General features: G+C 31.9%; 13 protein-coding genes, 1 non-coding gene and 1 pseudogene across 25 annotated transcripts; 6 read left to right on the top strand and 9 right to left on the bottom strand.

Annotated features, from left to right (window-relative positions):
* Positions 1 to 4,035: 4,035 nt before the first annotated feature.
* On the bottom strand, positions 4,036 to 9,434 carry LOC105645987 (acid beta-fructofuranosidase). 2 transcript variants are annotated; one of them, XM_089720330.1, is made up of 8 exons: positions 8,921 to 9,434; positions 8,059 to 8,067; positions 6,971 to 7,827; positions 6,722 to 6,883; positions 6,403 to 6,638; positions 6,234 to 6,321; positions 5,952 to 6,145; positions 4,036 to 4,226 (listed from the first exon to the last, which is right to left on the bottom strand). In XM_089720330.1, the coding sequence occupies exons 1-8, from the start codon at positions 9,348 to 9,350 to the stop codon at positions 4,145 to 4,147; spliced, it is 2,058 nt and encodes a 685-aa protein (XP_089576456.1). In that variant the 5' UTR covers positions 9,351 to 9,434; the 3' UTR covers positions 4,036 to 4,144. The 2 variants fall into 2 exon arrangements, with proteins under 2 accessions (XP_089576456.1, XP_012087134.1); XM_012231744.4 differs by lacking the exon at positions 4,036 to 4,226 and having other exon boundaries at positions 5,715 to 6,145; positions 8,921 to 9,432.
* Positions 9,435 to 15,646: 6,212 nt separating this feature from the next.
* On the bottom strand, positions 15,647 to 21,363 carry LOC105645988 (Aldolase superfamily protein). Its single transcript, XM_020684029.3, has 13 exons — positions 21,198 to 21,363; positions 21,006 to 21,126; positions 20,804 to 20,882; positions 20,616 to 20,691; positions 20,387 to 20,470; positions 20,149 to 20,253; positions 18,771 to 18,851; positions 18,584 to 18,648; positions 18,019 to 18,088; positions 17,849 to 17,926; positions 16,424 to 16,521; positions 16,187 to 16,322; positions 15,647 to 15,857 (listed from the first exon to the last, which is right to left on the bottom strand). The coding sequence occupies exons 1-13, from the start codon at positions 21,255 to 21,257 to the stop codon at positions 15,711 to 15,713; spliced, it is 1,200 nt and encodes a 399-aa protein (XP_020539688.1). The 5' UTR covers positions 21,258 to 21,363; the 3' UTR covers positions 15,647 to 15,710.
* A 934-nt stretch (positions 21,364 to 22,297) lies between these two features.
* On the bottom strand, positions 22,298 to 25,162 carry LOC105645989 (putative trehalose-phosphate phosphatase F). Its single transcript, XM_012231747.4, has 12 exons — positions 25,067 to 25,162; positions 24,486 to 24,984; positions 24,258 to 24,398; positions 24,091 to 24,162; positions 23,843 to 23,968; positions 23,639 to 23,695; positions 23,438 to 23,539; positions 23,235 to 23,312; positions 23,060 to 23,129; positions 22,887 to 22,957; positions 22,709 to 22,801; positions 22,298 to 22,628 (listed from the first exon to the last, which is right to left on the bottom strand). Exons 2-12 carry the CDS (start codon positions 24,777 to 24,779, stop codon positions 22,545 to 22,547), a joined length of 1,188 nt encoding a protein of 395 aa, XP_012087137.1. The 5' UTR covers positions 24,780 to 24,984; positions 25,067 to 25,162; the 3' UTR covers positions 22,298 to 22,544.
* Positions 25,163 to 40,163: 15,001 nt separating this feature from the next.
* Positions 40,164 to 41,820, top strand: LOC105645990 (Exostosin family protein). Its single transcript, XM_012231750.4, has one exon. It carries the CDS (start codon positions 40,276 to 40,278, stop codon positions 41,620 to 41,622), a length of 1,347 nt encoding a protein of 448 aa, XP_012087140.1. The 5' UTR covers positions 40,164 to 40,275; the 3' UTR covers positions 41,623 to 41,820.
* Positions 41,821 to 41,930: 110 nt separating this feature from the next.
* On the bottom strand, positions 41,931 to 46,209 carry LOC105645991 (3-ketoacyl-acyl carrier protein synthase III). Its single transcript, NM_001306027.1, is given in 8 exon segments — positions 41,931 to 42,360; positions 42,460 to 42,682; positions 42,769 to 42,833; positions 43,580 to 43,698; positions 43,785 to 43,890; positions 44,703 to 44,839; positions 45,298 to 45,446; positions 46,008 to 46,209. Coding segments are annotated over 8 exon segments (1,203 nt in total). The 5' UTR covers positions 46,190 to 46,209; the 3' UTR covers positions 41,931 to 42,138.
* Positions 46,210 to 47,906: 1,697 nt separating this feature from the next.
* TRNAG-GCC (transfer RNA glycine (anticodon GCC)) lies at positions 47,907 to 47,977 on the top strand. The gene has a single exon. It is a non-coding gene; the product is annotated as a tRNA-Gly (tRNA).
* A 384-nt stretch (positions 47,978 to 48,361) lies between these two features.
* LOC105645992 (flavin-containing monooxygenase FMO GS-OX-like 4) lies at positions 48,362 to 51,322 on the bottom strand. The gene is made up of 7 exons (XM_012231752.4): positions 50,484 to 51,322; positions 50,186 to 50,256; positions 49,570 to 49,722; positions 49,366 to 49,448; positions 49,105 to 49,240; positions 48,843 to 49,016; positions 48,362 to 48,718 (listed from the first exon to the last, which is right to left on the bottom strand). Exons 1-7 carry the CDS (start codon positions 51,049 to 51,051, stop codon positions 48,530 to 48,532), a joined length of 1,374 nt encoding a protein of 457 aa, XP_012087142.1. The 5' UTR covers positions 51,052 to 51,322; the 3' UTR covers positions 48,362 to 48,529.
* Positions 51,323 to 51,575: 253 nt separating this feature from the next.
* On the bottom strand, positions 51,576 to 54,506 carry LOC105645993 (flavin-containing monooxygenase FMO GS-OX-like 4). The gene is made up of 7 exons (XM_012231753.4): positions 53,743 to 54,506; positions 53,414 to 53,484; positions 52,763 to 52,915; positions 52,569 to 52,651; positions 52,323 to 52,458; positions 52,060 to 52,233; positions 51,576 to 51,953 (listed from the first exon to the last, which is right to left on the bottom strand). Exons 1-7 carry the CDS (start codon positions 54,380 to 54,382, stop codon positions 51,750 to 51,752), a joined length of 1,461 nt encoding a protein of 486 aa, XP_012087143.1. The 5' UTR covers positions 54,383 to 54,506; the 3' UTR covers positions 51,576 to 51,749.
* Positions 54,507 to 54,947: 441 nt separating this feature from the next.
* Positions 54,948 to 58,050, bottom strand: LOC105645995 (flavin-containing monooxygenase FMO GS-OX-like 4; annotated as a pseudogene). Its single transcript, XR_016320525.1, has 7 exons — positions 57,223 to 58,050; positions 56,765 to 56,835; positions 56,161 to 56,313; positions 55,958 to 56,040; positions 55,712 to 55,848; positions 55,439 to 55,612; positions 54,948 to 55,243 (listed from the first exon to the last, which is right to left on the bottom strand). The product of XR_016320525.1 is annotated as a flavin-containing monooxygenase FMO GS-OX-like 4 (transcript).
* A 147-nt stretch (positions 58,051 to 58,197) lies between these two features.
* Positions 58,198 to 61,242, bottom strand: LOC105645996 (flavin-containing monooxygenase FMO GS-OX-like 4). Its single transcript, XM_012231754.4, has 7 exons — positions 60,612 to 61,242; positions 60,290 to 60,360; positions 59,553 to 59,705; positions 59,353 to 59,435; positions 59,107 to 59,242; positions 58,848 to 59,021; positions 58,198 to 58,513 (listed from the first exon to the last, which is right to left on the bottom strand). Exons 1-7 carry the CDS (start codon positions 61,174 to 61,176, stop codon positions 58,307 to 58,309), a joined length of 1,389 nt encoding a protein of 462 aa, XP_012087144.1. The 5' UTR covers positions 61,177 to 61,242; the 3' UTR covers positions 58,198 to 58,306.
* Positions 61,243 to 66,338: 5,096 nt separating this feature from the next.
* Positions 66,339 to 71,555, top strand: LOC105645997 (uncharacterized). Of its 7 annotated transcripts, none has more exons than XM_020683980.3 (6): positions 66,339 to 66,734; positions 67,474 to 67,812; positions 68,272 to 68,509; positions 68,870 to 69,046; positions 69,426 to 69,984; positions 70,120 to 71,555. In XM_020683980.3, the coding sequence occupies exons 3-6, from the start codon at positions 68,369 to 68,371 to the stop codon at positions 71,376 to 71,378; spliced, it is 2,136 nt and encodes a 711-aa protein (XP_020539639.1). In that variant the 5' UTR covers positions 66,339 to 66,734; positions 67,474 to 67,812; positions 68,272 to 68,368; the 3' UTR covers positions 71,379 to 71,555. The 7 variants fall into 7 exon arrangements, with proteins under 7 accessions (XP_020539639.1, XP_037492231.1, XP_020539638.1 ...); XM_037636303.2 differs by having other exon boundaries at positions 67,474 to 67,843; positions 68,389 to 68,509; XM_020683979.3 differs by having other exon boundaries at positions 67,474 to 67,843.
* Positions 71,556 to 72,704: 1,149 nt separating this feature from the next.
* On the top strand, positions 72,705 to 74,542 carry WRKY44 (putative WRKY transcription factor 21). Its single transcript, XM_012231855.4, has 3 exons — positions 72,705 to 73,736; positions 73,815 to 73,940; positions 74,055 to 74,542. Exons 1-3 carry the CDS (start codon positions 73,171 to 73,173, stop codon positions 74,209 to 74,211), a joined length of 849 nt encoding a protein of 282 aa, XP_012087245.1. The 5' UTR covers positions 72,705 to 73,170; the 3' UTR covers positions 74,212 to 74,542.
* Positions 74,543 to 82,889: 8,347 nt separating this feature from the next.
* On the top strand, positions 82,890 to 87,928 carry APT3 (adenine phosphoribosyl transferase 3). 3 transcript variants are annotated; one of them, XM_012231758.4, is made up of 6 exons: positions 82,890 to 83,306; positions 83,719 to 83,829; positions 86,435 to 86,527; positions 87,002 to 87,151; positions 87,405 to 87,463; positions 87,567 to 87,928. In XM_012231758.4, exons 1-6 carry the CDS (start codon positions 83,225 to 83,227, stop codon positions 87,618 to 87,620), a joined length of 549 nt encoding a protein of 182 aa, XP_012087148.1. In that variant the 5' UTR covers positions 82,890 to 83,224; the 3' UTR covers positions 87,621 to 87,928. The 3 variants fall into 3 exon arrangements, with proteins under 3 accessions (XP_012087148.1, XP_037492252.1, XP_020539594.1); XM_020683935.3 differs by lacking the exons at positions 82,890 to 83,306; positions 83,719 to 83,829 and adding exons at positions 85,309 to 86,108; positions 86,198 to 86,291; XM_037636324.2 differs by lacking the exons at positions 82,890 to 83,306; positions 83,719 to 83,829 and adding an exon at positions 84,049 to 84,847.
* Positions 87,929 to 90,874: 2,946 nt separating this feature from the next.
* LOC105645999 (sulfated surface-like glycoprotein) lies at positions 90,875 to 92,152 on the bottom strand. The gene has a single exon (XM_012231759.4). It carries the CDS (start codon positions 91,864 to 91,866, stop codon positions 90,982 to 90,984), a length of 885 nt encoding a protein of 294 aa, XP_012087149.1. The 5' UTR covers positions 91,867 to 92,152; the 3' UTR covers positions 90,875 to 90,981.
* Positions 92,153 to 97,754: 5,602 nt separating this feature from the next.
* Positions 97,755 to 99,846, top strand: LPPBETA (Phosphatidic acid phosphatase (PAP2) family protein). Of its 2 annotated transcripts, none has more exons than XM_037636371.2 (2): positions 97,755 to 98,619; positions 98,750 to 99,471. In XM_037636371.2, the coding sequence occupies exons 1-2, from the start codon at positions 97,904 to 97,906 to the stop codon at positions 98,754 to 98,756; spliced, it is 723 nt and encodes a 240-aa protein (XP_037492299.1). In that variant the 5' UTR covers positions 97,755 to 97,903; the 3' UTR covers positions 98,757 to 99,471. The 2 variants fall into 2 exon arrangements, with proteins under 2 accessions (XP_037492299.1, XP_012087150.1); XM_012231760.4 differs by lacking the exon at positions 98,750 to 99,471 and adding an exon at positions 99,499 to 99,846 and having other exon boundaries at positions 97,764 to 98,619.
* Positions 99,847 to 113,063: the final 13,217 nt, after the last annotated feature.

The following is a 113,063-nucleotide window of genomic DNA, read 5'->3' as shown; positions in this document are numbered from 1 at the left end:
TGTGAAGCTGAAGACCCCCAACGTCTAAATTTCCAGCTCTTTCGTGGACCCCACTTCATAAATTGGGCTTGTACCCTTTCTAAGGGAGCCCTGTGACCCTTACATCTCCAACACTGTAGGCTGTTCCTTTTTCCCAAAAAAAAAGAAAAAAAAAAAAGGGGAAAAAGGAATAGTTTTCCTACAAACAGCATTTTAAAGGACAAATTACAATTTTACATCTAAATTTTTGTCATAACATATAATATTGTACCGATATTTTTTAAAATATATTAATTTATCTTTTATATTATTGGATGGTATATTGTTATATCCTTTTATCAATTTTTTATACTCCTTTCATCATAAAAAAAGAGAGTTCACTTTTTATTTTTACACAAATTAAGAAAGTAGTAATTATTATGATTAAAGAATAATTTTATTTATATAATTTCTAATTATGTCAATCTTAAATAACACATAAGCAATTATTATATTGAAATAATAAATAAAAATTAATAAGAATTATTGAAAATAAGATAAAATTTAATAAGAGTATTATATACACTTTAAAGATCAATTATATATAAAAAATAAAAATAGACTATCTTTTTGTACGATAGAGTATTTTTTTTTATCAATAAATTACTTTTTTATCTTTTTTTTTACCAAATTCAACCAACTTATCTTTATATTTATTATTATATTTTATCAATATTTACTAATTTATCCCTTTATGCAGGGGCCGAGCTCCATTGCAGCTAAGGGGCCGTGGCCCCCTTCAAAATTTAAAAAAAGAAGTTTCCTTCTGAAAATTATAGTTTAAGCCTTCAAAATATAAAAAATTATATTTAACCTCCTAATAAAAACTTTCGTTTAATCTTTCTAAATGATTGTCTTATCTCCACCCGTCTTTATGCAACAGAAAAGTATAAAAATTGAAAGAAGAATGTAAAGTATAAAGAAGATAAAAAAAAAATTGGGACAATAATATATTTTCAAAAATAGAGATTTACGGAGTAAATTATTTAATTCGACAATCGAACTTTGTTTTAAGCAGCCTAATTAAATCAAATGAATTGGATCGGTTTGATTTTCGGTGTAGTTTGGTGGGCAATTTTGCATACTCCTATTGCTTATAGGTACCAATTGGTTCATTTTTTAATTATATACTAATTGCAACAATTTTCTAGCTTTATGTTTAAATTTAACATTGTCATAAAATACAATTAAATAAGAAAAAACATTCTCATTAAATAAAGATTTCTGCAATGATTATTGTTCCCATAATAAAAATTAGCCAACTGAAAAACAGTGGAAGTTAGTTGTCCAAAAGCCGAAGATATGTGGGCTCGAAAAATTTTACCTCGAGATTCCAACAGTAACAGTTGTGAGTGCCATTAGCTGTTTATCATCTCTAGATTCTCTACTTCCACTTCTAACGGAAAACTGCAACAAACCTACCAATAAAGGGGTGCATGATAGACTCATATGGGACCATTTATTTGTCATTTTAATATTAAATATTCATATTTTTCACTGCTTTTTTTTCCAAAAAGTTTACACTATTTTAAAGTTTAAATTTAAATAAGATTTAATTTAGAATAATGTTCAGAATACCTCCTTAGGCATTTTTGAGTAATCAACCTTACTACTTCATTTGGCAGGACACTATTAGAGTACTTGCCTTTTTTTATGTTTCTTTTTTGGAGAGCACCCATTTATTACATGTTCGAGAAAAAATTGTAACTATCCTTTAAGTCTGATCACTAAAATTATCTGTTTTAGCAACGTTAGCTATTTGAATAGCTTTTTATAAAATGTTATCTTTAATTTCTAAAATTGATTCAAACATTATATTACCGAACACTATAAAAAAATAACGTTTAGCATTTTAACTAGTCAAAAAAACTTAAAGTTACTTAAAAGGCTATTGTCGAAAATACTATTTATCAAATTTAAAATAAAAATTCGAGTCGCAATTGCATTTGTTGAAAATGTGGAAATTTAGATCCATGTGAGATAGGATCCTATGTTGCTTATAGGTAACTATTAGCGTTGATTGTTATCTATATGTATATGGTCATATAAATAACTTTTTGCATAGGTACTCTTTTTTTCTAAAGCAGCATAATTATATACACATAGTACGTGTATTAATAATTGAATTTTTGTACGTGTATACACAAAATATACTTATTTTTTATGTACTTATTTTCTTTTAATTTAAATACTACTTTTTTTTAATTTAAATATTAGTATATTAATTCATATATATATTATAGTTTAATAAATGAAGCAAAATACCCACGTAAAGTTGTTAGTTACACACGAGCAAGCCAACTAGCCAACACTATTTTATAGTACATCTATTAGATCTTTTAAGGCCCATGCACTTGAAATCTAATAATATTTAATGAGGATGGATTTGATTTTTTTTTTAATTATCCGATTTTTTAAGCTTACTGGCTCAACTAATCCGAATTCACACCGAGTAGATTCAAAGTTCGAAATCGAGATATCTGATTAAAGGAATAAAGATTAGTATGATTGATTGCGCTATTTTTTAAAAAATTAATCCAATGAAACAAAAACATCATTTTCACAATTTATATTAAAGTTAAAAATGGAATAGTTAATATTTCTCAAAAAATTTAAACAATTGATATTTTTATTTAAAAAAGAAACTTATATGAAATTTCAGTTGACTTAAAAATTACTTTCAACTAGAAAGTTACAAGTAAAACACTGTTTGATTTGTTCATAAATCAAAAAAATTAATTTAAAATAAATAAAGAATTATATTTTTATAAATTAGAATCTAATTATTTAAAACTATTTTTAACCAAGTTAAAAAAATTATATTATCTTAGTAATATTTTCTGCGAAATGCCAACATTACTATTGTTTTGACAAATCATTAGCCTTCATATTAGTTAATATTCCCTTTTTTTTTATCAAAGTAACAAATTAAATTACTTTTATGTATTTATCAACACTTAAACTATATAAAAATTACTTTTTTAAATTAATCTAGCTTGATATCATGAGGATTAAAAAATTAATAATCCGTCCCATTTTTAATTAGCTTATATTGGGACAATGATACATACTAATTAATTAATTAATCATCACAATCATATAGATTGGAGAAATCCAACCTTCCAATTTCTGAAGTTCACCTTAAGAAAAATACTTGCTCAAGGAATTGTTTATTAACCTTTATATATTACACGCCAAAAAAAAATTAAAAAAATATTTTAATGTACAACATATATATATATACATGGTGAGTGAATCATTTGGTCACATGGAGTGATAATGGTGGCTAAGGGATGGCATGTTTGTTAAGAAAAAGAACATGCCAACTTGCTATATACGATGTCATTCCTATAAGATATATTGTATTCTCAATAATGTGATTAAAAAATGTTGTAGAATACCTATAATTTCGTGGACCGCTGACTATTGTCGTTTATGTACTTTCTTTCTGAAGTCGTTTTGTGGATCCATTAGTATGAACATATCCATACCCACTACTAATTTATTAGTCATGATTAAGAAAAATCAATTATTCTAACCTTAATTAAAGCCCCACCGTTATATTAGTGCAACATCAACTTATGGTGTCACCAAATACGTGGCCCATATCCCATAAATCTAGCAGAGACTGCCTCCAACATTCTCAGGATTTAAAAAAAAAAAAAAAAAAAAAAAAGCAATGGATGTTTAATTAATAAAAATAGACTGTATTTTCAAGAAAGAAAAGAATATATAAAACTCGACATATTATTTACCTAAAAAAATGATAAATAATTAAATACACATGATGGTGTTCCTATATATATAGGGTATACTCAAAAATCCAGGATCAACTAGACTATCCGCCTATGCTATATTCCACTAGAGAAGCAATGGTGTCTCCCTCCCATCATCAGATTCAGCAGCATCAACAGACAACTTTTTTTTTTTTTTTTTTTTTTTTTGAAAAAAGGGATTTCTTTATTTTCAGCAAAATTTTGTTAGAAACTTTATTTACCATTTGAGAAATGAAAACTATTGTTGTAAAAATAATTTTATTAGTTTTTCTAGTTTCTATATAATTTGGAAAATTGAAAAACAATAGAATTTAAATGAAAAACTACAAAATTGCTTTACTTTGCATCGATCAGCCTAGCCATGCCAAGTACCAGAAGTCTGTTCTCATTAACATGAACATTGAGACTCCAAGGTGTATCAGCATACTCAACCTGAATTCACAATATAAAATATGAATATATGTTAGCATAAAAAAAATGCCACCTTACTATAATAAATAAAATAAAATAAAAAAGAAAGAAAGAAACTCTTATTTGATATTCACTATTAAGAGATAGAAATTAGAATTAAAGCTACCAAAAATATATTTATAAATAATGGCAACTTCTATCTATAAGCTACCTTGTAACTTTAATTTGGGTACTTTAACATACTGGGCTGGATCTTGTAAATCTGGGTTTGTACACTTCCAGGGCAATGCAAGTCTTTTGGTCTCACCAGCAAGGTTTGGAGAGAAAACACAAATTACTGTAAATGATAATTGAAACTTCAAATATCTTCTTTTCCTTTCTCATAATTTCACCACCTTCAAATCAGAAAGAAAATCCTTACTCAAATTCTATTTTTGTCATACAAGGTATCTTAAAGTTCCTGTATCCACCATTATTTGTTCGTATCAGGTGTGGAGCTCTTTAAAGGCTTAACCAGGCTAATGCTCTATCCTTTTTAAGAGTTTACTGACACAGTGGAAGTGGGATATCCAACCCGTAATCGCAACGACCCAATTGCAAGAATGAGCTCTACCAACTGAGCTATATCCCCCGGAGCCAAGTGGAGATGCACGTAAACGCAATAATCTATATTGATAGTTGAAGTGATGGGTCATTGGCCCTCCTGGGGGAGTTGACGTGAACCCTAATTATATAATCTCATATGAGAGATAGGTGTTCCTGATGCGATCGCATAGGATCCACCCTTATCTATAGTGTAAGTATTTCCCATCTCCAACCTCCTAGAGATTGCAGAGTGGCAGAAAGAAAAGTAGTAGTCATGGAATATCCTCCATTAGATGCTTGCAAGCACCTCCAACATAGTTAGTCTGATGTCTTATAAATGGATGCCTAAACCCACTTTGGTCGGATGCTGTCAGCAACACTTCGCAGTACAGTGACACTATTTTCCCCATCAAGGCCCACCAAATAATCCATGGCCAGAAAAACAATTGTCATGGTCAATCCCATTATCTCAAAGCATAAACAGCAGCCATTATTGAGGCCAATATGTGTCCATGGCTTATCCTTCCAATAACTCAAAGGGCAAGAACGAGTTAAGTTCTTTTCAGTAAATCAGAATCAGTCCAACAAATATTGTAACGTGGCTCAATTTCTCTTTGCAGATTCCAATTTTATGGATAATATTAACATGTCAATTTGAAATCCATGTGGAAGGAAGCCACTAATTCAACTCTTGTGGCCAACTGTATCATTCTAACAATTATAGAACTCAAATCAATGCAGGAAAAGTTAGAAGATTTGTTAAGAGTTAGGAACTCAAGTGAAGTTAGAGGAATTGTTAGAAACAGGGTAATAAAAGTTAAGAGTAAGCAAGTCAATAATGTTAGAGGTTAGAGTACATGGTTAGTAAGTTAAGTTAGATGGCTTGTTATGCAGTTAGTTCCCAAAAAAAATTGGAAATTAATATTCGGAACCAATCCCCAATGATCAATATATATATATGGCTTTGCATGGGCAAACATGTTTACACATTCTTCTACTAAGATCTATCTCTATTACCTCTAACAAAATGAATCAAAATTGAAAAATAAACCGAGCAAAATAAGAAGATATTATACAAGTTGCAGGAAATCAATGAGAAGAATTGTACAAATTGCAGCAAATCAATGAGGTAGACTTAGAAAGTTAAGTTTCATAGTCTACCGGATATTCGGATAAGGGCGAATGAACGCAGAATTCATTTGCCATATCTTGAGTGAAGCAGTAACATTTGTCTCAATAGCATTATTGAATAGGAACAGCTTTGCAGCTCCATAAATTGCCCTTGTTGGATAAACCCTGGAGGTGATGCATGTTCTGCCCCCTTGAGCAAAGCTTTCGATTATCGAATGATCCACCTGTTTTTTGTGCATGTATATTCTGTTAAAATCACTGGACATAACACAGGATATTGTTGCAAAATTAGTTACTCTCAACTGAACTTACCAATGTCCTTAGAGTGAATTTTTCTCCTTCTAGAACTGGAACAAAGTTCCCATAGATTTGTTTATTAACATCATTTGCAACAGAGGATCTGTAAAAGAGAATTAATTAATCAAATGCTCATTATACATTATATGTAATCAAGTGCACTAGTTAATTATTAATTAATTACCTTGTTTGGTCTGTGCAGAAGAATGTTTTGAGAGTGCCATTAAATCCTTTCGTAACATAAAAGTAAACAGGAGTTTGCTCTGCAAGACTCTCGTCTGCGAGAACCAGGAGACCAAAAGGTCCTAATGCACTGTGGTGAGCAGCTCCATTGCTAGTGCTGCAGCTAAATTCTTCATCGGTTTCTGCTATGTTCTCCAAAACATTCTTGTCTATCTCAAACTCAGCGAAGATATCAAGCTGCATTAATTAATTGACCTGTAAGTTAGATGTGTTCTTCTTCTTGTTGCCTAACTAAAATTCTACAAGTTGTAGAAACAAACCTGTGTAGCTGCTTCAAGATCTAGAGGCACAACTGACCCTGGCTTGACCTCTACGTTCTTGAATTCTTTGCTTCTTAATCTCAAATTCTCTACTTCTTCGACTGGCCACTGAAGCAAATTGCTGCCACTCTTTGTGTCAAAAGCAACTGTCCTCGGAATACCCTACATGATTAAAACAAATGAATTAACTTTCCCAATGTTTAAAAAACCATGGTTTTAAATAAGCGAAGTTAAGAAAAGAATGAATACCTGAAGAGAAGCCCATCCTTTCTTAACATCAGCAGCTTCACTATCAGACTCACCAATCCAACCCCACAACACTCTTCTCCCTCTGTGCTGATCATAAAATGTCTTGGAAGCATAGAATATACCATAATCATATCTAAGACCAATACCAACATCAATTTCTGGAATATCAGGATACCAAGTAGCATTCTTGTCATCATAAGTTCCAAGGGCATAATAATCATGTCTATCATCATCAAGACTTGCCTTGACAACATGTTTCACTTCAGGACCATTAGCTGAGGTTTCCAATCCATTTCGGTCATAAATCGACACAGGATAAAAGTCTACGCATTCCCACATACCAGTTCCAGGGACACCATGAAGAACCTGATTACGCAACTCATAATTTATAAAATCAACAGTATCATAAATTAAAGCTATTCCAGTTTTACCAACTTTAGACCCTATAGTAATCCTCCATTTCCCTTCAGAAGTATACCAAGCAGTTGTCGGATCCCGGAAATCCTTTATACCAATTCCTGGAGGAGGGACTAGAACAGGGTTGCTGGAGTATTTAACCCACTCAATGAGGAGAGGATCGTTATGGTCTGCTGGATATGCAAGATTCTGGACTTGAACAGATTCATTGGTGGACCCAGTGTATAGCATTACAATTTTACCATCTGGCAGAATTGTGGCAGAGCCAGTCCAAACACCATTGATGTCATACCATTGGTCTGCAACCATTGCTAATGGGAGGTGAAGCCAATGGATTAAATCTTTTGACACTGCATGACCCCAAACTATGTTACCCCAAACGGCTGCATCTGGATTGTACTGGTAGAAGAAATGGTACCAGCCCTTGTAAAATAATGGACCTGTATAAGTTTATTCAGGTTAATTGTCAAGCTTGAAACTTTGAAGCACGAGTTTTGCTTTTCAACGGATAAAGTTTGAATTAACCAAGCAAATCAATTTATACTAGTCAGATTCAGAGTTACAGAAAATTGTCAAATAAAAGAAAGTTCTGTTCTTCCCAAAAAAATGTTCCAGTTTGATGGCTAGTCTTAATTTTATAAATGTCCAAAAACAAGAAAATGAGATCTTACCATTAGGATCTGAAGCACAATGAACCAGATTCCAGCAGCAGAGCAATGATAGTCCACCGGCCAAACAATGGATAAAAGAAAATTAGAATTAAAAAAAAAAAAAAAAAAAAAAAAGGGAGACGTATGAGCATGTACAAATTTGGAGACAGACCAAAATTTGGTAACATCTGCTTATGAATTATTTTAATAAAAAAAGTCAACAAAGCGGAAAAGTAATAAAATATACTGTATAAGTTTAAAAAAAATTCCTCAGGCAAAACGTTAATAAGCGAAATTAGACTAATTAGCGTATGCAAGTCTTAATCCCTAAACATAACACAAGCTTTAATAAAAAAACAAAAAAGTATAGTCATTGCCACGTAAGGAATCCTATCTATCAAATCCACCGAAACTGAAAGGAAACAATTTTCGCTGGCCCACCTCAATTATGTGCCAAAAACAAAGAAATTAAACACATTAAATTAAATTATTAATTTTTTAATATGAAAAATGAAGAAAAAAGATTAAAAAAATTAACTAGTGAAATACCAAATTACCATATTAATTTATAACATCAACTCATCATATAAGGTTTATTTGAGTTTTAAATTAAGGAATAACTATTATAGAATTTTACAATTTAGAATATTATTTTCCTACCCAAAAGGTAAGCCACTTTTTTTGGGACAATTAAAATTTAAAACCATAGAAAAAAGAAAAATAAAAAAATAAAGATAATTAAAAAATATATAAATAAAAGGGAAAGTCCACGAAATCGAGGATTCCCGGCGGATCTAAAACCACAAGCAAAGAATCAATCAATCAATAAATAAATAAATAAATAAAAGTTGAAAAGAAACAAAATCAAGTTTGCAGAATCTACCATTCATCCAATTCTTCTCAGGTTGGAAATGGAAAGCAGTTCTTTGCCATGATAACATGCTATTGTTCCATGGATAGTCTGGCGATTCTGAGTGACTAGATATCAGGTTAGCCTTTTGAGAAACTCCGGCGGAGACGCCGCGAGAGACGGGCCTCAAAATCTCCGGTTTGGCTGTATCTTGCGACGTACCTAAAGAACCTACATTTTCGTTTTCTTGGGAAAGAATGTTTTTCTCGGATCGATTATTGTTATCAATTAAAGCCACAAACAATAAAACAAAAAACAACCCAGAAAGAACGACGGAGAGAAGTTTTTTGGAAATCCGACGATGGACTGCCGAAGATGTCTCGGCGTTAATGCCATCCGGGAGAGAAGTGTAGCCGGCATCTTGAGGTTGTGAAACGGGAAGGAGTGGATTTAGATCAGCCATGACAGGCCAATAGACAAAAAGAAAAAAAGAGATACGGAGAAGATTAATATGTGGTGGTGTGTAAGAGATTATACGTATACAATATATATATAGAGAGAATGGAGAATGGAGGGTCAAAGAGAGAGAAAGAAAGAGCGAGAGAGTTGCCAAAAGAAGAGAGAGTTCAGAGTTGAAAAGGACAACGGTAAATTCTTGATATGATTGGTTGGGTGGTGCAGTTTTTGAGGAGCAAGGAACCAACAATTTTCATGTGACTCCATTCCAGACTAGGATTAACTGGCTCCTGCCTATTATTTTTCCCTGCCAATTTTGGTTATTGAAATTATATTTTTTTTCCATGGAAAATTAATTTTATAAGAAAGTAAAACTCTACAAAATATTATATAAAAGCTAAATTATCATGTTTTGATGATAATAAATTTTTTTTTTACTAAAGTAACATAATTGTTATAATAAATATTTATTATATAATTTAAAGTATTTTATTTTTTATAGAAATCTTTTTTTTTCACCCTTTAAGAAATTTAACTTTTACAAAAAAAAAAAAAAAAAAAATCAACTTTTCCGTGAGATTTCAGTAATCAAACATCTTATATAAAACCAAATCAAATTAGTATTAGAAGTGGTAAGAAACTTAACCAACAAAGTTAGATGATTAGAAGTAGTCTAGCAGAGAAAAACTAGGGTTCAAAACCCACGGTATTATCCAATTTCGTATTATTATAGGAATAATAACAATTAACAACTAAGTCGGCTTTTTGGACAAGAAATTAATTAATTTGAAACATAATTGCCTATAGTGGCTTCCTAGTAATAATTTTGCCAGGTCAAGACAGGCATCCTATGGTGTTGCGCTTGGAATTATTTATTTATTTTATTTATATTTTGTTGAGTATAGGAGATAAATTCACCTGAGAGATACATTTTGAATACATACATGCTCAAGTTGAATCTAGACAACAAAAAGTTCTTTATGATGCTTTGGCTTTTAACAATAATAACTAAATGCTTTTTTCCATTCAAAAAAATAATTGAATCTAGACAGAAAAATTTTTCTTCTCGTTGCACTCATTGTTTTATGTTTATTACTATTGTTAGTCCCTCCATGTATTTTCATTGTAAAATTTTTTAAAGTTATTTCTTGTTTAAAAAAAAAAAATAGGTAGATTAATTATTTTTAAAAAAATTTTATCAACACAATAATGATTGTCTATAATAATTTAAAATCAATCTTGTCACTTCTTTTTCTCTTAATCTATAATTGTTTCTGACATTAAAACGTGTTAAGTGAGATAAATAATTATTTAATCAAATTAAGAATTATTTTATTGTAATTTGGGTAAATAATTGTTTTTTTAATTACTATAAAAAGCAACACATATATAGAAATGGTATGAAATTAAGTTTTATATTGCAGAACTTGCAAAACTCATTAGGGGAGAGGTCAATTGCCCCTTTCTCTTTTATATTTCCAAAGGTCAAATCTTGGTTTTCCAATTATTTTTAGCCCTCCCGTCACTTTACCTCTTAATTTATTTTTTATATATGATTTGTCCTTTTTTATTTTTAATCCTAGCTTCACTTCTTTTAGTAATTAAAAAAATATTAAAAATTGATAATTATTAACATCTTAAATTTAACAAGTCTTGCAGCTAGCTTAAACAATTTTTGTACTCAAACTTTATATTCATTAATTTAGTACAAGACGAGAAAGAAATTGCAAGGAAACTACAAAATATAAAATATAAATTAATATTTCTGGAAACTAATAATAGTCAAAACCTTAAAAGAAAAGAAAATATAATAATAATAATAATAATAACAATACTAATAAAACATGCATGATTGATTAGTGAAATGTAAGGACGTGGCAATTTAGGGGAGTTCTCAAGATGTTTGGAGATTGTAAGTTTCTAGACTAATCGAACTGCCACGCAAATAATAGAGGGCGATGACGAGGCAAGAAATATTCATCAAGGTTCCGTTAGGACCCAGTTTGGCAAGAAAGAGTGCGTTGGCCAGAGGGACCCAGAATACAAATTATTTGCCATAAACAAAGGATAACCATGAGTGCTGAGTCAGCTGAGGAAAATGACAGATTGCTAGCTATTGGCCACTAATTTTTTATTAAATGATCAAACACCAGAAATTGCAATGAGAGCTCTTGTTTCATATTTGTCCATCCAACATTATTTGTTAGAGGAAGGAATGTTTCTCACCACATGATTCATTAATGACTCAGCTTAATTCGCTAATTGTCTTCCTTTGATTGTGATTTGTCACCTTTTAGTATCCATTATTCATATGAAAACAAATCAATAAATGCAAAAAAAAAAAAAAACCAACAATTCGGATCTCCTATTTTTTCTTAATTTTTTCAAAAAACACTAAATAATTTGTGGTCGGAGCATCTCCAATGCTAATGTGCTAATGTGAACTGTAGCTGATGTATCATATGGAATATAATGTATATCTTCAATGCACTACTTTCATATTCTCTTACATTATCTTTCTTCTTTTCTTTTCTGAATCCACGGTTAAATATATAATTACATCGATAAGTGCTCGTATTGTCTAAAGATCCTTCAAAAGTGTGGTACACAATGTCTATTTTTTATTTTCGACACATCAGCTTGACATGTCACATAAACATTAGTATTAAAGTTTTTTTTTTTTAAATTCATATTTCTGATGTAACAATTAAATAAGAATAATCCATGTTAACATTGGACTTTCAGTTCTAACCATTTATTTGGATGGAAGTTTTTGTTTGGATGGGAGTGGGGGAGGGAGGGAAAGAAAATAGCTAAGAAAATAAGTTTTCCTCTTTAGGAAAGGAAAGGAAAATAATGAAGTAAAATTTAGTTTATTTTTCATGAGGCCCACATATTTGAAGGCTTTCCAATTTGAAGAGAAAATCAGTCAAAAAAAAAAGTGAAAATTTCATTATTTTACTAAATTATTTAAAAAATCTAAATTTTCCGATGATAATATAATTATCGATTTTCAATAATAACATTTTATTTTATTTAAAATTATCTTTTTCGATCAAAGAAAATAATAATTTATTTTCTTTCTTTAATTATATCTAAATACAATGATGGAAATAATTATGGAAAAAACATTGACAAAATTTCAATTACTTTCATTTTACAACTTTCCAAAATGGAATTCTAATTATTCATTTCATTGCTTATCAACATAAATTAGGAAAGAGAATAAATTCACCAATACAAGAAAGGAAATAAATTTTGTTTATAAATGTATACCACTTTATTGTTAAAAGGTAAATTTTCGAGACTTCTGAATCAATAAAATTGTAGTTATTTTCAAAAATAAAATTGGCAAGTTCGAAATCTAATCAAAACCTAAAGAAAAATAATTTAAAAAATTGGATTAATAATCAAACTAATAAAAGTAAAATTCTATAAATCTGTTGGTTAAAATCATCATATAAAATGAACACCTCATGTGCAAATCCGGATTGGGGTTAAACATATGATGGGTTTGGTTGTTCTTATTTGCAAAATAATCGCATGATTTCACAAACTTGCACATGCATTTGCCTACCAAAAAACGGATACCAGAGATCGGGGATTCGTCATTGTTGGTTATGTCTATTTTAATATTCGAAAATGATACTAATAATTATTTGGTGGATCCACCGATCTAGTTCCTCATCTTTGTGATTGGACCGTCCGAAATGCAATGTAATGAACCCTTTTCTTTCTCTTAAAAGATTCCATTAACTGAATAATACTAATAATAATAATAATATAATGTTCTCGTCATGCCTAGGTGGAAAGGGTTTCGCTGTTTTGACACGTAAGGATGGTCCTACTGTAGGCCGCCCTTAATTATATGCAAGGAGACAAACATGTCCCACCCCCAAATCAATATGGATTTACTGTGGGACTCACCACCGCATATAATTGTAACACCATCGTCCCAAGCCCCATTCTTTTATTAACACGTAGTAAATGATTACGTCCTCCCTCGCATGATGTATATACCGATTTGATTTAGCATAAATTAAGGAAATTCAGCTAATATAATTAAATTATAAATTTTAACTCAATTTTTCTTAATATATCCTTATACCGATACGTATAAAAATTAAATAATTCATATTAATTATTTTTGAAATTATTCAAACATTCGAGACGAATGACAAAAAAAATATTAAGATAGAAATTATGAAACGGAGAGTTTGACATAATTAATTTTTATCGATATAAATATTAATGATTTTTTTTATTTCTTCTGTTTATGTTTTGCATTTTCTTATTAAAAAATTTAGGAATTTTTATCTGTGTATTGTTCTAAAATTAACTTTATTTTTAAGGGTAAAATGGTTTACTTCTTGCAAAAAATGATTAAATAGTTTATTTCACCCTTTCTAAATATTTTCTAATATTTTCCTTGTATATTTCCTTTTTGAAAAAATTTCCTTTTTCCAAACAAAGCCTTAGACTTCAATGTATTAATAAGAACTACAAGATTATGGAAAATGGAGCATTAATATTCTAATTTTTTATACCTATTTTTTATTACTTTATTTATCTAACTTTATAATGAAAAAATTAAAGCTACTAAGATATAGCCTACTGGTAAGTGCATATACGATGTGACAATAATTCTAAATTCGAATCCCCTTTCTCCAATACTTAAAAAAAAATATTGAGAAAACTACAAAATTTATACATTTAAAATTTAATTTAAGATTATAATAAATTTTATATCATCTGAAATGATTATGATTTTATCCACATATTTGAATTTTATGAAATATTACACACATGTAATGTAATTTTTATGTTCAACAAATACGTTTTTCTTTTTTATTTTCATGAATTTAATTAAATTCAAATAAATAATTTACATGAATCCAGGGTAAGAATTGATTTGAATAATTTGTTATTTATTTAAATTTAGTAATATAATAAATTTAAGCAAACTTGAATTCCAAAACAAAATTATAGTTTATTATTTTTAATTAATTTCATGAGCTACTGCTCAAGGTCGTGTCAAACTGGTGAAATTGAAGTGAATTCTAGTATTTTAATGGCTGAATCGAAATAGTCTGCGTCATTTTAATTTTTTTTTTTTTTACATTAGATACTGTTTATAAGAAATATATTATAATATGCACTCAGGAAGTGCTGCAATTTGAACAACTGGTTATATTTTCAGATATCAATTACATAAAATTAAAGTTGATTAAGGGCAGTCAAACCAATAAGATTCTGCCAATTCAATTACTACTATTACAGAATCATAGTTAATTACTAATTTAGGAAGGTGGTTTATCAATCCAATCATTAGTTCTGTAGCTCATTAAATATGACTAACTTTTGTAACGTGTCTTGAGCTCATTAACAGTTGAAAAAACACCTGAATTATTGGTTGGAATTAAGTCATTTACAGTTGAAACAACACAATGATTGTAAAGTTTTAAAGTATTCAGAGTTCAGAGTTAATTCCACCGGTAAAGTGCTTGTTCTTATTTATTTATATTTTTTACATGGAAAAAATTATTTTTAATTTTCTTTATTGGAGATCAAATACTAATATGTCACGAATAAGCTTTTTTTTTTTTTTTTTTTCATTAAACTCTTGTTGACAATTTATTAGATATTCAACTCATTTAGTTAGACAACAATGAAATAACTTTTCAACTTATTTATTTATTTGATCAGAACCAATAAAACGCTTATTTAAATTCAGAAGCCAATTTTTGTTTTAAATGACAATTTCTTGTTATAAATATTTTAGTAAGCTATATAACTTATTAGATAAAAAAATAAAATTACCTCATACGATAATAAAATATATAATATACTATTGCTTAATCATTTACCAATTAACTCTTAATATAAATTTTAATTATTCAATTTAATCCCAAGAAAAAACATACCCTTAAGGAAAAATATTCCGCCAAAAATAATTGGACTTTTCGTCCCCACAAAATGTGTTTTAAGTGGTTTAGCAATTTTCTGTTTTTCCCATTTAAAAGGTGAGATAAGCTTTACGTAAAGAGACAAAGCACTTTCTTCTAGTGGGCTATTGGCCTTGAAAAAGACCACGAAGTTCAAAAAAGAAATGAGGTGAAGAGGGAAAAGAGATCCCACACGTCCTCTAATAGAACAACCCAATCCATGTGTTTCATGAAAACAAAAAGTTCGGCAAAAGTCAACTTTTGCTGCCAGTTTTGACTAAAGATAAAATTTTGATTATCATTTTAGTAAAATGAAGAGCAGAAGACTGGAAGAGGATATAGAATGAACAAGGGCTAATTGAAAAACTGTTCCATCTTTTATTTCATGAAGCCCATATCTCCAAGAAATGAACTAGAAAATTTTACACATTTGGTGGTGGCCAAATCTTTGCAAATAGTTCCTCAACTCGCCTTGCTTGATCAACATAACCATCCAGACCGGCAGCCAGAAGATCGACTGCTGCTGGTCCCATTGCTGATGCAACACTTAACTGGTCCCATTTTGCAACCTGAACATAAAGTTAAGATCAATTTGAAAGGGATAAAGCGGGTTTGCAGAAAGCTGCACATCCAAGAGTATGCACTAGAGAGAATGGACATGTTTTCATTGTAATGAATGCCAAAACTATGATATCAGGCCAGTAGTCATATAATTGTGATGGTTTCAATTTGGCACTCACTCTACTCATTCAGATTCCTATGGTTGAGGCAGATTTTCTTTTCCCATTTTAATTTTTTAATGGAGTAAATTTTCACAAAATTCCCCATGTTTTTGTTATTTTAACATGGAATTTCATGATGTTTAAGAGGAGATCAAGAGAATGGAAACAGAATAAACCTCTCCTTCACTGAAACTGTAGGCAGCAGCAGATTGTGGTGATAACCTCCGAACAAAAGAGTACTTTTCATCAGGAGTAGTGATAGACTCTTTGAGAGACTGCAATACCTTCAATGGTGCAATGATGTAGTCAACCCTGAAACAAAAATGCTGGTGTCAAATATTGATCTTCTGTTGAGGTGTTGAAAAGTCCTAGCTAAATATGATTAAAAATGTTCAAAGTTTGAGTCATATTACCCCAAAAGACTGAAGAGATCCTGTTTGTTACGAACTGCTGCTGCCATCAACTTTGATTTGTGTCCATATTTGTGGATGTAATTGTAAGCTTTTGTCACCTACAATGAGAACGAGTAGTTCATTAAAATAAGGACACCTTGGGATTTCAAATGTAGTGATCATAATGAAGTCGACAAGAGTAAAAAAAAAAAAGCGGTAGAAATCTAGGGTTATACTTTAACCATCATAATAACTGACATTGAGATACAAAGATTCAGACCCAATTCTTAAGGTGTAAACAGTTAAGGACAAGTGTCTCAGTTTGTAAGAGAACACTATAGAGTCTGAAACACATCCAGATCACTCCTCATGGGCCCTGCTTAAGCAAGATCAACATTGGGTAATAAAACAAATACAAAGGGTTGTGCAAACATAATTGAAAAGTCTAATACTTAGATACTTGAAATTTAGTCCGATGGTATGCTTACTCCTCCGACTACCAAATATTGCATCATCAAGAGATAATATGAGCTATTCGATCTCAAAATACTAGAATAACTAAACAAAAGGGAAAGGAAAAAAGTTCTCCTATGGATATTTGGCTTCAAATAACAACAAATCTAGTTTAGATTTAGCAAAAAAGAAAAATTGCAATCTACATAAAATATTTCAACAATGCACTTATAGAGTTATGGGTGTAGAATGTTCAATTAGGTTTTGATTGATCCATTAAATAGAAAATGAGTGCATTTAAAACCCACTAAATGGTCTGTAAATCTTCTAGTGACATTGAGGTAGAGATGATAAGCAATCCTATTAATTGACAAAGCCAGTTCGACTCCTACTTTATCTGGGATAGTAAGAAAGACAGAAAACAAGGTGAGAGAAAGGAGTTTCCCCTTGCCTCAAGTATGTCTTGTAGCTTTGTCTTATCTCTGTATTTCAGCAACATCATCCAGTGTATTTGGCAAGAGAACATGATAGTCACTGAACTCATAAATTCAAATTATTTTATGTTTCATACGCTGAAAACGAAATAATAAGAATCTCTTAATCTCAGCACATAATTCATTCAAAAGCTGCACAACAAAGATTATTGGCATGCAGCAATACGTAGAGGCAGAACAAACATAAACCCTGGAGAATGAGCCTAGGGATAAGGGTGGAAGAAGAAGAGAGCGGGGGGGGGGGGGGGGGGGGGGGGGGGGGGGAGGGGAGGGATGGGGATGTTGTTACTTTTGTGCCTAGCAACATGACTGTTTACAAATTATGATCCCCAAGCAAGGAAGGAATAAATATTAAAAAGTAAATATATCCTGAACTCAATGTCATAGGGTAGCCGCTTATAAAAGTAGCAACCAAACAAAGTAAGCACATAAAGCCAGTTGGCCAAAAACATCATATTGCAGCTCAAAGAATCACAAAGGAAAGTGTCATTCGACTAACCAAAGCCAAACCAGGGTCCTCTCCTCTTTTTAGAGCAGCTTCTATCTCAGGGTCACCAGAATGGTTGCGTGCCCAATCCTGAAGAATAATAGGAGCACCTTAACAACCATGGTACACTAAAGCTTTGCAAGAAGAGTATGCAATTACTTGGTAAAAGTTGGGATGATTACCCTGAGGCGTCCAACAAAAATCTGAATAACAGAAGCACCAGCTTGTGCTGCAGCTGCAGCTTGAGCAAAGCTGAGAGATGTGCCAAAAAATAAACAATTGAGATATAAACCTTAAAATGAATGCTAATGCTTCTTTATGTGGAGAGGATGAAAACATACACATAGGAAACAAGCTAGTAAAGTGCAAAAAGATCTATTAAACCAGAAGGATCAGCACATGTGAATGGTATCTTAAGTGGTTTTGTTGTCTGAAAATTGTACAAAAGAAACCAAAAAAGAGTTGGATTTTCAAGATAGTACAATAATATGTTTACATTTAAAATAGCCATTTCAGCAAATTATTAAGAATGTTAGCATATAAATCTTATATAACAAAGATTTCCCAAAAACGGCAAAAATAATCACAATTGTCCCAATCCTCATGAGTACCTTAAATACATAGACTAACCCAATAAAAAAAATAAATGTATACACCCATGCTAATTAAAATTGGCGACTTATAAACCTTCACTCATTCACCTTTCTTTTTGTTTCTGTTGGGTTTGATTGAGAACATAATAATTACCTGTAAACAAAAGTCAAATGTGTTTGAATACCCTCAGATTCCAGCAATCTCGAGGCCTCTATTCCCTGAATAAAAGATGAACTGAATAAGGTACGGAAAAGTAAAAGAAGTCATCAATTTTTCTGTTGGATTTGTGTAGGGAATTCCTAAGGTTACTAATGTAGATCTTTTCTTCACAGCGACTCACTTGCCAGGTTGAAGGAATTTTGAACAACAAACGCTCTGGGGGAACATTGATTTCATCATACAACTTCAGCAAGGCATGCACCTGCATGTTTAGATACACAACCAAACATCAAATAGCATTCCAAACCTCAATACTCATCAAATGTCATAATTGCACTAGGAGTCCAAAGTAACTAAGTTATACACACAGCACACATGCAAGATACAAAGTCCTTGAACAAAAATAAGTGCTGTCTCACTCTAACACTAATATATACAAACTTGCATTGGATGAATTTCATATGACGATAGATTTTATCATTGAAGTTCTAGGCAAGCATACACTACATAAGGTGTCAAGCATCGGATGCTCATAAATAGAGTGAAGCCATACTACTTAATTATTAAGTTAAACTAACTTTTGGAAATATTTCTGACATGAAAAACGCCAAATTCCTCTTCTTTAACACTGTTTTTCATCTCAAGTTTGACAAGAAAGTTATATGTCGCTTTTGTATTAGTTGTTGCATGAATCTCGAACTAACACATCATTTCATGTAAATATCTGCAGGAAACAAAGCGTATTGCATACTTTGTAATTATCGATACTATTGAAATTCCAGTACCACACATCTTAATGACCAAATGAATAACTCTCGGTTGACAGTGGATCCATAAAGTCAATTGAATGTGGAAGGTTAAGTTAGAAACTTGTAAGGGTGCTAGTACAAAAAGGGTGAAAGAGATCATAGATTTTTCTAAAATCATCCAAAAATGCAAGACAAATTAGAAAGTTTGCATATTGTCTATAAGAGAAAGGATCGAAGAGATTATAATATTATAATAACACAACATGCAAAATTATTTTTATGACCATGATTTGTCAAGAAATCACTCAACTTAAAAGCTCAAGCTTGTAGGTGATGGCCCACAAAATAATCTATATTTTTAACAAGCCTCCTCACGCAATGCCCATTGAGCATAGGGATGGGTAATAAAGTGTGGAATTCACTGGACCACTCAACCTAAAAGCTCAAGCTTGTAAATGAGGGTCCAAAAATAGTGTATACTTCTAACACAGCATTCACTTGTGTTTTCTTTTCCCCCTTTTTTTCTTTCTTTCTTTCTTACTTTCTTTCTTTCTTTCTTGTTCTTGAACTTGTATTCACTTGTGTGTAAGTATGGAGTAATTCAACAAAAGATAAACCCATAAAGATCCATCAGTACCAGTACCTTGTGCAACTTCTTTAACAAAATAAAAGGAAGACATTTTTCAACCATTGTCCTAATGAACAAATGACCAATTGAAAATGAAAAACATACAATTCGGAAGAAAGAAGGAACTTTGAAGAATTATTAAAAGTGACAACTGAATACTCATAATTCTATAAAAAAATTACCTTCCTAATAATGCCATGAGTGTCATAAGCCAACCGAGCATCCACTTCTGTTGAAACTCGGCCAGGTACTAATTTCACCAAATCACCTCCAACATTCACCAAAGCCTACATAAACATTAGCCATGCCATCCATTTAACATTCAAGCTTAGATTTTTAACAGGAAGAAAATATGGAGTCAATGCAAAGTTAACAACTTAGCATGAATTTTAACAACAATGAAGGTTCAGCAAAACCAACCTTGTTAGCAAAACAAGACAATCTCGATTCAGGATTTTTCAGAGCAGCACAACCTGAATCGGCCAAAGCCATATCCACTGCATTCTACAAGAAAATGAGAAATTTCAATCGTAATTCTCAAAGCAAAGAAAAACAATCTACTGCCATAGCTTATATGAATCAAAATGGAGGGTCCAAATTAATTTTCTTCCTTTCCCACTCCCCCGAGATAAATAATGTCGGTGCTTACCCTAAATATAGTATCGGGGAGACTCAATATACCCAAAAGAAGCGAAGAGCTAACAGTAGCAGCAGTTGGAGGAAACCTGCGATGCAAACAATCAAACAAGAAATCATTAATTAAGCAATTATAAAGAAGATTGAAGCTTCAATTTAATAGTAATTCAAAGGGAAGAAAAAAAAAAAAAAAAAGCGTACTTCTCGAAATCATCGAATATGACGGTGTCAGGAACGATTTCACTAAAGCTAGACACAGCATCCAATTCAGTGCTCGCACCTAAATGGAAAGGAAAAAAAAAAAAAAAAAAACAAAAAATGAATTCGAAGAAAAGAAGATAAAAAGTGAACCTTAAGTCAAAGCGAAAAGGAAAGAGAAAAAAATTCCAAGATAGAGAAAGACCAGTATCGAGAGAAGAAGAGAAGCCAGAAGAAGCACGAATTTGTGGAAAAGACCGTTGTAACTTGAAGAAGATTGCATTTGAAGCTCCCGATCCACCTAGCAGCCTCAAGTTCCCTCCATTCTGTGACCAATCAAATAAGCTACAATACAGATAAATATATACAAATCTACAGATATAAAGCGAGAGAGAACCTGAAGAAATGATTTGGAGTAAAGAGCAGAAAAGGGCGGAGATTGCAAGGAGAGTGACATTTTGGTAACTGAAATCAAAGTGCAAGAGTCAGGTTGTAGTTTTGAGCTAAAGAAAAATGACACTGGAGAAAGTAGAGATTTATATACAGATGATATTACCAAGTGACAGGTGCAAGTTTACATTTTCTTATTATAATTTCTTTAGCTTTTGGATATTTCTTCTTCTTTTATATTTCAGGTATTAAATTTATTGTTTGGATAATCCTTTTTTTTTTTTTCTCTCTCTCTATCCCTAAAATTAAAAATTTGTATCATGTAGTGTCCACGTAGACGGGTTCCATTGCAAAATTGATAATCTTTACACTTAAAATTTACCAGAAAAATGCAGTTTATTTTCAGAAATTAAATCCCGGATAAGTATTAAACAATTGTTTTTCCACTCTTATCTCTATAAATAAAAGTTTATATGCTCTATCCGAAAATCTTCAAGTAAAATTCCTGATCTTGCAAGGAAAGTTTACACACAAAGGATAAATTAAAATATTAATTAATTGAAGAAAAACTTTTATGTGTTTTACTAATTTTACTCAAAAAGATAAATTCAGTTTGTTCTAGACAAAAAAAAAAAAAAAAAAAAATCAGACGAAATAAAAAATATATTTCTAAAAATTGGAAAAAATAAATGACGGAGAAGTCCATGGCCAGGGATTGAAAATGAAAGGGTGAAAGTGATTGGTTTTAAGCTTTGTGGACTCCGCCCCAGTGAGTCCTGTATTCGGCTGAATATGCTAAAGGCCTCAACAAGGACGGCCACGTCCTTTTAAATGGGCTCGGCCTCAGCGTTGATCGAAGGCCCAACATACTAATTTGCTCGTTTCATGCTCAATGTCGTTCGAATAGGCGTTTCCACATTCCACTGGCGTAAAACGACTTCAAGATTCCAGTCGTATGTCAAAGTATGACAACCTTTAATTTGATCGTTTTTGTCCAACAGTAAATGCATGAGCATAATTTCTATCCGTGAAGTTTAAATTTATTTAGTATTATTATTATTCCTTGATCTGCAAATAGCAGAATTGGTAACACATACACACATATAATGAATTGCATAAAACAGAGCTTTTAGCTCACAAATCACAATTCGACCAAAAAGTATAAGAAAATTTAATTTTACAATATCTATATATGTTAATAATGAAATAATCAAAACTTAAGAAAATGGATTTACAAGAAAGATCACCAAACTTTAACCTTCAAACAATGCAGCTCCTCAACTGCTTTGGAAGTTTATTATCATCTGTAAAATTTTTAAAAATCAAATGCCTAGTGCTATCTGGACCTTCTTCATTATATGCTCCATCTGTTATTCATGGAGCGTCCCCCTTCTTGTAGCTTTTTCCATCTCACCAGCGAATTCAGAAATTTCATTACCTGAACAACATTATCAAAATCAGAATAAGCAATTGAATATAATAAGCATCACAGCAATAGTGCAGATGTAGAGTTAGCACCTCTGTTGGATCCCTCAGGGAATAAAAAGCGTTGGTTTCTTTCGGTGTAGAAGATACCAGAATGCCATAACCTTTATTACCTTCGCGCAATACCTGATGTTTAACATTCAAGTATGTTATTACACAGAAACAAAATTTTTCCAGAGAACTTTTTTTTAAGTACTTAAAATTCAATTACCTTGAATGCATCTTCATCGGTCCGGTCATCACCAATATAAATTGGGAGCACATCATCATGGTTATTGAGGCCTGCTTTGCCATTTTATAGATCTCAGTTATTATGACTTTTTTCAAAAAGTAATTACCAAATCTGGTACTGTTATGATCACCAAGAAGCAGAAGATCACATACCAAGGGATTCTAGCAGAAATTCAACAGCTTTCCCTTTGTTCCAGTCAATTACGGGACGAACCTCTAAAACCTAATGAGAAGAGGAGGAAAAATGAGTCCAATCATTTAGTCAATGAAGAGTTGACAGGGAAAGATAAAATTACATGAATCATACTATACAAACAAGAAAAGTTACCTTCCGCCCATGAGTTAATTTTAGACGAGGATACTGTTTTAGAATATCATGCACAATTTGTGCAATAGCAGGCCAGTTCTGGAATCAATATAAATAGAACACAATTTAAAACCACGGGCAAATTGGAAGTGCAGGAAGAGAAGTGAATTCGAAAACAGAAAAATAAATACATACATATATTATGAATACTTTGCATAGCTTACCTTCTCTTCTACATTACGGTAATGTACAGAAGCACAAAACTTGTGATGCTCAACTTTTGCACCTTTGATTTCTTTAGTATTCTCAACAAGGGTTCTAAAAACCTGCATCCCAATTAAAAAACAATTACTTTATACTCTGATAAATTGATAACTATACATGTATCGATAAACTGATAACTAGGAAAAAGGAAAATTATAGACCTCGTCGATCATACGTATAAATTCTATAGCAGGCTGGAACAGATTTACCTCCTCGCCCTACAAATCAAAATGCCCAACAGATCTTTAAGCATAAAAAAAAAAAAAAAAATCATCAGAATGAAAATCTGCAAAAGCCAATGTTTATGATCTCTGTGAGACTGAATACATCTGGGGAGTGATACAAGGTCTAATCATATCTCAAACCTGTTGGTCAGTTGATTGAATACAATTTGGATGGTCATTGGACACTGCCTTATTAATAGGGCCCACTATATCCATCCCATGACTACCAGCATAATAGAGCTCTGTTAGTCCTACTAATTCATACACCTGGGGAAAAAAAATACAGTAAATAAACATCTACAAGAAAAACCATGTGCATGTTTACGAAATCATTAGCTGCTACACAATATGCAAATCTTAAAAATTGAAATGACCAGATCTCCACCTACTTTATCACGACTCCTTCCACTAATAATTGCTGTTGGGAAATACTTTGCAACATTTCTTACAGCAGAACGCATCTGAAAACAAAGAAATTTGATAACAAGGCTGTACGGAAGAAAATGGGAAAAAATTTTATCAAATATCCAAAAACTTTTTGGTAATAAATTCTTACATCACTAGACATAAGGGCCTGATCCGGATCATCGACTATTGGAGAGAGAGTCCCATCATAATCTAGAAATATTGCTATCTTCTTCTTCTTTGCAAAATTTGTAATTTGCTCAAAAGAGTTGAGTGCTGATGGATACTTAAGCTGACAGTCAGAAACAAAATTGTGAACAAAAATATTAAAAAACAGAAACAATAACTTAATCTGCTCAATAAAGCCAAGCAAATATACCATCCATGAGTAGTCGGCAATGTCAGTCTCATCTGAAGCAAGTTCAATACTGAAATCCTTAATGTGCTTCTTACGAGGGGGTGAAGAGGATTTCATGGCATCAAGCCATCCATTGGAGCGAACATCATCAAGCTTTCCTGGCTTTTTCCTGGGAATATTTATATGCTTGCCAGAGGAAAAAGATGCTCCAGATTGTGGATAAGCCAACAGATTAGAATGGATGCAAAGTCTTGACTTGTTTATCGGTGCAGGATCAGTAAGTACTGGAGATGAACTACTAGACTTCATGTCCATTGGATTCAAATGACTTGTAACAGTCCTTCTCAAATGTAAAATTAAGTGTTCACTCTGCCTAAAACACAGATATATTAACCTTATACAGAGTTTCTTTTTTTTTTTTTTTTTACCCAACCCTTTTATCAATAAAAAACCACCTCTTCAATGTTTTCTTATCACTACTGCTAGGAAAGCAGTCCATTAAGCATAGACTTCCTGAAAGCTGTTTAAGAAAGGAAAATAATTAATTTCATGTCAAAAGTTGCTTCAGACTATGAATATAACACAGTGTCAAGTATATTTACCTTCTCATCCCCAAAACTACACTGCATTTATAGCAGGTGGCCAAACATTATTTGCACAGTGAATTTTCTATAGCTCCAACAAAACGCACCAAGTACCTGCTCAGAATATAATAAAAAAGAGCCAGTTAACTGAAAATTGCCTTGGAAATAAGTAAGTCTGCAGTTTCACAACTGTGACTTGTATCTTCCAAAAACAAACTAATAAACAAAAGGGATCCATAAACAGTAGTTCAACTAATTCACATGGTCTAAAATACAACAAAGAAAATAAATTTTACTAAAGGGTAAGAAATTAGTTCCTGGACATGAAAATAACCAGATAAGCTACTAATCATGTACTGGTATTCAGAAAATAAAATAAAACTTCTTTCTATTCAAAGGTCATGTGAAAATGACAAAGTTTGATAATCATCATTGTCCAAGTTAAGGAACAGATTTGTCTGAATCAGCATCTAATTAAGTCATATGTCTTGACGCTGACACTATACTAAACTAATGAATACAGCTAACATAATTAAAGTTTTCAAAATTGAAAACATTTTAAATACAATAGGGAAAAGGTCAAATATGCTTAAACCTCACAAAAGATAGCAATAACAAAAAGGAAAGGTGTGATCAAAAAATTTTTGCTTTAAGATATTTAATTAAAAATAATAATACTTAATGAAAGTTTCTAAGGTAAGATTTCTTATGCTTCCAATGCAATCCAAAAGAGACAACTATTCTTACATATTTGTCAGCTTATAATAGTTTAAATGGAAAACAAAACCAACCTCGTTTCGATCCCATATATCACAATAAAAACTTATCGAATTAAAAACTTCAAAATCGAAAAAAGAAAAAAGAAAAAAAAAACAGACACTTCTGATAAAAGTTTCTGCTGTAAGATTTCTTTTGCCCCTGACGAAATTAGAAAGAGAGAACTATTGATCTTAAATATTCCACATCCTCTAACAGTCTAAATGGAAAGCAAAACCACCATGACCTTTCAGTCCTTGTTTAGAATTCCATATTATGCAACAGAAAGCAAAATATGCCAAAAAATAAAAACCAAGCCAATAATACAAGCCATATAAATTTGTGGAAATTATGTTCATATTTTACAAAAGAGAGACAGCAATCGCAAATTCTAAATCAGTCATCCACCTACTGTGTTCCTTTTGCGGCAAATAAGGCCAAATGAAATTATGCAATAGCACAAACAAAATTAGGCATCTATATCAACTCCCATAATGAAAGAATTGACCAAGATTAGGCATCTATACATCTATCTCCAAGAAAATCCATGTTTCAATATCTGTGGACAACTGGACATGGGAGTGACATTTCAAGAAGTGGGCCAAAGTCAATTAAGACTTAACAGGTTGTTGAGAAAAAGTTAAATTTTTTATGTAAAGGTAATTAATGAATAATTAAGATTGCATCAAAAGGCAATAGTACAGTACAACAAAACAAACTACATTCTCCAAAAGCTCTAGAAGATGACAATAAACATTATACAGAAAATAATACAATAAGGATTAAATCCAAATAATTCTACACTAATTTAGCTCGTGTATGATTGAATTTTCTCCAAGTACACTCAAAGACAAGCTGTGCTATTTCTTCGTCTAGATGCATCCACCTATAGGAGAAGATATTGATGACAAATATTTAATAATTCTGGGACTTCACAATTTGCATAGCAGCAGCAATGGACATAATACATGACTTCATAATATATATATATACACACACACACACACACACACACCAGCATATGCATGTATGTATTTATGTATTTGTCATTATATGATGGTGGGTCTGCGTGGGCCCTTGGCAAGGTCATATCACTTGTAGATCTAATAATGCATCCCTTTCATAGTTCCATAAAATCTTCATCAACAACAACAATTAAGAATTGATGGAAAATAAACATTTTTTTCATACAATGACAGGACACTGCAACTACCAAAACGACCGTAGACTTTGATCCCACAAGGAAAAAGAACTTGGAACATATGAAACCATTCTGGAAACTTAATTAGAATGTCAATAAATTAGCTTTTACTTGTATTTCGAATCAATATCAATGAAATTTCTTGACATGATGAGACCATTATTAAAATAATTTCCCAGGAAAACAACATTGTAACTAGTTATTTAAAAAAGGGCACCTAAACATCAAATTATAGAGTTTTCCTATTAAAGAGTCATCGAGTCACATCAAAAGAAAGCGATCAAGACACGTTTCAGAATCTCATCAGAATTAGCTGGTTAAGAAGAACCGACAAAAAAAAAAAAAATTCATATAGTACGATAAACAAAACATAAAAATAGGTTATCAAAGTCATCTTCCAATATTAAATAAATAGATTTACACACAAGGAGAGATCTTATATCATATATATACTTTTATAAAATGTTAAAATGAAGTCACAGAATTATTCCATCAAAAACCATAGGCTTTCAAAAGTCAGACAACCTAAAAACTCCCGAATGGCCAAGAAATACCTCAAAATAACAGAAACACTGGGTACCTCAAAATCCTGGCAATATAGCCATACATTCAAACTTCAAAGTGCTCCATTTTTAAATTAACAAAAAGGCTTCAAATTTGAAGCTGGAAAACAAAAAAAAAAAAAAAAAAAAAAAGTTTTTATCTTTATGGACCAAAAAGAAAAGGGTTCACCTTTGATTCATGGGTTTTGCATGTTGAAACAGAAAGAGCTAGAGGCCAATATGGATCTTACAAAAGCGTTTACCTTTATTTAAGTTGTTAATAATGAATATAACAGCATTGCACATGAAACATGAAAAATTCAAATTCTAAAAGGAGAGAAAATATACATGTACATACCTAATCCCAGAACGTGAGTCCGTGTCTTCAATTATGATTTTCCTATCAATCAAACAATAACTGATGTCTAAAAACGCAGTTCTCAGATCAAAAAGACAAAAACCCTGAAAGATCCAAATAGAAAAATAAGAAGTGCAAACCGAAATAGAAGGGACAAAACCCTAGGAAAGAAAGGGAGAGGAAAAGAAGGAGAAACGCAAAAATAGGAAAAAAGAGAGAAAGGAAAGGAAAGGAAAAGGGAAGAACAAAGGAAGGAATTGAAAGCAAAAAGAAAGGGTATTTATAGAGTTTGATAGCCCATAGAAAGACTTGCTTAACAAGGTAACCACCCCCTTCTCTACTACCTGGTTGTGGTTGTTGAATCAGGAAACAGCCTTCCAATTTTCACCAGATTTTTTTATTCTACTTTCATTTTTAATAATAAAACTAAAATAACACCTCATTTTGGAGTAATTTAATAATTGACCCTCTCTATATATTTTCTATGCTATATTAGGAATTTTTCAGAAAGTAAAAAATTGATTAAATTATTATTATTATTATTATGCAAAAAATAGATTATTTAGTGATTATATATATTCTCTCTTCGATGACTTTAATAGAATAATTCATACTCAGTGCCTATATATATTTACACGGCACTAAAATCAGATTAAGAAAATTTGAAATTATAATCGGATTAAAATTTAAAGGGATTGATTCTGATTTAATTAGTATCTCCTTCGGTGGTATTCTTTAAATGGATTCAAAAATTTACTAAATTCGGAATCAGTACCGAAACTTTGGAAATCCTTTTCAATCTGGATTCATTGAATTGAAACGGTTGGTCAATCAATAGGTTAGTTATATCTATATATAATCACCTCTTAAATATGTTTGACATCAAAAGAAATTTAGTAACAAGATGAAAACAAACTTACCGTTTCTCTAAATTTTATTTTTATGTACCATCCTCATAATATTAAAAAAAAAAAAAAGTACCATCGAGGATGGTGCGAAAGTTTGTCCAATTTTAGTAATTTTTAATTATTATAATGATTGTAACTGATATTATATGTATTTTGTTCTATATTGAGAGATTTTATTTGTATTTCGTTGTTTGATAAAATAAAATTATTAATTATTAGTTATTTTCTAATTATCAGTAGGGTTTTAATCGTATTCTAAATGCTACTTTAAAAGTACTCGTCGGACAAGAAAAAAAAAATAAATCTTTCGTAATGCACTCGCTTAAATTATAAACATTATATAAATAATAATACTGTAGAAAACTATAACTAATAAATTTCTTTTACTAAACATTATACGAAATCGATGTGGAAAAATAAATTTTTTTTAAAAAAAAGTTCATTAAAATAGTAAAAAGGACGAAAAAGCAATTAAATGAATAGATTATTGGTCCGGTCCCAGGTGAATAAATACAAAGAAGCTAACACGTGTAAATGGTACCTATACAAGTATTAAAATGGTGCCATCTGTGATGGGAAAGGCGTGATGTGGCCACATGTCAGTTTGGGCCCCACCCAGCGCAGGCAGATTTTGCGCTTGTGTCGCTTTCACGCACCGTTGGCATTTTGATTAAAAAGCAAAAAAAATATAATAATAATAATATATCTCCTTTCGTTTGTTTCCTTTTCTCTATTTATTTCTTTTTATTTTGCTATGCTCTTTGTGTTTATTTAATATTTGTTTTCAGCGACATGAGAAAAATAGGATAAGAAAATATATACCAATGACAAAAATACGGTGCTACCTTTTTTAATTTTTTGCCCTTTTTGGTATATGGTCATTTCTTCTCTCTTAAGATTTTGGGGCTGCTTGTAATTTTATCTTTTACCACCAAAATAATTTTCTGCCCATTTTCTACCAATCAAATTATTGATTTATAGACATTAGTAGAAGTTAAAAGATATAAATGAATTATATAAGAATTTAGAATCCTTGAAATCAATTTTGTGAGAATGTGCGATATGAGTTTAATTTAGTTTGATCAAATCAATATTAAAAAGATTAGTATTAATAAATAGTTAGATGTCACTTTTATATGCGTTTCGTGAATTTAATATTTAATTAAAAAATAAGACAATTCTATAGTCTCTTTATGTATATAAAGTCACCGCGACAGTATAGAATTAATTAAGTAATTAATTACTCCTCGTAAACAAATTCAACTCCCTCCTAGAGGCTAGAAGCAGTATTGCTTTTTAACGGCTCACGTCGCACAAATCTCGTGGCATCACGTGACACAGTTAACTGTCAACTGTTAATTGTGTGATATTCCAATGAAAATTAGAGAGAAGGGTAAAATGGGAAAATAAGATATTTAGGGCCCATAAACAATTCGATTGACTTTTTTTTTTTTCGTGATCGCGGAAAGAGTCTTCTACTCCCTCCCCACCTTTGAATTTGTCAGATCTTTACCTTTTTTTATTTTATTTAAAAAATTAAAATGATACTGATTATTTTATTTCAATTTTACAGCTATTTATATTTATTTTTTTATTTTATTTCAACTAAATGAACATTAATTAAGAATTAAATTCGTTAATTATTTTTATTTTTTTTAAAACTAAGATAATTAATTAATTTTTAATTTTTGTGAAAAGTCAAAAATTGTCAAATTTAACAATCTTCCGCAATTTTATGCGATATAACCATAATATTAGTCTTTCTTTTTGTTATCCCCGGTCTTAAATTAATAAACGTTTCAGTTTGAAGGAGGCAACATAGGAGACAAAAGTAGCAGTTTTTTTTTTTTTTTTTTTTTTAAAGGAGCAAGTAAATATTAGTTGTGATTTATCAATCTTACAAATAACTATTTCCTCTATTTCAAAATAAATGTCGTTCATTTATCTTTTTTTTTTTTTAAATAAGTGTTAGTTTTATAATTTTAACACTATTTAATATAATTATCATTCAATTACTCTCTTAATTAATTGCATTATTTAATAATTCATGTGCAGAGCTAAAAAAATGACACCAGTTTTGAAACGGAGAGAGTATAAAAAAAAAAATAGTTATTACTAATTAGTCCATATGTATATATAGTCATGACTCATAACCACAAAATTTGAAACCAAAATAATTAAAAATATATATATAGAGGTTGGTAAAAAGGAAAGCCTCCATCTCAAATATTTGTCTCTCTTTGTTTAACTATGCTAAAAAGAGCCAATATTTCATGGCACATGGTAGTGTGTTTTCAAATAATGGGTGATCTTAGCAATAATGTCACCTAAGAAAAAAATATTAAATGTTTAATGTCTGGACTCTTCTTTACAATGAATTAACACTATTAGGGCATAAATATGAAAATAAAGACAATGACTTACCTAATACATGGCTCATTTAGAAATAAATAAATATTTTCTCCATCCTAAATTTATACTTGTTATATTCACGTGTATAGGTCAATTTATATTTGTGTAGAGAGAGAATAGTCCATAAGTATATTAAATGAAATAATATTTTATTTATTTTCTACTCGGGCTCATATGTTTTACATCACTTCAATTTGAAAAGGAAACAATGGAGGAAAAGTGAAAACCTTTAACATATAAGACATTACATTACATTTTTAACAACAAAAAGTCATCTGTGCATTTAAAATAGTAATTTCCATGTTTTAAATTAAGCTCTAAAACCATCCATCATTTTTTGTTTGTGTCACCTCTTATGACAATATAATTATATCTTATCAAAACCTATAATCATTAAGATTGATATAATTATCAATTAAAATGAAATTCACGTGAAATTCACATGAAATGCACGTAAAAATCAACATAATGCACCAATTAATGAACTTATTAATTTATGTAATGACCATCTCTTTTTTTGCCCTTTTATTTTTTAATTAATGTCTAATTTTGTATCTTCTCTCTTCTCATATGACAAGCTCATGCATGTGGATGTGGACAGCTCTCCCACTAGACAAATCTCACCTAATATATTTTTCTCTTTTCTCCAATTTTTCAAGTAAAAAATCTTGACTAATGATTAATTAAAGACTCTGACTATAAACGTGGATGATTAATTATAATTTAAATCTTAATTAAAGATTTCCATCCATTTGTTTAGAAGAACCACAAGAAACACAACAATTTGAACAACTAGACTTAATTAGCAAACAAATTACAAAAAGAAATTAATGGTTTGAAAAATTAGATATATCCATATAGTTCTAGATTTATTTTTCTTTGTCAAATTTTTTTTTTTTTCGAAATTATAGGGTTGACTACTAATATGTATCTGAGAGATTTTTAATTAAGGAGACTTTTCAAATTCAAACCTACTAGAATTTGATTCTAAAACCCCGTAGAATTTGGAAATTGAAACAATTTTAAAATTTATTTATTTTTAGTCTTTGGTGTTGAATTTCTAATTCAGAATTATATATTGATTATTGAGTTAGAATATTATTGACAGAGAAAACCATTTAAATATTATTGTTAAATTTGTATGCATTAGTATTTTTTTTTTATGAAAAAGTTATTCAAAAAATGGGCAATTTGTAACTTTCATTAATTAAGCAATAATTTTTTTACGAATTTAATTAATAAAATATAATTGGAAAAACCTTTACTTTTAGGCTAGTTTAAAGGTATACCAAACAAATAAAATATTTTTTTATTTTTACTTTTCAGAAAAATAATTAAGTAAGTCATTTTCAAGAGTGACACTGTGAAATAGAAATAGTAGGTAAAGGTCGGCATTAATTTCAAAAACCCACCAATATCGACCAAACAGTCAGGTTATACCAAACAAATCCTGGCTACCTACACCAGAACACGTTCTTTTTTTAAAGTCTGGCAATTGCCTTGCCTTCAATATGTTACATGTATATATATATATATATATATATATATATATATATATATACCTTTGATGGGACTTTTTTTTTTTATGTGCCAAATATATATATTCATTTTCACGATTTAAGTTCAATTTAATTTCAAAGTCACTATATGAGGCAGTAAATTAATAAAAAGAAGAGAAATAAATTCTATTCCATTATTTAACTAAATTAGATTAATTAGACCCTAAATAAACTCATTTATACAATCTTTTCTGACCTGCAACCTTGTACTATCAATTTTTAGTTTTCTTTTCGATCTTTGTCATGGATATTCTGATCATAGAAGTCTTAGAAGATATTTTTACTTGCACGGCATAAATTGGACTATACAATTTTTTTTACTTATATTACTAAAATATATTAATCTTATTTTTTTTTTCCTTTGAAAAATTTAACAAATTGAACTTTTGTGATTGAAAGAACTCGAACTTAAAACCTTACGATTCTGTATAAATAGGAAAATCAATCAGACTATACATAATTGGTAGAAATTAATGTCATTTATTGATGCTCAATTATATCCAAAAATATGTCTAAAAATTTAATTTTGACAACTAATTAAACATAGAAAAAAGATTCTAAAGAAAAGAATAAGATATTTACCACATTATTATATGTTTATTTCCATGCAATATCCAAATATAAAACATTTTTTTAATTTTTTAATCGTATATAAAATGAAATATATATGGTTGACATGCAGCTTTTTTTTTTTTTTTTTTTTGACGCTGTAGAGAATTTATTAGTGCTAAGTTGTATCAAATTATAAATATCATAATTAAAAAACATTTTGACTGTTCTCAAACAAACAAAAAATTAATTTTGACTGAGTGGGGTAAGTACGGGCGTTGCAGAGCCACCTCGGATACACGAGGTGAAAACTTGTCTAAAAGGTAAAAGACAGAATATTATGGACCCCACATAACCAGCTTTTGGTCCAATCATTGATGAAGACTAACAAAAACTGAAGAGTTTCCCAAATACGGGACCCTTCTCCTCCTCCTCTGCCTCTCTTCTTCAATCAATATACTACCTTGGGAATGGGACCCACATTGGCACAGCTTACGAGAAACTTTTCCTATGACGTGGCAGTTAAGTAACGAGGTAATAACCCATGACTCGGTGCTGACTCGGACTTGTTCGTTTGCAATTTGTTAAGTACTATTTCTTTTGGCTTTGAGTGAAGGAAAGGTCGTTTTGAGAAGAAAGTAGACGATGAAGGACGTGCGTGTGAGAGCTATTTGTTTGCTTTTAGAGGTATCCTTTGATTTGAAGGGTATCCCTTCCTAATGTCTATACTACTGTGGATTGTAGACTGGATCTTTCTGCATAATTGGGGTGTCCTCCTGCCTAAGTCAAGGTTTAGAAGAATTCAAGACACCGACAGTTCTATTTTTCCAATTTTGGCTTCTCCGTAAAATGGGATTTAGTGTAAAGAGTAGCTACAATGATCGTCAAGCTTGAATTTAACCGACTATTTCTATACTATATAATATATAAAATAAAAATCTCTCTATTAAGTAAAATTGAACGCTCGATCGTTTATTTAAAAATCCAAGTTATTTCTACACGTATGAATCCCGTTACAACTGGTAAACTATTTTTAGAGTAGCATTTTACGTATAAAACCATACCAAATTTAGAGGATAATTTGATCTAGAGGGCTTGAAATTCTCAACAGTAAAACAAGAAATGTTTTGAAAATCAGGGGGTGCACGTTCAAATTTTTTGACAGATTCAATGCATTTAGAATTGTAATACAAGAAGAAAAGGACTAGTTTATTTTATTTTTGAAATTTCCGTTCCAATCAAACGTTAAAAAGCGGTCATTTGAAGCCATAGAATTGGTGAGCAAAAGACTGTCGTGAAGTGTATGGCATGGCACCAAGGGACATGATTGATGGCAATTTAACGTTTTATGCTTGTAGTTCCATGCAAGGAAAATTTCACAAATTAGTACTACTAATTACAACGTTTCATAGGCTTGGCGGTGCCCGACAATATATTTTAATTAAGCTTTTTTAATTGACAATCTCAGTCTCTCACCCTCTCCTTCGTTCCTTATTCGGAGCTTTTTTTTATATTTTGCTTCACTCAACCTCCCTCGATCAATATTTTGTTCGGTAGTGTTTTTTTTTTCTTTTTAATAATTTCATGATCTATATTTATTTGAAATATGTTTTTTTTTTATTTAGTCTTTTCAAATTTGTTTTTATTAACGTGTCTTGAATGTTTTTGCTCTCAAGAGGTTCAGTGTTTTTGCTATTCTTATACTGCAATTTTTTTATTTTGTTTTTTCTCTTTCTATATAGTTGTTTCCTCATTATTTTGTTTGTATTTTTTTTTTTTCTTTAGTAGTCCAAAACGCAAGATGGATTGTTGAATTTTTCTTTTTAAAAAATACATATCTTCAAGTTAAGTTAATGACTTAATACGAATAGAGTCTGATTGCACGACTCGATCCTCCATTAAACGTTTCGTATTTTTTGTTTTTCCCTAACATTGCAAGTTAAGATTAATAAATTTTAGCTTTGTTTTTAATATATTTTATTCTTAATTAATGTAAGTTAATTCTTTCTACTTAATTAAATTGAATCCCTATAAATATAAAAACATAAAAATTCCCAATATTTTAGAATAAAATAGTATATTCAGGAGAACATTTTCGGCAAATGTATGTAACTTTTTTCCTTATTGTTTTAAATATAATTGTATTGTTATTAAGTATGTATAAAAAATTTATGCACAAATAATTCTTTTTTTTTTTTTTGAAATCCACAATAATTCGAATGTATCTTTGCGTTCCATGTTTATTTGATTTATAAATTTTTAAAACTTAGCAAAATTATATTTTACCAAGACTTCTTTTTATTAAAAAATGAAATCAAAATATTACTGAGTGTTTTTCATTTCACGGTGATCAATTTTTAAAATAATTATACTTTTATGTATTAACAATTATAGTTTTGATAATTAATATACACATAAAAATTTAATTTGATTTTTAATTAAATTTATTAAAGTAATATTAATATTTATCTATACACACGTGCAACGTAGGAGGTAAAAAGGCTGGAAAGTTCAAAGCAAGCAATCAAATCAAAAGGTATTGTTTCCTAACTGGGCTGGTCTTATTAAAATGATATGACAATTCACTAATTGTAACGATTGAGAAAATCCTTTATGTGATTATTGCTAAATTATATTTCACGAAAACAAACCAATTAGGTGAAATGATATTACATTTTTTTTGAACTGCCAGCCGAACCAATAGGTTGCCAATACGTAAGAGATAATTACATTATGCATAATTGCAAAGTGTATCATATATATTATTTTAAACATAGGAAATAACATTCAACTTTTAACGACGGATAAAATTCAAATACGAAATTTCTCATTTTCAATCTCCATTCCTTATTTTTTTATAAGATTTGAGAAAACTAATCAAATCACATCTGATTAATATATCATTATATATATAAAACGTGAAATATATTAATTTCAAATTAATTCAAATGAGATGCAATATTATTATTATTATTACAACATAACTCATATATATTATTACTGTTGTAGACTAAAAGTCATGAAGGCTGTGAATAGCAATTAAACCCTTAAACAAATTCATCATATCCATGCATAGACATTCACATAATCACATTTTTCGTACATTTATAAATTTGTGTTGAATATTTAAAATATATATCTTATTATTTTTTTTATTTCATTAAATTAAAAGAACCTCTCGGATATCTTAGAAATATTTATTCAACACTTTTAAAAATTTTATAAAGTTTTTGTAATAACTTCACAACAACGGTCGTATACATATATCATATCAAATTAATTACTAGGGATTCCCCAAAGGGTTGCCTAATGGAAACTACGCAGACAAACCTCTAGTTGTCCTGTATTTGATTCATGAAAATGTGGAAACAGTTAATTAACTCTTGTTTAGACTTAAGCCCGCCAATGCACATTAATCATAACCCTGATATTTCATTAAATTTATGTAAATTACAATAAATTATTGAATATTGACTATATTATTCTTAATTTAATACTTCTATGGGTAATGGAATGCGTGATATAAAAATGAATTTGATCATATATCAGAGACGCCTTTTGGTGGAAATGACTTGGAGAGTTGGAAGAACTTCAGAGTTAAGCGTGTTCGCTTAACGGAAATTCTATGATGGATTTTACCAATTCAATATGAGATGAAATTGACTTAATCCAAAGCGGACAATTCCTCTGGTGGTTGGAGTTGAGCGTGATATAAACACCAAATAATTATTGGTCATATATAAGGGTAAACATTAAAAAAAATTTTATTACTCGTTGAAGCTACAAATGTGACAAATTATTTTTCTTAAATATGACAAGTATTAAAGAACAGATGTATTAATGAATGATTGGAAGACTCTTTTAAGTCATGACAAAACACATTTTAATCAAATTAGTTTGATGAACCTCTTGTGTTCGGTAGTGTAGTTTAGTTGTTTTTTTTTTTAATCAAGTAACAAAATGTTAATGATTATCAAATAAAAAAAAAGATTTAAAAACTCTAAACATGTTCTTAGCTTTGATTAATTAATTGTTTAGGATTGGGGAAGAGGAAGAAAATTAATATTGGGAGTAATTAATTAAGTCTACATTGACTTATGAGTTTCAATATTGAGGGTGTTCAACTACTAATTATTATCATTACATGAGGTAATCAATTATAACCACCACATTCAAGCATATCATATAAATGTATAATCGAAAACACTAATTATTTACAGTAAAAAACATGACCCAGAATCCAATTATGCAAACCAGGAGGACGGTGATGAAGAATATGAATGCTCTCAATGCTCGCAAGATTAATATAATGTAAATACAAAAAAATAATCCGTAAGATTAATAATATTTATATATTTTTCAAATCGCAAATTTAATAAATATCCTAATGAAAATAATTTCAATGTCAATATGGAAAATTCACCAGTAAAATTTCAATATTAAATTAATACATTGCAGGTTTGTGAAAGGAATTCCATTTAATAGTTATAAAATTGCAGACATTATTAATAACAGAAACACATGAGAAGGGTGACAGGAAGAAGATCATCAATAAGCATGCAAGTCACTATATATATATATATATAATTGGAAGGCAAGCAATTTGCTTGAAGGATAACTTATTAATTAAGGGACAGAGATCAGTACTGCAGATTATGAAGGTGAAAAATCAGGCTAAAGGATAATATATATATATATTAAGAATTAGAAGACAGGTCCTGAAATATATCTCAAGAACATGAAATTATAGCTTCAGAAACTAAACAATATTATAATTAGAGTGTTACTTAATTTTATTGTTTGCATTAAAGCATTAATATATTGAGACACACATGCACCTAGCCATTATAATACATTGTTCCATGAGTTAGGTGTGTACACATTATTGAAATTCCTATTTGCGAGCAAGTTGCATTTTCTATTTTAGATCCAAAACTTTTTTTGCAGCAGCCTAACTACATGTATATACCCTCTTGTTGCTTTTGGCATTTTGTCCTGACTGCCTGCCTGCTTTCCAACTTGTCTTAGGGACGCAATTGTTTACTTATACAAACTGGGGAATAGGATCGTGTATGTAGATGGAGATGTAAATGAGACAAGCCGAGAAGATCCGCTCGATAGTTTAGTTTTGGTTCGAGACTCGATGCTCAAATAATTTTAAAATATATATTTTATATATGTGTATATAAAAGTTTAATAAGGTCCGATAAGTTTTCAAGCTGAACATTATCAGACTCGAGCTCAATTTGAGCCAAATTCGAACACCTCACAAGCCGACTTGACTTATTTACACTCCTATATACAGGCATGCACTGGTACAACAATAATTTGGTAGTGATTGAATTGGTTTTGTATTGTAAGCAACTATATATCATAAAATTCAATATTTTTTTCTCATTGCCCCCCTCCCCCCCCACAGTCACAATATATATATATATATATATATATATATATTTATTTATTTATTTCTATGCTCAAGGAATTTTCAAAATGTCTTAAGGGATAAAGACTCTTGTTTTTCCTTTTTAATTTCACTATCAATTTATTGAATCAAAAAAGAAAATATATTCATGAAGGAATCAGAGTAGGGACTGATGATTAATGTATTCAAGTGCCAATTGGCTTTTAGGTTCCTCTTTTCACTGTACAAATTGCATGAACAAGAGGCTGAGAATCTAAAAATAAAAAAAGGTGTTAAATTCCCTTCTTACATTTTAATTTTAATTTATTTGATGTATCTATCTGTCTGTACAATTAATTACAATGTATATGTAATTCTATCATTCTGGATTTGTACTTTCAAATTTTTTTTGTTCTGGATAAGGAGAGCTTCATTTTCATGATTAAAGAATTAACTCAACTCTCAAGAGTCTTATCTCTCTCTCTGAGCTTGGAACAATACAAAGCTACATAGCAATTAATTAGTGCAAAATGCCATTGATTTTATCAATTCTGGTGATAAAATCAAACAACAAAAAAACATAATCAGGTGATTTTTTAGCTGTTTGATTTTATCCTAGAAAGTTTTAAGGCAAAGCACATGCAAGGTCCAAATAGAAGACATGGGTAGATGAGCTAGTTCTGGAAATTTTGTGCAAAAGAGAATCTTCTTTTGCATTAGAATATTTCAATTACAGTTAAATAATACAAATTGAGACAAAACCTCCACCTGATATGCACATATATTTATAGTATATATAAAATATTGAACAAAAAAAAAGAAAAAAGAAAAAAGAAAAAACAAACTCACAAAAAAATCTTAACGAAGTTAGTAATGGTGAAGGAGAAGGTAGTAGTAATGGTGAAAATATGGGCTTAAAGAAGACAACACGCCATTTTATGCTAAGGCCTAAGGGTTCTGATAGAATTAAAAAAGCTATAACTTCTTGTTGAAATGGGTTGGATTTGTAAATTATTGGGCCTTATGTGCAACCATTTTCAGAAGATTTCAAAATAAGAAATGGGCTTTGTTTACCTAAGTAATTAGTTCCAAGCCATTGTAATGAAAAATGAATGATCGAACTTGGTACCTAACTGTTTCATATTATCACTCTCTACTTCAAAAATAATTTCGCTAAAAAAATGAAAGCTCTAAATATCGACTAATTATGGGGCGAAAATAAAAACTAATCAATCAATAAAATTACGAAACGCCGCCGCTTTCCGTGGGAATGAGTACCGTGAGAGCTTTCCGGTGTTGCAAGATGCAAACCCTGGTAAGTGGGCCCCAGTCACCGACAATTGTGGGTCAAACGCGCTAGTTCTGTCTTAAAAATGAAAGATTTCTTTTTTTTTTTTATTATTTATTATTTTTATCATAGTAAAAATCAGAAATGAAGACATGAGCGTAAATGTAGTAACAGTTCAGTGTTAAATCGAAGACATCATTAGATCTCTACGGTCTCTCCTGCTAGCCCATAATCTTTCTCTCTCCGTCTATCCATGGCCTGTAAATCTAATTTCTTTTTTATTCTCTGCGTCTTCTCTTTTTCCGTAAATTCGATCTTCTCCTTACGATCAGAACCACAATCACTTATAGAAACAGATTGCACCAACCGCTGGATCCATATTAGACGGTTACCATCACGCTTCAATCTTGATCTTCTTACAAACTGCTCCGAGTACACACTTATCGAAGATTTCTGCCCCTATTTAGCCAATCATGGCTTAGGCCCCAAAACGCACAATCGCTCTCAATCTTGGTACCGCTCCGATCCTCTTTTGTTAGAAGTCACTTTCCATCGCCGGATGCTTGAGTACCCATGTCTCACCGCCGATCCCAATTTGGCCACCGCAATCTACTTACCTTATTATGCAGCAATTGATTCTTTAAGGTATTTGTACGGTCCAGATGTAAATAATAGCATGGAGCATGGGTTAGAATTATTCGACTATCTTCAAGAAAATGATTTTAAGATATGGGAAAGAAATAATGGGATGGATCATTTTCTTGTTATGGCAAGACCCGCTTGGGATTTTTCACAGCCTTTGGATTTTGACCCACCTGTATGGGGAACTTCACTTCTTGAATTGCCTGAGTTTTATAATGTAACTGCTTTAGTTGTTGAAGGTAGGACTTGGCCTTGGCAAGAACAAGCTGTGCCTTATTTAACCTCATTTCACCCTCCAAGTTTAGCCCTTTTTTATTCTTGGCTTAAACGTGTTAAGGGTTCAAGAAGAACAACGTTTATGCTCTTTGCCGGCGGCGGCGGTATCTCTGCCACCCCAAATATTAGGAGAAGTATTAGAAATGAGTGTGAAAATACTAGTAATAGTACTAGTACTAGTATGGGTGGTTTTTTTTGTACTAAGGTATGTGATTTAGTGGATTGCTCTAATGGGATATGTGAACATGACCCTATAAGGTATATGAGGCCAATGTTACAAGCCAATTTCTGTTTGCAGCCACCAGGGGATACTCCAACAAGAAGATCAACTTTTGATGCCATAATTGCAGGGTGCATACCAGTTTTCTTTGAAGATGTGTCGGCAAAATCGCAATACCGTTGGCACTTGCCGGAGGAGATATATGGGGAATTTTCAGTTTTTATACCTAAAGAAGAGGTTGTGTATAAAGGGTTAAGGATTTTGGATGTTTTAACGAGCATTCCAAGTGATCAAGTGAGGAAGATGAGGGAGAAAGTTTTAGGGTTGATTCATAGAGTTTCATATAAGAAGCATGGGAGTTCGTTGGGTTTTAGAGCAAAAATGGATGCTTTTGATATTGCAGTTGAAGGTGCTCTGAAGAGGATTAATACAAGGCTTAATGGAGGAGAGTTTTATTACTGATTATTAATTTTAATTTATTTTGGTTGTTGTAATTATTATTATCATTGATTCTTCTCTCTCTCTCTCTCTCTCTCTCTCTTTTTTTTCTTTCGTTCTCCTGCAAAAAATGCAGAGAACAATAGATCATTTTTGTTTGTATCAGTAACCATCTGCATTCAATTTTGGAGGAAAAATATTGGTATTCTCTCTTTCTGTTCATCTTAATATTTGCCTTGATGTTAAGAACAGTGCTGATTGTAAAAAGATCAATAAAAGATGAAATGCTGGTGAACAGAAGTCTGTAAAGCTTCTGTAATGGTGATCAAAAGAAAAGGAAAAAGAATAATTAATTAAAGCTGCAAAAATATATGTGACAACAGAAACCAAGCAAACAAAAGGGAGCTGTTGAGAGATTTTGCGTTAGCGAAATCTCTGATTATCTGTAATACATATAGAAAGAAAGGGAGGGCAAGAATGGTTTGACTTCACGTTACAAAGTAATTCTCATTCTTCTTTTATACTAGTCATTGAAAACCTTCAGCCCCATCTAATAATTGCAGAACCCCAAGTTAGACCAGCTCCAAAACCTGCAGTTGCAATAGTGTGGCCCGCCTTCACTTTCCCACTTCGAACCGCTTCATCCAATGCCAATGGAATCGAAGCAGCACTCGTGTTCCCATAATTTGCTAAGTTTGATATGACCCTTTCTGGTGGAACTTCTAATCGTGTCGCAACTGCATCAAGGATCCTCTGGTTTGCCTGCAAAAAAAATATTCACCTCCATTATTCCTGCATCACCATAATTACCCTGTCTGGCATGTTGCATGATACAAATCAGAGACTTCATATAATTCATACCTGATGGAGCAGTAACCAATCAATGCTAGATCCTGTGAGACCGGCCTTCTCAAGAGCAGACTCTATAGATTGTGGGACACATCGAACAGCAAAGCGGAAGACCTCTTTTCCGTTCATCTGAATGCAGGAATATGAGGCACGCCTGGGAGGGAAGCCTAAAACTGAACCATTAGATCCCAATGCATGATCCACTTCACTTTCTGTAATGCCAGCATTCAAATGTCTGCAAGAAAAGAAGGATATGTCATCTGTATCTTAACTAGTAGAAAACTTGGAGTCTATTTACATGGGTACGTCAGAAAAACCTACCTCTGGCCATCACCATCACTATGCAAATCAAAACTAAATAAACCATCATCCTCACTGTCACAGGCCTGTAGAATTACAGAAAACTCAACAACTAAGCAGCTACTTATTGATTGTTCACCTATAAATACATAAGCCAAACCAAATATTAACATAGAACAGGGAGGGGAGTCAAGTTGGGGGTGGAAACAATTAAGTTTACAGAGAGTTTGACCAATGACCCGAGACAAAACCATGAAACTAAAGATGAAACAAGATATTTAACTTACAACCTACCATGAAGAGGTAGGGATCTGAACCACAAATAATTCACCTCATCTAAACCTGTTTAGAGTCAATGGCTAGAACAATAATATAAGATATCAGTTCCCTCTTACACCTAGCTTTTGATACAGAGATGCAACTAACCAGGAAATGCTTTATCATCTCGCTCTAGAAAGCAGCATAAGGTGCTAAATGGTCCCAATTTTCTCCAAATTTAAAAAGATAATAATAGTATAATATGTACTACCATGCTTGATCTACAAAATGTGATGCATGACATGATTGTAGCCCACTATAATGAGTATCAGTGAAAGATGCAGAATTTGTCAATGGAAATAAAAGTTTAATACTGTCTCAAGTGAAGAGATGCATAGGCACCTCAATCCCTAATAGTTGAGGTCAGTTGCATAGAACCTTCTACATTCGCTTAAGGTGCACCAATGATATTGAAAAAATAAAAACAAAAATTAACCAATGTAATCAAGAAAAATTAAATCATAGTACAGCAGGTACACGAATCAAAAAACTAAGGGAAAAATAGAAAACATACCTGTACAAGCACAGCACCAGCAGCATCCCCAAAGAGAATACAAGTTCCTCTATCCGTCCAGTCAACATATCGAGAAAGACCATCAGCACCGATTACCAGTACATTTCGAAACCCACCTCCTGTAATTGACAACGTTTCATTTGATCTATCAAAACATGGAGGCCATGATCATGCTTGAGAAAGCAAAGTAAACAAGTTTCTTTACCCCTAATGTGACAAGCAGCTGAAACTAGGCCCAATACAAATCCACTACAAGCAGCTGTAATATCATAAGCCAAAGGATTTGTTTTGCAGCCAAGTGCCTTTGGGATCTGAAATTTTTAAGAAATACTAAATTAGATTCTTGCAACAAAAAGCTAATATAGGATCGATTAACTTCAGTACTACTGACAAACTTTCACAGTGTTTTACCCAAGAATCAGAAGCTTAAAACCATTAATCAGCGAATTATAAGGTCTGATGATTGAGATTGGAAACAGGATAAAGGCTTATTTATTTGTATACTAAAGCTTACCAGGAAGGAAAAAGAGAGAAGATGAAGAGTAGAAAGATAGGAGTACAGAGCCATATAGGAGAAACAGAGTATTAAAATGGGAGAAAGTGCATCTAATATTGAATTTTATAAATTACTTTTTTATTGCAACGCTAGTAATTTCATATGCAGGGATGTAGCACTGTAACAGTAAATATTAAAATATATATTTCTTTCCTTTCAACCAAGCATGTATTTGTGGAAGAGTTTTATCCGTTTTTCTTTCTTTTCCATCACTTCTTCCAAGCGAGGTGTTAGTTGTTCATTGAAAGCCATCAAAGAAGAAAGCAACTTAGAAAACTAAATTCAACGTAGATAAAGGGGATGACTGACTACAGAATGCAACATAGTTGTAAAGACTCGATGCAGCTACCAAGAGATTTGTATAGTATAATAAATTTGAGCAAGTCCTTTCAGCACAATTGAGGATGACGCTTTAAGTTACTGATAAACAATCCAGGCACAACTTAAGAAAAGTCTCCAAACTTGCCCACCAACAAAATAAGTGAGTTTCAAGTTTCAAGATTGACCAGTTAACTACCCACGTAGCGCTAAACTATGTGAAGGATATGCCTATCTTGAAACCCATACCTGAGGAGCACTACCAAAAAGATCCTCTGGTGTAGATGTGCACATCAACACCAGGTCCACATCATCAGGTTCAACCTCTGCCATCTGAAGAGCTTTTCTTGCTGCCTCAGTGGCTAAGGAAATCAAACTATCTTTTCCTGTAACATTAGTGACAATCAAAATTAATAACTATTTGCAATTGCACTTCCCATTCCGTAAACAATCAATTGTAGATAAGTAGGCCAATGATGTTCAGGAAAACACAAATCATAGGCTGCGAACCACAATAGAAATTAATAGTTTGTGACCAAACAGTAATAAATAGATGCCTCTAGGTGCATTACCCTAAAATATAGTAAAAAGATATTTGTTTGAGAGATATCATCAAGCATGAAACTGGCAATGGCCATCATGTAATCACAGTTCAACCAAGATGAGTTCAAATTCACAAGGCTAAAAGTCTCAAAATCATCCAGATGAATGCCCTCTACCTAGGCTCAAGCTCAACTTTCAAGCATTGTTATTGAGAAGCTGGGTTACAAGCCTAGATGTTACACTGCTCATATCCATCTAACATATGAAACTTAAAATGCATTGCAAAATGAAAAAGCCTGACCTGTAAGAACTCGTCGATTGCGAATCCCAGTTCGAACTGATATCCATTCATCAGAAGTATCAACTACCTTTGCAAGGTCATCATTTGAAATCTGAAGAGCAGGTACTGCTGAACCACTACCAACTAACTTGCAACCATTACTAATGAGCCTGTGAATTTACAAAATTGGAACAGAACTAAACTAAGATAATCAAATTCAATTCTTTTGTTATCAGATTCATCTAAAAAGGAATCTATTACCATAAATCAGTAGCACCCACTTATAACTAATAATCATTACTAAAAACCATTACCAATCCATAACCGGTGAATCCAATACCTACTTCATTCAGCTCTGAACTTTCTACAACCTGCTTGAACCAAACTCCTACTTCAATATGAAGTTTAAGATATACTGCGTAAGCTACTGTATCCAAAAATGATTCAACAACTTTCAGCTGATGGCTTCAAATCACAATCTAACAAAGTCAACCCCTTTATTTAGCTTTAGATTGTCTTGCATGGCACTTAATCTCATTTTAGAAGAAAAAGAAAAATTGTAATCCTTTTGATTGCTCAGGATTCTAATTGCCAAACTATGTACAAATTTCCACTTCTTCAACAAGCAACGCAGACCAAATAGGAATTATACGTCATCCAATCAATTTGGAATGTTTGAACCAACAAGAGAAGCTAATACAATCAGGAAATACTCATTTGCAAATTCATACCTGGGTATTTGAGATTGAGAAGTGGAAAGCTTCTCTGCACCTTCAATGGAGCTGGAGCAGAATACCCTTCTGGATATTCTTCCGCAAGAGAAAAACCCAGATCCAGTCATCTCTATTGAAGGCTTAACCTTTCTCCTTAGGCTTGGAACTGAAGGACTAAAGAAACCGGATGCATTTGCCATCTATACTATGAACAACCTATCCTAAGAAAATAAAATATGTTTTGTAGTTGCAGAGGGAGAGGAAAAAAATGCAAGAAATTTGTTTCAACTTATATATGAGGAACCAAAAACGAGAAAGCGATTGTAAATAGACCCAGAGCCCATTAGATGAGAAGAAACCGGAATAAAATACAAAGAAATAGAGAGTAAGACGCACGCAAATTCAAAGATCTGATTTTTGGTTAATCTTTTGAAGGAGGACCCAAGAAAATAGAAGAAAAGGGGCGATTATGCCAATCCAATTTGAGGGAACTCCAATGCCTTCAATCTCTTTATCAGCAACTTTGTTTGTAAAGCTCAGTCCTGGAAATCCCTTATAGTTAATTTTGTTGATACAACCTAAGCGGTTTTGGTTCAAGCGGCATGCACTTGACACAAACAATAGTTGGTAGAATCCATTGATTGTGAACACCTATATGGATTACGTGGCAAATTCTTATTGGTTAGATTATTAAAGTTTGTGTAGGGTGGCATGTAGAAAATTATGAACTGAGATCCCCCCCATCTTTTGTTTCTGCTAGTTGCATTCCATGTGTTTAGATACAAACAATGACAACAGTTTCGTTTTTTTACAAGTCATTTCAAATCTTTCCTTGGACAATACAAGTTGACAAAATTTGTTTAGCTACAAAGTCTATTTCTTTGCTGTAAGATTGTTGTCTATTGACACTTTTCCCCTTGTTTTTTACAAACCTTGTTAAACCTATATATTTTCCAACAGAATATCCCACCTCCCTTTTTCATTACTGTGAGATTAATCTAGTAGATCAATTTTGTTGAACTTCACTGTCTTATTGTCAAAATTCGTAATTTTAAAAATATAATAAATCAGTCTATAGTTTAAGGTGTTATAAAATTTTTACCAAAAATTCAGAAAAAATTTATATATTATGTTTTCAAATACGAAAAATGTTAGCATCCTCTTTTATAACAATTTTTTTTTCCTTCTGAAATTGGACAACCAAACTCTCTCTAAAAGATAAATAAATAAATAAATGTTATTAGTTGCCATGTCAGATTGTTAGGCTAGAGAAGTCGACTTTTTTATACAAACTTGTCGTGATCTATGAATTGCATAGTTGCAAATGAATTGCAGACAGCAGCATTATTGTTTTTGTGAGAAAAAAATTGGAATAAAAATAATTAATTACATTCAACAATTAAATCGGTGTTTGAATAGCTGAAAATAAGATACATTTGCCACTTCAACATCTATACCATGCTTTTCAGATTTTGAGCTACATTTGTGGTTTCTGTTGAGAGTTGGGTGAACAACAAACGAACATTTCTTCAAAGAAACAATATTTGTATTTATATCTTGTTAAAGTGTTTATCTAGATAAGAATTCTAAAGCACTTAGCTACCTCACCATGAGTCAGAGCCAAATGGTGCTGCTCTTTCTTTAACATGCCTAACATTGTTTAAATCGAACAACTCGATGAACAAATCAAAGTGCTCCATTAATTAAAAATAACTTAAATTATACTCAATGCCCTGGCTTACACATGGCTACTTCCATTAAGCATAGATGTCAAAATCATTTAGATCAACCTTCAATTTCACTGTTCAGCCTTCTTTTAAAATTTCACTTTCAATTTCTAGGATGATTTGTCTTTTTCCAAAAAATTTAATGGCTCACGCATGACAGAATTAATGGTTTGTCGGATAGAGCAAAGGGGCACCAGTGGTCTAGTGGTAGAATAGTACCCTGCCACGGTACAGACCCGGGTTCGATTCCCGGCTGGTGCAGTGATTATTTTTTGTTGTTTCTATTCATTAATAATGGATATAATTTTTTTCCCCTTTTCATCCACTGAAAATTCAACGCACAAGTTTCCAAATTCCAAGCTCCATTTAATTGTATAAACTACAGAATTTTACCGCCAACTTCTTTTTTGTAGTCATAACTAATCTATCATATAGTTTACTGATAGTAGTTTCAGTTTCTTTAGCAGAAGAATAAAGGATCGTGGACTTTCTTGCAATGATTAATTGTTTTTCAAAGAATAAAAATAATCTTTTTAGTTTCTTATTTTAATTAATTTTTATATTTTTGTGGCCATTTGAGTTGCAGGGTGGGGTAAGGATTTCGATGCAGACAAATGGAATAGTTTTGTTAAAAGTATATACAAATTTTCGGTAATGATTCAGGCCACATAATTTTTGTTTTTATTTTTGTCATTAAAGAATTAAAGTTAATGTTTTTAGTACACAGATGGATATGGGTATAGGTTTGATGTCCCTGTTGGGACAGACACAGAGCTTAACATTAACTCGTTTACACGTTTATGAACTCTCTGTTTATGTTCTTAAATTACATTCGGTGAAGTCTTGAATAGCTTCCAAGATCAGGTTATCATCTTCCCATTCATCACGATATTTTTCTGGGTTCAAGAGGAGGTTCTTCAAAGCCGCAAAAAACATTTCCGTTCTCCATTCTTCCAACTCTTCAAATCCACACTGAACAGCAATCCACTTGTAATACTCAAACTATGAAAATTACAAAAACAATGTAAGAAAAGCAATTAAATTTTAGCCAAGCAAGTTGTGTAGGGACTAGGGAACTACTTGACAGACATTAATGACAAGGAAATTGATATACAAAAAGGCTTACCTGAGACACGCTCATATCATGAGTGTATCTTTTTGATATATTTGAAGCTTCAAGTGACAGGTAGAATGCTTCAATATCTTTCATCATTTCCTCTTGTGATGGAAGCACAATCCTACCCGATAAAACGCCAGCAATCCACTTGCTTTGAAACTCGAACATTCGGAAAGGAAGAACCTGGCACCAATCACAGAAGAATATCGTTCTCTCAGTCCAAGTTGAAAATTGCATCAAGAAAAGAATATGACATCAAACAGAAAAGAACCTTCCATGGTAACCCAACAAATGAAAGCCATGGAGCCAAAACTGGTGGGAAAACATGCTTGTATAATGGTCCAACACGATTGTCATCCACAGTCACAATGCCATGGGTTTCAAGAAAAGGGAAATGATACTTGTACCTTATAGAAGAGGACAATCATAACTATAAATTCAGTTTCATTCCTTTCTCTGAGACAGGGATATGAGTGTATATATATATATATATATATAAGTTAATCATCAAACGAAAGAAATATCTAAGTACCCGGTGCAATGTAGAATGGTATCTGCAAGGACAACCCTCCCATTTCGGAAGACCACAGAACCATCTTCATGCACACTTTGTATCTGCATTATTATTAAAAGAGTACAATTTTAGAACAAGCTATGCTCCTGATACCGGGGTGCAAATTGAAGCCAGCTGACAAATTTCTCAAGTTAAAATCCTCACTCCTAATCTGTGATTTACCATAGAATGACGCCACATGTTATCATATCCAGGCTGCTCTTCGTGTGTTTCGTCTACAACTGATCTTGAGGCAACATGGACCTCTTTGGCAACTACAGCAATATCCCTGGATATATCCATAGCACTTGCTGCATTCCCAATCAAAACTACCACCTGTTTGCATAGAATTAGAAATAATGCATATAAGCAAGAAATACAAAATGCTTTAGGCATAAAAGAAAAGGTCAACACGGGCATAATACACACAGGACATATATTGAATAGAAAAAGAAACAAGTTCTGAAATTTTTGTAATTGCATGAAACTGAATCCCAAATTGCCCAAGAGACCTATGATTTTTGCAATTCTATCAGGAAAGAAGCATGCTTTTACTAAAAGTTCTGTTATTTATTTCAATCTCGCTAACTTGTAATTTGCTAGGCATCAATTGTATCTGACATTCCAATTGGACAACATCATTGTGCAAAAGGTGGTAGCTTTGTTAAATTTACCAAGCAAACGTACGCATAATAAACCCAAAAACTTCACAGCGGAATCCAATAATTCCAGCAACTTTGAAGCAATAACTTTCTGTATCTAAAAGTAGATAAAGGAGAAGTAGAAATCTGAGACGGACTTGATCTCGAAAGGGCTCAGGAACACGGTAATTGTGGCTATGCACTTGCTTCCCCGGCCAAGCACTGATGCCTGAAAAGAATATCCTTCATTATTATTCATCTTTTCTTATTGAACAAAGAGTGTAGAAGAAATACAGAAATTAGTAAATAGTCTTTGCAAATAAAGCAAAAACTATTAGGAAAAACATAACGAGACCCATCAACAAACATCAACTGTTCATAAAAAAAAAATGATCCAAGGAAACATAAACAAAGAATACTAAAATAAGCCTGATATTCATTACCAAGATTAAGTACCTGCTATTTCAGCAACACGAGGTTCAGTGAAATGACCATTACAAACCACAACAGCATCAAAAATCTCTTCGTCATATTCAAAATTAACATCACTATTGCCAAAGTTATCACATTTTTTCCTTTTAGACCTTACTTTCCACTTGTTACTATCCTCCATTAACCCGACGTACACAACCTCAGTCTCAAACCTCACCAACTGCTCAATCTCAAATTCCCTCGCAAAATCTCGCAAGTAGAATAACACCTCTCTGTGACCCGGAAACCTTCTTGGATCTCTCATCTTATCATTTTTGGGTATAAACGGGTAGTCTCCGAAACCCATCGCTTCTCTAGGCAGGTTGGTGCGGAGAGAGCTGTAGAGGCTCGATTGGATTATGGGTCGGCCTGGATCGAGGCTTAACGGGTCTGGTTCAACCCGCGGATTGTAGACCCATGTACCACCAATTTGGGCATCTCGTTCATAGACGACGACTTTGTGGCCCTCGCGGCTGAGTTCACGTGCGGCCGCGAGGCCGGCGGCTCCTGCTCCGATCACCGCCACGTAGCGAGAGGTGAGAGGAATTGACATTGCTGAACAGTTGAATGTCGGAGAAAATAAATAAGAGGAGAAAAACGTGCCCTTCAAAAATGCTCTCACTGGAAAGTGAGTGCGTATACACTTACGAACATGAAAAATAGTCCAAATACTCTGAGTCCAAAAATTTGTTCTGTAAGAAAACTAGTTCCGTATCAAATTTTGTTTTTGCTCCAAAGATAAATATTTGTTTATCCACTAGGACGGTTGAAGATGTCGTAGTTTCGGGCCAGCTGTTTTTTACTTTCTTCACATGGAGATGTGATCGCTCACGCATGTCTACTGCTAGAACTAAGACTGTTGTTTTCTAATATTATTAGACTCGTTCGTTCATTCCAGGAGTTAGCGCATAGACCAACTGTTACCGTGCGTTGTCGTTTCAATCAAAATTTCAAATCAAATTAAACCAAATCCTAAACCCTCCTATTTATTTTCAAAGTATGATAATTTAAAAAAAAAACATCTAAGCGGAACAGCAATTTGTCCTTTTCTTTTTTTAAAGAAAGGGCTCAGAACAATACAGAAAGAGTTTACTTTTTTTTAATCATATTCCAGTCTTCATCTTTGTACTTCATAACATTACAATTTTACTCAAATCTCTGAAAATAAATAAGTATCTTCAACTCTTCATCTTGATTAAAATTACAACAACACAGGTCGAATTTTGAATGTAAAAAGAAATGGTAACGGCTTTATTTAGAGGTCAGGTCCTTTTGAATGTATTTAGCGAAGTCCTGATTAGCTTCCTCGATCAAGCAGTCATCTATCATCAATTCATCACGATATGTCTCTGGAAGTTGACGCTTGCCGATGCTACTTGCATTATACATTTGCTTTCTCCATTCCTCATACGCTTCACACCCGCATTGTCCAGCTAGCCAATTGTTATACTCAAACTGCAAAAAGACATAGTTCATCCAGTTGCAGGAAAATTTTCTCCAAGAAAATTCAGTAACAAATGTAAGAGTAATAGACAGAGAAAAATGGGTGCTTAAGGCGTACTTGAGATTCACCCATGCGATGGGTGTATCTTTTTGGAACATTTGAAGCTTCAAGAGACATATAAAAGGTTTCAATAGCTTCCATCATCTCTTCTTTTGATGGAATTCCAATCCTACCTGATAAAACACCAGCAATCCATTTGCTTTGAAACTCACACAATGGGAAAGGAGCAACCTAGCAGCAATCACACTAAAGGTGTTATGTTTACAGAGAGTCTAATATTGCATGAAAACAAAGCACTGCGACCTTCAACAGAATACAACCTTCCATGGTAACCCAACAAATGAAAGCCATGGAGCCAGAGCTGGTGGGAAGACATGCTGGTATAATGGCCCCACACGATTATCATCCACCGTCACAATGCCATTGGTTTCAAGAAAAGGGAAGTGATACTTGTACCTTAAAATAACAAAAATTTCAGTTCCATTTCTTTTGAACAGACCCAGATATCCCTCTTTATGTAAATCCTTGTGCATTTAGCCAAAATAATTAATTCAAATTGAAAGTACCCGGTGCAATGTAGAATGATGTCAGCTAGGACAACTCTCCCATTTCGGAATACCACAGAACCATCTTCATGAACACTTTCTATCTGCATTGTTTAAATACAGTAGATCAGGCAATTCTTCCAACATTAGTATCAAACACATACCTCCACAAGCTCCATAAGATAAGTCACTCACTCTTAATCTGGGTGATTTACCATAGAATGAAGCCACAAATTATCATATCCAGGCTGTGCTTCATATGTTTCATTTGCAACTGATCTTGACGTAACATGAACCTCTTTGGCAAACCCAGCAATTTCCCTTGATATATCAGCAGCACTTGCTGAACTTCCAATCAAAATTACTACCTATCCGCATCCGCGTAGGACAATGGATAAAGCAAGACATAATTAGATCTTAAGAAAAAAGAGGTTAACACAAGAAACAAGCTCAGAATGACATATTCACAAACAGAACATAAATATAGAAAAAGAAATATTATGGAAAGTTGCAAGTAGCAAAAACGAAAGAAAATCAATAAAGTAGAATAAAATTAGGATAAGAACTACGAACTTTCACAGTTTAACATCTGACATACGTGTTATCTCCAACGGGCCAAAATTAATGGATTTGAATATTCTGTTTTATATGCAGCGCAAGAAGTCGGAAGTGGCTATTGTAATTTTGTTAGTTACTGAGCACGCAAGAAAAGTATAATTTGAACCACTATAGAGTACAGATGTATGCAAAAACCAGAAAAATTCACTAAGCAAGTCCATGACATGCATCGACATTGAAGCAATGGTATTTTGCATTTGAAACATAAGAACATTATAGAATTGAAGAAGTAGAAATCTAACACATACTTGATCTTGGAATGGGTCAGGAACTCGGTAATTGTGGCTATGCATTTGCTTCCCTGGCCAAGAATTTATGCCTGAAAAGGAACTTCTTTATCATCATATTTTCCCAAAAATAACATCCAACCAAAACATCAAATATTCCTTAACATAGCAGAAAACATGAACAAATAGCAAAAATAAAAGTAGATAATCATCCTAAAGGTAATTCCACTCAAAGAATCTATCTTAGTCATCAGGAAAGATGAGTGTTCCTCAACAAAAACAACCAACCTTGATCCAATCAAACAAGTAAACTAAAAGTCAACCCAAAATTCAGCGTAAGGAATTGGCACCTGGTATTATTTCAGCAATACGAGGTTGAGTATAATGACCATTACAAACCACAACGGCATCAAAAATATCTTCATTAAAATCAAAGTCAATATCTTTGTCATCTCTCTTCTTTTTAGACCTCACTTTCCACTTATAACTATTCTCCACTAACCCAACATGAACCACCTCAGTCTCAAACCTCATCATCTCTTCAATCTCAAACTCCCTCGCAAAATCTTGCAAATAGAGCAACACCTCTCTATGACCCGGATACCTTCTCGGGTCTCTCGTTTTGTCGTTTTTTGGTATAAACGGATAAACTCTGAAACCCATCACTTCTCTGGAGAGGTTGGTGCGGAGAGAGCTGTAAATGCTTGAGTGGATTATGGTTCGGGTCGGATCGAGGCCTAAAGGGTCTGTTTCGACCCGGGAATCGTAGACCCAGGTGCCGCCGATTTGGGCATTTCGTTCGAAGACTATAACCTTGTGGCCTTCCTGATGGAGCTCACGAGCAGCGACAAGGCCGGCAGCTCCGGCGCCGATCACCGCCACGTCGCTGGAGTTGAAAGGAGTTGGCAATGATAAACGGTTGATTGTCATAGGAGTGAGCATTTGACTTGATGTACGATCGGGGTTCTGTTGGTCATTGATTACCGGCATAATCTTGATTCCGAGGATATATGGACGGTTTGGTTATTTTTGGTGATATGACTAACGGGTTTGTGGCCATTGGTTTGGCTTCAGAAATATATGAACCCAGTTACCCAGTTGCGATAAGACACGTCACACAAGCAGCGTTTGGGCGCGTACGTTAACTAGTGAACGGTATCTGTAATTAGCGAATATTGCCACGTTTGTAATTTTTAAATTAATATTGCAGCGTCCTGCGTGCTGCCTCTGTCTGGTGGCAATGTAAATATTATTTTCTCTGTTTATTATTAAAACTTGCAAGCCTAATAGCAAGAGCTTACAAGTTTAACTTTGAGAATAAATATAAATATAAATTCTTTCTCCACTGTATAAAACTGTAATTCAATAATTCAAATGGTAAGATATGCTTGAGTGTAATGTACGCCGTAAAACCAAAAATAAAAAGATGGAGAAATTTATAGTAAAAGAAAAATAATAATAACATTTCTCCTATCCTATTTCCAAGATTTTAATTCCATTAATATATGTAATCTATTTAAGGTAACTGATATTGTTCGTGCTCCAATAATAAGTATTGGTACAATAATAGCATTATTTAGGAGTTATCATTAAAGAGATAAATAGGGTGTTGGGCCTTACATATACATTTAACTTAAGCATACATTTATGAACTCTCTGTCTATATTCTTGAATTGAATGGTTAAGTCTTTAATAGCATCCAAGATTAGGTCATCATCTTCCCATACATCACGAAAGTTTTCTGGGTTGCAGAGCAAGTTCTTGCGACCTGCATATATAATGCATTTTCTTTCTCCATTCTTCCAAGTCTTCACATCCACACTGAGCAGCAATCCACTTGTAATACTCATACTATTAATATTAAAAACATATTCCAAGAAAAGCCATTAAATTTACCCAAAAAAAAAAAAAAAAAAAAAAAAAAACAGAGAGAGAAAGAAAAGGAGTAGGATAATAATTAAACAGACATTTACCATAGCAAGTTGTGGAGGGACTGGGGAACCACTTAATAGATAAACAAAGAAATTGCTATACAAGAAGGCTTACCTGAGAAACATCCATATCATGAGTGTATCTTTTTGGAATATTTGAAGCCTCAAGTGACAGGTAGAATGCTTCAACATCTTTCATCATCTCCTACTGTGATGGAAGTACAATCCTACCTGATAAAACACCAGCAATCCACTTGCTTTGGAACTCAAACATTCGGAAAGTAAAAACCTAGAGCCAATCACATATATAGAATCTAGATTATCATTTCTCGGTTCAAGTTGAATATTGCATCAAAAGAAAGCAATATGACATCAAACAGAAAAGAACCTTCCATGGTAACCGAACAAATGAAAGCGATGGGGCTAAAACTGGAGGGAAAACACGCTTGTATAACGGTCCAACACGATCATCATCCACAGTCACAATACCATTTGTTTTCAAGAAAAGGGAAATGATACTTGTAACTTAAAGAAGAGGACAATTATAACTATAAATTCAGCTTCGTTTATGTCTTAGAGATAAACATGTGTGTTTTTATAAGTTAATCATTAAACGAAAGAAATATCTAAGTACCCAGTGGAATGTAGAATGGTATCTGCAAGGACAACCCTCCCATTTCGGAAGACCACAGAACCATCTTCATGCACACTTTGTATCTGCATTATTATAAAAGAGTACAATTTTAGAACAAGCTATGCTCCTGGTACCAGGGTGCAAATTGACGCTAGCTGACAAATTTCTCAAGTTAAAATCCTCACTCCTAATCTGTGATTTACCATAGAATGACGCCACATGTTATCATATCCAGGCTGCTCTCCATGCGTTTCAGCTACAACTGATCTTGAGGCAACATGAACCTCTTTGGCAACTCCAGCAATTTCCCTGGATATTTCCCTTGCACTTGTTGAACTGCCAATCAAAACTACCACCTGTTTGCACGAAATACAATTTGAATCTTTAGGCGCAAAAGAAAGGGTCAACAGTGCACACAGATATCTATTGAATAGAAAAAGAAATATGTTCCAAAATTTTGTGAGTAGCAAAAACTCAAATTGGACAAGAGAGCTATGGTTTTTACAGTTTGATTATGGTTTTTAGAAAAGAGAAAGGCGTGATTTTTGTAAAAGTTCTGTCTGGGTAAGCATCAACTTTACCTGACATTCCAATTGGATAACATAATTGTACAAAAGGTGGTAGCTTTGTTAAATTTACAAAGCAAATAAGAAGATTAATTGCACTTCGTACCAATATAAATGAATGGATATGTATAAAGCCAAAAATCTTTATATTAGCAATCCGTAAAAATGCATCAACATTAAAGCAACAGCTTTCTGAATCATCTAAAAGCAGGTAAAGGAGAAGTATAAATCTGACACAGACTTGATCTCGAAAGGGCTCAGGAACACGGTAATTGTGGCTATGCAATTGCTTCCCTGGCCAAGAACCGAGGCCTGAAAAGAAAGAACGTCCTTAGCTATTATCATCTTTTCTTACTGAACAAAGAACCTAGAACAAATACAAAAAGTAAAGTTAAGGAATCATTGCAAATGAAACAAAATGGACAACATTTATTTACGCTCTACATTAAACCAATTGAAAAAAATACTTTTTTCAAAAAATTTGTTATTTTATTTTTTTCAATAATAGTCAGAAATATTTTTTTAAAATTAAAAACACTGTTTTTGATTCATTTAATATATAGAGTGAGTTTATATGTAGGTAAATCCTTCTAAAACAAAAACCAAAAGCCACAATGACCCATCAGCGAACATAAATTGTTCCTAAAAAAAAAGGTCCAACTATGATTAACCCAATATTCAGTATAAGAAATTAAGTACCTGGTATTTCAGCAATACGAGGTTGAGTGTAATGAACATTACAAACCACAACAGCATCAAACATATCTTCATAAAATTCAAAATCAATATCATTATCACCTCTCTTCTTTTTATACCTCACTTTCCACTTATTACTATTCTTCACTAATGCAACATTAACCACCTCAGACTCAACTTCACCATCTCTTCAATTCCGAACTCCCTCGCAAAATTTTGCAAGTAGAGCATCGCTTCTCTGTGACCCGGATACCTTCTCGAATCTCTCGTTTCGTCGTTTTTGGGTATGAACGGATAAACTCTGAAACCCATCGCTTCTTTGGGGAGGTTGATGCGGAGAGAGCTGTAGAGGCTCGGGTGGATTATGGTTCGACTAGGGTCGAGGCCCAACGGGTCTGATTCGACCTGGGGATCGTAGACCCAGGTGCCACCGATTTGGACATTTCGTTCGAAGACTACGATATTGTGGCCTTCCTGACGGAGCTCGCGAGCAGCGGCAAGGCCAGCAGCTCCTGCGCCTATCACCGCCACGTGGCGGGAGTTGAGAGTAGTTGGCATTGCCAGACCGTTGACTGTCGGCGCAAATAAATAGGAAATGGAAAACGTGCCTTTAGCACATATATATCGACGGCAGCTGCTTTCTGTTCACAACTGTTGTAAGCATAAATTGAAACATGTCGTGTTCAAAGCACGTGACAGTTGATAAACTACCTAATTTTGGCACTTATTTAATTTGTTTATCTATTTTTTCACAAAGGAAAGGGTCAAGAGTACAGTAACATTTGACTTTGTTTCAGTTTTCTTCATATCTCTGCAAAACATTATAATTTTACCCAAATCTCTTAAATTACCATTAATTTTCAAAATGCATTTACAGTAATAATAAATTATCATAACTGCATTTTGAAAATTAATTGTAATTGTACCACTTGATTAACTGAATTTAGCAGCAAAACAATTCAGTGGCTATAAAATCAATAAGTCAGAACATAATGTAGCTCGAATTTATTCAATCTTTGGTAAGAGAAGAAACGGTAAATTGGTTATAGGTAGCTAATTAATGCGAATTTGTGATATGAATTGTCATTTACAGCTGCGACTGCAGAAAATCCTTTTGAATGTATTTAGCAAAGTCCTCATAGGCGTCCTTGACCAAACATTCATCCATCAATTCATCACGATACGTCTCTGGTCTTTGGAGCCTGCCTATGCTACTAGCATTATACATTTGATTTCTCCATCCTTCGAACTCTTCGCAACCGCATTGAGCAGCAAGCCAATTATTATACTCAAACTGCAAAAAAACATACAAAAGATATTACTATGACAGTATATCAAATAATCAAAGGCACATTCATTACAGATATGCCTCAGGCCATAATTCATCCAATTGAATCTATTAGATTTGTAGAAAAAGTTCCCCCCGAGAAAATTCACGAACAAAAATATAGAGAATATGGATTATATTCAACAAAATATCAATTTGATTGCCAGCAATGTCTCTGTTAATCTATCATATGTACAGGCTTCAGAGTCTCCATCCTGCCAGATAATGATAATGGGCCTCTATAAAAGCATGGGAGCTACCTAATAGGTATTAACAAAGAAAACGGGGTACTTAAGCTTACCTGAGAATCACCTATACGATGAGTATATCTTTTTGGAACATTTGAAGCTTCAAGAGTCATATAGAAGGCTTCAACTGCTTCTATCATCTCCTGTTGCAATGGAATTGCAATCCTGCCCGATAAAACGCCAGCAATCCACTTGCATTGTAATTCAATCAATGGGAAAGGGGCAACCTAGAAGCAATTACAGTAAAGGTGTTATTTTTACAGTCTAATTTTGCATCAAAACGAAGCACAACACCATCAAACAGAATAGAACCTTCCATGGTAACCCAACAAATGAAAGCCATGGAGCCAGAACTGGTGGGAAGACATGCTGGTATAACGGCCCCACTCGATTATCATCCACAGTCACGATGCCATTAGTTTCAAGAAAAGGGAAGTGATACTTGTACCTTAAAATAACAAAAATTCAGTTCCATTTCTTTTGCTCAAACCAAGATATCCCTCCCTCTCTATATGTATGTGCGTGTTTAATTGCTAAAATAATTCAAATTGAAAGTACCCAGTGCAATGTAGAATGATGTCAGCTAGGACAACTCTCCCATTTCGGAATACCACAGAACCATCTTCACGGACACTTTCTATCTGCATTGTTTTGATACAGTCATTTAAGATCAGGCAATTCTTCTGATATCAGTATCAAAAAGATACCTCCACCAGCTTCTTAAGAGAAGCCACTCACTCTTAATCTGGGTGATTTACCATAGAATGAAGCCACATGTTATCATAGCCAGCCTGTGCTTCATATGTTTCATTTGCAACTGATCTTGACGCAACATGAACCTCTTTGGCAACCCCAGCAATTTCCCTTGATATATCAGCAGCGCTTGCTGAACTCCCAATCAAAACTACAACCTAACCACATAGAGGTGAAAAGCAAACCATAATTAGTTCTTAAGAAAGAGGAGGTTTGTCACAAGAAACAAGCTCAAAATAACATATATTTACGCACAAAATATATACATACATGTGTATATTTAAAATAAAGATGCTCCGAAATTTGCAAGTAGAAGAAAGGAAACAAAATCAGAAAAACCAAAATAAAATTGGGACAAGCATTGTGAGTTTTCACAGTTTTACTATTCGATAGAAAGTATATATGCCGTCCCAAAACTAATGGACTTGAACATTCTATTTTATTTGCATCTCCTTGTACTTTACATAGCATCAGTTCTATACTTGAATGGGTTGAAAACATGGCAATTGATCTAACATTCTAGTCAGCCAACATCATAATGCTAGAGGCAGTAGTTTTGTGCTGAAGTTACTAAAAAAGCAAGAAAAATATAATTTGAATCGCTACAGAGTATAGATATATGCAAAAACTAAAAAGTTCAATAACCAAGTCCATGACATGCATCAAAATTGAAGCAGCAGTATTTTGCATTTCAAACATAAGAACATTATGAGACGAGAAGAAGTAGAAATCTAACACATACTTGATCTTGGAAGGGTTCAGGAATTCGATAATTGTGGCTATGCATTTGCTTCCCTGGCCAAGAATTTATGCCTGAAAAGTACTTCTTTATCATCACATTTTCCCAAAATAACAAAAACAAATAACCAAAACATTATAACTGGAAAAGAAAAAAAAAAACCAATGGCAAGAATAAAAATGAATAGTCCTCGCAAAAGTAATTCCAATACAAGAACCTATCTTAGTCATCAAAGATGAATATTCCCTAAAAGAACAACCAACCTCAACCAATCAAACAAGCAAACCAAAAATCAACCCAAAATTCAGCATAAGGAATAGACTACCTTGTATTTCAGCAATCTGAGGTTGAGTGTGATGACCATTACAGACCACAACAGCATCATAAATCTCATCTTCAAAATCAAAGTCAGCTTTCTTCTTTTTAGACCTCACTTTCCACTTATTACTATTCTCCACTAACCCAATATTAACCACTTCAGTCTCAAACCTCACCATCTCTTCAATCTCAAACTCCCTCGCAAAATCTTGCAGGTAGAGCAACACTTCTCTATGACCCGGATACCTTCTCGGGTCTCTCGTTTTGTCTTTTTTTGGTATAAACGGATAAACTCTGAAACCCATCACTTCTCTGGGGAGGTTGGTGCGGAGAGAACTGTAAAGGCTGGAATGGATTATGTTTCTGCTGGGATCAAGGCCCAACGGGTCTGATTCGACCCGGGAATCATAGAGCCAGGTGCCGCCGATTTGGGCATCTCGTTCGAAGACTACGACATCGTGGCCCTCCTGATGGAGCTCACGGGCAGCAGCAAGGCCGGCTGCTCCGGCACCGATAACGGCCACTTGGCGGGAGTTGAGAGTAGTTGGGAGTGATAAACGGTTGATGGCCATAAGAGTATGCAGTGGACATAGGACCGGGTTCTGTTTTATTTAGTCTTGGTCATTGACTAATGATCATTTGCATGATTTTGATTCCGAGGATATATGGGCGGGTTGACGGGTTTGGCTTCGGCGGCCTAATGATAATTTTCACTAATAAATTTTTCAAAAAGTTAGAATTTCCTCCTAGAGTTATTTTTATTATAAATATACTCCAAATTCAACATTTATGTGTAATTGCATCCTAATTTTTTTTATGGAATTTGCAATCCTAATTGAATGTAAAGATTGAAATACAATAATATATTTGATGAGATCCACAAAAAAATTCCGGTAAATTTAAAACCAAGGTGAAATTCAATTTGATACACACCTTTTCAATAAATTTTCCAAAAAAATTAGACCTAAAATAAATTTGATTCCCTTTAATTTCCTCTTTCCCTATTTCAATAAACTTTTATGTGGATTTCATTAAATATATTATTTTTATTTTGAATCTTAACCCAAAATCAATTTTGGTGTGCAATTATAACTAATTATTGAATTTGAGGTATATTTGTAATAAGATTGCTTGAAGTTCTGAAAGTTTAGGGTGAAACGTATTATTAAGCTGGTTGTGAAATATAAGGTTGCACACGGTCTCAGGAACCAGACTAAAAAATTTTATCCAATCGAATTGGAATCGAAAAAGGATACCGAACCAGGTTTGACGGTTTTTTTTCAATAGCAAAAAACAGAATCCTGGACTTTCTAACAATCATTAAATTGATTTCTTGTTTAATTATGCAATGTCTGGATATGTTGTAATTTTGTTTGTGAGTTCAGTAAGTGATATATATTGATATGTCAGAGATTGTTGAGATTGCCAAACAGGTCCGTATAGTCTTAAGATCAATTGCAGTTGATATATTTATAATCTGCCTGGATATGAAATCACGTGGCTTCATTCCAATGCTAAAATTAAACCTTATAATGCTTTGTTTGGAAAAGAAAGAAAATCGAAAATAATGGAAGAAACATGGAAGAATTACCAATTTTTTTTACATAGTTATTTTTCACCTTTATTTATAATTGTGGATTTATAACTGTGGATGAGGATGACAATTGTATAACACCATAATTATTAATACGTGTCAGCTTGAAAATCCGCCCGATTTTAATTTTAAACTATTATAAGAAGGAAAATCGAATTGAATTAGTTGCTCCATGGTTGGACCAATCAACCAGCATAGAGCCAATTGATTATTTTTAATTATTTTTTGATTATATTATGATTATTTTAAATTATAATTTATTTAATTAATATATATATTTTTAGTCTTTTATGACCCATTAATTTAATCATTGATTACCGATTAATTTATTTAATAGACTCAATATCAAGATCGGATTTAATAACACTACGTAGGACCATTGCAGAAGTATTATATTTCCACCAGTTTTGGCTCTTGGGTTTTCATTTGTCATCATGGATGTGTTTAGCCTATTTTGATTGTATTCCGTAACAACTTTGTAAATGCATTATTTTTTATAGTATTGAAAATAACTTTTAAATGTTAATATAGTCTTTTATAAAAAGTTAAGATTGTGTTCGGCAACATCTTTTTAAGTAAACGCTAAAAACTATTTAAAAAGTTGTTCGTTAATATAGTATTTGGACTAACTTTTAGAGATTATAGTAGCGTTTTGTAAAAATTAACTCATGAAACGTTTAACTTTTAGCGTTTTATAAAAAGCTATTAAAACAACTAATAGCTACAAAAACAGTTAAGCTTGGCGAACAAACTCTAATTCTTGTAACATTTAGTTTTTAGCGTTTGATAAAAAATTACTCAAATAGCTAAACTTCACCAAAACATTTAATTTTGCCGAACAATCCATTTAGCAAAATGTTTTATTTATGTACTATGTAATTTCAACTGTAAATTAAATAGATAATCTAATAACATTAATAATAATAATAATAATAATTTGTGATCAATAACGATCTAACCTCCATAAAAGTGAGAACATAAATGTAATTATTTTTACGCTAAAGAGATTACACCTTATAATAATAATAATAATTGTGTGCAATTGGTAGCGGCTTATCCCATCCTCTATGTATGAATTGCATTCCAAGTGAAATATACCTGCAAGTCATAAGAAAGTGGCGAAGTTCAGCACAGCTATGAACCAGTCATATATTTATTTAAATTACTAAGGGCCACGAGTCCAAAAAATTGCAGCATGTCGGCACATCTTTTTGGGACATGTTACTTCACTTATGCCTCTAATGAGACCAAACCCATGTCTCATCATTCCTACCATTTCGTATCTCTCAATTTTCAAACTAATAAAATGCACATAATGCGAGTCATACTTTTCAATTTTCATTTTTTCCCCTTTCAAAGTAATAAAATTAATCTCCTTTTCCCTTTACTTCAAAAATTTCTAAAAACTGCCATAATGATTTTTTATACTGAGCAAAAAGAAAATCTAAATAAAGCAAACAAACATCACTCAAAGAGGAGTCACTGTCACAGACTCACAATGCTAGTTAGGTAGCCTTAGGAAGTCACTTTCACCAGAAAGCAGAGGTCGGATTTTACATAAATCGATAAGGATTGGTAGGTTTAATTGGCCAACAAAAATTTATTATCTATAATTGAATAACACTATTTATATAATTGAGAATAAAGTCAATATATTCATTTTAATTTTTAATTATATGTTATATATAAGAGATATTTTATAAATATTATATTTATCGACATAATATTTATACTGTTATTTAGAATTGGAGAGATGAATCATGAGACGACAACTATTAGTATAATTAATAATTATTAAAATAATTAATTTTATCCATTAGGATCTAAGCATCAATATTATGGCACAGATTAGGCGCGATTTGCTTTTTTTTGTAATTTTCTTAATAATCAAGATATAAGAAAAAAAATTACAACAACAATATTCAACAATATAATTAATAGCCAATCAAATGACTGGGAAGTTGTACATACCATTAACTATGGACAACCTGTTTAGATTTTGATCCAAGGGAATTTGGGAGGCCTGACCCTACATTGTTTTTTAATCCCACTTCTCTTCTCATCCATAAAACCAGTGGACGTTATCATTTTGTTTGGGTCTCCTGTTAAAGAAACCACAATAGATATTTTATTAAAGAGCTATAACCTGATTATGTGTGATATGATTTGTAGAAAATATAGACAGCGAGAAATTTTAAATTGAATCATCTTCGATATAAAAAATTATTATTGTTACCAATACTTAAATAACATCATTTTACAAAGTACTTAAATATATTGCAAAAAAATTTCGACAACCGAATAGCTACAAACTACCAACTTTAATTAAAAAAATCATTTTTTACAATATATCACGAAGTATCATAAGATATTTACAACCGAAAATATTATTTTGTAGTAGGATAATTTTCAAAATATCATGAAGCATTACAAGAAATGGTAACCAAATCTATTACTTTACAATCCACTAACTTTGTAACCATAGCGAAATTAGAAAAAATTGTTTGGAGATGCGAAATAAACTCTGTAGGTGAAAGATATAATTTTTATATATCTTAAGGATTAATAATAACCTAGTATCGAATATTAGATACTATTAGCCCAGTTGAAACAAATGAATCATGGCTATAGAATTTATTTAGAAATGAAATATGTTACAATTTAAGATAATGAATTCAATTGAATTCCACAAAATTATATTTGGAATATATTCTTAAATGAAAATTCATTTGTCTTTATTTATTATAACACCCTTGACATAATAATTTAATAAAAATAAATAACAAACACCAATTATATTTATTATGTATAATATAATATCCTGTCATTTTTTATTAAAATATAAATAATAAATTTCATATAAATAAGTACACTAATATTTCACACTAATTAATTAATTATATAAGTAGTAACATTCATCATAATAATTATTTTTAATTCATGTAAAAAATTTTGTTTATTTAAGTAATTAATTTGGAAGCAAAAAAAAAATATTAAGAATGTTACTATTATTTTTAATTGCATTTGAAAATAATTGTTAATGCTCAGTTTCTATAGTTTTATAATAATGATAACTAACGTAATTACTAGACTTCAAAAAAAAAAAAACGTCATTACAGGTTTGCAAATTTCTAAAAAAAAATATAAATTAACTTCATTATTGGATTAAAAAAAAAATAACTGTTATAGTTTGGAATTTTTCAAAGAAAGTAAATAAAAAGGAAAAAAAAAGTAAAAATAGTTGAGTTTTACAGTGGAGGGTAATTTTGTTAATAAATATTTTAATGGTCAATTTTGTGGAATCCATTCTATCAATTTTAGTAGAATTTGAGTTAGGTATATCTAATTTCATAGAATTTTGTATTTATTTTCATTCCAAACACAATATTTTAGACTTCTAAATGAATTTCACAAAATTTTATGTAATTCATTTATTTCAAACGGATTCTACAATTTAATAGCGGTAAATTTTAATTTTTTATAAGAATTTTTTTTTTAGGTGTAGTAGTCTATCTAATTTTGCAAACAACCACTTTTTGTAAATTGTTAAGCAGTATTAAAAAAAATTCGCCATCAAAATTATTACTTTGTAATATAGTCACATCGCAAAAAAATAGCCCTTTCTTACACATTATTAGGAATTTTTACAAAATATTTATAAGTAGATTTGTTATCTTGTGATCTGATAATTTAAAAAATAGCCACATTTTACAAAATATTAATAACAACATTCATTATTTTGTAATAATTTTTTTAAAAAATTAATTTATTGTGTATTTGGAATTTTATAATAGCTTTGTTTTACTTGAAGGCATTGTAGAAAATGCCACTACTTTATCTTCATTACTTGTAAATCCTGGCTTGGTGACTAGTTTACACGTATAGAATAGCAAATAAGATCACAATGCAAAATGAAAATTGTTAAAATGAAACTAATTATTTAAAGTTTTAATTAAAATTTTGACAAATTGGTTAGGTGTTGATTGTTTTTGGCATGAGGAAAAAATAAAATAAAATGAAAATTGCATGGAAAAAAAGAAAAAGACTGATTGAAAGGGAAGGGGCAAAGTAGTAAATAGAGAGAGGAAAAAGACATATTAAATAACCACTATCGTGCTTTTGCAGTTGAAACTGTCATCTCTTTTAAAGCCAAAATCTATTTGGCATAAGAAAATGGAGAGAGAGAAAGAGAGAAAGAGAGAGAATACCATAAAGAGAAAGAATGGTCCCACACAAGCCACTGAGCAGAGCTCATCGGCCTCAGGCCTCTCCTCTCCAAAAGAGAGAGAGAAAGAATTTATCTTTCTAATGGGTTCTCTTCCTTCTCTTTACCCGCTGATCTGATTCCTTTTCTTTTTTCTCTCCTTTTTCTTTTCCCTACCCTTCCCTTCCCTTCTCTTATATAATATTCCCTCTTTGACTTAACTTGTCTCTCTTTCTATAGATATTATCATTTGCTTTCTCCTTCTTCCTCTTCTTCTGGGTTTATAAAGAAAGAGCACCAGTTGTATTGTTTCTGGGTTTTCTTGCCTCTTGGTACTTTCTCTATCTTTTCTCTACATTTTTTTTTGGGATTTGAGATTTTTCTAATTTTGTCATGTATCTGTATCTTTTGTGTATGAGCTGGAACTGGTATTTGATCTGATTAAATGTCATTTTGTATGATATTGGAATTGTTCATGTCAAGCCAAAGAAGACAAGTTAAGATTCCGATTGCTTATCACGAGGTTCATGGGTTTATATTTTTTATTTATTTGTTTTTTTTTTTTTGGTCGTTTTCAAAGCTGTTTATCCTTTCAGCTTGTATTAATAAAAAAATATGCGACCTTTAAGAAAGTCTCTCTTCGTACTGCAGTTTTTTTTTTTTTTCTCTTTTTAAAATTTTTGTTGTTTATTAGCCTCTCGTGAAGATATTTTTGGCAAGATTTTCCGTCTTGTAGACGGAAGGATGTTAGTTTATGGGCCAAAAGAAAAAAGAAGAAATCTTGAGTTTGTTCTGGGTAAGCAAAGAGCATTTGATCCATTTCCAAAAATTTTATCTTTCAATCAAAACCTTTTTAGAATATAATTGGTCCTGTTGCATGAGTTCCCTCGCACCCTTTTGTTCTATCCCAATCCAGATTCTTTACTCAGTCTTGAACTAAAATGGCGTGGCAGCATTTCTACATTATGCATAATTATCCTTTTTATTTTGAGTTTGTGTCACAGTGGAGCTTGTATATTCTTTCTATGGCCATGCCTGAATTTTTCTTGACGTTTTTTTTTTTTCTTCCAGTCGATGGTTTGAGAAGAAACATGTTTGAATTGACTTCAGCAAGTCTGACCTTTGTCTTGTAGCGAATAGCGATCAAGGAATTGCCAGAATAGGCAGAGATAATGCTTATAGGGGAACCAAATCATGCTTTTTCACACTATAGCAGGGTGCTATCGGAATTCATAACTAATTGCATTGTCCAAACTATGGGCATAGTTGTTGGTCATTTAACACCTAACTAGTAAGTTGGTAAAAGGCAGCATAGTGAAAATACAACTTGTTGAGGAAATGCAAGGAAGAGGAGGTGGTTTCAATGGCTAAGCACTTGAGATTGCTCCTGCATTTGAAATTGAAGTCTATGTATAAATAGCTTCTCTGGCTTGCTATTTTGGTGAATAATTGGTTCCACTTTGCGTTTATGTTGGTTTATTAAATGCTTTAAATGGCTGGTAATCTGCACATGGTTGGTTGTGCTTATGTACTAACATAATTAAGCAGTTGTACTTTTATCCTTCAATTTTTAAAGCATAACTGAAAATTCTGGCCCAAACAAGAGAATGAGGAGGAAAAGGTTAAAATAGGAAGTTCATCGTTGAACTGCTAGATGTTTGCGTTTGTTTGTGGCTTAGGTTTTTAGAACCTTTATTGCTGTTAAACAATGTAATTTATGCTCTAGATTTTTTGCTAAATAGACGAATTAAATACTTCTATACTTGAGCTAATTTTGATTATTCAAATGCTTGCCTAGCAATGATAGTTCAGAAGCTAATCCTAGATTGACTAGTTTCCTCACTATAACTGATGTTACCTATTTTACAGCCAGCAACATTAAGCTTTTCTGGAATGGAGAATCAATTACTGGGAAAAATCCTTGTGAAACTTGTGGATTTAAGGATGCCAGATGTGATCTAATCTGATGCACTTGTTCAATTGTAGTATAGAGAAAATGATGATGCAAGGAGAATTTGATATAAATCCAGTTCAAATATATACAGATTCACTTAAAGAAGTTTTAAAGCAGACAATGATCAATCAGGATGTTGTATTCAGAAATCAGGTATGATCTCACCCTCGCACTACAATATGTTGTTAGCTAGATTAACACCATATGATTCTTTTGAGTGGGTCAAATCCTTGGGCTGCTTCTGAAATATATTCCTTATCTGATTCCCCGTAACTTGTCTTGACTTCTTAAACAATGTGGATGGCTCTTTGATTATATCCACCTAATATTGCTCATCTTAAGGTTATGCAAATACAAAAACCATACCTGTGCCTCTATCTTCTCAGCCCACCTCTATATGCTACTGAAATTTCTTGAGATCCATGAACTCCAGTAGTTCTGGATTATACAATTATCAGTAATGAAGGACCTCAGTTCTGAGCACTTACTATATTGTTACTAATATTTACTTAGGTCCATGAACTCCATCGGCTATACAGTGTACAAGAATCTCTAATGAAGGATTATGGTTGGAAAGAGTGTAATGGATACTGTTCATGGAATCCAAAAGCTCAATCATCTCTACTTCCTCTTACAAATCATACAAGATACAAATCACCGGCAAAACAAACCAGATTCTTAACTACCGAGGTAAGTGAAGTACCAGTTTTGAGAATGCTATTACAACTTACAAGTGATCCTTCTTAATGCATTGGGGTAGAGTGTTTTGGGTGCTTTTGTTATTCTGTTACTTTTTATTGTCTCTTTTTGTGACTCTGGGGCATGAGACATACCATATGATAGTCTAATCAAGAAGATCAATTAAAAGTTGGCAATACCAGTGATGGAGACTTTATTAGAATTATATTTCAATTTGTTTTTTTGTCCTTGAGAGAACATGTAATGTCTGTATGATTAAAGAACAGTCAGACATGATATATCATATCATCTACCAATGACTTGGTTACATAAAATAAGAATGATGATGCCATGAACTTTATAGTTTTAATCGGCTAAGTTTGTCTTTTAGGTGGATTCAACTCCTCTTCTAAGCCAAGAGGTGTTCAAGGATTGTGAAGATGCATATTACAAGCTTCAGCATAGATCTCTTGATCTTCAACTTTCTGCTGATGAATTCATTAACAATGGTGAGGAGAATATTCCAATGAAAGGGAATGTTCAAAATTCTTTAGAAGGCCCTGTAGACTTTAAGCTTCCAATTTTGGGTGATAACTCTCCAAATGCAGAGGAATTGAAGCTTTCCCTTAGCACTGGAGTGGATAATAGAACAGTAGGACATACAACGAGAACATGTTTCACTAAGAAATCTTTTTCCTGCTCTCAAAATGTGATTGATTTAGAAGAATTGAAAGAAAGGATACTAGATAGATATGTAAAATGCCCACCACCTCTTGGCCGTGCATGTCTAGAAGTTCATTCTAAAGGAAAGCATGACTCACAAACTTCTGACTTCCCTGGTCCAGACATTTCAATCAGTATAAAGAAAGATCTTTCTCATGAGATTGCAGAAAGTAGCTCTATTCAAGAATACAGTGAATGTTATCAAGAGCAAACCTTTTCTAACGAGGGTATATTAAATCATTTTTACAAAACTAATTATATTATTATGGGCTTGATTTGTGCTTGAGGATTCTCATCTTGAAAATTAAAAGATATTCTCATTTAATGAGTTAGCTCTTTTTGTTTGTTGGTTTCTCATACAGGAAATAGAGAGTGCCATGATGATGTCCCATCTAATGATCATTTCACTGAAATGCAACAGTTTACTTTATATCGAGGCCAGCAGTTTGACCTTAACAAAGTTCATCTGGATGATGACTCTTGTTGCTCAGACGATCATATGCTTGTCTACCCTTCCACAGCAAGCTCAAAAGGCAATTCTCATGGACTTGCAGGCAGCATGCACGATGGAACTTGTCCAACTGCGTTTCAGGGAAACAAAGTAAATCAGTTCTCAAATGGAGTTTCTGCAATGCTAAAACAAGATAATATTGTAAATCTTGCTCTTGCAAATTCCAACCGAGAAAATAAGTCCGCAGACAATTGGACCAGAAATACTGGAATAATTAGTAGTCCAGAGTCCATTATTAGGACCGCAGTAGACATTTCTGAAGATCTTGGTTGCTGCAGTGGTCACAAAAATGGTATTGATGAGCTGAAGTCAAAACTTGCTAGGGAAGTGAGTAGTGAGAAAAGTGAGATAGAAAATGCTCTTTTTTCATGTAATGATCAAAGCCAAAATACATGTCAAGATGGACATGGCAATAAGTCACCCTCCTCTTGCAAGTCCTACTGCATCTCTGATAATGATTCAAGCAGTGCAAAGACAAAGTATTCTGGCATCACATCAGGTGTTTTGAAAACCCAATTAGGATCTCAAGTTGGTGATGTGATAAGTGGAGAGCATGATCAAAAAACATGTGACGGCATTGACATTAAAAATGACTGCTACACCAAGAAAGAAGAATCAGCTAATGTAGATGTTTTGATAAAAGAAGCAGCTGAAATGCTCATACAGATATCTGCAAAGTGTTCGGCTAGTCATCAATATTTGTATGCAAAAGTGGGATCCAAGCAGATGGAAGATGACAAGAGAGAGCAAACACAATGTTCTTGTGATTCTTTTGAGTTAATGACTTTAAACCTAACAGAAAGCAATCTGGATGACAATTCTGTGTCATCGAAGCCAATTGAAGTGGATGACATAGAGACGAAGGATTTTGGATTTAAGTTTAGACGGGGGCGGAGAATGAAAGATTTCCAGAAGGAGATCCTCCCCAGTCTTGCATCTCTTTCTAGACATGAAATTCTTGAAGATATAAACATTATGGAGGGAGTTCTAAGATCCCGTGAATACCGAAAAATGAGAGCCAAAATGGCAGCACATGTTGACAACTGGGTTGCACCAGTGAGAAGTAGACGGTCAAGAACTAGTTATGCTGGAAGAAGAAATTTTTCATGAATAGTTCAATTAGAAGTTGATAATAGCATTATAACCGAACTTAAACCCACTCTTGGTTCAACATACCATCACTACATAGTGGTTGGTATCCCCAGATTTAGAAATTACAGTCAATTACTTTCAGAAAGATCATTGGTTATTTTGTTTTCATTCTTGCAAGAGCAATCTTTCTTCCGACCTTCGTTGCACCACTTATTTTGAGGCTGGATGGTGCTTTTACAATTTTGTTCTTTTTGTCTGTGTTATCTGGGATTAAAAAAAAAAAAAAAAAAATCAGAATCTCCCTTTCTCATGATGACTTGCTTCTTCACTGATGGCAAACAAAGTTATTAAGTGAATCGAAGTGTTAATGTTGTGCCTGTATAAATGATAATGCAACAAGTTTAATGATCTTTAGCTTCTATATACATTTTCACGGTTCTAATCTTCTCCAATATCTTTAATGGAATGCACAAACTTTGAGACCACTCACCCATTTATTTTTATAGCATGTTATGATCTAAAAAGTTGTCACAAAAACCTCTATGTTTCACTGTTTAGAGTCTAATACAGATTAAGATTGGAGTATCAAGTTGGTATTTTCTCCTTATATACACATATTTCTAGGTTTGGTTAGAGCAGCAGGAAACAAGGGGCATAGTGGGGGTCCATTTGCAATTCTTTTCAATAAGCCACATGCCAAATCTCATTTTCAACTTTGCTTCCATTCTCAGAAACACAAGGAAAGTATCTCCGCAACTTTCATCAGATTTTCAAAAGAAAACTTCTTAGTTGAAGAATGTTTGGAATTTTCTGATGTTTTGTGGTGTTAAAAGAATAGCAAATGAATATTTTTCTCGTTGAAGGAAAAATTAGACTATTTCAAAGAAAAACGATTTCTTATTCAAAAAAAGGAAAACTTTTTTCGGATAATGATATACTTAATACAGACTTAAAATACATTTATTTAAGCTATTGATCATTAACGGTCACTGGATATCATCGAGAAAGCAAATTGTTTTTGAATTATCAAAGTCCAAAGGTAATTCTAGATGTGTAAGATGATGATAACACATATTATAGGTAAGATTGCTATGACAGATGTGTTTTCTTCTCTTTGATTTTCTTTAGTGTGATAAGCACAGGGAAAATAAACAAATGCAAGCAATATGAAGAGTGGAGGCAAAGCCACTAAAAGCCACCCTTTGGGAACAAGCATGCTTCAATAATGAATCCAAAAGGCATAAAAATGCAAAATGGTCCAAGTTCTTGAGTGAAAGAAACTGCTTTCAAATCAAATTATGGTTGGCTGGTTTCTTATAGTGGATTAGATATTCATGGGCAAGTGGAGCTCAGATGATGCCACATGCAGCCAAATTCTTCACCTAAATCTTTGAATATTTATGCACTTGCACATACCCCACCACTTTTACAGTGGGATAATCTAAATATTAAAAAGTGAAAGGTTTTTCATTTAAAAAACAAAATACTAAACTTGTCTTCCCCTTAGAAAAATTAGAAACTGCAATTGCCTAGGCACATTCTGCAAGCAGTCCCTATATACACAAGAGTCCTATGATAACTTTTATAGAGTTAACAAGTTTTTCTTTTTTCTTTTTTATGAAACCCTTTTCTTGATATTTTCTTTTTCATGTTTTCTTGAATCCTTCTCCTTTTTTTTTAAATGACACTACTGCAACTTGCAGCATGATATTTTACAGCCACCTTTGTTTCTACTCCACCATTCTTATTCATCCATCTGTTGTGTAATCTAAGCCTGTTGGATCAGTAACAGGCAGTGGTTACTCTCGCCATGAAAGAAGGTGCAGGTGTATGTGCTTCAGTTAATGAGGCTGCACAAAGTAGTTTCAGGCAAGCTCACCATTTATTCAGTTGTATTTCTGATCATAAAAACCAAAAAAGAAGCATTCAAGAAGTGAGTCTGATTGCTCAAGGTGCAATAAAAGAATTCAATAATCTACTCACTCTTCTTGATGAATCAACAAAGTCTAATCCTAAAAGAATTAGGAAAGGTCCTTTGCCACTTTTCCAATATGACATTAACCCACTTGTATTCATGGATAATAGTCTTAGTCAACAACCTCAGAAAGTCAAACAGCTGTTCCCTTTTCACAGTCTTCATCAATCAACCAATTCAATGATGATCCCTACAAATAGTTCCAAGAACAGAAGTCTTAAGCCAAAAAGCTCTTCTTTTTTAAGCTTGGAATATGGAAATGTCGTGCACAAGCCATTTGTACTTCATTGCTCATCATCTGAAACCAGTGCGTTCTCCAAAAGCAAGAATGGGAGGAAGAGTGAAGAGGCAGGAACTAGGTGCCTAGCCTCAACTGGTGGATGTCACTGTTCAAAGCGAAGGTAAATAAAATTAATGGTAATTAATGGATGTTTTCATGTTTCTTAATTTATTTCGTTCTTGAATTATTATATTAACAGGAAACTGAGAATCAAGAAAATAGTTCAAGTGCCAGCTTTAAGTGGCAAGTTAGCTGATATACCACCAGATGATTATACTTGGAGAAAATATGGACAGAAACCCATAAAGGGATCTCCTTATCCCAGGTATATTTCATTCTTAGTACCTCGTGTGAATTAATTAAAATGGAGGGATGAGCTTAATTTCCAAAATAAACAAGTAATTAATTTTTATTTTTATTTTTATTTTTAATATGAAAGGAGCTATTACAAATGTAGCAGCATGAGGGGTTGCCCTGCAAGAAAGCATGTGGAAAGATGTTTACAGGATCCTAGTATGTTACTTGTAACCTATGAAGGGGACCATAGTCACTCCAACCTTACATTTCAATCACCTAACATCATTCTTCAGGTTTAATAACAAACTCAAAGGAAAAGCAGAAATAGAAACCTTTTCTATCAGTTTATCATGTTAGTCAATCCTTTCTTATTTTCATCTTGAGAAAAAAAAAATAAATGCTTCTCTCTTTTATATAAAAAAAATAACAATATAATTTTTTTTAAGCATACAATAATAACAAAATTTGCATGTGCAAGTACAAGTGTGTATATGTTGTTCTAGCAGTGCGCTAAATCAATTCTAATTTGCTATTCTAAGTTATATTGATATACTCAGATGTATGATGTACTCCATTATTCTAAGTTATATTGAAATAGAAATTATAATTATCTATTATTAATTTTGACAATTAATTAATTGTATATTAGAGTTTATGAGTTTCAAGACTAATTGATAAAAAAAAAAAATGACACTAATTATTTTTCAACATGAATAATCAACCAACACCAATGTTAAATATTAACTACCTTGAATTAGTATCGAAAATTACATGCAAAAGTTTGGGCTTTAGGCCCAACCTGAAAAATTATATGAAGCAATCTTTATACTTTCCTTTTTGGGCTCATTGATCCACATGAAGTAGTAATTGTTTACAAGTCTTCTTATCTTGTTGTAGGGGTTGGGTTTGCCATTTCAACGACTTGTTGTTTTTTCTAGCCATTGGATACTCTTAAATTAATTTCAAGAATCTGAAATTTCAATATTTTTTTACTACTCATATTATTGTTTATAAGATCCTCTTATCATTATGGACTAACAATTAAATTTTTTTTTTTTTTTTAAGTGAGAAAATATGTTTAATGAACACACATGATATATCTAAATTTTGATGCATGAAGTGGGTTTATATGACTATGAGTACCATAACCAATACAACTATACAAGGTGTTGTCTAAAGCTAAGTACCATCATTTGTTTTTTTTTTTTTTTTTCTCAACCACTAGTGATGCTTTGCTAGCTTGGTGGTAGGCCCAAAAATACATATCATAGTCTTTCAAATCTTTTCATGGAGTAGCTAATGAGGATGGTACAATATAAAATATATTGTACAGTATAATATATAATTGTTGTCCTTTGTCCATCTCCACATCATCCTTAGTGGATATAATGAATAAAAATGAAATTGAAAATTAAGGTTTATTCTTTGAAAGTAGGTAATGTTTTTGAAGATCTTCAATTGGGAATTTATAGCAGCGATCCCAAGTTAATGCATAGACAAGTAAAATATAATGGTAATGAAACTCCATTAGGGTTCCTCCTTAACAATCATAACTCCTTAGACAGATTTTGTTAAAAAAGAAAAAGAAAGGAAAAAAAAAATATTTGGTCCATAATCTCTGCCCTAATGTTCAATGATTCATCATTTAGCAGTAAACTTTTATTTAAAAATAGAATAGTATGTCTCCCGATCATTTTTGTCTTAGAAATAAAGTACCTTTGTCTCCACAGTTTATTAATTATATTTAATATTGAAGTCACTACTTTCTCCTCACACACTTGTTCTTGGAAGATGAATTAATTAATTAATTAAATTATCTTAATTACTTCATAATAATAATAATAATAATAATAATAGCAATTAATTAACAATTTGATGACATGACAAAACAACTATATATTTAATGATCTATCATAACAAAGGGTATGGTTGGTTATTGTCAAATGATTATGAGATTACTGAAATCACGGGCCATTTAAAAAATAATTAGATCAATTAACTGAATCAACAAATTGACTTCCTTCTCCTCCCCTCTCTCTCTCTTTTTTTCCCAAGATAAATTGGATTTCAAATCTTTAATTCACTTTAACTTGTAAAATTATACTTATTAAATATTTTAACTTATATAATCACTCTGCTGAATAACTCAATTCATAAAACACAACCATCTCTGGATTTAAAATAGAAACATTTTCATGTGAGTTTTAATTTCGACATTTCATCTCAAGATTTTCATCCAACTATTAGTCTATTACGCGTGTCTTCTTGTTCTAATTTTTAAAATAAATATATTTTTTTTATTAATTAAATTATTATTTCAATTCATTCTCTTGATAAAGGATATATTTGATAAAATTAATTATTTTAATAACATTTAGTTGATGGTCGTTTTAATAGTTTTTTATAAAAAGTTAAAAGCTAAATATTATAAGGATTAACTTTTATAAAATACCACATTATCCGTTAAAAGCTAGTTGAAACACAATATTATTAAAGATCATTAGAAATAAAATTTAACATTTTCATGAGTGAAAATGCTAAAACTAAGTAAGCTGTGTTGAGGAACGCAGCATCCGAAGTAGTATAATCTTTCTACTGTAAAATTTTCAAGAAAATGGTGGAAGAATGGAGAGAGACTATTATTTTCTTGGATGGATGTCGTAAAAAGCCAGCAAATGAATTTACTTGTGTCAGGTTTCAGGGGTCTTGGCTTGCCAATTGCCAATTGCCAATTGCCAACAACCTTATCATCTGAGCTATGTGTACAAAACCTAACATGAAATGGGATACAACAAGTTCAAAGAAAGCTAACGCACCAATCATTTTCAGGAGCTTTGTCCTAGAAATGAAGTACAAAATTAAAATTTTTTCTCATGTAAACAGCAAAATTGGAAAAGAAAAATTATAAAAAGGACTTTTGCCATCATTTGAGACTGTCTTCCAATTTCTTTTGTCACAGAGGGGAAAATAATTAATGATCCAATGACCAAAAGACTCATTAATGGGAAAACAATCAGAGAATTTACGTTTAAATCTTTAAATAGAAATGTAATCATCAACCATTCATATTTATGTTGAAAAGTTGGATCAATTAAGTCAACTCCCACTTTATTAAAATTCTCAATAATCTATTATTGTCAGATTTTACACTACTAAATTATGCTTTAATATAAATTGTTAATTAATACACTATTAAACAAAAATAAAACTTAATCATTCAATTATTAGCCAGATAATTTTTTTATTAGCATATGCATCGATTAGAATATTCAATTTGAAGTAGTTGTTTCTTATAAATCTAGAAATCACTTAAAGAGTTGGAAATCTTTTTCAATATTTATTTATTGTTTGGTTGAAAAATGAAAATTATTTCAAGTTGTGAGTTGTGTGAATGAACATATAAAATGGAGAGGCATTGTGAGCTGTGAATGCATGCAAAGCAATCTCCAATTTCCATCTGTCAATAGTGAAGATTAGGGATAGGGCCATAGGGGAGCTCACAATTACTGTTATTACTTGTATGCATATATACCTAAATCCTAATTTATTGGACCACTTAATAAATGTGTGACAAATGTAAGTCCACGATGTTTTTGTCAGCATATGAGAGACACTATTATCTTTCTCAAAAAACACAACCGTCTTTGTCCATAGAAGATCTCCAAATATGAGTGAGGCTTTCTCTGCTAGATAGGGACATTAGCCCTGCGCAACCCAGCTACTTCCATCCAAATGGCTGCTTTTCCCTTCTAACCTTGTCCATGCCAAGCTCAAGCTGCAAGGAATATATTTCAGATATATAATTTATTTAAAAAAAAAAATTAAGTTTTCAGATTTATTTTAACAAAATGTCTTAATAAAAATACTAATTTTTCTTATTTCTGACTATGTTAACACATGTAAAAGAAAATTAATAAGAAAATTAGTGATCTATTTTTTTTTTTAATTTAAACACGTAGCTCATTTTCACTCAGTGATCTAGTCGATGAAATTAAACAGCAAAAAAAGTCAATTCAGTGATCTAATATTAATTATTATTTTTTTCTGGTATTTAGTAGACAAAGAGGTCCAAATTAATCTAGAAACTACCTTAATTCTATGTGTTCTAGAATAAAACTAATATGAAGTAGTTGAACAATACATTGACATTGTTTGTGTATATTAGAAATTCATTTCAGACGGTTGAAAAATCAAAATCTAAGCTCATTAAACAACAAATGCTTAAGCATTAATTGATTTTTTATTTTCCCAAAAAAAAAAAAAAAAAAGACAAAAGAAGGCAAAAAAGAGGTGCATTTGGTGGTGGTGCTGCCCATAGATATTTGTATTGATGGATGGAGAAAGTGGGGACAACCAGATCTCTCGGCTATCTTCCATGAGATACCCCATTCAAGTACCAGACCTCCACTTCTGCCCAATTAGCTTTTAGGGTACTCTACCCTACATCTTACTATTACTACTACCCTACTATGCTCTACAGCTCTCCTACCACTACAGGGATTTGGACTTAGGGCTGTTCGCGGTTTGGTTTTTAAATAAAAATTAAATCTATTTCAAATTAAACTGAATGGAACAAAAAAGAGAGAATCAGAATCCATACCAAATCTCTGAATCACAATCCATATTAAAAATTTCTGAGTTGAAATTAATGATTTGATTCTACTTTAAAATCTTTTTTTTTTGGTTTTACCTTTATTTTGCAAATCAACGAAAATCAACTTCACGAAAATTCTTGCATTCAAAAAGTAAAATTTTTACACTCTAAAATTTTATAAAATTTTGATTAATTTTTCCTAGTTTCCCATATCAATACTTGAAAAAAAAAAAGAAGATAAAAGATTGTACAAATACAAAAGTTTTGAATTCTGAAAGATGATTATCAAAAAATTAGTTTTCATAAATTGAGAAGCATTGTCGATGATCACAAAAGGGATGGAGAAAATTCTCAAACATGAGAATAAAATAAAATAAAGAAATAGAAATATAGGAGATTGACAAACAGAAGCTTGTCGGTTGAGAGTTGGGAACAAAGGTACTCTAAAATTTTTAACTCTATAAATAGTCCCTACCAATTCCTTCTTCATATATATATATATATATATATATATGCTTGAAAAAGAAACATAGAAACAGAAGCTGTGCCGTCACTCCAGACAAATTAAATTAATATCAAATTGGTGACACCAATATCATTAAATATTTAAATAAAAATGTAAGTTTATAAGGAACAAAAATAAATTCACTAAAAAAATGAAAATGAAAATGAAAATGGTATATTTGATATTTTGAAAAGAATTTGACATATGTTTAATTTTTTTTTTTTTTAAATTTTGCTTATATTGATATATTTGTATTTTAGAAGAGTGTAGTTTTAAATATTATTATTATAATGTTTTTATTGTAACGAACCCTATCCTTACAGTACCTCTTATAAGACAAAACGAAGGGTAATACCGGTCATTTAAATATGGGTCCACTGATTAACGTTCTGTCTACGGTTAGACGACGAGAAGATCTAGAACGTACAAACGTTAAAAGTTGACAAAGTATCATCAAAATGGTTCACACAAACCCCAATCACGCCCTATATTTTCCTGCCACGTCAGAACCCCAAAGATGACCAGTAGGGTCAATGCGTATGAACCCACTTGCCTCTCCTGTCCCACTCTCTCTCTCTCTCTCTCTCTGGACTCTTCCCTAAAGGCATTCTATTAAGGAATGACATTGGGTTGGTATCTGAATTAGATTTTGATAAGGATTTAGGTACTTAAACTTGTTAAAAAATTTATTTTTATTACCTAAACCCATTTAAATATCAGTCTAACACTAAAAAAAAATTGCTTTCATTTTCAAAATAAAAATCATATATTCCCGTTTTTGTTGAAAAAAGTAAACAACGCATTTTTTATATTTATATTACATAAGCTCTTATTACATTTTCAGCAATACACCATAACTAAATAACTGAAAAGAAACAACTAAAAATATGTTTTGCATTTGTCGTGATTAGTCCGGTTGATAAAGGAAGACTCTCGCATACGATGAGAACGAAAAGTCCTACTTCTATAGATAAAAATTTTATTGTCGATAGTACTCTGGAAATATTAATTTTATTTTCAAATGTAGGAAAAATTACAGTACGATCTCTGTAGTTTGCGAAATACAATTAGTTATTTCATATCTTTTAGAAAATAGACTAAAATATCCTTATAGCTTACATTCGTTAAATTATAAGGACATTTATTCAATTTTTACATCTTTTCTACTAAGTATCTTATGAAATGATAAAAATATCATTTTTGTATTTTTCAAACCTTAGGAACTGCATTGCAATTTTTTTGATATAATATTTTATTATCTCTCATTTGACCATTGTCTTTTCTCGTTGATTTAATGGAAAAAATTGTAAAAACTGGATAAAATGATCTAATAGTATAATAGAAACAAAATATAAAGACAAATTAGTGTATTTTTTTAAAAAATAGAAATAAATTAATTGTATCCGCAAACTATAGATATATACTGTAAGTTTCCCTTAAATGTATTTTGGTAATGTAGAAAAATGCACTTTTGATCATTTAAAAAATAGATATAATGTAATAAAGTTAATCCGAAAATACATAAAGAAAGAAAGGAAGGAAGAAGAATTCGTAAAATATTATTATGAGGATTAAAATTCAATTTGTCCTTTGAATTTGTTATTAAATTAGACTTTCAAGACAAATTACAAGTTGAAAGAGTAATTTAAATTAAAGAATAATTTTATACTTCCTCCGTCCTTAATGTTTGTCATGTTGACTTTTGTACAAAGTAAGTAACACATTAATTATAATGTCCATCATACAAAATATAAATATTTTTTCAAAATTGTCATCCTTTAAAAAAAAAAACTCATAAAACAATTTATAACGAGGAGTATAAAAGAAAGGTAAATATCTTTTAAGTCAAGTGAACAAATATTTTGAGACATCCAATAATGAAAATATCCGCAAACATTATGTTATGGAGAGTGATTTTTTTTTTTTTTTTTTCTTATCATGACATGGAGTACTTCCAAGCTACATTTTCTTTGCAGTGCAAGTCAAGACTCGAGACATAATTACTTATCATGAATGTATGAAGGAATTTGCTAGTATATGAAGCTTCAACGGTGCAATTGGATCCCACAAGGTGTTGTTTAGCCACGAGGTTTTAAAAAATGGGAATGATGTATTTTGATAAATCTCAGGATTTCTATTTCTGTGTTTGGATGGAGGAGAAAAAGAAAAAAAAAAAAAAAGAAAGATTATATAACAATTTCAATAATTATATATATTAGAGTTCTCAATAAGAACTTGTTTCTAAAATTAAGGATTCAAAAATATGATGAATGAATTTATACACTTATATAATTTTAAATAACTGAAAATATTTTTTATTTGCATTTTATAGATAATTCTTTTATTAATCACATCGATTCATTAAATTGATAAAAACACTTGTAGTCGGAATACATAAATTTGAGACCTCCTTTGAGAAGACTAACCACATCGCATTCAATGGGCTCTAATTAAAGAATCTTTTATTTCCTTAGAAATACAATAAAATTGGGAAGAGCTACCATGAAATTAACATTAATTAATCCTGCATAAAAGACATAATATCACCACAAATTGCAAATTGAGTCTGGATGTTGAAATTTTCTTCAATTTATCCACTGAGTTTGACCACTAAACAACCCTAGCTCTGCCAGAAGCCCTAATTTATTATGATAGCTATTACCAATAATTGATGAAAAGTTATGCCTATTTTTTCAAGTTTCATAGATATGGTCTATGGGGCTCCATATATTTCACTGTCTAAAATTAATTTACGAAAAAATTTTTTTTGATATTATATATTATTTAGTGAATGGTAGGCAATTAGTCCATAAACATGCATGTATAAACAAAAATAATTAGGAAAGTGAAATGTCTTATTGTTAGATCTATCAAGAAATGATATTTCATCTAATACAAAAAAGGAATGTTCTCATGAATAATATGGTTTGAAGGATAATATTTTTCACAGATGACATAATATTTGTTTTGACATTAACCTTTTTTATTAGAATTAATCTCACATATATATAACAATTTTCAAAATTAAAAATTTTAAATAACTAATAAATAAAAATATTAATTAAAAAAAATTTATTCGATACATGGAAAGCGCAATAGATGGTAATAATATTATGAAGTTATTGTAAACATTTGTTAATTGGTTATTGTGTAACAAGGCTAATAAAAGAGAAGAATTATTTTTTATAAGGTAATAGCTTCGGATAAAATTGAAAGATTTTAAAGATTAAATAGCTTATATGGAAATTACAGTGATTTTCACCACTCGAAAAGCGCGCGAAAATTCCCAAAGCCAGACCGCACGGCTTCTTATTGAGAAACCGAATATACTGTTTCAAAGAAGTACGGAATGGATTAAAAAAACTCCATTACTCAGCACCTATCACACCTGCCTTATTTATAATTTTAAATATGATAAATATTATGAATAATACTGAATATCTAATTTACTTTAATTTTAAAATTTAAAATGGAATAGTTCATCCGTTTATTCATTTTTCATCTGAAATTTAAACTTGAAGTTTTATCTACTTACATTATTTTTTCAAAAGCAGATAAAGTGTTTTTATTTTGAATTTATCACTGATATTTATTATTTCTTTAAAAATAAAATCCGTTATTTTATAAACAAAAAAATTTTATTTAAAATTAACAAAAAGTTAATTATACTTCTCGAAGAAAAAATAAAATTAGTTTTAAATTAAATTAAATTATGTAATAAAAATTTAAGGATTAAATTATACAATAAAAATTTAAGGATTAAATTTAGGATTATCCAAAAGTTTAAAAACACAAGTAAAAAAACTAAGTGGAATCACGAGGCTGTCTATTTTAACACACACTCTGTTTCTCTTTCTCTTTTTACTTATCGAAAAGATTTCATTTCCTCTCTCCCTGTCCTTTCTTTCTCTCTTTCTTGTGCAGAGAGCCCCTCTCTTTCTCTTTCTCTCACACCAAATCAAAAACACTACTTCTCTCTATATATACGTCACTTTCTCTCTCTTTATGCGTCTCCCTCTTCTTTCTCTTTTTTTTTTTCCCTCTCTCTCTCTCCTCAGTTTTAGCTTTTCTTATTTGAACTGAGGAATAACTACAGAGGAGACGAGTAAAGAGGAGAGACCGAGAGAGAGAAAGAAAGTCTTTTTCCATCTACTTTGTTGCTCTCTATTATATAAACAACATAGATACATAATTAGATACACAAACAGATACAATGTCGGCTTACAGAGATGAAGATCCTCGTATCCATGGCATCCAAACTAAGATTCGCGTTGTCCCCAATTTCCCCAAAGAAGGTTTCTTTTGCCTTTTGGTTTCTCCCCTTTTATCTTTTTCCCCTCTTGATCATTTTCTCATTTTCTTTTTACTCTTTGGTTTGTTCTGTTTGGCTGAAAATAATGCAGGCAAGAAAGTGAGAAATACACTGACTTTTCTTCTCTCTTATGATCTCAGGGCAAAAAACAAGTCTTTAAGACTACTGGGTTTTCCATATCTTCAAAAAATAGAAACCACAAGCTCTATTTTATGCAAAATTTTGTCTACCTTTTTCTGATAACGTTTTATCACAAAATGCTTTGATTCTATGAACTGGGATTTTTTTTTTTTTTGTCGTTTCGTTTGCTGCCCAACCGTTTCTTGTGGTTATTGACAGAAAAAGTCGGGTTTTTTAAAGAAAATTTCTTGACGGGTCATTATGGCATTTGGCAGGTATCATGTTTCAGGATATCACAACTCTATTATTGGATCCTAAAGCGTTCAAGGATACCATTGATTTGTTCGTTGAGCGGTACAAAGGGAAAAACATTTCAGTTGTTGCAGGTAGGCAACACAAGAAAGCTCCATTTCTTCTTTTTAGTGTTTTTCCTTTTCTTTTCCCTTTCAAGGTTCCATTTTTTTTTTTTTTTTTGAGGTGTTAAAGACTTGATTTATCATCTAAGGCTTTTAAATAACTTTTTACCTCTCTCATTTGGGGTTGAAGGTGGTGGGGTCCTTTTGCTTACAGAGCAAAAATGCACCATTGCATAAGTTTCTGGTTGCCTTTTTCATGGATGCTTTTTTAAGGACATTTATGCCAATTGGAAGTGACTGTGCATGTGTGTGATGTGTCTCTTTGTTTGTGGTTTCTTTATTAATATGTTTTCCTTTTCTGTTTTCCCGATTGGGGTTGGGGTGTTAGGGAGTGATCGATTTCTCGTTTGACTATTGGCCTTTGTTAGTGGATGTGCCATCGATTGCTCCCTCTGTTCAATTTTCTCTTTGAGCGGCTATCGTTTGCTTTCTCTTTCTCTCCCTCTCTCTCTCGTTGCTGTTGTTGGCATTGTGGGCATGTGCTGGGATCTGATTTGGGTGAATTTAAGGTGGTTGGGGATGGATGCCCACCCTGTTGAAAAGGAGGTGGACCCATATGATGCTAGTTACCATTGGGCCTGTTTGTTTTGGCTCTATTGTAATTTGGTTTTTATACCATGCTTGATATTTCTACTCTATTGTATCATGCGTTTTCTGTTTCCTCCTCTTATATGGCTGTGTCAAACTGAGTGATAATAAGCACTTTTAGCTGATGAATTATGTTCACTATACCATGGGTTTTGATTTTTCTTTTTCTTTATCCGTCGATTGGTAATTTTGTACGATTGCTTGTATCCCTGTGTAGTCAACCCCCTCATATTCATGAACAAATTTGATTGCATGAATTGCAATTTCGCATTACATGTTAGTTAACAGAAAAAAAAAATACTGTATTAAATGACTACAAATGATGGGTTATTGGCATTCACAAGAAGTAGCAAAACTCCAAATATAGTGAGTGGTATTGCTCCCACAAACGTGTGCAGAGGTGAATAGTTTCCGTGATCTCATCATTATAGTGGCCTTTGGTCTTCATTTTAATTATATTTTTGGATCACAAAGGATTTGGTCAACATTTAATATGTATATGTTTTGTCCTAATGTGTGGCTTTAGAATCTGTCTCTTTATGTGCTCATCTGGACGTCTGTTGTCTTCTTGTGTTCATGTTTAAAACATACGTGGAATCTTCTCTTCAAATTATAGTCCCACATGGAAAAGTTGTGGCCTTTTCCTCTGTGCGATAAAGATATCTCTGCATCTTCTTATCCTTTGTCTGTCCAGCTGATGTTATCCATTGGATTAGGTCCAGAGCATGTGCTGATAGGGTTGGTCATTAGAAGCCCTAGATTGGTGAATGAATTATAGGTGCATGTCTTGCGCTCAATCATAATGGAAGCTTAATCCTGCCCGTTAAGCTTAAAATATCATTCGACGTGATGTTTTTGTCTTTTGCAATGTATATTTTACTACATAACTAGAAATTTGAAGTACATTAGAATCTTCTCTTTAATATTCTATGCTGAAGTTACTGTTGTACATTTGTTTGTAACTAGTGTAGCTCTTGAAAACTAGGTTTAGATTTTCTTAATCTATTAGTCGGCTATGCCAGCACTGGTTTCCTTGGACTGCCATGAAATTTTAATTGGTTATATCTCTAGTGTTTCAACTTTGCACTTATTGTAGAGGCCATTAATATTATGTGATGATAAACTGCTTTGCTTTGATGTTTTGTGTAAATTTGGTGGTGGAAATTGAATTTTGTCTGAATAAAGTGACAAAGCTCTAGTTTAATCTCTGGTTCCTGATTTTTATCCTGAAACGAGGGCGTTGTGAACATTTTCACTATTTGCTAGGCATTAAAATTTTTCAAAATATTCTACAAGTTCTGCACTTTGATATTTTATATATTCAACTATAACTTTAGGTTGGTTTCTGATGCTTTTTCATAAATTTCTTGTGTTTTTTCATGGCTATTGCATTCTAGGTGGTTTGTGAGTGAGTCTAATGCCTCTTTAGTGTATCAATATTTTGCCATTTGATCTAATTTCTCTCTAATAACTATTGATTTTGAAGTAGTTAATTTGTCAATGCGACTGCTTTAGCTAGCAGCTGAATGGTGCCTTCTGATGTTATAGCAGTGGTGGTGATTCATGAAATTATGAAATCTTTAGCTCTCACTTTTTTCTTTCTTTGATTGGGAACTGGCGGAGATTCAAGCATACCTCGTGTTTATTTTTGTCCAATGTTGGTATGGCATTTTTTTGTTTTTGCCAGCCATGTAGAGTCTCACACTGTCACCATAATTAGTTTCATTAATTTGTTACTTTGCTTTTGAAGTTTATACTACTTATTGCAAGTTATGACACCATCCCTTCCTTGCGAAGGGGAACAATATCAATCTTTAAACGAGAGTATGGAACTTCATTAACAGGTTCAGACAATTGGAGTTCATCTGTTTTGATGCCTTGTTTTGCTTTTAGCTAAATGTTACAGTTAAATGTTTAAGCAATTAAGAAAGTCTTTTGAAGTATTTTGTATTATATATTTCTGAAATACAAGGGTTTTGTTTTCCAGGAATAGAGGCAAGAGGGTTTATTTTTGGACCTCCTATTGCATTGGCAATTGGAGCAAAGTTTGTTCCATTGAGAAAACCAAAGAAATTACCTGGTACTTCTTCATCTCTTTGCATTAATTTATCTATTTTCAGCTCTCAAAATTAGCTGTCCCTATGATATATCCATTATATGATGGTATGATCCCTTTCTGTGTTTGTAATTCATCTCCATAAGCTTCTATAATTTCAGACCACTATGACTTGAACTGCATTGTTTTGGCCCAAAGTCTTTGTAGTTGCCCGTTCGGCAAACGGATTTGTTATATCTGACATGCTTTTATCTTGGTTTGATAGTGGTAAGACACAGCTAAATTGCAATTTAAAGTACTCTGAGTTTGTACTTTTAGCAAATAAATAATGGAATACTTAATTGTGCTGATTATGCCTGTGGCATTCAAATGTATGATAACTTGGTAGACTGCGTGAATTATTAATGCTATTGTTGTCTCTAAATACCTTTGGTTTCTTTAACCTTGTTACCTTACCAGTAATGCTGTCTTGTTCAATAAGAAGTTACCATGTTGCAGGTGAAGTTATTAGGGAACAGTATGTTCTGGAATATGGAAGTGACTGTCTTGAGATGCATGTTGGAGCAGTCAAAACGGGGGAACGTGCTTTGGTGGTCGATGATTTGATTGCCACTGGTGGCACTCTGTGTGCTGCTATGAATTTACTGGGTAATTACCATATTAAATCTTAAATATTGAGCAACAATTACTATCTTTCTGTTGAAAAATTTGATGCATGGATGCATACTATCGAATGAGGTATATGCACGCAACTCTGCTGATAAAATTATCAACTGTATGTACACTGTTAGCTTGATATAATGCTTGGCTTGGTATATTTGCTTCCCTTAGCAACATTTATGTTCAATATATCTCTATGCTGATTAAGCATCTAATGAATTTACGACGCGCCGCCTTTCAGAACGAGCTGGAGCGGAAGTGGTAGAGTGTGCATGTGTAATTGAATTACCAGATTTAAAGGTGAGTAGGATGGTACTTAATGTTTGATTTGAACTTCCACTGCACTCGTTTTATGTTTTGATGTATCTAATCGACAGTTTTTCGATTATTATGAATGTTGCAGGGTCGCGAGCGATTAAATGGCAAGCCCTTGTATGTACTTGTGGAATCCCACTAATGATTGCAGAAATGATTCTCCTCCTGCCATGGTTTAGCAAAAGACCAAGTGTACATTAGAGGGATTGCTGGTTACTTCTCATCTGGAATCTCTGCTATTGGTTCAGCTCCACTGTTTCCATGACTAGTGAATTTTGAGAAACAATGGAGGTTGAGACCCTTATTTTACTTAGTAGTGTAGAAAACATTGATTTTATGCCTCAAGCTGGGTTTGGAAAAAAAGAGGAGGAAAAGGCTTGTAGGGAATCAAATCTCTCATCATTTTTTTTTTTTTTTTCCTTTCTGGAAAATGAATTTATATTTACCCTCCTTCTGTTTGTCTTTGGGGTCGAGGTTTTTGAAATTCCTTACATATTTCCTTGCATGTCTTCATACAAATTTTACATTGTCGGTTCAAATCTCTACCCTGCGTGATTCTCTGAACATGGAGAAACCAAGGCAACTTACGGCGCTGTTTTTTGTAATTAGAGATAAAGTGGACTCCATCAACCTTTCATAATCGCTAACTGGAATAGAGGTTCATCAATTTAGCAAAATTAGAGTTGCATTAATACTTGCTTGTTGACCCAGCAAATCACTCTTTGAAGTTTGAACACCCTCAACGGCTACAATTTAGGAATAATAATGTACTAGTTAGAAAAATGGAATTTATAAAACAGATCAAAGATGGTGACCGTATAACCACATTAGTCTTATCTTCCTTCAATTCAATTGCACTTTAATGAGATGGCTAAACTAATCAAATACTATATTATATTATTATCATCAATAAATATTTATTTGAGTCTCAGTTTTTTTTAAATAGGGAAAAATATTACCAGTTGGGTGACTGACTGACTGACTGACTGGTAGATTAATGTTAGGTTGTTATATTTTTCTCTTGCCTTCTAATTCTCATACAACTCTTTATTTATTTATTTTTTTCTTTCTTTATTTTTATGTATATGATTAATACTTCAAATTACCAAACCTATCAATCTCTTCCTCTTCAATTATTTCTTTCTTTTCTTTTTTTTTTTTTTTTTTTTGAGAGAGAATTCTTCAATTATTTCTAAAGTATCAAAAGAAATTTAAATTTCATTTCCGTATTATTAGATTAATATTTTAATAGTTAAAAATACTTCATATGTAATTTAAGAGTTTAGAATTTATATTTGATAATCAGACTCTAATTCAACATTTTATATGAAATTTATGTTTTTTTTTTCTTGTAAATAAAATTTTAAAATTGAATTAACGAAAGTAAATTACATTTTTAGATGATGTTTATCTATAAAGTTAAGATTTGAAAGTTCTATTGGAAGAGCTTTTTCTATATATTAATATTATATGGCTCAAACATAAAGACACGCAAGAAAAATTTAAAAAAAAAAAATGAAATTAAAAGGGACAAAAAGAAAAATGTTAAGAATTGAAATTCGTGGACATTTTTCATATGTGGCATCTCAACTTTTAGAATTTAACACAATAAGACCAAATGGTGAATGCTTTTTCCAATTGAATCATTACCAACAACAAACAATAATCCCATGAGAAAGCCAATATTTTTGTTTGCCAAATATCATTATTAGAAGTTCAGTATTTTCACTAAATAATTAGGAAATTGGAAATACATAATCGAAATCGAAAAGACTTTATTTAAACATCATTATAGTTTCAATATGAAAATATGTGCGCAAATATAATAAATACGAATTAACTCATAATAAGAAATTTATTGCTGTGAAACACTACCATGAGAGTATATTATGAAAAGGGCAAAACTGAGGGTTCAAGCTTTCTTTAATTGCAAATTATATCTAATCAAGATGATTAAAACTGTTGCAAATGATGTATTGAGATGGTTAAAATTTATGCCTTAGAACTTTTTGATCTCCGTTTCTAACTTGTAATTTCTATCTTTTATGGACCAGACAGCATCGCCTCAATGCAATTTTATAATATATACCTTATATATAAATAATTAAATATGTTGTAAAGGGAAGGAAAAAAAAAAGGGAAAGACCCCTTAATCTAACTAAGAGTCAAAAGGCACAGAATGCTAAATGCTAATCATAAAAGTTGGGAATCCATGAATTTTTCTTTTTGGGGGAGCCCATCGATATTTTGGATAATTGCTAATACTTTCTAAAATAGAGTTAATTATCCTGTAAATAATGTTTTATAACCTTATCATCCAATTTTTATTATAAAAAGCCCAATAGTTAACATATTTTCCCATCTTTATAATTTTTTTAAAAAAATTTCTTTTCAAATTTTATCGAATTTTTGAGAAAATTTATTAATTCAATTTCCATTGTCCATATCATGCAAAATACTTATGATATTACCTTTTATTGAATGAAAAAAAAAAAAAAAGGGCAAGATTTGCTATAAAATGCCAATACTATGATTAAATTTAATAAACATTTTCACAAACTAATTATCTAAATTAAAAATGAAACCTTTCATTTTACTAGCTCCCTTGTTAAATATTTGTCATATTTTGAATTTAACGTCACTTAAAAAAATATTAAATTTATCTAAGTTACTATAAATTATTAAATAAATTGACTATATTATTCTTAATTTAATATATCCAAATATTAAATTTTTGAGGAATTGAAGTAATAATTATTGATAATAAATAAAGGATAAATATGAAAAAAAATTTATTATCCCCAAAACCACATATGTGACAAGTATTTTGAGTCATAATAGTTTATTAGATGTCATAATTAAGTAGATAATACTCCCTCCATTATTTTAAATTTTGACGGTTTTTATTATTCACAAGAATTAAGAAAACAATTAAATCACCTCAATTTAAAAAAAAATAGAAATAATATATTAATTTACCCTTTAATTAAAATAAAATTTAATGTAGATATAGGTATCGTTGAAATAAAATAACAAGTGTTATTTTGATTTTCTCAAAGTGTAATGATAAAAAAAAGCAAAAAAATATCAAATTTAATGGAACCAATGGAGTATAATATATTAGAACGAGATAAAAAATTTTGAAAATTACTAATAACTTTATGGTAAAAAAAACTAGGTAGTGGTAACTAATATAAAAAAGCAATAGAGTAACTTTCCTTACCTTGGAGATAAGGAATCAAAATCCAATATCATTATCACCATAGTGACTGATGACCCTACATTTTGACCAAAAACGTTTCGAAACACATAAAGAGGCACTTAATGCACAATTAATTAAAAATTTGTTAATTAGACATTAAGAAATATTAATGGTCCAAACATTAAGAGGCACTCTCGAGCAAAAAAATATTGTGTTGATAAATGAGGCATAAGAAAACAATCCGAGAGAAATTAAAAATGGAAAAGGAAAAATAAAAATAGGAAATAATTTCCATATATTTTTACAATTTATAGATAATAAGAAAGCAAGGTAACACCGCACGAGGATCAAACACCAGCAACTCGCCATTTTCCCCACTCACCGAGTCAAACCCGACCCGCCCATCAATCAATGAATCGAACTCTATTTGCTTCGACACGCGACCCGCTATCACTCGACAAACCAGCATCGCCCTCCTTCCACTGCCACCGCCAGCACTCTCGTGTGCCCCGCCGCTTCCGGAAAATGTACAAATCGCCGCCCCTTTTCCACCGGGGAAAACCCACGCACTGCAGCGGGCTTCATGAACGCCACCAGTGGGACCCAGGCAGTAGAACTGCATCATCTCGTTTCCGTCAGCGACGCACCGCGCATTCTCCTCCCACGTGCTTCCGCCAGATAATCCGGCTCGGGTTTTAACCATCTCGCGATACTCTTCGAACCGAGAAATCGTTCTAGTCCCGTTATGTACTTTAAAAATCATCTCGATCCTACCCGGAAATGACTTATTGCTCCAACTCGTGTGAAAGATAATTTCCACCACATTACGAGAAGGGTGGCCGTCGGGTACTTCTGTTAATGCTGGAAACAGCGGGTCCGGGTTACGGGTAGAACGAGAACGAGAAGGAGGAGCTGAAACCGGTTCGGATTTAGGTTTGGGTTTGGTATGGGTAGGAGAAAAAGAGGTAGATTTTTGTAGATTCTGTCGTTGGTGGTGGTGATGGAGGCGGTGGTGCTTAGGTTTAGTGGGTCTTTGATTTCTGGTGGCGGTTTCAATAACGTCTTTGATGCTCTGAGCGCTCTTTCTGCAACTGGAGCTGGGTATTAGATATTTCGGATTCGGGCTAAGAACATCTTCAACAGCTCTTGATTTGCATTGTAGCGACTTCATCCACCGGGTCGCCATTAAACGAACAGAATGACAGACCAATCCGATCTTGTATTTCTATAAAGAACACAACTTTCTCTCCCTCCCTAAAGAATATAGTCTTAAGCAATGTGCTTAAAGCTCAGATTCTTGATTTTTCTCTTCCATGACTCTTTCTGTGTTTCAAGTTCTTGACTTCCTGTCTCTCGAATATTTTCGGTTCCATTAGGGCTGTGAAAATTCCATCTCTAATTTTTTAAAATTTTTTCCTCTCTGGTTTTATTGGGGTATATGTGTTGGTGTAAAGACTGGAATGGAAAGGACATGGCGCGATAATAAATGGACAGGTCTGAACTTTGTGGAGGGTATAGTTGCAATGACGATAATGCCACTGATAATTGATGAGGTGGCTCTGAGAACTGCATGTCTACTACTGCCAACATAAAAAAAAAAGTCCGTCCCTTGCTCCGGTAACTGAATTATGGTAATAATGGTGAAAATATTTAAAATATGGTAAAAATGTTTAATTAACTCAAGATAGTGTATGTTTTTGGTATTAGGCACGATGTGTAGTTGTGTTTTTACCGTTAAAAGAGCGAAACGGGTGGTTATTTTGTCTATAAAATGGTTTGTCTTAACTCTTAAATAGTGTTAGGCAAAGCTTTCAGAATTCAGATTAGTACTACTTAATAAAAAGTCTTAATTTAGCGGTTAAGAAGCATTTATTGTATTTGTGACTTGATTACCAATTTTAGAAGAAAACCTAAACGGCTTATTTAGGTAAAATACCAACATTAACCTTTTGGAAATAATATGCTTTTCGCAAAATATTTGCGTCTTTTACATATATGTTTTAATGTCAGTGTACCATCTGCCTGATATCAAAAATTTAACATTTGCATTAAAATGTAAGTTGATGAGCACTCATTCTCGTCATGTCATTTTCCATTAAAGGCTTTATAGCTAGATTTCTGCCATCTGAACTTCTTTAATGCTTTTGTTAGGGCCTTGTTGCTACTTCAAATCAAAGTAATTAAGCAAACAATAAATATTAGTTTGTCTTTTAATTGTTTATATATGTAGGTGAGCCTGAAGTTTCACTGCAACAGCAAAAACCTACTTGTACCCTTGTTTTTAATTTTTGTTCTTTATACAAACTATTCTGATACATGGTGGTACAACTCCAAAACAAATTTTTAAGGAGAAGATTAGCTATATTGAAGTCATTCTTCAATCACTAATTTAAGTTCAATAATTATATATTTTACAGAATTAAATAGGATTCAAACTTGCTATGAGGATAGTATTATAGTAATCTGAGTAATTGTCTTGCAAATACAAAAAAAAAAAATTAGGGATTCAAATCATAGAAACTTTGATCTTTTTTTTAAATTGAGTCTAATATATAAAATTGAAAGATATTTCCTTACCCAACATATAGAACATTTAGGGCGATTGTTTTGTTAAAAAATATAAGACATTTTGAGTATTTTAAAGAGTAATAATTTTTTATTTTCCAATTTTACACTTCGTTATTTTAGATATAGTTAACTATTTTCATGAGTTATCCTTATGATTTTGAGATAAAGGGTAATTTGATCAAATTATTTTTGATTTTATTATAATTTAAAGAGATTAATTATTTTTTTAATTTCTTTAAAAAATTTTAAACGATTTATATTTTGAAATGTGCGAGTTGTAAATTTAAATTATTAAACCTTTCTTGACCAGATGAAGCCATCGATTTCATAATTGCAACAATCAATGAATGCTAATTAACTTACTTGTACAATTAGTAAAATAATTATTTTGGCATCATCCTTTTTTACAAGTGAAAGATTGAAAACTACTCCTCTCAAAGAGGGTGATTAAGAGTCTGCCATTTTTTTTTTCAAAAAAGAATAAGGATACTACTTAGGTGGAAGTTGACACATTATTGCATATGGGATTCCTCTATGCAATTTATATATTGAGAAATATTTATTTATTTTTAATAAATCAAATAATGTATTGAATATATACATATTCTTTTTACTATTCAATGCCAGATTTTGCGCATTTGGGATTATATTATTATTAGTATTTAGCTTATTCATGGCATTACAAAGAAGTGAATTTTTTCTAATAAAAAAACAAATAAGCAGTGAATTTTCTAGGTTATCCTGAATTGCTTGCATAAATAAAATAAAAGAAAAATGTAAAGAAGACCAAGAGGAGGAATCTTTCATGAGAGTTTGAAAGTGGATATGGCAGGAATAGAAGAATAGAAAGAGAATGGAAACTGGCACACAGAGAGAGAATGCATCTAAAAAGCACTGAAATATAAACTAGTAAAACGACAATTTCTATATGTTCGTTTAATTCTTTAATAATCAATTAAGTGTTTAACCCATTACAGGTAGTGAGTCACCATATAACATTAACAAAGTTTGGTGGTATTGCAGTTACAATAGGAGCCGACAACATTGATATGTGTAAACCCTAAACAACATAATTAATTTTATAACCATCTTTCCATACCAAACACCAAATCTTGAGAATTGGTCATAGCTCAGGCATGGACAACCCATTTGATCATTATGGCTTCAAATTTGAATACAAAGTGTATAATTACACGTTTTTATTATATGGCCATCATGAGATCCCCACAGGATGATTTAGTGAAAAGAAGAGCCTGGTTAACTAATTCAAAGTTTAAGGAATAGATTAAGTTTTATCTCACATTATTGAATTATTGATTCAACTTTACATTTATTTATTTATTAATTTACGGTTATTCTCGAGTCGGCTGTTTAAAGATTTTAGATTTCAACATCTTAACCTTATAGATAAAATTCGTTTGGAGTTTCAGTTGATTTCTGATCAAAACCGCTTGTTAATTTTAAACCCTTTTGTTTATGGATGATTGTATATTTTTGGATAGATGGAAAAATGAATTTAAACATATTAAGTGAAATTGAGGGTATTACATTTAAATAAAAAGAAAATTAGTTCAGTAAAGAAATGAGTGGTGGGGCTTAGTTTGTGGGTGGGAGTCTTTGCCAGCCTTTGGCCTCACGCCTGCAGAATCTATTTGAGCTCCGGGAACTGGGTTTCATTTGGCGTGCTTAATCTTAAGGAAGCCCCAAAACTTCTACTTTTTTAGCTTTTTCACCACTTTTTATTATTTGTTTTCTCCTTTCAGTATTCAAATAGTAGTATATGTGCTTTTTATTAATCACAGCTTCAACAGTGGTATTTGCTATTGCTCAATTTGGAGGAGTGAAGTGAAGGCTTTTGCCCTCAGCTTGTGACCTATTATAATCCACTTGTTGCCTCATTGGAGGCAAAATATTCTTTCTGCTCTCTTTTATATAATCCTTGGGTGGTTTTCTTCATAAATTTATATTTTATTTAGAGTATATGAATTAACATGTCATGATTTTATGAATGAGCATATAAGTCCTATTTTTAACCCCATTGTAAATTTTCTTTTTAACTAATAGTAAAAAACTACAAATAAAAAAAGAAAATAATAACAAATTTTGACCAACTTCGAGCCAAGAGATAATGAATGCGATTTAGGACAAGGAATGCAAGTCAATTAAATGCACAGATTGAGCCTCTTCCTTTCCTTTGTTCAATAAAATTGTCATTTTCTCATAGAAATAGAATCATTCAAAGCTCTAATTAATGCGACTCTTGGAATTTTCCCTTTGATGCTTCTTTGCCAACCATTTTACAGTGCACTGCCACGTTATCTCTACCTTACTCCTCCTTACACTCATCTTCTTTACATTCATTTTAAAATATTACTCCTATTTAAACCATATTGTAATTTAATACCGTGAAAGTACATTGTTTAATGTTTGATTACATTTTACCACTGAATATATGTTTATGCACTCGTGGCAGCATGATGTGGCCCAAATTTAATGACATGGATGAACACACTTATCCTAGACAAAATGATGTCGTTTCAATAAGTGGAACGATAATATTTTCCATTTGAAGCTACACCTAAACTTTGCTTTCCCCTACCGGCCACCGCTGCTCTCCATTGGTAATTGGTGCTGTGGTGCGGCGATTTTGGAGAATGAAACGACAGTGGATAAGTAGCGGAACCACTTGCCGTGACGGCGCTAGTATCAACTCTACCAACAGTGGCTGTGTTGGTCGGTGTAACTCTGCAAGTGGTGGGGACTAAGATCGGACACGATTAATAGCAAAACCCACTTTGAATTATCCCCGAGAAAGAAAAAAGCTTATCCATCTCAGGGATCCTCTCCTGATTTCTTCCTTTTAGCACTTGGAAACGACATTGCTTTGCTCTTCAGCAAGCTTTGGGTACGTCATAGTACTGACAGACATCCATACTAATTACAAGAATTTATGTATTTTGTTTTACGAAACTTGATAAAATAAAATGTTAGGAAAAAGAAGAATGGGGCCGAGGAGGACAAAAGAGATGATACGGTGGGGAGTGATTATCGGATGAAATTGTTTTTGAATGTCAAAGTGGGAGCAAAAATTGACAAGGAAAAGACAAAGATAATAGCATGTGATTTAGAGAGGTTTGGTAAGGTAAGGACCAAGGAGGATGGTTGGCGGGGCAGGAAAACTTCCAGTTTGGTAGGGCCCAGTTTTTAAGGTGGTCCTAATTCACTAACTTCCGTGACAGTCACAGTAAATCTGCCTGCCCTATTCCAACTTGGACCTTTCTTCTGGGCTATATGGACAGTGACAATGGCCTTTATTAGTGTCTACACATTTTGGACCTTTCCGCGGTTTCAATTCAATTGAGCAGGGTAACTTCTCTTTGGTAAAACCGCAATGATTTCTGAACCCTTTCTTTCAGTGATTAGCTATGCAAATTATCAAGGGTATTAAAAATTTGACAGTCTCATTTACCTTTTGATTTATAGTTATCAAATCCAGCCCAACCCGATGAGTCAATATGGAAAAATTGCTTTAAAACGTGCCACCGTTTAAGAAAGAGATCGGATTGAACTGGTTGACTCGTGATTGAACCGATCGACCTGAACAAATCCGATTAATCCATATCGATTTTTTGATATTTTAAATTATTTTTTATTATAGTATAAGTATTTAGATTCTAATTATTTAATTAATATATATTTTTAATATTTTTATGACATACTAATTAAACTATTGACCTACTTGTTAAACCAACTATCTATCCACTTAATTTTTTAACTAGGTCAATGTCCAAGCTGGATTTAACAATGCTATAAGTATTTATTAAAGATAATATTCAAATAAAGTATTTGTTTTATAATCACAATATCAAATTTCAAATTTGACATTGTAAATAAGATTAGTTACAAGCATTAAACTTCGTATGAATTTCAGTTTCCGAAAAATCATGTATTGAAACTTTGAAAATCTAATATTTTAAGAACGCGTTAACAGTAGTAGAAAAACCAAGATTCAAACTTAATATACCGATTGTAAAAACACACACTGAAAAGAACTGGATAAGCATAACACATTAAGGAATCTGCTTTTTGTCCAACATGTGAAAGTTTGAAGTTGGGCCGATTTTGTTCCTAATGGCCGACAAACATCTTGTCATTTGTCACACCAACTTTTCCAGATATGGGCCTTAATGTGTCTACCTACATCACGAGCCCATTAGTTATCATTATCAGTATATCTATGTATATCACGTGTTGTCTCTTGTACGCAACGAGTTATTAGGTTTGGCACTATGGATTTATTCTATGTTGGTGAATGTAATTTCTTCCAAAAATTATTATGACAAATGGGTTTACTCTCTTGGATTATTATTTCTCTAAAATGCATTTCTCAGAAATTTAATTTTTATTCTCACTCTTACGAATTGAAATGAGTTCGTTAATCACTATAACCATCACTTTGTCGATATAGTTCAACAATTATTTGTAGCCTTAAAAAAAGTTAAAAGTAAGGTTTGTTTTCGGGTTCTACATTTTAATACCTCTTGAGGATACAATTGGGCTTTTACTGTTAGACCAATAGAATGCCAAAATCATAGCCCAATGGCCTACTCTCTTACATTTCTCAACGACATCGTTTCCCTGCCTAACTGTTACACATGTCGTACAACTTTAACGTACACAACACGAGTTTAACCACCAATCCACCACTACTGATGATGGCAACCTCACCGCCGCCGCCACCACCACCACCACCACTGCGCCACCTGTTGACCCTCGACACCAAATTCTCGTACTTTCTCCACTCGCTTTTCCATTCATACCTTCCCGTTTCTCTTCTCCTCGTTCTTGAACTCTCAGCTGATTTTCGCTTTTCCTTTCCCATTACTCTCGCGCTATGTCTGTCTCCTCTCTCACCCTCCCTCCTCCCTTTCCTTTCCCCTCTCCTCTTCGGCCTCCTCCTAGACCTCGCTTTCGTCGGCCTAATCAAGATCATTTTCCGCCGTGCTCGTCCTCCCTACAATCCTAACATGACTGCCGCCGTTTCTGCTGATAACTTCTCCTTCCCTAGCGGCCATGCCTCCCGTGTTTTCTTCGTCGCCGCATTGGTTTCTCTATCAGCGGACGCTATTGAAAAGGCTCTGATGGAATTCAGGGCCAGTGGTGGGTACGTTGACCAGTGGATTGCGGGGGATGACAACACGAAAGTGGTGGGGATTGTGGTTTTGGTGGTTCGTGTGTGGGCGGCAATGACGGCTTTTTCTAGGGTTTTGCTCGGTAGGCATTTCTTTCTTGACGTTTTGGCTGGAGCGTGTTTGGGCGTTTTTGAAGGTCTAGTGGCATTTCAATTCCTGCGATTTGAGAAACTTCTGAGGTAAATAAAACAGTGACTTGTCCCTCTAGAATACTTTAAATTATTACAACAAATTGAATTTTGCAATTACCTTTATCAATTTAGAATTTATGATGGTGGACAATAAGAATTGTATTTGGTTAATAATCAGGACTTAAATTACGGTTCTTTGAATTTATTCTTTTGGGCCGAAACCAAAAGAGGGAAGTGGAGCATAGCACAATAGGTAGGGAGCAAAGTTACCCTTAAATCTTTTTAAGCGTGCATCAATTTGTGTTTAAATGTCCAGTTAGCAGTTATGTGACAATGGGTGATAATAAGTTAATAACCTCACAGTTCAAGCAAAGTTGTCTATTGAAAAGACTGTAGTTTTCTGCTTTCTTCATTGGTATTTTGAAGGCCAGAGGATGCCACATTGCGTGGCATAATATTAGGCATCTCTGTAATTCTTTGTTGTGCATTTGTCCTAAGCTGTAGATAATTGATGGATCCATAATGGAAGAACTCATTTATGTCGTCTTGAATGTATGAATTATGATGAATTGATTAGAAATGTAGATTTCTCTGTCATATGATCTTCAGCTCAGTCTCTTGTTGAATGCTTGAGCTGATTTGGTCTTCCTAAACGTCTGGAACTCGTGTTAGCCTTTGGCCCTATTTTCCAATGATTATGGAACTTGAAGTTTCTAATAGTATGCTTGCATATTTATGGCTTAACAAGCAGCCGGCAAGGTAATCTGCTGTCTGCCCTTTTCTTTAAGTGAGCATGTTTTTCTCCAACTGATTGATTCAGTTTTGAGATACTTATTCATGTCAGTTTTGAAATTAAGATTTTTGAATTACAATATTACCTAAAAGCAAAATAATAGTACTAAACAAACTTTATTTTCCTACGGACAGCCTCTTGCTTTACCAGAAAGTTGGCCAAAGTAGAAGTTAAGTGCATTTGGAGTGGGAGCCATAGGAAGTGCTTCTCTTGCAACATATCGGATGATTATTTCCAAAAGCAGATACATGTTGATGTCCTGAGGATATTGCTTTTTCAGTGTGTGCAATGCGGAGAAATTTTGCTTGACTACTTCAATGATCACCTAAGACATTAAGCACTGGAATCACATACTACTTGGCTGTTGTACTCTATTGTATTCTTACTTTGATATTCAAACTCTGTTGATTTTGACTACTGCTATGGGGCATTAGATTTTATGCCAATTTATACAATTCATTTATGAATCACATTAAATTTGACTCTCTGTCCCCTTCACTTTAATTGACTTCTGTGGTGTTAGTCCCGCAAAAACAGTTTCTTTGATGGCATTTATTGTAAGTTATTCCACTCATATGTTTTGTTGTTTCTAATAGCAGCAGCCTTACATTGTATAAATGCAAATCCGCTGGTATTGCAACATCTTCTTTCTTCTGCTATTGCTGATTTAATGACCATATAAACATGTATTCATTAAAACAACATTTTCTAATGTCCTTTGCTGGCATGAAAGTTGGTTCACTTGCTATAACTGTCTAAAATCTGCTTAACGGGGTTGAGGACTTGGATCTTCCAGTTTTTCAATTACAAAAATCTCTGTGTGGCCAATAAGCAATGCGCAGACAGTAGGAGTTGGTGATTGCATGGATATAGTTGCTCTATGGGTTATTCTTATCAATCTTCGAATTAAAAAGCAGTTAGCTCAATAATTTAATGCTATGTGCGCTTTTTTGGATGCATGAAAAGTTGATAAGCTTTATCCGATAAGGTAAGATTGATTGATTGATTGGATTGAGAAGTAGCTTTTTAGGCAATATGGAAACATTGTAAACTTGCTTGATTAGCGCTGACAGTGAGTATTGAAATTTTTGCTACTTGCATCATTGCTGTAGTTATCATGTGGAAAACATCCAAGCAAAAAGAGATTTTGACATATTCTTTCAATTTCATTGAGCTAACATGCGGGACTGACATTTGAACCTGATTGCATCAAAGGATCTATCCTACTCGCCACTACATGTTCATTTGTTGCCTTGATAACGAACTGACTCATATCCCAGCTTGTGTTCTTTTGTCATTAATTGTTACTATGTCAATTTCTGATTGCTGTTGCTGAAAAGGAGTTGCATATGCATTCTTTGAATTCTGAATGTGTTTACATTACATTGGCTTGTCAATCATATTGAAGTCCTGTTTAATCGAGGGATAGTCTTTATCTACCACACTAATGCAGGGGTCCTACCATGGAAATTAAACTGATATTTGTGGTCTTTTTCTTTTCTTTTCTTTTTTCTTTTTCAGGTTGGAAGTGAGGATTGCTGTTGGTGATTACTTAGTTTTGTCTTGGCTATGGAAATGGTGTCACAGGTTGTCCATTTGCGGAACAGGTGCATATGTGCTTTTTAAATTTTGCTTGATCTCTGGTTTTCCTTTAAATCTAGCTCCAAACTCTTTTGGAACTGGCCCAGCCACTAACAGGCAATTATTCAGGCTTTATTGAGATTGATCACGTGCCAGTGCCATATTCATTTTGAATGATATAACAGAAAGAAACATTCTTAAGTTTAGTGTCAATTATTACAGCCTCACTTTATGTGGGCTATAGGGCCTGCTCTCACCAAGTCAACAACAACAACATCAATAAGAAAAAAGCTCCCTCATTGTCTATATACAATTTTTATTTATGAGGGGAGTCTCATTTTACTATAATAGAAAATTAAGGGTTGCAGATCATGAGAATCTCTATTATTACCTACTTCTGAAGAAATCCTTTTGCCCCCACCCTAAATCAGCTTTCCTAACACGTCTATATATGGTTAGTGATTATGGGGGATGGGGACCATAGTCTTCCATATATTACTGTTTCTAATATTGAATAGTTTCACCTTATGCCTTAATTATCAAGAGAAATAACTTCTTCACCTAATTTTTCTGAATATTTCCTATTATTTAATTTTGGTCTATTTCAGTTGAAAAATTAAACTGTTCCACCAAAAGAAAGGGAAAAATTAAAATGACTTTGTTATTTTTTATTTCAGAAGATCTATTCCAAATTAACCAAATTGACTGATTCCTCTAATTGATCTATTCTTATCCAGGTAAGAAACTAGTAATTAAATTAGTGGGTTATAGTCAAAGTATTTGTTTCTTCTTCACCTTGTTGTAGCTAATGCAGGTTTTGATTATCACACCTATGCATGTGGAGCTGAGAATTGCAGGCATGGCTAAGGCCAAGTATTGATTGTATGAGTACTGTGCCACTGACACTGTTCAATCTGGACCATATACGTGTGTATGTGTTTATATATGCACGTTCAGTATCCAGTATGAACGCAGAGTTTCACATGTGGGCCCAAAGCACGCATGTTTATATATGTGTGTGTGTAAGTATGCACATATGTGTTTTGAAGGTCTGGACCGACCTGGAAGCTACGTATGAAATTGCAGAAGAAATGTTAGACCAGTCAAGGTCTTTTATTTTATGATTAGGATCAAACTTATTAGGACAAAATCAATTCTGAGAAAGAAAGGTTAATTTCATTGGCCATTTAGTGAGTCTTAGTTTCTTACGACATCATCTTGTTGTTATTATTATTGTTGATATTTCGTGAAAGCAAGAAACTCACAGAAAGTGATATGGAAACATTTGAGTCTTATAACTGTCTCTTCTGTATTATTTACAAGAACATATAAATTTTAATTTGAATTGTTTTTTTGGAAGATTGTGGCATGGCGTTTTGGTCTATGATGATTTTTAATGTTGTAACTGAGTTTTTGGACACATTGGACACATTGTTCTTTTTCAGCCAGAAATGGTGGTGCTTTCTTTTTCCCAAAAAGCTTAGGACCACTGAGATATGGATTGGATTTTGGGGTAGTGAGGGCTGTGGTGGTGTTTATCTTATTTATATAAATATATAATAGATTGATTTTTTGTCAATTTTTGCTTTTCTTTTTGGGTAATTGGGACAAGTTTACCCAGTTGATCATCGTCATGATCATCAGTGGCAGCAAGGGACAGAGACCTGGGCAGAGAGTTTCAGAGGAGAAAGACTGACACAAAATATTGGAACGTACGTATGAAAAGGGTGAATTATTATTTCTTTCCTCAAATTTGGTCTAATTAACGATTTTCATTTTTAAAAATATTTATATTTTTATATTATTAATCCGTTAAAACTAATATGTTTTTCTTAAAAAAATGATGTCATTTTAACTGTTAATGATAATAAAGAGATAAAAATGTCATTCATTAAAATATAATCTCAGAGAAAAATACTTTCTTAACATTTTAAATGATTAAAAAAAAGACATTTTGCGGATGGAAAAAAAGAAAATATTTAAATGGCTCAATAGTATTAAGAGTGTTTTAACATATTTCTTAAAATTAAAGAAGAAAATTATTAATTAGACTAAATTGAGGGACGAAATGGTAATTCAGTCATAAAATAGATATTTCCAATATTATTAATTAGAAAAGGCTGAGACGAAGGCAGTGCATCATTTGAAGGACCCTGTCACTCTTTGCTTCTGTTATTATGATGATGAAATTCAATAACTCATTTTGTTTGTACGGACTAGTATTTTGCTTTTCTTGTTTTCGTTTTCCTTCTGCCTCTGTGTCTGTGTTCTTCACTGTGTAATATATCTTGGTTTATTATTATTATTATTATTATTATTATTATTATTGTTATCATTTTCTGGTGTTTAGTTAGAAAAGTTATAACCATAATAATAAATTCACGTAGCAGTACTAAAGCTAATTATTATAGCCATTAACAAATATCTGGAAGTATCAACAGTATCTTTTTCGGGTATCAAAATGGTATCCAATGGTTTAACAAATCATGATCTTGACTGCCGACAAAGGCTCAGAGAATAGAATGAAGCTAACACCCATTTAGATCGGAATAAAGTTCAATTTATCTTTTGAATTTGCTATTAAAGAACAAAAAGTTATAAAATTGACCTTTAGACTCAATTTATCTCTTGAATTTACAATTTATATAAGAATTAATTGGAGAATTTGCACAAATTGAGCCAAAAGATCAATGTTGTAGCCTTTTGCTCCCGGACAACGAGTTTATAGAATGAAACAGTTAAACTTGTTAGAAAATAATTTCAAAATAATATTTTCAAATATACTAAATTAATATGGAAAAACTTAATTTTAACATTGACATATGTAATATTTTCCCCCTGTGAGGATTCTTTTTTACCTCTCATTTTAGCTTCTTTATTTGGAGTATTCATTTCAGTTGTACTCTTTAATCATTTGATTGGATAGGAACACAGTTAAATTAGTGAAGGTGATAACTAATGAGATGAAATTGCTTTACCTTCTATAAGCTTCTGATAAAATAAGAAGATAGATTGACATGACTAAACACCATACTAACAAACCCTAGAAGAATAAAAGAAGAGGAAGAAGGAACTCATAATGATTGTACTACCATTGGTTTCTTAACTACCCTTTTCTTTTCTTTTCTTCTTTGAAAAAGAAAAGAAAAAGGGTTACGAGAAACTTAAAGAGAACCAGCAAACAGTGCTTCCAAACTTTATTATACCTAGAAAAAGAAAGCTCTAGCTGTGAAGTAAGAAGGAGAAAGCTAGATTGCTTTATTATAACTTTATTATTTTAGTTAGAAAATTAATGAATTAATTTCCATTAATGACCAACTAACTCTAGCTAGATTGCTTAATTACTCCATATGGTACAAAACTGTTGTAACTTCTAACTATATACTATATAGGAATGATTTGAATAAAGGCCTCCATGGAAGCACATCTTTTGCATTCTTTTTCAAAAAAAGAAACATTAATTATTAGTTCAAGAACACAATAATTTTACACATTCTAGAATTGTTGAATTAGTCAATGTGATTAAGCATATAAGAATCCAAAATAATCATTTGCCATTCACAAGAATTGGGATCATCTCATTATTTGTCATGCTTATATCACCTCACTTACCTTAAAATTAATTAATTAATTAATTATATATCTTATATTTAAGTGGGACACACATATATAATATCGAGATGCAAGTTCCAAATTTTCTAATTTTTCTATTCATTTCCATTGCCAATAAATTTCAAATTTTAAGCAACATTCCAAATTGGGTCCACACATAAAATTCAAAATTTGATCTTTCAAATCACTAGGGTTGATAATAGTTGGTGTTCAAATTTTTGTATTATATATAATATTTTGAAATTTGAGAATTTTTCTGTACAACTAGAATTTAAAATTCATCTTCTTATCATAGTTAGTCAATGGTTTTTTCATCAATAAAAATTTCATTTCTAGTTTTAGGATCCTATAAAAGAAGTTCTTTTTTTCTTTTTCACTCTTTTGAATCTTATAATTCATGGCTGATAGTCTCTTTTTTTATCATATTAAGTAAAAAACCGATCTATAACATCATTTATAATAAAATAAAATAAAAACAAGCATAAGATTGAAGACAAAAAACTACCATCTTGAAATTAAAAAAAAAAAAAAACCTACATCAAATTTTCATATATAAGCCTGATAATGCATGTATGGGCAGGCACATGTTGTGCTGGTGAGGCACAAAATTGAAATGATAGGAGAAAGGGAGCATAAAAAAATTAGCTCCATGCACAGAGAAGAGGGGGCCATATTTTTTTATTTTAGTGCTTCAATGAGTTGTTTCCCAACTGGAAGTTAGGTAATCTGTATAGAAAATTTTTGTTCAATGTTTAGTACTTGAGAAACATGGATTTGATTGAAGGTTGTTGCTTTCTTCGCGACCCTTTCGTCCCCCCCTCCAATACTCTAGATATATATATTATTTTGTTTTAAAAACTATTTTTACTGTTAATTTTGAAATATTCTACCAAGTGGTATCACCCCTATGCATTATAAAAGGCCTTTAATCAAAGGAGATCCCATGCAAAATACATTAGATTAGAAGGCTAATTAAGCTTTAATTAACCAATAACTAGCATTTTTTTCTTACTTTACTTATGTTATGACTGCAATTTGCCCCTTAACCCTATTGTGCTTTGAGTCAGCACTTGGAAGCATCATTAGATGCCTATAATAAAAATGTAATCCCAAAAGCATCTTCTTGTAATTAGGGATAATTACACATTAAATTAATAATTAAAGTACACAAATGTAGGTTGGAAATGATGCTTTTCTCTCCTTTGCCTCCAAAAAAGCAAACAAAAACTATATGCTTCTTAGTATTTCTATACCTACATAAATAATAAACAACATATAAAGTAGTAGTTGACACCAAAAAGACACAAATAAGGACACCTCTTTGTCTAATTTTAGAAATAAAAACAATTACTTTCCCTTTTTTCTTTCCAATGAATTGTGGGACAAATGTGTCAAAGAGTACATGTGAGTTATTTATTAAATAACAGGATCTAAAGTTATGTTAGCTACAAAATTATCAAATTGAGCTAATTGAAGTTGACGCATATATGAAAATGGAGAATGATTTCCAAACTCACAAGAGAGACATTGGACCCACTTAAGTTTTTTTCCATTGGCTTAATGACAAAAAAATCTCAACTTTTGACTTTTTTTATAAAATTCTTTTAATTTCATCCATCGCCAGCGTGTATTTAGTTTTCTATATTAATTATAGCTCTCATTTGTCTTTTTATCAATTTCATGCTGATCTATCAGTTATCTCTCACAGTGGATCCTACAACATCTAATATCAGCGTCAAGTCATATATCCACGTATATTAAAAAAAGTCTGAATTTTAAAGTTTTTATCAAATCTGGCCAGTTATTTTAATTTTATCAATTAATATCGCGTATTAATTAATCTCTGTCAAATGATTTGGTTATATTGATATTCATTCAATTAAATAGTTTATTAATTAACTATGTATATTAAGTGTCTAATGTGATTAATCAATTACAATTCAATTTTATTGCATAGTCTTTTTTAAAAATGTTATTTTAAAATTACTTAAAAATATTATCAATTAGTACATTGAAAAATAACTTTTTTAAAAGACTCTTCAGTAAAATTAAATTTTTTAATTTATTAATCCCATTATATACTTAATATATATAGTTAATTAATAAATTATTTAATTAAATAAATATCAATATAACAAAATCATTTGATAGAGATTAATTAGTATGACATATTGATTGATAAAATTAAAAGAACTAGCTAGATTTGATAAAAATCCTAAAGTTCATGCTGTTTTTTAATATACGTGGATATATGATTTTGCATTTACATTAGATGTTGTAGAGCCCACTTGTAAGACATAACTGCCATGTGAGCATGAAATTGATAGAATACAAACGGATGCTAAAATTGATACAGAAAACTAAGTATGTGGTATTAATTGTTAAAATTAAAAAAAACTGTCTAGAACTAATAAAAATATCAAAATTCAGAGGCTTCTTTTATCACTAGGCCTTTTCCTTCGAATCTCATGAATGAAAAAAAAAAATGAGTGCAATAAGATCGTTTTATAACTTTTCTTGATAATATTAAAAATATGCCATGGTCTAATTACAAAACTAGAGATATATTAAGAGTAGATATTACAAATTTAAATCTTGCCAATATAAATAGATTTCTTCCCTCTAATATTAATAAAAAAAAAAAAAAGACCATTCATTTGAAATATATTAATTTGATGCATTTGGAAACAATTTTGATATGACACATATACAGGACATATATTTAACTTTGTGCTATATTGAATTATGAAATAGAAACCGATTCAATAAATAAAAATTATATATATATATATATATTTTAAATGAAACAAAGATGAATACAATCAATAATAGAATTCCAAACTTTGTGATTAGCATATCGATTGGATGCTCATTTTATTAATGAATTTATTAATCGTTAGATTTTGAATTATACTAACTTAAAAATAATTAATCTAATAGCAAATTTATATCTGGATTTTGATAATAGATTGAAGTTTTTAGTTTTTTGCTCCAGTACATACGAAAAAGATAGTAGTATAATATTAAAAGTTAATGTTAAATTAAGGGTTCAAATCTCCTCTCATTCAACAGATGATGATGATGTGGATCCCCACCACCCTCACCTCCACAACCACAAGCCTCAAGCAATTAATAGTATTAATTTCCATAGCTTGTAGATATTATAAAACAAATAGAATGCCCATGTCAATCAGTGCAAGCTGCCTTCAAAAACAATAAACAAATAAACCAATAATTAATATTATAAGTTAACATATACTATAAAAATAAAAATTGAACTTTACACATGATATTAATATTAATATTGTTGGTTGCCTTTATATATATATATATATATATATGTGTGTGTGTGTGACACATCGGACTAAGTTATGCCCTTTTAACAAAACAAGGAAACGAAGAAGGGACTTGCGATTTGAACTAGTATATCTTAAGCTCTTTGTAGGGTCACATGTAATGGGGTATTAACACAACTTAATACACACACATGGCTAGGGGATAGCACTCATTGTTTTGGTCTCATAAACCCCTGACACCATTATTTTTTGGGGAGGGTGTTTTTGATTTGATTTCCTTACCCATCAAGATATTTATTATTATTATTTTTTAATTCATTCCATGCATTATGGGCTATCTTATCAAAAAAATAACTATATATATAGTTATCCAAATTATTTTTTATAACCAAATTCTATCATTTCAACTTATAAGATAAAAAATCGGAATAGAATTTATTAGTTTGTAATTATCTACTCTAATTTATAATTGAGTATCTATTTTGTAATGTAGAGCGCTATTAATTGAAATTTTAGAAGTTATTTATTTATTTTTTTTTAAATTCTATAGCCTCATCTAAAATATCATAAAATAATTGTAAAGTGAAGAGAAATGTGTGCAAAAGCTTCAAAGGACAATAAGAAGACTTTTAAATTTTATGGATAAGTATTTTCTCAAAGATAACAAAGATGTCATTATTTGTATCAATCACACACATACAAAGATTCTTTTCTCTTATTTTGTTCCAATTAATATTAAATAAATAAAAGTTAGTGTCCGAAAAATGCTGGCTATTAGTTAATTTGCAAGTAGTGTTTTGGACTGACCTTAAGCCACACATCCCTTCAGAATTCTTTCAGACACTATTGAAAAAGATATACAAAACGACCTGTCAAAAAGAAAAAAAGGAAGTTGCAACAAGAGGCCCTACAATTAGTGAGATAGTCGTTTTCCAATTACGCCAATTTTTATTCCTGAATAAGTGGGGGCTTGGGGTTGTAAGGTCCGTAATTGGGTGTCTACTTTATTGCACTATACTCTTAATAGACAACACATACATTTCATAATTTTGATCACTTCATAATTGATATAATGCATTATATTGCAACCATGTAGAGATACAAAGTCTATATCTATCTATGTGCTTTGGTAGGGTTTGGTTCGATTTTTGTTTCGCCAGATAGTACAAATTCACCTATATACTTTATATGAAAAATTTACAGCATTGAAATTTTGTAGGAACGGTTTTTAAGTTACAAATTATGATAATAATATATACCTTCCATTTTAGCAATAATAGTTCTTATAAAAAGTTTTTAGTTTTGAAATGTGATTAGTACAACTTTTAAAATAATAATTTTCATATTTTTCAATTATTCAACAAGTGTTTACTCGATCTAATTTTATAAATCTAAATGTTTAATAAAATGGTTTTGCAAAGTTAAATCGTTTTATAGGTGGAAATTTTAATGGATGAAAGTAAGGGTGTTAATGTAAAAATTTAACAAAATTACATGGATAAATTTATGAATTTGACCATTTTTTTTACTGAACCATGTAATTTTATTGTTAGCTTATAAGTCAGGACTTGATAATGAGATTGGTTTAGTCTCAGATGGTTCAGTGCTGACACAAGAAGCAGACTCAGACCTTAACCAAATACTGAGTCATATATATACATACACAGATAGGCACAAAATCCACCTGAACCCAGAAGTGATGTCATAAATGTTATCCATTAGTATCATTATATTTCTTATTTTCTGGTTGTGGGTTTTGTGCAGTTGGGTGGTAAATTTGGGTTCGGATGTCCAACTATTTTCAGTGTTTAACTAGTTTGATTTTACAAATTCTTAGATGCAAGACTGAAAATAAAATGAGATTAAAATTTTACTAATTATTATGGCACTTGGATCTCTACCTATTACTTCTCAATTGCACATGCTAATATTATTATTCTCATTTTAAAATTTTCTAAAGGAAAAAAATTGAATCATCGACTTTTTCGTATATTGCATGGTACAAATTCAATCCCTAATTAAGTTATTAATCTAATTGGGTAATTAATTAGTATTATATTAGTGTGAAACAGATATTGCTTGTGGTATAAGTTGTTTGCTAGGATCTATGACTTTGAAGAAGAAATAGAAAGGCATATTTAGTTAACAGCGAATTTCTCGGCGTCAACAGTTTTAAAAAGCTTAAAGCGCAGAAATTACACCATCTTAGGTATTGATTTACAGGAAAAGAAAGAATCTTTGGAAGAAGAGTCGACCAAATTTATGAACTCCAAAAGAGCTGCCACCGCGCTGCTCGTGAGCTACTCGAAATTTGTCTCCAAAAAAAAAAAAAGTTTGTTGGATCTTGTTTGATAAATTTAACAAATCAAGTTTCAGCCTGAAAAATGGATCCAAGAAAAACCTAATATACTAATACCATCCATCTCTGATCCTCTAGAAGAATCCCACCACCACCAAACCATCGACAGTAAGCTTACAAGTTACACCAGCCCTCCGGAGGCGCGACCCAACTGATCATCAAACGGGTGGAATCAGAGACACCGTCACTACTTACATGAAGGTTTCAAATTCATCGCCATCGGAATTGGAAGCAAAGGACATGAATCCGATTGCCGTCGGTCACTTCTATGGATTTACATCATAAAAAACATGTATTAGAGTGTAACGCCACCATCTGCATGGATTTGAGAACCCGTCAAATCCAAGTGTAACGCCACCATCTCGAAGCTTTCAATTTCCTGTTAAAAAAAAAAAAAAAAAAAAAAAAACCTCAAATGCAAGTTGTGAGCAAACGGAAACGGGCAACGAATAACTTACACCCATGGGACATGACTTGTCCTTCCTACACGCATGGTTAAATTAGTAATTTTAAGATTAGTTAATGAAGTAATTGATTCAATCCATTCTAAAAATACGTGATTAATTAGCAAATAATCAACTTAAAGAAACCGAATTTCCTCAAAAGCAAGAAAATAATATAGTAACGGAGGAGGTTTGGAACACGCGCTGAAGCGAAGGTGAAAAGAAAACCTCGAGTATAGAAAAGAAAAGGAAACGGGAAGCGTGGGAAATGGAGGAGCGAGCCACTACTTTACGCACTAGACTGTACAGTCTATAGTTAACAGTAGAGTACAGTTCCCATGTGAGTAAATATTATTCCGGTTGTGCCGTTAGATTTATTAACACGTGTCAGCAACATGAGGTTAGCACCGATTCCGGCCCCTACGCGTCCCGGCGGACCACTATCTCCGATGGTGGGTTACCGGTTTCGATCACCTTTTGTTTTGCATAGTAGCAGTCTCAGGCTCTCAGCTAGTAAGATATTGCCATTGTCATTTCGCTTTCACAATACTAATTTATTACTCTCATATTTCCTTCTCCAACGACTCTGTTTTCTTTTTTTCTTCTTTTTCTTGGCATTTAGTCACCTCTCTGTTTTCACCTTTGTAATGATTTTTTACCTCCTTACATTGTTTGATTATTGATTGGTGGGACCCATAGTCAATATAAAGATAATTAACATATCTAATTAATTGTATGTAATTTTTTTTTAATCATTGTTGAAAAATTATTGATTCAAAAATTTCATCTAATGTAAATACTCTGATTTTTTAGTATTGGAAAATGAGATCTGAAGTCAATTTATTGCGAGATCGTAGCGCATTTATCACTAAATTATGTCTGGTGTATAATATTTTTCTTAATATTTTAATAAAATTAAAATATATTATGCTGATAAAAAGAAAAATATTATTTAAAAAAGAGGACTATTTAACATATAATAACCTGAAGATTAGAAAAGGTTATTTCGTTATCACATGACAAAGCTTTATTGCCATTTCCACGAAACTTCATGAATCACCAAAAATTCATTGTAATAAGCAAAAATATGAGTAAAAATATTGCTTTTGTGGCGTAACCTCTGGCTTGCTATTTGGATCTCCAGCCTCAAATTTCACATTGGAATTTATTGTACCATTGATTTGTCACTTTCACCAAACAAAAATGTATTTATATATGTAGTATAAATAGTTGGTCAAAGAAGAATTATAGACTAAAAATAAAATAATAAAAAATAAAAAAGAAGAAGACTATAAATAAACTGGTCCTATGAATTAATTCCCATTCCCTTAAGTTTTGGGTCAAAAAAGCATTGCTAAGAATGATACAAAAATTGTCAGCTAAGCACATTTATCCTTTGATGCTCTCTCTACTTTCTGATGGGAATTCAGTACGATATGTATATGCATGTGTGCTGTGTAGTTGTTGTTATGTTGATAGATAGAGCTGCAACTCCAATGCCTATTTCCAGAGGTCCCCCTACCCTTATCGTTTCAACCCTTCTCATTCAATTTTTATGGCTACTTTTTTTCATTTCAATTAATTAATCTAAAGTTCTATATATTTCAATTTGACTTATGATGATTGTTTTGTCCTAAGATATAAGTCTTTTTCAGCATTTTAATTATTAATAAATGATGTTTTTTTAATATTCAATTTATTTAAATTAGATATAATAATTATCTTGAGATGGATAGAGTAATATTTAGTCTTGTAATAATTAAATGACTTGATGATAATTTAATTTTGACTAGTTATATTAATTTTCAATTTATTAAATTTATTGAATAAACTAAGAAATTACATTATATATTAAAGTAAAAATATAATATCTTGAAGGATTTTAATTAATTATAATTATATACCATATAAGGTATATATTAAAAATGATAAGGATATAATATCTTAAAGGATCTTAATTTTATTGATTAAAAAAATAAAGGTAATCTCATTTTGATTGGTCATATTAATTTATATTAATTTTATTGATTAAAAAATAAGATTAACATTAATTTTATTAGTTATATTATAGATACATATTAAATATGGTAAGAGTATAATATGTTTAATTATTACTTTTAAGAATTCTTTAATTTGATTGGTTATAATTATTTCTTGCAAGTTACTTATTTTAAAAAAATAAATATAAATTATTATTTATCAAAAAATATATTATAAGATTTATTATTTGATATAAAATAAAAAAATAAAACTCACTAGAAAAAATATAATATAATATAATATAAAATTACATATAGTATAACGTATTAGATTAGCAAACCATATACACATTGGAAAAAAATCTAAAAAAAAAAAAGTAACCGTAAAGTTAATTTTATGCTCATAGGCTTTAGCAAAAAGTAAAAAGA

The sequence above is a fragment of the Jatropha curcas genome, chromosome 4 (genome assembly GCF_041381405.1).
Source record: "Jatropha curcas cultivar XTBG-Jc1 chromosome 4, XTBG_Jcur_1.0, whole genome shotgun sequence".
Classification (NCBI taxonomy): Eukaryota; Viridiplantae; Streptophyta; class Magnoliopsida; order Malpighiales; family Euphorbiaceae; genus Jatropha; species Jatropha curcas.
This window is presented reverse-complemented; position numbering and strand designations above follow the sequence as displayed.

Coding starts and splice junctions, on each gene's coding strand:
- APT3 (XM_012231758.4), top strand. CDS start 83,225: ATGTCGGCTTACAGAGATGAAGATCCTCGTATCCATGGCATCCAAACT. Junction 83,830..86,434: donor AAACATTTCAGTTGTTGCAG/GTAGGCAACACA, acceptor TTTGTTTTCCAG/GAATAGAGGCAAGAGGGTTT. Junction 87,464..87,566: donor TTGAATTACCAGATTTAAAG/GTGAGTAGGATG, acceptor TGAATGTTGCAG/GGTCGCGAGCGATTAAATGG.
- LOC105645997 (XM_012231755.4), top strand. CDS start 68,369: ATGCACTTGTTCAATTGTAGTATAGAGAAAATGATGATGCAAGGAGAA. Junction 69,047..69,425: donor CCAGATTCTTAACTACCGAG/GTAAGTGAAGTA, acceptor TTTGTCTTTTAG/GTGGATTCAACTCCTCTTCT. Junction 69,985..70,119: donor GCAAACCTTTTCTAACGAGG/GTATATTAAATC, acceptor TTTCTCATACAG/GAAATAGAGAGTGCCATGAT.
- WRKY44 (XM_012231855.4), top strand. CDS start 73,171: ATGAAAGAAGGTGCAGGTGTATGTGCTTCAGTTAATGAGGCTGCACAA. Junction 73,737..73,814: donor TGTCACTGTTCAAAGCGAAG/GTAAATAAAATT, acceptor TTATATTAACAG/GAAACTGAGAATCAAGAAAA. Junction 73,941..74,054: donor AAGGGATCTCCTTATCCCAG/GTATATTTCATT, acceptor TTAATATGAAAG/GAGCTATTACAAATGTAGCA.
- LOC105645993 (XM_012231753.4), bottom strand. CDS start 54,382: ATGCCGGTAATCAATGACCAACAGAACCCCGATCGTACATCAAGTCAA. Junction 53,485..53,742: donor TATTGCTGAAATAATACCAG/GTGCCAATTCCT, acceptor GTTCCTTTTCAG/GCATAAATTCTTGGCCAGGG. Junction 52,652..52,762: donor ATTTGTGGCTTCATTCTATG/GTAAATCACCCA, acceptor TAAACAATGCAG/ATAGAAAGTGTTCATGAAGA.
- LOC105645999 (XM_012231759.4), bottom strand. CDS start 91,866: ATGGCGACCCGGTGGATGAAGTCGCTACAATGCAAATCAAGAGCTGTT.
- LOC105645996 (XM_012231754.4), bottom strand. CDS start 61,176: ATGGCCATCAACCGTTTATCACTCCCAACTACTCTCAACTCCCGCCAA. Junction 60,361..60,611: donor TCAGATTGCTGAAATACAAG/GTAGTCTATTCC, acceptor AGTACTTTTCAG/GCATAAATTCTTGGCCAGGG. Junction 58,514..58,847: donor ATCGTATAGGTGATTCTCAG/GTAAGCTTAAGT, acceptor GTTTTTTTGCAG/TTTGAGTATAATAATTGGCT.
- LOC105645988 (XM_020684029.3), bottom strand. CDS start 21,257: ATGTCACTCTCCTTGCAATCTCCGCCCTTTTCTGCTCTTTACTCCAAA. Junction 16,522..17,848: donor AGGACCCTGGTTTGGCTTTG/GTTAGTCGAATG, acceptor TTCTCATTGTAG/GTGACAAAAGCTTACAATTA. Junction 16,323..16,423: donor GATCTCTTCAGTCTTTTGGG/GTAATATGACTC, acceptor TTTTTGTTTCAG/GGTTGACTACATCATTGCAC.
- LOC105645992 (XM_012231752.4), bottom strand. CDS start 51,051: ATGTCAATTCCTCTCACCTCTCGCTACGTGGCGGTGATCGGAGCAGGA. Junction 49,723..50,185: donor CTGAGCCCTTTCGAGATCAA/GTCCGTCTCAGA, acceptor CTATGCAAACAG/GTGGTAGTTTTGATTGGGAA. Junction 49,017..49,104: donor TTGTTGGGTTACCATGGAAG/GTTCTTTTCTGT, acceptor GATTGGTGCCAG/GTTCTTCCTTTCCGAATGTT.
- LOC105645987 (XM_089720330.1), bottom strand. CDS start 9,350: ATGGCTGATCTAAATCCACTCCTTCCCGTTTCACAACCTCAAGATGCC. Junction 6,146..6,233: donor AATTCACTCTAAGGACATTG/GTAAGTTCAGTT, acceptor CACAAAAAACAG/GTGGATCATTCGATAATCGA. Junction 4,227..5,951: donor CGCCCTTATCCGAATATCCG/GTAGACTATGAA, acceptor TTGTGAATTCAG/GTTGAGTATGCTGATACACC.
- LOC105645989 (XM_012231747.4), bottom strand. CDS start 24,779: ATGGACATGAAGTCTAGTAGTTCATCTCCAGTACTTACTGATCCTGCA. Junction 23,969..24,090: donor GTGGAAGGAGTCGTGATAAA/GTAGGTGGAGAT, acceptor TTTTTTCCCCAG/GTGTATGAATTAGTAGGACT. Junction 22,629..22,708: donor CCCTGAGGGATCCAACAGAG/GTGCTAACTCTA, acceptor AATGTTGTTCAG/GTAATGAAATTTCTGAATTC.
- LPPBETA (XM_012231760.4), top strand. CDS start 97,904: ATGTCGTACAACTTTAACGTACACAACACGAGTTTAACCACCAATCCA. Junction 98,620..99,498: donor CGATTTGAGAAACTTCTGAG/GTAAATAAAACA, acceptor TCCTACGGACAG/CCTCTTGCTTTACCAGAAAG.
- LOC105645990 (XM_012231750.4), top strand. CDS start 40,276: ATGGCCTGTAAATCTAATTTCTTTTTTATTCTCTGCGTCTTCTCTTTT.